Source organism: Diuraphis noxia, unplaced genomic scaffold (genome assembly GCF_037042655.1).
Source record: "Diuraphis noxia isolate RWA-SAM2 unplaced genomic scaffold, SU_Dnox_SAM2 contig0005, whole genome shotgun sequence".
Taxonomy (NCBI): domain Eukaryota; kingdom Metazoa; phylum Arthropoda; class Insecta; order Hemiptera; family Aphididae; genus Diuraphis; species Diuraphis noxia.
The window spans coordinates 26,779,144-26,923,322 of NW_028301715.1; the positions used below are offsets into that span (position 1 = coordinate 26,779,144).

At 29.5% G+C, this 144,179-nt stretch overlaps 4 protein-coding genes and 1 pseudogene across 7 annotated transcripts; 2 read left to right on the forward strand and 3 right to left on the reverse strand.

Moving 5' to 3' along the window:
- Positions 1–520: 520 nt before the first annotated feature.
- Positions 521–29,120, reverse strand: BBS9 (Bardet-Biedl syndrome 9). 2 transcript variants are annotated; one of them, XM_089229939.1, is made up of 15 exons: positions 28,907–29,120; positions 19,057–19,601; positions 15,062–15,150; positions 12,634–12,901; positions 9,582–9,805; positions 8,983–9,119; positions 8,723–8,897; positions 7,068–7,256; positions 5,546–5,797; positions 3,674–3,830; positions 3,453–3,579; positions 2,209–2,373; positions 1,996–2,127; positions 930–1,116; positions 521–673 (listed from the first exon to the last, which is right to left on the reverse strand). In XM_089229939.1, exons 2-15 carry the CDS (start codon positions 19,314–19,316, stop codon positions 627–629), a joined length of 2,409 nt encoding a protein of 802 aa, XP_089086065.1. In that variant the 5' UTR covers positions 19,317–19,601; positions 28,907–29,120; the 3' UTR covers positions 521–626. The 2 variants fall into 2 exon arrangements, 1 of the variants encoding a protein (XP_089086065.1); XR_016192226.1 differs by lacking the exon at positions 521–673 and having other exon boundaries at positions 981–1,116; positions 1,996–2,149.
- A 137-nt stretch (positions 29,121–29,257) lies between these two features.
- Positions 29,258–61,920, reverse strand: LOC107166506 (uncharacterized). Of its 3 annotated transcripts, none has more exons than XM_089229938.1 (11): positions 61,785–61,918; positions 52,460–52,857; positions 48,979–49,472; positions 35,093–35,882; positions 34,584–35,024; positions 34,070–34,511; positions 33,789–33,890; positions 32,835–33,001; positions 32,072–32,164; positions 31,828–32,004; positions 29,258–30,210 (listed from the first exon to the last, which is right to left on the reverse strand). In XM_089229938.1, the coding sequence occupies exons 2-11, from the start codon at positions 52,679–52,681 to the stop codon at positions 30,169–30,171; spliced, it is 2,970 nt and encodes a 989-aa protein (XP_089086064.1). In that variant the 5' UTR covers positions 52,682–52,857; positions 61,785–61,918; the 3' UTR covers positions 29,258–30,168. The 3 variants fall into 3 exon arrangements, with proteins under 3 accessions (XP_089086064.1, XP_089086063.1, XP_015370678.2); XM_089229937.1 differs by having other exon boundaries at positions 33,789–33,977; XM_015515192.2 differs by lacking the exon at positions 52,460–52,857 and having other exon boundaries at positions 33,789–33,977; positions 61,785–61,920.
- Positions 36,183–43,949, forward strand: LOC149055146 (uncharacterized). Its single transcript, XM_089229940.1, has 2 exons — positions 36,183–36,871; positions 43,489–43,949. Exons 1-2 carry the CDS (start codon positions 36,540–36,542, stop codon positions 43,655–43,657), a joined length of 501 nt encoding a protein of 166 aa, XP_089086066.1. The 5' UTR covers positions 36,183–36,539; the 3' UTR covers positions 43,658–43,949.
- A 22,898-nt stretch (positions 61,921–84,818) lies between the features above and the next one.
- Positions 84,819–90,089, forward strand: LOC149055147 (uncharacterized). Its single transcript, XM_089229518.1, has one exon. The coding sequence runs from the start codon at positions 84,819–84,821 to the stop codon at positions 90,087–90,089; it is 5,271 nt and encodes a 1,756-aa protein (XP_089085644.1).
- An 8,691-nt stretch (positions 90,090–98,780) lies between these two features.
- Positions 98,781–99,607, reverse strand: LOC149055148 (E3 SUMO-protein ligase KIAA1586-like; annotated as a pseudogene).
- Between the last annotated feature and the right edge of the window lie 44,572 nt (positions 99,608–144,179).

Sequence of the window (144,179 nt, forward strand, 5' to 3'; positions counted from 1 at the left end):
ATATTATATTTTATTAAACATGCACAGTCAGTAAGTATACACAATAATAATGCGCACACTACACACTCGAGTTTAATAGAAAAACTACACGTGTTTCGAGCTTTTTGCACTTTAATTTTAATATTAAAAAATGTGTTGCGAAAATAATATGGCAGTAGGCCTATGTGTTGCAAACGGAATTGAAATCACGGTCGGCCATTTTCAATAGAGAATAATATAAATGTAAAGACTTCAATCCAATTTATTTTATCAAAAAAAAATTGATTCAAATACCGTTCGTGTATGCCGATGACAAAATATTTAGTTTACAACATATGATTTATAGTAATATTATATTATATACGTTCCAATAATATTATGTACCTACCAATTGAATAGTGTTGCAACAGCGTATATTAATATCTGTACGCAAGCTAACTCGCGCGTATCGTATCATTCGTATCACAATACTTGACACTGTAAACTATAGGTACATATTTTGAACACATTTTGACAAATTCAACGCAAATTATATACAATAAAAGCTTATACATTATTATTTTATTAAATTATTATTGGTATATAACACGTCGTGATACAAAATAATATCTTCCATGTATGATTTCTATTTTTAAAAATTCAAACAATTAACTGATGTAAAAATCTTCATCGGATTCTAGAATTGGCGAAACACCTGGAAAAACAATAGAAAAACTTAAATAGTAAAACGACAAAACATAGTATATAATATGAATTTATGATATGCTATTTTTTGATAAACGTAGTTTTAACATATTTGTATAGTGAAAATATGTGATACAATCTATGTAAAAATTAATACTATCTACGTATAATACAAAATTCTGCAGTCTAATAAATTAATATTGTTAATGTTTTTAAACCACGAAATTAAACAACATTATGTTAGTGCATAATGTTATATAACGTACCTCTCGTGTTTTCTTTCTTCGATTTGACCTGTAATTCATCCTTGACAGATGTTATATGTTGTATGACATAATCGATTAGTGTCCTTAGGCTCATTACTATGTGGGCTGAATCATCTTTTTGAACATTTAACGTTATTTTGTTGCCGACCAAATAGCTCAACGATTGTAAGACAATGTTTTCCCAGTTCTATTTGCACAAAATGTTATTGAGAATAAGTATAATCTTGTAAAATTGGCAAATTTGATAGAAAATCGCCTGATCAGAAAATTTAGTTTCTAACCAAGACGATTAAAGAATAATATTAATTTAATACTAATTTATATTTATAATACAAATATTATGTTTCACTATAGAATATATTTATTGGGCAGAAAAAAAATTCAAAATATTCAAATTTCATACTATATTATTGTAAATAATTAAATTAAGTTTAGTCACTGCAGTTTGAATAGTTTTTTGAATGATTTTCATCCTAAAAGTAAATAAAAATGGCACTTGGAGGAGAAATTGAAAATAATTTATTAAAATCAGCACAATCGCGGGACAGAATAGTTTTTAGATACACTGATTTATTCACTCAACTCATTTATCGATATTATCAAATATTTATAACAGCCAAAGTCCAACGGGTATCTAAATGTTATATTAGTCTGTACAATACATTCATAATTGCCAAGTTAATGAACAATAAATAATTTAGTAGATAAAATTTAAACTTGACATGAACACTTTAAGAACTAACATATAAATAAGATTGAAAACCATGCAGACATTTTGATGAAAATAATTAATCGCGAGTTGATAATATTATGTCCAGTCTTCATATATAATGACGTAACGTAAATTTTAAGCTCAAAGAAAAATTTGTAATTGACAATGTTATTAAATATTAATAAGCCCATTAGAAAAAAAATACTTTTATACGGACTGTATGGTATTAAAAGAGTAGGAATTACACATTAAGCAGTTTCTTAAGAACTGGGTAACTAAAATACATATTATATTTTATACTAATATCTTTACTTTGAATTGCGTTATTTTATATAAATATTTTGACAGAATTACCTGGTTATCAGTAAAATGAACGATGGTTTCTTTGAACTCTTGAAGAATTTTATCGTTTTTAGAACACAGGCCCAACATCGTAATCAAAAGCCTCGATAGAGATATCAACTGGGAAAATTTCGCTTTTAACTCCTATAAAATAATGTAACTGAACCTAGTGAATATTGCGTTTCAATGTATACGGTTTAAAACAACAACGATCTATCTACCCACCTGTTTGAGAAGTGTAATTTCTGATATTTTCTCTGTTAATGTTTCGTGCGTGTCGTCTATCAATATGTTCAAACCGGACACAGAATGCACTGTATTTTCTTTGAGTTTATTGAACAAACACTTTTGTATGATTCGATACTGCGAACATAATGAAGAAATGTCTTCCTATACAGAAAAAAACGAAATTTTATTATAATTAATATTGCGTTGTTATTCAAAATTATGTAAGCTCATATGCAGTGTAGAAATATAAGCTGTCGAGTACTCTAGACTTATATTATTCAACAGTATATGATATAATTTAATTATCATATATTCTAATTGTAATTGTTAATTGCAGACCATCGTGGAATAGCCAACCATATTTTTAATATTGATAATTTCATAAGAATTTTATTCCACTTAATTTGTATTATAATAACAAAAAAATAAGAAATTATAGAATGGCATATATGTTACGGGCAAAGTATACAATTTGGTCATTTTATACAATGCCCGAGCGTATATAAAATACCCTTCATATATTGGGCAATATGGATAATACTATTTAATTGTACTTCTCAATGCTATTCCTTATTATTATACTATACTCATTTATTGTCAAAAGATAATGAATAAAATGCTTTATACTTTACAATTAAATAGTATTATCCATATTGCCCAATATATGAAGGGCATTTTATATAACGCCCGGGTATTATATAAAATCCCGGGCATTGTATAACATTACCAAATTGTATACTTTGCCCGTAACATATATAAGGAATGTGCATGTTTTGAAAAAATTTTAGGGATCAATAAAAAATAATGGTTTTGTTTGATGGTTTACTTAGTACCGGTGAGTGGCTGCAGTCAAGCATCGTTCAACTTTAGTGAAAAAATCCTTACCCCCTATCTCACATATTCCTAAACCATCCATAACCTCCCACTAACCAAACAAAATTCTAATGTTCTAAATTTTCGATGATTAAGATAAATAAAAAAAAAAATACCTACAAAATTATAATATAGGTATACCTATCAGGGTTTGATTGAAAAATATGAACAACAAAATGTATCAACTCATTAAACTTGTTAACTGAAATTGATGTCTACACTAATATATTGATTATAACTCGTATAATTAATACTTAAAATTGTATGATAATATTATATTATGTTCAAAACAAAAACAAAAAAACCACGAACAATCTTGTTAAGGTTTCATTTTAGTGAATGTCAGATAATATTATTATATAATTTGCCTGTATAATATCGAGTCTTCCTTTGAGTTCTACATGTTCCTCAATCGTCCGATATAAATCTGCAATGGGAATTTCATTCTTATCACAGCGCACTACGCATTTCTTAGTTTTGTAATATTCTCTATGCCTAAAAAATAATTGCATTTAATGTTTTAGTGACATGTATTCAAATTAAACCTCAGTCATTAATAATGTTATAACTATGATAAACTTTTATATACCTGAACAAAATTTCTTCGAGAATTACATTAGTGTATTCGGGGCCAGATGATCGTATTTCGTAAGAACGATTGGCGGGTAATGCAGTAACACAGACATACTTTGAGTTACCACTGATTGTTTGGAAACACAATTCCGATGACGATGAATCGGTAAACTCTATGCGAGACATAATTTAATATTACAATCAATTTTCGACAATATTATATCTCTGTTATTATAAATGTATACAGGTGTATTATTTGTTGTCGCTTTTCTAACTATGAAGCAAGTAGAAACTTGAATTAAGTGGGATAATTAATAGTTTTAACTACATTATTTCATAAATCAATGCGTACCAAATATAATTTTGCAAACAATAAGAACTAAAGTGATCATAAATGATTTTCAATGTATGTCATTTGTATTTGTAATTATTTTTTTAAAAAAATTAGCTAATATGAAAATGGATAGCTTCGTATATTGTGATGTTCAACGGCCATCGATAGATACCTAAAAGAAAATGTATTTTTTGGGATGCAAAATTGTAAATTACTTGATGTTAATGTTATACTTATAAGAAATATATTATATTAGGCGTGGAAAAATATTAAGAATATATGTTTTTTAGAAATTTAACGAATTGGAAACGTAGTTTTGTGTACAGCCTAACAGATTTATCATATAACTCATAAGTAATTAAATTCAAATGTTTATTTAATATAAACGCATAGTGGCTTGTATTACATACACGATTTACACAATAATTTACATTAATCTTGGCAGTACCGTTGGAAAAAATATTAACTAATTAAAATAATATTAAATTATATTGTATGATTGGTACAACAATAAAAAATAAATGTAGTACACTAGCATAGTACGGATTACCCAACTACTTTTCTTGTAAATTTTTTTTATTGTGCCATAAATATATATTGACAGAAAATTACATATTCATAAAAAACATTAAATTGATTTATATATATATATCTCATGTAAATATATTTATTAATTTATCAGAGAAAACCATTGCATTTTCATGCAGCTAATATTTATTTGATTTTAAGCTAACAACGTAGTGATGCAGTACCATGAAAAATAAAAATTGAAAAATAATTAATTCATAACAAAATGTCAAAATGTACCTATACTTTAGCATCTCTACCTAGACCTGAAGTATATTTTACACTGTGAGCTTTTTAATTATTACACTTATATTTTCAGTTTATATAGTCCAATTATGAGTGTTACATGCAGTGATCGAGTGACTCAGCCACGTATCTAAGTAGGACTAGGAAAAAAAGTAAAGTTAAAACTCTGTTAAGTACTCTGCTATCAAGATTGATATTCTCCGAAGATCATGTGTTCAGTATTTATAATTTAGCTACAAAAGTAACACACAAGTAACACACACACACACACACATATATATATATATATATTTATTTTTTTATTTTTTTTTTACATATTTTATTTATTTTATTTATTAAGGGAAAAAGCAAAATATATGATGAAATGAAAGTATAATATTCCATTATATTTTTCAATATATTAATTTGATGTTTCAAACATTTTAAACATAAAATACATCAATTTATACTATTTGTGTAATATTTGCAATTTCACGTTCAATAATTAATTATGATACTGAGAAGTTACGACTAAATTTTAAGAGAAATTTTAACGTTAAAATGATTAATAAACACGCTCATTAAACATGATGAGATGTTTTACGTACAAAGTTAATAAAAAAATGTCCAACGACCACATACATATATATATACATCGTGTAATAGGTACATAACCGAATACATTTTATATGATAACAGTTATTATTATTATTTTTTTATTATTATTAATATCAGCGTGTTAAAACCGTACATGTGCCTCACCTTTGAACAGTGTTTTTAGTGCTACTGGACTCTCGTCGACGGATATTTTTGCCGACCAACTAAAATCTAAGTACGGTGTCGAATGGACTTCGTACGCCAACGTCAATGGCAACCGGACAATCTGCTGCACCGAGCCCGGTACGTCCGATGTCCCAGAATAGTATGCGCAAACAGTGCATTCCATCGACGACACTACAGACTCTGTATCGTCGTTTTCTCTGTGAACCATCACTCGGACCGTTATACTATCGGCTAGAACATACACACATGCACATAACAGTATAATATATGCATACAAATTATACATTCTATGGTCCTAGTTCGAAGTCAGAAAATAAAGAACTAATAATTGTTTAACATATAAAACAGAAAGGATTGTACCCTGATTGATCGAGTCGCGAATCCATCCACCCTCCAACTTACAAAAAAAAAAAAACACCACAGAACTCATGCGCTATACAGCATATACCATATAATACCTTCATCACGTCGACGACACTGAATATAAAACGACTGCAGGTACCCAACGCCATTGGGAAAATAATATTCAAATTATTGTCTCTGGCCGTGGTGGTTATTTTACGATACCTAACCGATTCGATCAACATTAAAATATATAATAATATAACGTTGAAGGATATGATTTTGTGTATAAAATTAAACTAATATACCGCGCGTGTACAATATGGTTTTCATTATATATCGCATTACCGCAAGTTTTATCTGATGTGCGACTTTTATTTTTGAAGGAAATATTCCACATTTAAAACTGGGATTATTGAAACTTCTTAAAACTAGGTAAGCTCAAACCAAGTTGTACAGTATAAATAACGATAAAGAATAAAATACATAAGAATTACATTGGTAGGTAGGTTTTTTTACGCGTTTGAACATTTTACTAGTATTTTACCATCTGTTGATACACGACTAACCCCCTAGAGAGTTAAATAAGTTTTTTTGTGGCTTAACTTGTCGAGACTGGCCTAAAAAGGTTGACATTACGATAAAGACTTTAAAAAAATATATTTGTCATTAAGTGTAACCGTCTATATAAGCTTTGTAAAATAAAAATAAAAACATCGCAATGATACGAAATGGTTTGTTAACCATACCTAACGTTATAAATAGACATTTTAAATCGTGTATAAAACTAATGGTTATCTTATAAATACTCAAACTTACAAGTCTGATAAACACAGAAAAACACTTTTTTGAACAATTTTTTTTCAAAAGTTCGGTTAGATAACATAATATGACAATATTTTCAAAATTTATATCGTATCGTATACTTATGTATGACATTTAAATCGTTCATCTATAAGTATTGATCTATTATACTTATATAATAGGATGATAGCTACTTTAAATAATATATTTTTTTTTTTATAAGAAATATACTTGATTTTATCATGATGACATAATATTACAAATTATGAAATATTTTGTTGTAAAGGTTTTAAATTTATATCATTGATTACATTGTAGGACGTTTTTAATTTTTTTAAATACATAGTATACATACTCAAGTCTTTCAAATGAATAACTGTAGGTGAAATGACAAGTGGAGCAACTATTTGGAAAGTAATTTGCACTGATGATGTGGCTAGAGATGACGACACGTCTATATCGATGTCACACAGTTTTCCTGAACCCACTGAACGTAAGTTCAAAATACGAGTATTTAATTTCAGTAGTGGTAGAGTGTCGGTCTCTTAAAATTAAAAACAAAATCATCATTAAAAATAACAAATTTCAAAGTTTTTTTAATTTTAAAATATTTGAATGAACTATACTTAGTTAATAATATAATGCAAACATTTTTGATAGATATTTTCAAAAAACATAATAATATGATGAAAATGTCTTAATTTAAGTATTCTATGCATAATAATTCCTGATCAATTATTGTATATTTGTCATATTTCAATTTAAAATATACAATAATTAATATGTGAAAAAAATTGTAATAATATACATACAATATAAGGTTTACATAAAGTCGAGTCACGATAACTCAAACCTCAATAATACGGAAAAATTGACAACTAAGAACTTTATTTGGATGAATTCGAATTATGTATCTCGAATACGGAATAATACGTATCTTGAAGCGAATTTTTATATTTTTATCCCCCCCCCCTTCGAGTTAACTTCGAGTCTCCATGATTCGACTGTAATAATGTATAAACATGTATCTATTGTGATTTAGAAAAAAATTGGTTCAATGTTTAAGTAATCAAATTAAGTTAAAAATAATAACAATTGTTATCACTAAACTGTCCAGATAACTAATACTTATAACTCAACGACAAATCTACAAATACTATGGCGTTATCATCAGTGATATAAAAAGACGTAATTTATTTTTAAAATAATAAAATAATTTGTATGTATATTAAATAATATTTTTTCAAACATTTTATGAAAACCGAAAATTGTGTTAAATGCAAAGGACAGTGTTCTTTTATTATTGTATTTATCATAATATTTATTAATGTTTTACCTATTTACATATATAAATACAATACATAATAATATATACGTACCTATACATATTTTAATTAATAATTTAATTAAAATTTCAAAACGTATACGTATAGAACTTAAATGTATTTGAATAGTATACGAAGTATGCTTTGGAGCCATAGTTTCATCGACTTTGTTTAGTAATTTTGATGAGTAAATTTTTTGGAAATAAAATGCATGAACCAAAATATCTCTCAGGTTTGCTAATATCATGATATTTTTCAGTTTGAAACGTTATAACACTTATTATAAATTGAGAAGCTAATATATTATATATATATATTTATTTATGTCTGTATAATATTTTTTTTAATTATAGTGAGTACTGAATATTGATGCATTCGTTTAAAAAAATTTAAATAAAAAATATTTTGTAGTTCCTAATTTCTAATTTGTAATATTTGTAATTTCTTATGTGTTAAAAATTAATTAACATGTAAAATAAGTTAGATTTATTAAGAAATATTTCAACCTAAATATTATTTTGTAAGCGCTATTAATGATAAATTGACTGTATTACACAATATTATATTTTGTTAATAAGTTTTTATGTGGTTCGAACATTTCCCGAACATAAAACATTATTAATATTTTAATAAATTTACATAACATATCCAAAAACAAAATAACATAATTAAGAAATAAACATACCATCTTGCATGGACATATTTTGAAGGTCCTTTTTCAACTGAATTAGTTGGTTCTTAGTGTCTTTATAGTCTTTGATAGGTCTTTCGGGAGCCATAAATATCATGGGTTCAGTACCAAGGTAACAAAACCTCAAATCACCGGTTTCCGACAACATCACTAAACATCCTTGTAACGCCTATTATAAATAATTTCCATTTACTCGTAAGAAAAACAATGCATTTCTTATAAAATAGCTAGAACACTAAAGCGGCAAACCATACTTTAAAAGAAGCCCTTGCAATAATACACGGATGAAAGGACAACTTGGCCGACCATCGAAGTTTTGTCTTATCGTACACCAAGACACTGTCTGTATCAGATACAATCATGCACATAGTTTTCGTTTCGGGGTGTTCGCCTGAAAACAAAAAAAAAAAAAAAAAAAATACTACAATACCGATATAAATAAAAACGGGAAAAAGTATTAGGTTTAAGAATACAGTGTTAGCGAGTAAAATAGATCATATTATAAGGATCATCTGCATTCTCTATGATTAAATTATATAATGAATGATTGTAATGTGTATGCAACACCATTTATTATAATATTAGTATAGTATTATAGAATTATCAAACAAAGAAATAAATGCTGCAGTTGAAAATTTTAGAAGACGCGTATGTTTGTTTTGAATTTTTAAATTTCAATCAGTAGATGTCAACTAATATGAATCGGATATAAATGAATCTGTTGTGGAGTATAATAATGTTATGTCAGTCGAGATTATTTTAATCTATGAACGGCATATTATAATATATTATACGAGCGCAAGTAATATTATTATAGTTAGTAAAAACTGTGTGCTTTTATGGTTAGGTATACCCAAAATATAAGAGTGAAAACAGCAAGGAGAATACTGAAGCCGTTTCATAAACCACATCACGCCGTTGCCTTGAAAACAATAGTAGTTCCGTTCGCCCAGTACATGTATTGTAGTCGCAGATGGTGTTATTTCTACAGTCTGAATGTCGTATACGGTTTCGCCCAAGGTGCACGACCAAACAGGCCATTTTTGTTTTAGACTCGGGTCCGCCAGCTCTTGGTACCTAAGGAATTTGCATCGTAGCATTATGCTTGACCTTTTTAATAATTTACAAATTGTACACAACATTTTAATTAATCGCAAACGTTGCGTTGATTGTGTTTCGTGTATATTATTATTAATTCCGACATATTAACACTTATTAATATTATATTATACTTAAGTCAAATCGAATAATACATGTGGTGAAGAGAACGACTTAGAGTTATGTACAAAGTACAATGTTATAGATGGAAAATAATATTATATACCTAAATTAAGATAAATATATAAATATGGACAATATACTATAAAAATATGTACAATTCGTGACAGTCAGAATATCAATTAATAAGAAATACAGACGCTGATTGTTATTGTTGGAGTTATGGCACTCATCACGTTTTGGTCATCAATGAATAATCTCCAACAACAGTTCTTAACAAATAGTACGAAATTGTATTACATTTTAGCAAAATTTAATATTTGGTAAAATTACAACTAAAAAAGACAAAATTAAAATGTTTTTAGTTTATAATAATAGTATACAATAAACATTTATTTTAATTCACTAAACAAAAGAATATATCTACTTATATAATTTTTATTATAAATGCTTAAAAGACCTAATTGTCGAAGCCAAAACTTGATTTTCACGACCAAAAAAAAAAAATAAAAAATAATACTTAAAAATTGTGTTTTGGTGATTACCTACATCTGGTTATTAATGTTATTATAATAAATTGGTAAGTAATAATATAATATAGGTACATTTTTATCTGAATGCATTATTAAACAAGGTAGTTATTTAGTATTTACCAGCTTGTAAAATGCATAGTTCTTTCTACTGAAGTATTCAATGATTTTATTTATGTGTAATATATTGAATATTTATTTTTATAAAATTAACATCCTCCTTTTCAATAATATCTAATACCATTATGGGATTTTATGTGAAACAGCAGGACTAGAAAAAAAAAAGGTATAATATTAATTAAGCATGTTCTCAGTACATTTAAATTCTGAAATAAATTCTAGTTATCTAGTTAATGAATCTAACTATTTAACCATAATATACTATGATACTATAATATCATCATATTGACTAGTATACTAATAATCTTTTAAATACATAAAGTTTGGAAGAGTATTTCATGTATCAGGATTAACTTTCCTAAATAAATAGGATAAAAAAACTTTTCATGAATTGAAAACAGCCTTGTACCTATCTCATGTTTATTTATATAAATATAGCATAATAAACATATTTCTCAGAAGAACTGAATGCAAACGTCTACATAATTTTCAATATTCCCAATGGCCTATGCTGCCGAGGGCTCATTAAATAAAAAAAAATTCAATAAAATATAATATGTTTTATTAAAAAAGTTTATATGATATTATTATTATAGCTAAACTATAAATATATCAAAGCATTCGTTATACCTAATAACCGTAGGTCAGATTATCCTTTTAGTTAAAATATTCATACATCGTAGTTTTTTAATTAACTGTACGAAGAGTATACGAGATTAAAAAGATTACAAATAAATTTGTCCGAATACGTTACATTTAGGTATTTATAAAAATATCAAGTATATACTTCATTATTATTGAAGGCTTGCGATACACCAACTAGTTAAATATATATAGATGTGTACAATTTAAACCATAGTATACAAAATTCAAATATAGTGGGCAAAAAATTACTCGAGAAAAAATATTTTCAAGACAATAAATTCTTGACAGTAACAGTAACAATTATTCGCATTTATTATTTACCATTGACTTTGTTTTAAAGTATACTCTTTTAAATCGATTATTTATTTCCACAGAATATTTAAAAATATTTCTAATAACAATTAGAATTTTTTATATTAACTTTTAAAAAGTTCATTAAAATAATTTAAAATCTTAAAAAGATTTTTTTTAATGTGGAGATGCTCCCAAGAGTTTGATGGGTGCAGCAAGATCGTAAAGACGTTTGTATTATTTGAAATCAATGAAAATAATAATAAAAAAATATCGCATTCAAAAAAAAATGAGAAGTAGAGCGCAATTTTATCCTAAAAAAAAACATGGTTAAGATTTTATCACATCGCAGCTAGCCAGTCATAATATTTGCTTATACATTGCTACTCGGATATTGTCATCGATTCAAAAATCGTCAAGAAAGAAATTCGAAAACTTATATTTCTTTACTGCTCCATTAGGAATTTAATATTGCAGCAGTTTATTCAACAGAGTAAACACTAAACAACGACGCAATAACAATACAAACGTGTGGCACAACGTATATATAATATTAATATTATTTATTATTATTTTAGGCGGTTTGTCAGGTACCTGCAGCAGTCCTATAGGCTACAACCCATACACAATGTTGTAATTCAGTAGTAGCGTCGCTAGAATGATGTTGGTGACTAAGGCCTCCCCCTTCAAAATTTTAAGAAATTTAAAATATTATTTCTGTGGTCAATGAAAGTTACTGCAAATATACAAATGTGTATTACGGTTCGGACACCGAACATCATATAAATCTAATTTAATAAAACCTCAATTTCTGCAGTATGCAAAACTTATGAGGACCCTAGCTAAACTAACTCTTTGTAAACACATTATCAGCTCCTCCTCCCCTACAAAAAAAAACTTTGCTACGCCTCTGCGTTGTGTACGTTCTACCAAAAGTTCGACACAAAAGTCGATGAGCTATACGCACGGCACCCGCATTAGCGAATAAATTATGGACGATCGTCATTTGTAGTGCCTAAAGTTGTACACCCGATGGACGAGTGAGCATTTATCTCGTTAGATATTATGCAGTAAGCCACACAAAGTTAGACATTTACTCACTTGTAACAGACCAAGCATAGGTCAGAGTTGAGAGTGATAAATGCGTCAACGGATCGGACGTACTTGATGGGAAACGGGTGCAGGTAATTGGGCAACACCGTGCGAAAACCGAAAGCCTGTTGTTCGTATACCGTGACGGCGCCGTCCAGTGACATGACGCACACGAAATCTCTGTTGCCCAACCCGCCGCCAAAAGGGCCCACGACCATTTGATATGCACTCCGGTCGAATTTGTGTTCGTACATCGTTTCCAATACATACTGATCGCCTGTCGATTGACAATAATCATCGCATTAATATAATATGATATCGAATTGTATATTAAAATAGCGATGACGCCACACGAATCGAGACAATTCAGTGCGACCATAATGTCACAATGTAAATTATATTGACACGGTAAATTTATAATAACTATAGGAGAGATATTATAATATGATTTAATAAATACAAATTTCTTACTACTTTTTTTTTTTGTTAACCATAAGTATACCGCTTTTAATTCTATAGGTACTCTAAAAGCAGAATATTTCACTAAAAACTAGGTCAGATGAGAACCATCAAACTAAAATAAAATAAATTCTAAATCGAAAAATAGTTGTACTAAGATCGAACACAATAATCTATCCATTTCCTACATTAAATTATAAACAACACAATACAATAAAAATATACATATAAAACATTACAGAAGACATGTACTATGTTAAAAACAATAATAAATTCACCCTCATCTTAAAAAACTATAGCAGTTGGGGCATGTATTAATAAGTGCGCTTTTTCTATCGATCCACTAAAAGAAATTAAAAAATATTTTTTGAAATATTTCAAAGAAAATCCTTATTTTTCTGTTCATTGTGAGAAACAAATTAAAAACAAACGCAAGAAATATTTTTTTCGCTAAATGAAATAAACCCACATTTTAACGGATAACTTTTAATAAAAAACTAAATGTTAACATTTTAATTAAACGAAGTATAATTCATAAAATATAAATTTTTTGGATTTTGATATGCATAAGAAAATTACTATTTTTAAAAACAAAAAACATTATGTTTTGACCTAATGGATTTATATAAAAGATATAATTTGTTAGGTTAATATTTTTTTTTAATTACTTACACTTTTGTAGTTTTTAGAATTTTACCATAAATGAATTTTCTAGTAACAATATAGGAAATTAATATATGTAAATTGTATTTAATTGTATAAAATTCAAAATTACAGCTTATTGGCTTTTTAATTTCAGTATAATTTACGCAGAAAAAGCAATAATTATCTTCTGTATAACATAAAATTACACAATTTATATTACATGGAAAATGTTAAATTTCTATAAAATATATTAACTATGCACACATTAAACGTAAAATAGGTAGGTAGGTATTTTTTTTAAAATTAAATTGAAAATTAAATATGAAACAAAATTTATCATACAATTTATATTTTCACTTGACGTTCCATCTTATTTCCTAATGCAAATACTTGTTTAAGAATGTATTAAAACTTGTATTTACATTTTAAATATAATGTAAATTACAATATAGTAAAAAACCTAAAATTATTATAATAGTTATCGAATAATTAAAATAATGGCTACATCCTAGTTGGGTCCCAAATTTAAAATTGCTCCACTAGTTCGGTCATGAATTATTTTTGCTACAACATTAGTTCTTGAATATTTTTTAGTAAGTGCTACACTATATTAACATTTTCCTTCCCATTTTAACAGACTTAGGACTGTCTATAATCTATTTAGACCACAGGTATGGTTAAAAATGTTTTTTACAGTTTTTTTTTTGTTTTGTTTCTTTTCCATTAAAATATAAGTTATTAGAATTTTATAAAAAATCAATTTCACAAAATCACTTTTGTGTAAGTGAAAAAATATTAAAAATGTTTAAATAATTATGTAATATAAATACAAATAAAATAATATTTTTTGAAAAATCACATGTGTGTTGGTAAAAATGTATACGACATTAATTTTACAAAATCAAATCGATTGATTATTCCTGCAATTTTTTTATTATATATTTTAATATTTAAAAAAAACTGTAAAAAACATTTTTAACTATACCTGTGGTCTAAATAGATCATAGACAGTCTGTTAAAATGGGAATGAAAATGTTAGTACAGTGTAGTAGTTACAAAAAAATATTCAGGAACTAGTGGAATACCTAAAATAATTCGGGACCCAACTACTATAGTACCTGCGATTAGCCCCTAGTACTCGGGACCTAACTCGAATGCGCCGAAAATAATTGATTGTTATTGATAAAAAAAAAAACCATTAGATAACTATATAAGACCTAGATTTTACGGAAAATTCAATATCTAAATTTTTGAATGTTATAACTTATAAGTTTATAACTTTAAGTTTTATGTAATTATATATTTATATCATATTGGTTGACAGATTACTTACCATGCTCTGTTGATCCAGCTATGCAATTTACCCCATGTACGACTAATGAAAGCGGATGAAGAACTGCAATGTTTTTGTTTGGCGAACAGCTGACAATAAATATACCATAATTAATACCCATAATATTCATTAATGATAACTTATTATAAAGCAAATATTTCATAATGTTTTTCTTTAATACTTAAATATTGTTGTCTACCTGTATGATATGCAATAAATCGATTAGGTATCCTACCAAATATGTTCTAAAAAGGGTTTACTTTTAGTATTATGACATAAATTCCATACTTAATCCATGAACGCGAAAATAGAAATTTATTTATTAAAGCCCAATTGAAAAATCAGTACATTTTGACAAATATTCTTAATGAGTTAAAAGGCTGTTTTAAACTCTGTCTCTAGCATTCAAAATATATTTCTTACACAAAAAGTTTTGAGTATATAATAATAACATTTTTGTGACTTTTTGCCTTTAATTATGATTGAATTAAAATGTGTAACATACAAATTAAATATAACAAATTACCATGAAATAATTATAATTTTACTTTAAAAATGAATACCTCATTAAAATAGCTTTTCTTGACTACTTATTCGACTAATACCGATCTCGTAATACTCAAAACTACAACCATCAAGCTAGGTATAACCTCAATAATTTCCCTATCTCTGCTTCCAAATATATTCGGCACCTTGCGATCACGTTATCTAAGGTTTCTATCATGACCGCCAACGGTGTCAACCACTTGTTCAAAAATAGTCTTTTGCTTGTACTCCTTAGAAATTAGTCTTTTAGTTTAAAAAAATACAATTACACCGGTACACGAAAAATTAAAATTAGATTAAAAACACAATATTTTCCATTATGTAACTGCTATAAGTGGACCCGTCATACACTGTAATAATATTTATTTTTTTTTTTTTTTTTAATTTAGATTTTATACAACCTGTACATAAAAAAAAAAAGTACAATAAGCATAAATGATGTTATTTAAGTAATAATATATTTGAAAGTAAATAAACAATGTAATAATTTTCGAAAAATACGATGTAATATTATATTGCGTTATAGGTACATGTTTTTTTCTATTATTCAATCCCGCTAAACCCTGTTTGATATTATACTTTAAACTTTAAACTACATTTTCAAACGTCAGCGAAATAACAAATATTTAACTTTTGCCCTATCAGTTGTAAAGTTTTTATTTGACAGTTGCTGAGAGATAATTAAATCCCCGCCGGACCTTCATAAATAATTTCAAACAATAGTTATTATAGTTTATTACTGACGTATTCATATTTTTGGCGGCAATGAAATAGTATTAGAAATTATTAAAATAATATAATTATTAAAATATTGATTCCCACTTTCGCGAGAAAAAATGTTTTATAATATAGTAGTATATTTTATAAATAAGCATATAAATATATATTTAGCATATGTCAATAGTAATTAAGAGGTATTGTATTAATAAGTTATGATAATAACGAAAATATATCTCGACGAACCTAGATTTATAAAGTTAATATACCGTGTGTCCCAAAAAACAGGGGCCACTTTACCACTCATAACCATGAAAATATTTTTCAATTCTGTTTGCGGGACATTAAACTAGACTAATGGATCATAAATTTCTATGACTTACAATTTTTTTAACTCATGTATCTTGCGCATTCGCAATAAAACTTACATTTTTTTTAATGGAAACCTGTAATTTGAATATCATATTCGGGTTTATCGATTTTTTTCAAGCCATTTTGATGTATCAACTTGTGTCCTAAACCCAAAATTGACTAAACTAGAGCTATGGAGAATTTAAAAAATTAAAAAATTAAATTTATAATAAGTTTCACATTTTAATAGGTATAGGTAGGTAAATAACAAAAATAGAAATACCAATGCTCATTATTATTTTAATAGATACTTAATTATAGGTAATTCTGATGGAAACAAAAATACACTTCTTCTTTTTTGGTCTCGGCCAATTAAGACCATATACAATTTCATAATGTGTAATAATAAAATAAGATAATAATTCATAAATATTAAATAGTTAATTAATTTAATAATAATAATTTTGATTGTTTGTTGCATGGTGTTTAAAAAAAAATTTAATTAATTTAATTTTTTAATTTTTTAAATTCTCCTTAGCTCTAGTTTAGTCAATTTTGGGTTTAGGACACAAGTTGATACATCAAAATGGCTTGAAAAAAATCGATAAACCCGAATATGATAGTCGAATTACAGGTTGCCATTAAAAAAAATGTAAGTTTTATTGTGCATGCGCAAGATACATGAGTTAAAAAAATTGTAAGTCATAGAAATTTATGATCCATTAGTCTAGTTTAATGTCCCGCAAACAGAATTGAAAAATATTTTCATGGTAATGAGTGGTAAAGTGGCCCCTGTTTTTTGGGACACACGGTATATATTAAAGTTTATAATCGGTAGTACACAAAACTGTTCAGGTGGCTTGGTGAGGCGCGGTCGTACGCTCAATCTGCGGAAACGCACTGAGCGTACGTACCGGCCGCAGTTGCTAGCTCCCGGATGGGTGACCACCCGGGATTTTTAGCAACATATCCTTACCACACTTACACAAACACGTGTTACAACCCTACCCAATTAAAAACCTACAAACAAACATACAAAAATAATCCCTACCGTACCACCCCACACCCAATGGCCTATGTTGCCGCGGGTTCTCCTTACAAAAAAAAAAAAAAAACTGTTCAGACTTTGCATTACAGTAAAATTGTATCTACAGGTTGTCAAAAAAAAATATTTGTATTATTCCTTCACTTTAATTTTCTTCGTTTATACTTTATATAAATAATAAATTCATTCATTTTTTTCATCTGTTCTCAAACAGTTGGACTATATCTACTTGGGTACATCGATAAATTAGGGGTATTAATCGATTCGATTTGTATTGGTACTAAATATTAAACGTCGTATTGAATACATTGTTATTTTAAAATAATAAAATTTGATAGAAATAATTGTTCATAATTACATAGTATTTTATTGTATTAGTAACAAAAATCCGGATTCCAGATAAAGTGATAAATAACTCTTCTGTGACACAAGTATCCAGCATAATATTTTAGTATATTTTGAGGAGTATTTATACTAGTTTTTACTTCATTACATTTATATACATCTAATTTACTGATGCCGAATAAAAAGGGAAAATACTTTGAACAGTTTGAACGAGAACTTTAAAATCAAGTGATATTAATACCTTGCCACCTTGACCTTGGGAGAACAACAAGATAAGTTCCTATTTTGAATTTTTGAAGATATTCTGGGTGACCATCTTAAAATTCGTTATCCTGTTTAACTGTACAGAAAATGTATGCAATAACTCAGAAGAAAATAATTGCATTTGTAAGGTTGTTGTACCAGTGTCCAGTACAAAAGAATTTAAGTATTTCTTTCATGAAAAAGATACCATGGAAAAATCGATTTCAGGAATATCGGGACGTGTCTTGTTGTTACTCCGAGGTTAACGTATAATAGTGTACCTATTAAGTGTTTTTAGCTGGTTTGTGGCTATCGTTTAAATTCACCGATCATTTCCAATGTTTAAAATTATAATTATCTATATTTACCCAGTCGATGTTTAATCTCATCTCAAATCTTATCACTATCCGTTACGATTAACGTTTAAAAAATAACACTCGGCACCTTTCCAGCACAACATGGTTAACACTTATTACAATCAGACGACAAGCAGTAAATTATAATTTTTTTAAATTTTATAAATGTCCCAGTTCAATCAAACTATTCGAACTGATGAGAAACTAAATAGACGACGTTTGGCAACGTTTCAAACATTAATTGAAAAAATTCGTCTGTGTTCAATGAGTTCCAGGTAGGCACATGTGACGTCTTAAAAAGTGCTGTGAAAATCGAAAACGTGCCCGATCGTTATGTGAAACTATAGCTATAGGATATACGTCCGAATTGTATTATTGTTATATACACTGACCTGATTAATTTACCGGTGCACACCTGCAACACGGGACTGTCCATTTGCGCTTCGATCAACAGGTCGGACGGCGAGTACCGCAAATCGGGCGGCGGGTTGGCGTGCACACCATATACCCTGAGGACGCCGTCAAAGCTTCCCAAGACGATGTTGTCCTCGCCGGCGCCGAACAGGTCGTCCACCGCCAAGGCGTCGCACCCGAAAGTCTCGCCCCGGCCGCAAACGGTCGACCAACAGTCTCGGACTTTGAACAACGACATCCGTCCGACGACAATCACAATAATATTATAATAATATTATTATTGATTATATTATTTTATTTTATAAGTTATAATAAGCTATTCGAGCATATTTTTTTTTTTTAGTCGAATTTGTATCCTCTTCGTCTTGACGATCGGACGTTTATTTCGTTATACGTTTCCTTCGACTACTCAATGTCTCAATATTATATATTAAAGTAGGCACCAGTGTTTGTGAGTTTGTTTATTTTCCCAAAATATTCTCTCCTCCTACTTCCGACGACACACATACTCGATTTATTATCACTGGATACAAATAAATAAAAACCGATTAATGCAAACAAAAACGTTAATATTCGTACCTATAAGTATAAAAATCTCACAATTCGATATATTCAGCAGATATTATACGATTATTTCGGGGGAATTTAGTTACACTTAGCTTATTTATTACAAGAATAACATTAATTATAAATTATAAATATTTTTTATTGAACTCTAGCAACGACAATTATGACCATTAGCATTTTGTATGGTAGTGAAGGTGGGTGTACGGTTGGTTGAATAACACGTATATATGTATGGGGGCGAGGATTCGTCACTAAAAAACTCCTATTCAAGAGTGTAACGCTGGACTATACTTGACCGAAGCATTAATGGCATCTGGTGGCGTAACCAGGGAGGCTAAAGGGGCTACATCACCCCCCATTGGCCGTAGTTTTTATATTGTTTTGAAATATTTAAATTTTAATATGGAAATTATCTTATACAAATTTTAATTATTTAAAATTTTAAATATACTAACGGCAAATCTACGTTAGTATGTTATTAGTATACTAAGACGGCACTAGTGCTGCTTGGTGGCAAATTCATGCGTACTTCACCCAACCTATAACATTTCGAAACCATAATAATTATCTCGTGTCCAGTCCTATATATCTTAGTCCGTGGTTTAAAACCAGCTGGTCGTTGATAAAGCATCTTAAAATTTGTTAATGTGTTAATATAGAAATACAAATGCCTTAATTTTCAATAACTCAAGTTAAAAGTGTTTAACCTTCCCCATCCAAAATTCATTGCTAACCTAACCTACCTAACCTCTAAATTATAATATTATTATGTATTTATGTAGTCTTCTAGCATTATGCTAGTAGCATACACTGGACTGAATTGTCTATGAAAAATTAAATACCTATGGATTCACTCAGTCTTAAACTCTATTAAATATAAAATACCGATTTTTAACTGATTAATTGCGATCATTGTGATCTAACATACAACGAAAATAATAATTTCTTACTCTTGATTTTTTGAAACATTCATCTAATCCGTACACTATTTAAATTACTAAATTATAGGTGTAATACCATTGTTAAGTAAGTTTTTTGGATGTGTTTTACGTTATTCATTTTTCTGATCTAAAATAAACAATAATATTATTTTGTATGTGACACTTAATTCTTTTGTTTAACGTTCATATAGGTACAAATGCATCTATAAGGGCCAATAAGGTACATTGAGACGTGACTCAATCCGTACACTATTTAAATTACTAAATTATAGGTGTAATACCAATTACCATTGTTAGGTAAATTTTTTGGATGTATTTTACGTTCTTCATTTTTCTGATCTAAAATAAACAATAATATTACTTTGTATGTGACACTTAATTTTTTTGTTTAACGTTCATATAGGTACAAATGCATCTATAAGGGCCAATAAGGTGCATTGAGACGTGATGAATTTACAGTAAATTAGTGGAGTTGAAATAGTAATAGATAATAAACGCGTTATTTGATGGTAGAGGTATTCTCTCAGAGGATTAAATAACCGTCACGGACGAAAATAGAACAACTACATTATACAGTTTACTGGAGAGGTGAACAAACACTACTCTCTAAACCATTAAGTTTAATAGATATACGAGTATACGACAAAAGTGTCCCAATTTCAATGACTGCCCACCGCCCACTTTATTCCTTTTATACATATATACACCATCGTCTAAAGTCTGTATACCAAAATGAACCAAATCTAATAATTCACAATCACACAATGCGACCAAAACAGATAAAGATGATACGATTTAAATTTTAAACGTACATTTATTTAAAACAAAAGGTTATTGCCCATGTGAATAATACACACTTCATATTTAGTACAATACAGACAATACAGAAAAAAATTTTACAATCGTACATTTAAAATATACTAACATAATAAGAATATTGTAAATTTGTAAATATAGTTAATATATTAATTATTGTTTATATATATAAACAGATATTCAACCTCATATTACAAAATTATGTGTACCTACTACCTACTTGATAAAAGGTTAAACGATAAACTAATTTTGGAAATAGATGACTAAAATAGACATAAATAGATATTGGGAATTAAGTTTTTTAACTTTTTAAGAATACTATTAGAAGAGACAGAAGAGTGATGAGGGCCATGAGGGGTTTACTTATAGTAGATAGCTCAGAAAGACAATTTAATAGTGAGGAATATAATTTAGGTTTGGAGTTTTTGATGAAGTTACTATAACTGGAGCTAGAGGAGTGAAGGAATAGGAAGATTGGATAGTACCTCTGAACTTGGCCGTTTGGGCCTCCGAGCAGTGCTCACATTTTACTGGACTACTATTTCATAAATCACCTTTACACAATCTTCGGAAATATGGTTTTCATCTCATTTGATTAATCTGGATTCATGATTGCAATTATTTTATATACGTCTAGGTGATTGACAGTCAGACATTGGGGGGCCGTGAATAAACTGATTAGTTTTTTAAACTATTAATTTTGTATCTAGTATAGTGAAGTAATATTAAAAATATCTTTGTTGTTATCCTGATGATCAACGAAGAATAGTGGAAAGCCACATTTATTTTCGTCTTTAGCTTTATTGACTTGTTTCAGGTACACTACTACTTAGTATACTTACTATAGGATGTAACAGTTAAAAATTTATATAATATATGGTAACTTAATAACAAGCACAGTTTAAAAGTTGGGGCACCTTTGTACATTACAATATCATATAAGTAGTTTAATAATAATAGTAATAATACCGTAACATTCTTTGGTCAACAATAAGCAGTTAAAAATAAATGTATACGATAATACTAAATATTCCGTAATAAATACTAATAAAATGACCGTAAACCCTATTATTAATTAATTCAGTTCGCAATAGACAAATAGACTAAAATAACAATTTCCAAGATCTTATACGATTTCGGTAGATAGTTAGGTACTAACTAAAAGTTAAATTAGTTCACACGAATGAGATGAAAGTCAATGAAGACATATGAATAGACGTGTATATATGTCTATACATGTATATACCGTACAATGCCATACACATTAAGCCATTTAGGTTAAAATAAAAGTTGAACGTATTAAAATACAAGAAATTAATTCTGTATTCTGTCCTTTTGTCATATACGCTCGCGTTGTCGCATGTTATAATATATAGCAACAGCTGTAAAAGCACTAGCCGCTGCTTAATGTCTCGTTTTTCTTCGTAATGACGACCTTTTTTTCTTCTTAAAAAAAAAAAAAAAATAGACACCTATAAGCCTAACAAGTATTTAATCACACTCAAACTATATGCATAATTGCGATAAAAAAAATGACATGTTTTTAAGAATTTAATTATGATTAAAATATTATAATTTATAACAATACATAAAACGAACAATGCACAAACCCGCCAAAACGCCTTAATTACAATAATTCTTAATGTATACAAGTTTTATACACATAGGTGGGTGCATAAAATAAAACTCAATGTACAACCGTTGAAACCACGAACGACACTTGTACATACTTACATACAATATTATTTAAATACATAATAATATGAAGTCCCATCAGTTTATAAGCACCTCACACAAGCCTCCTCCCCCCCCCCACACAGTGTCTGAAATATTGTTGATTTTATTTTTATTTTTAATACTTTCTATAAATCCACAACATTATTTATTGTACTTATTGTAAGAAATATTTCTTTACAGATTGTACAATCAATACATTATAAAAACAAAAAATTTAAATAACAGTAATAATATTGTACAAAATAATAATACAAATATACAATATGTTTTAGATACACATCGAATGTTCCGTATGATGGTATTATTATAAATTCTTCGATCGCCTGATAATAATTATTAGAGCTTGAATGTATTAGGTGTAAAATGTATTCATTCCCGATGAATAAGTATGATGTAATATTATTATGGTAATCGGTAAGGTGTACCGGCACGATTAATTAGCAAACCTGCAGCGTTATAAATTAAAATTATATAGACTTTATAGTTTATATTGTCTACAAATATAGCGCACAGTAGCAATAAACTAATATCGTCATCACGCGATTAAAATATAATATTAGGTTATAGGTAATAATAGTCGTGCATGGATAAAATAAAGCCGTTAAGTATGTAATTATGACGCTTTAGTGTATAAATGTTACATGTTCAAATACAAAACTATATATTATGACCGCTATAACTCTAATTCATTAAGATAAGTCAAATTATTCACTAATTCGCAATCACCGTTCGGATGATCCAAAGAGCTGTGAGCTGCATAAACATATTATTATTACCTATTATTATAGGTAAAAGGTATAATAATAATTTGGCTATACGGCGCTATATATGTACCGCCGTCGGCTGTACTCTGATTTAGACTTAAAATGGCTATACGCCGACGCCACCTGCAACGATCGCCACATTGTTATAATATTAATTATTATATAATAATAGCATTATGACAAACAATCGTTGATGGCCCGATCGATTAATTGATGGGTATTTATTGTCACCTATATAGGTATTGGGTACTACACTACAGCTGATGCCCACAAATTCAAATAATAACTGCATCGACCAAAGCTATATAGTAATAACTAATAATATGTTTTAATAGAAACGCGTCATTGTGATATTGTATTGTGCCTCATCGCGATAAAATTCGTGCGTCAATGAATCATACTAAAACTATGATCCTACGTAGATATACCAGCTAAAAATATTTGATGCTTAAGAGGAAGTCGTAATATACACCCATAAAATATAATGTTCGTGGAAAACGGTGCAATAAACAACCACTCTGACTACAGTCACTGCACAGTTGTTCACAGTTGAGAGTTGACAAATCAAATTTATTACTACACGGAGACAATAGTAATTATTTCTGCATCTTTTACCGTTTTTATTTTTATATCATATAATAAATAAGTACCATATAAAAAGCTTATTTAAGTTTGAATAACATAAAAATATTGAATTAAAAAAAAAATCTGTAATCTCTTTTTTTTGTATTAATAATGTCAAAAAAATAAAAACGTTATGAAACAGCAAACTATACATTGTTTTCCTTACAGTAATACAGTGTGTAAATTTGAACTTATAACTATATTTAACTGTAAAAACAGTTGAAACGTTCATCTTAACTGAAACCGTTTTTCTACAAAATCTTTAACATAATATAGTCAGTGGCGTATTTTGGGTGATTTCTCGGGGAGTGTCAACGTTTATTGAACCTCACAAACAAAATGTTTAGTATTATTTACTAATGTAAAAAGACATTGAATTAATTTTTTAACAAATTAATATGTTAGGAATTGACAAGAAGTTTGACATTTGTTAATACTATAATTAACACTTATTAATAGTATACTATAAAATAAGTGACAACACTAATGTCCAATATATTAGGACTTTTTTTTAAATATCGGGGGGTGTCAAGACATGGAGGACACCCCCCCCCCCCCCAAAAAAAAAAAAAAAAAAAAAATACGCCACTGAATATAGTCATTGCTCGACCAACCAACAATGAAGCCGATCACGGTTATTATGTTATGAGTTGATATTTAACGTCAAATTTTCTCGAAATTCCATTAAAATTACCAGCATCCCTTAAAAATCGGTGGTGTGGCGTACTCTCAACAGTCAATATAAAGTTCATGGCACGCCAATTTATAATAATAATATACATAATGTATTTCATTTATCTATTTCATTTTGATTATTATTCACATTTCACATCATTACGATATTTATATTCATAGTATTAAATTTCCATTTATATTTTAAAAATACGGCTTTATACAGCAGTATTATAAAAATATGAATTTGATAATTGTTTCCTTTCTATTTATAGCTTTAATAATAGCTATTGTAGGTAGGTACTTCAAAATTGCAAATTCTTAAGATTCTCATGTAAAAAGTTTTAAATATAAATGGGAAAATACAATGTAGGTAACGTAAAAGAAATGCCGTTATCTATAATATAATCCGATGAAAAAAATTCAAAATGTAATTTAAGTTCTTAGACACATCTTATATCTACGACGTCATTTTTGTTTTTTTTTTTCTACGCGCCCCATCTTCAGATCATTAAGCGCATGTGGATCGTTCACCGTCTCTGAAACCAATTTGACTTTTAAATATTTAAATATAGATACCTACGTTTAGCTTCAAGTTTGTTTATTACAGTGAAACACTTGAACATCATCTGAAAAATCAACTCAATCATTTTTACACTATAACCGATACATAATCATCATGATTAATTCATGTTAAACTTACATTCCTACTCGTATTAGTTGGTAAAAACGTAAACAATAGTACCTACATATACAGAACTATTTTCTACCTACCAACCTACCTACTTAATATTACGAATATGGGTAGGTATGTTGTACCTTCTAATCGTCGGTTATTTATACCTATTACAACACTATTATAAGTACATATATTGTCTAGCAATCATGGAACAATTATAATGGATGATACCTATTTGCATTAAACACACATGACCGTTAAAAAGAACCGATGTAAAGAACACTTAACAAAAAAATAAAAAATCAGCCTATCAAAATAGTGATATATATATATATATATATATTGTGGCCAAGCCTGATCTTTCTTTAGTCCATAACCTCACTTCTGCAGACACTTCATGAGAAACAATGTTCTTTTATTTTTATTGTTTAAACTCGGCCAGTTTCCTAGCAACATAACGAGTGGGTGCATTGTTAACACCGTGCACAGGTTAGGTACCTATACCAGTAGCATCATTGGTTTTGAGCGAGAAAAACATTCCACCCCCAACCACACTTGTCATCGCTGATCATAGGGCTCGGAAGTTGATGCATTTTGCATTTTTTTTTTTTGAAACTTTTTAGACGATGCTCTCCTGGCTACAAATCTGTTTCATAAGCATGTGAATCTGAATAGGTAACTAATTTTTATTTTACATTTTTTGATGTTTATTACTTTTTAAGTCATTTTTTGACATTTTTAGGTCATTTTCCTAAATTTTAAGTCATTTTTACTGATTTCACACTAATTCATTTCTTATCGTTTCTTGTTGACCATTATGCCGATAACTTAAAACTTGGAAATTACCACAGGCTAAGATTAGTACCTATTCAATTTCATCTCGACGATTACATTTGTCGTTGTCAACAATTTCAAAGTTTTTAAATGGTGAAGAAGCTTCAAGTGAGTGTTTTCCGGATGATTTCAGTTCTGATGATTTGGTACATTTCAGATTTGCCCCAATCACTTAAGTGGACGTAGAGAAAAGTTTTTTTCCAATCATAAATATTTATTAACAGATAATGGACGTTCATTTACTTTCGATAACATAAAATATGCTCTATTTGTACAATGCAATGATTTTAATTTGTAAGCTTTGATAAATTTATCAAACAAATATTTTTTATTTTTTTATCTTCCTATTTTAAGGAAATTTTTGTCATTTTTATATCATATTTTTAATTCTATAGTAAAATAGAGTAAAATATTTTTAAAAAATGTATTTTTATTAATATAAAACTAATATTTGTAATTTTTAGGACATTTTTTGCCATTTTTAAGTCATATTCACATATTTTTAATGGCATTTTTTATTGTTTTTAAGGTCATCAACTTCCGAGCCCTAAGACCATAGAGTTTTGAAATTGTACATAACAATTAATATAATCACAATATACAAACTACAAATATACAATATGAGTACACATTTACAGTTATGAAATCCAAACAAATCCGTAGAATTCAATCAAAATAACAGATTTCCCTCCCCACTTCACCCTCAAGTTATGTTAAGGACAAAGGTATGAAGGTCAACCATTTTTCAGAATCGGGATTCTAGAATTTAATAGCAATCGAAAATGTCCATGAGGCATTTTGAGATTAGTACCTACCTAACATAAAACGATAAAACAAATAAAAATATTAAAACATTGCAATCATAGTCGCAAATAGAGGAGGGCTTAGGGGGTGTCAGCAACCCCAATTATAAAATTAGCTGCTTGTGTATCGATAACTTCTCCTAACAAAAAAAAAAACTAAAATGAGAAAATGCATAGCTTAAGCAAGTTCCTTTAGTGTTTTTTTTATGGAAATTGCGCCTATATGATTGTAACTAAATTTAATGTTAACTATAATATGTAGCTTAAGTTTAGATAAAAAATTGAAAACTAAAATTAATTGAGATGCAAATTTAAAAGATATCACCCACACTGTAAGAATTAAAAAAAAAAATTAAGATCGTTTTTTACATAATAAAAAGTAAATGAACCTACACGGCAGCTTTGTCTAGAGAATATTATGGTGAGCAACAATTTCGTCAGTTCTTTGCGCATGAGTAGAACAGCTCACCAGGATATAGGTTAACAATAGTATTGCTGGTCTAAACCCGTTGGTAGAATATCGTCACCAAACAGCAATGGGCATTAGTCGTCTTGGCGATGGTAGTCGATGCCAAGTTGGTAATAAGTTTATCGCAAATTAGGCCCTATTTTTTGTAAAATTTCGGACTGCACACATAATTTTACTGCTTTAAACAAAAATGTTATGCACTAGGTATTATCTTAGAAAAAGGAATGTATTGCATATATATGTATATAATAATTTAACAATACAATCAAATAAAACAACAAAATTCAAGAAATACTAATATTTTCTGCATATTATGTAATTTTTGTTTTGTAGACTGTAGTGCACACTTGTACAGTCGTGCCAGTCGTGGTGCACATAAAAATAGGGCCTGTCGCAAATACATGAAAACAATTTACTTTAGTTAATTCAACGTTTTCCGTTAAGATTTTTAATGTAAAATGTAATGGTTAGTTAAACATTTATGTAACTCAAAATATTGAAGTCAAAACGAAGAAAAATATTCTATCAACTAGTGTCAAATCAGTTGATTATCTTTTGTTCATTTCAGACATGGCACATATAGCAATAGTGCAACTCACAAATTTTAAATAATTACCAAACATTTTGTTAAAAATGCATTCTATAGATGGGTAATGCATAATGTTTTAGGTAATCACATATTTATTGTAAATTAAATTACCTATTAAATTTAATTATTTTTATTTAAAACTATTGTTCCATTTACATAGAATGAACTGAATGATTAAACAAAAAAAGTAATATAATATTAACTATTAATTCATTAGTTTAAATATTACAGTAATATATAAATATGATGCAGATACATATTATATAATAATTCAAGTTGTTTAAACTTGATTTAAACTTAAACTTTAAATTTAAACTTGATTATTTAAATTACCTGGAAAAAGTTCTGCCGTCACAATAGCTTATTAAACTAGTTTATATAGTAGGTAATATGTTAGTTATAATATTATCTTAAAAAGTTTTTAATAGTACACAAAAATATTTCAAATTCTGTATGGAAACACTACATTATGATTGATACCACATTGACATTGAATTACATTTCAAATATAAAATACAATTATTATTTAGTAACACTTACCTCACACAAATTGAGAGATAAAATAATTTGACTGCTACCACTTGCATAGTAGCACACACTAAATAACAAACAGGGTACATATCAAACCGTATACAAAACGTTACTAGGCAACAAATAATGACAACAAAACGGAAAAACACATGATTCTTAAAGTGTTCCAAAAAAAACATTTATTTATATTCCATTTTTTGTATTAATTTTTTACAATATAATTTTACACCATACTGTATGCATACAATTGTGTATCAAGATATGATTTTATCCACATTTTATATGTGATATTAGGGTTTTGAATTTAAATAATATTACAAACTCAGAAAACTGAATAAATAAAAAAAAAAAACATATAAATAATAAACAAAAAAACAAATCCTAGTAACTAATCAATAAGCTATATACAATACAATATTATAACAAGTAATGGAAACCATAATAGTTAGTACAAATAATTTAAATTTTTTTTTATATATATATATTTTAAGCAAGTGCATCATGTTCATGAGTAAATACAAAAAGAAAAACATGAGCCACAATAATTTGTCTCAATTTCACATTGAGAAAAAAAATTGTACTTGTATCAATTAAACAAAAAAACATACCATGGGTGGTTTAATTAACAGTCATTGACCCACGATACTTTGTGTATTTGAAATAAAACTTTATGATTCTAATACACACACACACGCACACACACTGACATACATACACACACAGATAAGCTAAGGGTGGAATTAGGAAATATTACGATGTATATTATATAATTTATATATATAAAAAAAAAAATAGTAATAATATATACACATACATCTTATAAAATATATATATATTATAACAATTTGTCAGTTCCTAATAAAGATTAATTTGATGTGTATAATTTACATACATAATATCATGCATTCATACACATATAGTGAATTGACTTAGATTCACACCAAGGGTATGTACTCTAGACCAAAGTCAATTATAAACAATGGTAGCCAGCTACTGTCTTCAAATTGTTTAGTTTAATCTTTAAGAGATCTTTTTTGGCACAAATGTCACTTGTAAAAATTAATTTAACCGCTACAGACTTCTGAATGATCATCCCAAGCATCAATCTATAAACAAAATAAAAATTCAAGATACCATTAAAAATATACATTCAATAATCTTTTTATATTTATATAGTTTTTAACTAATTGTTTCTTTATTATAAAATAATTTCTTCATTTCATCCTATTCAAAGAAGAATATCTGTTCAATGTTTTAATATCTGCTTTATGTCAGTAGTTAATAAACAACTGTGTACAATAAATAATATAATCACAAAACAATATTTTTAAAAGAACTGTAAGTGGGAAAAAATTAGAGGAGAAGGACTAATGTTTAAATATAGTTTTAAACGTTCCATTCATTTTATGTAAAATGTCTGATGTATAATATGTAGGGTGGTCAGATGCCCAGTGTTGTACGGGAAAGTGTTGTATTTCAAAAGCATGTCCTGTTGTTCCCGCATTAACTTCTGGGAAGCTAAATTGTCCTGGTTTTTTAAAGAAATATGTCTATTTTTATGCATAGAGTAATATATAAAGGAAATAACACCAGATTAAAAATAAAATTTTTATCTATTTGTATTAAATATCAATAAATATAATATCATGCATTTATAGAATACTATTGTTTTTGCTATATTATGATAAACAATTTATATGTATATTATTTGCCTATAGATATATGACTTCACTCATATGAAATATTTATAATTTTTAAGTCGATTATAGCCCAGCATTTCATGATTTTCTGATGGAAAATAAGACACTTTCAAAACATATTCATCAGAAAAAAAATTGCCTTTAAATTATTAATGGACGATAGATAGCAATAATAAACACTAAAAATATTTATAATTCGTAAAATTGTGATCAAATGACCAAAAAAGATTATTTTATTATTCTTTTTAAATTACACTATTAAGTAATAAGTAAGACATTAAATATTTAGACATTTTATTCAAAATAGATGTTAGTGTAATTTCGTTTTTATATCTGGCTACTCTTAGTATATTTAATGTACAAATAGTGAATGTTTAAACATACTAATACCTATTTTAATCAAACAAAAATATCCAGCCCAAAAACACATAATATGTTAAAACTAAAGAAATACAGAACTTTTAATGTTAGAAATTATGTACATACATAAATCATACATAACTAGAGCCAAGACTAATGAGGGTTTAATTTATACTCATATAAAAATCAATCGATATTTTCAGAATACATTTTTTTTTTTTTTAATTTAATTTATAAATGCATTTTTTTTATATATTTCAACGTTCTTGTGGCATAATTTGTATTTAAAAATAAAATTGAAATATTATCTTGTTTTCCTATAATTACCAAATTCCGGTGTTATAGTAAAAAATTTATTTTTATGATTTTGTGTATCTTCTTAAATAAATTTAGTTGATTGTAATCAAATATTATCATGATAACATTACATGATCAGTAATTAAAAAACTAAACTATTTGTGCAAAACTTAGAACACCAAGCACATAGGATAAATCACTACCAAATTCTAATTTGGCCTGAAATGATTAACCACAGAGGTGATACTAATGAAAATTAATAAAAGAAATATTTGATAACAATTGACTAACTTTATTAAGGAAGATAAAAAAAAAATGTACGATAGATTTTATTAAAAACTATAAGTTAAGTTTAATATCACATACTTGACATTCTTTGCTGCAGTACCATTGATTGCCACATCCAGCACAAACAAATTGTGCAGGTTTTTGCATACAACCTTGACACTGTGGAGCACTAGATGGAGAGTTTGCATTCATAACATCTTGTCCTTCATCAATAACCAATCTATCAGAAGCATCTTCATCATCTAACTGAACAGGCTAAAAACAAAAAAAAATAATTTAACAACAATAATTTAAATACTTTAGAGGAGGTTAAAAATCTTACTGGTATATTTGACGAACAACTTGGTTTTGGTTGAAAAGTTGAAGACATTGACGTACTCTGAACTGGTGTAATAGTTATTTCATTACGAGATTGCTAAAATATAAAAAGTTTAATTAGCATATTTACTTTTGATCACAACATAAATGTGTACAACAAGCTTTTGTGAATGTTCAGTATAAGTCATAAAATTAAATGTTTTTAATTTGTAAAACATCTATAATCTTTTGATTTATTAATCCCAACCTCACTTTTTTATAGTTAATATCTATTCTTCTTATTTGATTATATATAAAATACAGTAAGGAAGATAATATTAGTTGTATAATTTTCAATATTTTATTTGACTTTAATAGGAAGCTGAGCTCCAAAATTTTTATCGTAGTATTTTTGTAAATAATCATATCTAGGTCATAGTTAAGAAGTTATGTTTAGTATTTTCTGATAAAATGAGAAAAAAATTATTTATCAAGCATAGAAAAACATTGAATAAAATAATGTCAGCATGTTAGTTTTAACTGCGTCAGTTTTGTAATTAGAATAAATTTATGTATCATAATTATTTTTAAATTGAAACCACAAATAAGTACTGATGTGCATCTCCTAAAATCCTAATAATCAATATAAAAGACTTAAAGACCTCATCTAAATGTTATGGTAAGAATGTAATGAAACTTATAAAATAGTAAAAGAAAAAAAAAAGTTTATGCTGTTGTAAGATATCTGTAAGTAACGAGTTCAATGAATAAATTAAATTAGTATTTACCGCATTGGAAGACACAACAGTAGCTGCAGGTGCTTGACGTTTTCCTCTGCTTTGCTTGCAACGTTCTGGTGCAGTTAAGAGTCTTGCTAATGTAGGCGAATAATTGGTTGGAGGGTGTGACATACTAAGTGGTAAATGATGTGTGCCGGCGCCTTTAGTTAAAATTCCTATAATAGTAAATTTATTATTATTATTTACCAACAAAAATACATCAAATTAAGAGGACATTATGTGTTATATTAATCTTACAAGTGTGTAACATAGCAAATTTTACGTACAGCAGCATCTTGTTTAGATCTGTTAGTTTAAAAACTAGAGTAAATATTGACCTTTTAAAAAGTTTAAAGGTAAGAGTATTATATAAAAATGACTTCATGGGTTTTTTATTAAATTTTAATTTTGAAGCAAATTAAGTGTTTTTAAATTTAAAATTGTTTGTAGGCACATCATAAAATACTTGAGCTAAACGTGATCTGCTGAGTGTAAAATTTGCTACGTTGCGTATAACGGAGACAAATTATGCAGATATAATGTCCTCTTAATAGGCACATAAAACCTAAAAAACAATAATGAATGATGTTCTTTTTACTTTTTAAATATATTTCAATCTACTAAGCCAAAACTCATTCAGGTATTACCTATATAATTTCTTGAACCTTCTAATTTATTTAAGAAAATCACCTTTATTAATTTACCAAGGTTTATGTTCTAAATCCAACAATATAGGCACATATATTTATTATTTATGTTATAAAATTAAAAACTATTTTTTTGTTTAGTTAATGACTAATATTGCTTTAAACATTCTTACATACTCAATTGTATTGTTTATGATTGGCCATTATTAAAATTTATCTGTCCCGAGATTATGTATTATCAATATTGTGATAGGTCAAAAAAGTCATTCTTAACAACAATATTTTTTGGTTAATAATTCTTAATGATAAAAATTACCATGCAATAGGGATGTTGGCTGTGGTTGTTGTTGGATTTGTTGTTGTTGTTGGTGCTGCTGCTGCTGCTGCATTGGCTGCGAGACTGGATGCAATGTAACTTCTGGAAAAGCAGGGACATCTTTAAAACGATTATGTTCAGACCCATGTTCCATAACATTGTTTGGAACTCCATGGGTGTTTGTGATAGCTGAACAAAACACAATAGTATTTTAAATATTCAAATTCTGATAAAATGATATAAATAATAAATAAATTATCAACCCATTATATTAAACTTACTATTTTTAAAATTTCCATCACTGGCATGGTGAAGTGGATTACCAAAACCCATAGGATTTGGATAACGTAATGGAGCTGAAGATGTTGGTACTGAAAAATCATTGGTTGTCACTTTCCGACGGCCTCTTTTAGTCACAGCAGTTTCAGGATTTTTTGATCGATGATCAGCAATAATTAGCTTAACATCTAATATAGGACCTTGACGACCTTCTTTGTGATTATTGGCTGCAGAAGGCTTAGGCAATATTGGTCTTTGAACACGGTTGGTGCGGTTTACCCTATCTGACACTATCCATTCATTGGATTGAGCATTAGATGATGACGCAATTGGCGTGATACTATTACTAGATGATGAAGGAGCATAAATATTCTGATCATAACTATTAATTGTAGACTTTTCAAGTTGACTATCACCACGATTCTCAATAATATCTAAGATATTCTGTTAAAAAAAAAAAAAATCAATAATTTATTAATAAAATATTAATAAAATATATTAAATTGTTTATAATACCTTTTCACTAAGTATATGTTCGGGCTGGCTTAAATTAATTTGAAACATTTCTGGTAAATTCCAGTCTTTGCTGTTGTCTGTCTTAATAGCATCAAGTTCTTTTAATTTTATCATTAATCGTTCAATTATTTCTTCTTTAAGTTTTTGTAACCTGATCAAAGTCACTAACTCGTCACGTTTAGTCTGTGCTATTTCCGTGATTACTTTTATTTCATTTTGTATTTTCTCTACATTTCTATTTAATTCAACTTCATTTTTACCACTTGACTGTACAATATTTTTTATCAACCGTTCACGAGTGTCATCTTTTAATAAAGGATGGTCTTCATCAGATCGTAACTTTTTAGTTTTGGGTAAATCATTATCACTACTTGCTCCACTTACAACACTAAGCTCATCGTGACTAGCAGCAGACCTCTTGCGTGCAATTGGCTCATCTATCTGAAAAAGACATAATAATGAAGAAAAATTACATATAGGAAATAATGAAATTTACATCTAATAAATACCTGCTTAGGTGAGAGTGTATCTGTACTAATTTCACTTGACATGTCCTCTTCTTCAAGAACTTTACGACTGACTTTTTCAGATTTAATGGGTTTATCGTCTTCTTTAAGTTTTACCTCTCCATTCACTGGATTTGCCTCTTCTACACTCTTTTTCAATACCTCATTACTAGTTGTGATAACTTCATCTTCGTGATTTGCATTTCCATTCAAAAGTTTTTCAATTTCTTGAGTTTTGACGTCTTCAGTGACTTCTGGTTCGTCAACTTCTAAAATTTCTTTCTTAATAACTACACCTTCAACAGTTTGATCTTCAGTTTCATCTATCTCCATAGGCTTTACTTCTTCATCATTTTCTTCATTTATCATAGGATCATTATCATTAGTTGTAGAAGTTTCATCATTAACGGTTTCTACAGATTTTTGTTCCTCAGATACCCCATTTTTCACTATTTTATCAGTACTTTTGGATAAAGGGTCAGTCTTGTTTTCTGGCTCTTTTTCTTTTTTATCCTTTTCTTTTTCAGCTTTTTCATCTTCATTATCTTCTTCGTCGTTTTCTTCTTCTTCTTTTTTAATTACAAGTTGAGTGGCTTCATCAGTTTCAATAGTGTTGTCTATGGTAGTTCCATTTAACTTTTTGTGACTATCGCCATTTACTTTAGTTGTAGTTTCCAAATCATCTGTCTTTGTATCTGAAGGACTAGTGTCGACAGACATTTCGCTGTTCGCACAATCATCTGCCGGGATCGGCATGCGGCTAATTTGCATCTCGTGTTCTATCGTGAAATATCTGAAAAAATAAATTTTATTGATCATCAAACCGCTTAGGCAAAACTACAATACACAACTAGAAAATAATTTAGGCCATCACTTCAAGAACCTTATCTCCAAATAAACAATTTTAAGATAAAAAGATCTTTAATGACATAATTTATCTCAATCGGACACTCACAACGAATGGTATGTAGTATATTAATCAGTGGCCAATTACGTGTTTTACTATACAACTTATGTACCTACAGAGTCGTTATTAAATATTTTCTTATCTAAAAAATTATAGCAAACTCACAGCTTAACGACCATAGTATAATATGTAGGAAAATGGTGAGTAGGTATGCGCGAACCGAACAAGAACTGTTTATCGAGTTCAAAGAATAACATGGCAGTGTTGTAGGGGCGGACAGGGCAGAACTACTACTGAGGAGCATATTGTTATACCCATTAAAACTACTGCTAGTGGACAAAAGTAAAACGAAGCCCGGCGGTGTAGACGAGACGGCTTGGCGTTCCGCGTCGGTCGGTGGAACCTGCAGCTACCGACAGTCCGAAATCCTCCTGGAAATCCTTCTACAGACGTTTTCGGCGAGAGGCCCCTCCTGTGTGAACCGGACGACAATCCGACGGGGACATTCGAGCCGGTCTCGGCGGTGGAAAATTCAATACTAAAATGCCGCGGACGACGTACGGGAAATGCGAACAACAGATATCGAACCAAAGGGCTCTCGATTTAGCTGATTGGGCCGGACACACTTTCGAGTACCTACTCCACGCACACGGCGAGAGCGTAATGAATTCATCGGTGCGGTCCAGTTTCCCATTCGACTCGCACAGTTCGTTTACCTCGGCGGCGGTGGCGGAGGCGGCGGCGTGCGCGCGCGGTTTGTCCTACTTAGACGCCGTCGTCGCCGTCGCTGCAACGACAAACAGCAGCGGCTGCAGTCGTCACGGCCGCACGCGCGAAAATAAAAGCGGCAAGCGAACGGCACCACGACGGCATGGGTAGTAATAATAATAATAATAATAATAATAATAATAAAAATAATAACAATAACAATAACTAACAATAACAATAACAACAAAATAATACCAAAAATATGGTAACATACGTACCACACGCGCACGAAACACGGTTATCAAAATTCACGACACATGGGACGACGTGGGTCATGGGTAGACTGTTAATAACCGTTACGCGGACGGGGATACGCGATTTCTGACACGACGACAACTTACTGAGACGGCGAAATGCCGATTGAGGAATGAAACAGTAAAAAAAGAAAAGAAAATCGCATAAACAATAACGGCGACGGAAACGGCACCCTACGCGGGAGCGGACACGACGACACGAACGATCCGATTGGTCCGAAGGAATCGCGCACACAGCGAACGAAACGTAGGGACGGCGCGTAGCGGCGGCGGCGGTTCAAGGCTAACGACGAGTGAGCGCCGAGCGGAGGTGACGGACAGCCGCGACCACCGATAGAGAGACGGGACTCGCAACCGCGCGCGCGCTATAGATGCTCGACGGAGCGAGCGAGACGGCGGCTGTGCCGGTGCGACTGAGAGAGCGAAGCGATCGTCGGCACTCGGCGGTCCGACGGACGAACGGACGACCGAGCGAAACGGATACCGCGCGCGCGGCAACAGGCTTGCAAACGTCGCGGCCTCACATTACCGTGCCGGGCGGAGTCACGACAGTTTTCACGGCGGACTATGTTATGGTAGTAATAATAAAAATATTACACCTATATGGGTCGAGGCCTTTGCCGGTTCTTAATGTTCTTATTCCGCGGAGCAAAGTCCGCCGTTTGACGATGTTCGTACTCCGTTCGTACTCCGCTAATTATATTGCGATGTATAATTATAACGTTATGCTACGATAGAATAAAAACCGTTTTTGTTAGGGGCTCACCGGTCGCGCCCCCCTAATTCGTGGAGTTGGGACTTGCCGACTCTGCGGACAGCGAGTTCCGCGAGGGAAACTACGGACGAATTCAAAAACGAAAAATACTTAGAGAAATTCGTTGGAAATGCGCGCAGTGTCGAGCCGACTTCGTTTGAAGTGATTGAATGAAAATCATATCAATATGCTTTTCTCCAATGCTTTTTGTGATAGATCGAGGTTTGAGTCATCGCTGTCGTGATATATAGCGGCAGAGCTGACTCTGATCGCGCACAACGCAAACACAATAATACATTTCTTAATATTGTGTTTTTTGTTTTGTGCGCATCGTTCGGCAGCCACGGGCGCGATTTTCAACGAAATGCAGTTCGGTAGGACGACGCGCCGCGTGTGTGCGCGCGTGCGGTTGCGACGAAGGGCAAAGCAAGGACGTTGCCGGGACAGTCGTCGTCCGAGGCAGACGCGCAAAAACATTTTTACCCAACGACGCCGCCGCAACCACCGCGCCGGCGGAGCGGTCCGCTTGACCTTGAGCGAGACCTGCTGCACTGCGCATATTATTAAAACATATACCTATTATAGCATACGCGTAAATAACGCATAGGCACATACCACATGCCACGGAGACGTAGTCGTCGGCCACGTCGGTGGTATATTATAATATTTAGTGGGTATTGGTGGACGGCGCCGACGGTGATGGTAGGGTGGAGGTATACCACAGCAAAAATGTATAGGTAGTTGGGTATATTTTTTTATTATTTTAGAAAACCATATAATATTTTATGCTGATTATACTTGACGTTATTTTATTGAATTTTATTCTTTTTGTACGAGATACTATCGAGGAATCGGCGAACATATAGGTGCAATGGGGCGAATGTAAGTTCCTACACCAGGGATGGCGAACCTTTTGATAAGTGCGTGTCAAATCAAAATGTTTGGTTTGATTTTATTTGCCTCGAGTGTCAGAAGCTTTCAGGCCTTGTTTTTGCTTAAAAAATAATTCAATTAAACATAGAAACATCATTTTATTTGTTGTTAAGTATATAATATACGAGTATTTAAACTTAACAGCATTTACTATTAACTATTACATATTAATATAAACACGTAATTTTTTTAATTACGAAAATTAGTTTTTAATGAAAATCTGTTGCTGCATTTTTCCAGCTAGGATTATGATTTAGAGATTTTAATTGAATACATGCTGCACTAATATCTGCGATTTTTTACGATGTATTACAATAACAATAGTTCAAGTTAATTTCAAATTATCAGTAATTTTTTTGGAAGAGAAGCAAAAATTATAAATTATATTTAAATTGACGTGTCAGTGAAATAATGCATGCATGAGTGTCACAGAGTGACACGCGTGACATTGGTTCACGGGTTCACCATCCCTGTCCTACACGATAGAATAAGGTACATATTATGTAAGTTCCTACACTACGTATATTATAAGTTACCAATCTAATATCAGTTATATCATATTATAATACTGTCATACATTTTAACCCTTTATTCTATTTCTATATAATTTATAATTCTTTATAATATTTAATAATTTACCTATAATAAAATATATTACAATTTAATAATTTTAAAAATAATAATTTTAATACAATAACCCTATTATGTTCTTACAATTATGAATTATTATTATATAGAATGCATTACTTATATTTTATATAAAATAAAGGGTTAAAATGTATGATAGTATTTCGTAGACGTAGATTGATAACTTATAATATACGTAGTGTAGGAACTTACACATCACATATGTAGGAATTAACGTATGTAATTGTCTACCTGTTACTCTCGTGTAGGAACTTACGATTCCCCTCCCCATGTACACCAATACGCATACGATTATCATAATATTATAATACGTCACGAAGTCACCCTTGCCACACACCACACACTGTATCGCATGTGGCTTACCCGGTTTCCTCGCCTCCTATACCGATTTAGAAAATTATGTTATTGTTACAGTAGGTATTCGATCATTCCGTAAATAATATGTATACAATTATTTAAATGTATAGTTGTGAAATAAATTATTATTGTTTTTTTGTTTCGAAGACGAAATCTTAGTGTAAAGAGTTGCATAATGATTATTGGATTATTCAATAATGCCGTCGTCGGCACCCCTCGTTCTGAGTGTTCTGACTATGTATCGTTTACCCACCCGTTTTTGCGAAATAATTATATAAACCACTCGTCAGTCGTCACTCAACACCATTTTTTTTTTTATATATGTATATATCTGTTAATGTTAAATAGGCACCTACTACCTATTACCTACCAATAATATTGTAAGATATAACAAACGCATGCGTCCTTATTCCAAGTATATAATAATATGCGTCTCAAAGTGCGAAGTGAAAGGGATGGCAATGGCTTGTCTTATATATGAATGGACCGTAACCAACTCATTTTCTACAAACAAAAAATATAGAATTGTTTCGAACAAACACGATCTATGTATATACACAATAATATTGTATATTCTTAACAATAATGTAACTACCCCCTTCTGAGTTTTGAATAATTTATTGTTAACCTTTCTTATGCTATTTCGAACCATATATTTTAATCAAAATGTTGGGTTTTATGTAAACGTATTTGAGACAAAGATTAAAAACACATTAATTTGAGCATCTATATACACATCTATGTATGCCCGCGACGGCGCACGGAGTTGTTGTAAAAAAACTATGGCTTGTATAGGTATATTAAATGACCACACGCCACTTCATAACTATTGACAATTACATATATTTATCTTTACCTATATCACACAATGTCACTTTGATAAAAATATATTGACGAACCACCTCTCTCGGGTCAACTATAGTACATGCGCAAATTGCGAACGCGTTGTTTAAAATTGTTGACAGCGGATATTCCTGCACGTGTCGTGGTCTCTTAACTTCTATATAGCACACTCATTCTTAGTATTCCTATATTATTATACTACAGGAATTTTATCTGGCTCGTAGACAAGACATTTTTATTTTTAATTATTAAATATTTTTATGGAAGATTAAATGAGATTTTTGTTTTACTTTTTTTGGGTTTAACCAATAGGTAGGAAGTATAGGTATTACATATGATGGCCCCTAAACCCTTCTTGAATTTCTAATGTGACCTTTAAAAAATATTAATTGATGACCCTCCCCGTCATACTATAATATTGTTGTCCAACAAATATGTTATAAGATTTAAGAATGTTTTCTATATTTTTATCATAAATGAATAATATATTATCCTATAGAGTATAAACCCTATTAGACCTTAAAGATATTACCTACCTAAGCATTGTTTTATTCAATTATATAGGTATTTATAAATAGTAACTTATTATTTTTTCCTCCGTTATAATTAGTTGTAGTGCTAATATTCAAATATTATTATAATGCGTAAAGACCTATAATTTATAAATTTATACATCCGGCTTCTTCATTATACTCAAAATCAATATCACACACATATACTTGGTTACAAATATGGTCATCAGTTAGTCGACAGTTACACCTGATTTTGCAACTTTTGATAGATCTATAATCTCTGTTATCCTATCTTATCCATGGTTTCACAAAAAACCCCGAGCTAAGTCCCATATCGTTTGTTTTCTAATCTTAGATTATAAGACACAATTTACTTCCTGCTCATGCCTTTTAAATTTTTTTAAATAATTCTCTAACTTTGACTTTACCCACTTTTCGCTAATCACCCATGACCCATCACTTTTTTATCCCTGTATACAATTATTTCAATTCCTACATCGTAACAATATCATCTCAGTTGATCTATTTTAAATTCCTTTTTTAGACCCATTATTATTAATAAATTAAATTATTTTGAAAATGCAGGATTCTGAATTTGATTTTAATGTGATTACATTTTTTTTTTCATTATTTGCTATACTGTATATTGTTTGTAACGACTGTTCTTTTTATTTTGTTTTTTTTTCTCTTGTTTTTATTTTTTACTCATTTATATTTTATACAATTATTGTAATAGTTGAGCTGTAATAATTTAATTATTGGTAGATAACAAAAATATATATACACCATATAAATTACTATTAAATAGTTTGTTTTTAATAAATGGTATTTTTGCACAGAATAAAACAATATATTCATTCATTGACCCGACCGAATTATTATATGAGTACATTTTTTTAAATAATTTGCTTATAAATATTTTTAATACCAAGTATTTGTGTATATACTATATAGATATTGTACTGCCCAACTCATCCCTGGACTTATATTAGTCTAATAAACATACCTAGTTAATGAGTTATGTTTCTTACCTGCATTACATTTGACTATTTAATTAAACACCTGCAATATTATATAAAATAGCTATAATTAAATTTCATTTTCATTTTACATTATACAAATAAGAAGAAAGTTTTAGTATACATTTTAAAATTAATATCTTTGTATCCAATGCAATGATCATAGTACATTTAAATTTATTTATAAATGGATAAAATCATAAATTAGTTATTAATTGGACTTTATATTATTAAGTCAGATAGTGTAAGCCAAGGCCACAAACAAATGGTATTGATAGGTACGTTTGTTTTAGTTTCTATAATGGTTTACATTATTATATAATTTTTCATCTATACATTTCGTTATTCTCAAACTCATTCCGTAGTAGGATAAGTATGGGACATGAGCCCTCTGGACTCGGACCCACTTTAAAACCTGTGGCACCGATTGTACTACGCAATCCGCACCGGTTGCAGATGGACCTCAGATACATGCTCTACATTTTAAAATTAATTTGATATGTTATACCTGTATACCGGTATATTATTTACGCATTTACTTCAGCGTTTATTTTAAATATTAGGTCCCTAGACTTAAATAAAATGAAATTATAAACCGATATAATTCAACCCAACGTGTTATGGCCCTTTTATGAAAATTTGTACGTGAATATGATACAAGATAATAAATAATATTAGAGATAACATTATGTAGAAACCATAGGTGTAACCATCATCCAGGACATTATCACAGGGGTCGGCATATTAAGGCCCTCATTGTAATTTTATGTGGCCGCAAGTAAAATTTATAATTTCTATAAAAATAACAAACTAAAATAGTATGAACTATATAGTAGAAACCACATATTAAAATGTTGTCTATTTATAGATACCTTGTTAGATTAATAAACCTAATAGTTATGAACTTAATATACATTTTTGTTTAAAATAAAGTGATGTATATTCAAATTGTGGCCCCTGAAAATGTTTACATTTAATCTTTGGTTCTAGAAATCAAAAATATGCCATGGAAACTGAAACTAAATGGATTTTTATCATCATTGTTGTGATACATGTCTTGAGTAGGTAAATAATATAAACAGTATTTATTATGAATATATTTTAGAATGAGATTTATATTATAAAGAATTATCAAAATAGTCCATGCGAGTTAGTATTTTAAACAGTCATCATCATTATTTCAAAGATTTGCCCACGTTATGTTGTACCGCATTCACCCAATGGAAAATTTTAAAATACAGGTACAATGTATACCGACCACTTATAAAGTTATAACTATAGGATTTTGTGATTTTAACTTGATGGCCTTGTGTGTACAAATATACAGTGCAATATGTATAAATTTGTGCCCTAGCTATAGTCTGTAATGGTTTCACGTTTTTATTTTATTTTTTTTTTGTTTAGCGAAATTGGACTTTCGTCTCAGTTTGTTCAAGGCTCTAAAGTCAAAAGGTGCCACATGGTATTTAACACCAGCTATACTACAGAAAATGTACTAGTGCGGAAACACCGTAAGGTTGCAAAATGCCAAAAGACGACGCTAGTCGCTCTGGGCTTGGCCTTCATCGTTTGACCTCGTAAATGATTATTTTTGCATTGCTCTTTTAATGCATCTTAGAGGTCTAGTACGATGCAGCTTCAACTATCATGTTGCGTGCATTTCATTAATTATTATTTATTGATTATTGTAAATTTTATATTAAGACCACACATAGATCAACTAGATAGTAGATAGTATTTATCACAATGCTAAAACAATTGTAAAATTTAAATAATATTTCAAAAAAAAATATCCCCATTCTTCATCTTTAAAAATGTTAGGTTGAAGCAAAATTACATGAATTTACATCATAGATCGTCCAATAAATTCATAATAATAATATTAAAATACGAAGATTGAGTCTATTAGTAAATTAATTTATTATTGATTTTAAATTTTAAAGTAAATGCACATTGATAGATAGAAAACAATTGTCGCATACAATTATATATGTATATACTATATTATGTAATAATTACCATATTTATGTACTAATTTATTGTAGAACTATATCTATATATTATGCATACTAATATTATATATTATAAAACGTATTAGTTAAATATTATCGTTTATTGAGGATGTCCGATGATTGCATACTATTTTAAAGTGGAGATTATATAAGCCAGCTGCAAAACAACAACCCTATAGGTACCACGGTAAAATAGTAAATCTTCGAGCAACACACACTCATAAATACAGAATATTTACTTGGTGTTTAAATATGCAAATAAAAGCTACGTATAGGAACACAACTAATAATACTATACACGAACAGCATTGTTAAAAATATTTAATTTTAAATATTATACAGGCTTGCATGTTGCATCCAAAGGTAACATGCAGTGCAATAAACAATATACCTATAGCTCAGACAGAAATACGAAAAAGAAATATAGTAGGTAAGTTTAAGTATCTATATTATATTATGTACCTTATAAAATATATAATTTTTAAATCTTAATAAACCAATTGAAATAAAAAATGATATACTTATACCTAAGTACTAAAATTTAATTTTACATTATTTATTAGTTTGAGATGATAGGCCATATAGGTACAAAATTAACATAATAATTTGATACAGGTATCTACTTACCTACATATAGGTATATTATGTTGTGAAAATAAAATTGAGAAAATAGTATTAATGTTCTAACTTTTTTGCAATAATACCAACAAAATAATAAATATACACGTGTATCTATTGCTAACTGGATAGTAAGACAGGCCATAACTAACTTATCTGCCTTTAACATATATCATGATTTATTAATGAGTAATATGACACACTTTATTGTTAAAATATTAAAACATATTATTATGAACCATTTTAAGTACAATAAACTAAAATACAAACCAATTAAGCTTTAAATACATAAGACATGTTAATAAGCTTCAAAAATATAAACGGTGCTCTTAAAATTGACATTTGAATAAGTATTGGTCAAAATCTGACATCATTGTATATTTTTATACCAAAATGAATGATTAACACAGCTATTTTCAAGGAAAAAAAACATAACACAAGGTCCTTTATCCCCCCTTCCTTAAAGTTCCACAAATCAATGTTTAGTAAAAATATCAATTTAAATTTTAAAATACTTAACTATTTTTGGAATGTTTGGATATAATTGTATTATAATATAACAACTAATATTAATATTACGTGTAAAATAGATTAAATACTATACTTGGATGTATATTGTAATATTAAAATCAATTCCTTGCAGACTTGCAGTCCGTATTGTATAGATAATTTTCCCTCAGTTGTAATCCCTTTTATCATTTTTTTTTTTGTTTCTCGCTTCTAAATCGTAGTGTCCTTGCTCCAATTACAAAGAAAAGTCATATTGTAAATACATATTTATCATAATAGATATGACCGTTATACATGTTTTAATAATCTTATGGTTTGACATTATATTGTAACATTGTCTGTAAAATTATCATTAAAGTAAATTATTATGACTGTACACCATTGTGAAGTATATAATAAGTACCTACTTTAGATTATATAGGAATTGATTACACGGTGTGAACTCGTAATGTTATTATACTTGTTTTTAACAATTTCAATATCGTAAAATAATATTATTTATATTTAAAATTATCGTAAATAAATTATTTTAAAAGTATCAAATAGTATTGGAAATTAACCAATATTTATGTACATCATATTTATATGAAATTAGAATTATAAAATCGGTTGGGACTAAAATGCAATTTTTTGTTTTCATGTGTACCTATATACAAGTACATGTTGTATAATATTTTTTCGTATGTATTATTAAAGAGTTTTATTTTTTGTAATATTGTTATTCATTTTTTCAGTTTATTTGATTATAAAAAGCCACAATTTAAGTAATTTAACTTTGATGAATTAATTGAACATTATGTAAGTACCTATAGCTCTTAATTATAAAATAATTTTTATAATCATATAAAGTAGGTAATTAGTAAGTACTATACATATTTTGTTGAAATTTAGCATAATATGGGATCATCGGTTAGAAAATAATATAAAGATTTTAATTTTAAAAATAATACCTATATTCATTTAAATAATAATAGATCATTGTAAAGATACGAAAAAAGATTCTGAAGGGAACTACATTTGCAGCTGACAGGCTTATTACATTACATTCAACAGTTTTCTACAGATATCCGAAGGTTTTCTTTGCAGTTATAGAAATTATTAAGAAAATAAAAAAACTTCATTTTTAAAGCTATCATTTTGACTTGGAATTTGATCTTTAAAGGTTAACATTTGTTTTTTTTTTTTTTTAATTATTTTTATAAATCTATTATCAGAAAAAGTAATTGAAAATTAACTAAATATAAAACCTATATTATTATTATCACATTCCTAAACTTAATGTTGGATTTTGACCTGCAGAGTCGGCACCTATTGTTCACAAATGATTGGAGTTCACCGTATTATAACTTTTTATGATTTTTCCACAGTAACTGCAGTAAATGACTAATATAAATACATTTTAAAGAATGTGCATTAAATCATAAAAAAACTCTTTTTAATTAAAATAGAAAATTAAGATTTTTCACTCTGCACAGAAAAATTACTTATAATACTGTGGTATCAAATTTAATACATTTTAAATGTTTAGATATTTTTTTGGTATTAAAATAAATTTAGTTTAAAAAAACAAAACAAACACAAAAACATTACATATTGACAGAATAAATAAAAAAAATTGGTGGCTTAGTGTGGCTCGGTGACTGGGTGTACGCACCGGATGGCGTTTCTAGCTCCCGGATAGGTGACCACTCGAGATGTTTAACAATAAAATCCTTGCCACACACACGCAATATGTGTTCCAAAATAACCATTCCCCCCTAAAAACAGGTAATGGGCATAGTTTCCGTGCTAAAATTAAGTCATTATTTTTTATTTTATTCTTCTTCTTAACCTAAGCCATTCAATAATATTATTGTAAATTTTAATAATGAATATTTATTGACTTATTGTATTAATGATAATGAGGGATATAATATATATTATTTTACTTTTACCGTTTAATATTTAAATTAATTTTAAATTAAATGGATTATAGATATTATAACGTAGATAATTAATGTCTACTATTAAAATAATATCAAATTTCATGTTTTATCATAAACAGTTAAATATAGACATATAGTAACCTATTATAATTATTTTGATACCTATGACTGCCGTGAGTCTATTATTTTTGAAAAAATGTAGTCTTTAGGTATCTTTTTTCATGTGTACCTTTTACCTAAATATTTTAATAAGACACTTTGTTTACTAGTATGAGATTTTTTTTTTATTGATTACTTTAATTTGAAATAGGTAAGTACGATGAATCTTAATGTGTAAATGTAAAAACGTAGATATATATTTTCACATAAGTAAGCAATGAGCAAGTTTTAGTTATGATACTAGGAACCTAAATAATTGAATCATAGCCAATGAATTAGTCATAACATTTAAATTATCCTCGAGTGTACATACAAATTAAGAACACACTGTATAGAGTATAATATTCATAAACACAAGTCTATTGAGTAACAATTCTCAAAACAAACCTTTATACAGATTTCGTTTTGAAGGACACAAAAGACTGTGTTTACATATTTTTGTTTTAGTTGTTTTTCCTATTCTCAAGTCTGTAAATGTAAATAATTGTACTAAAATTTACAAGTGTAAAAAGAACACCTATAGAAAGGCAAATAACTCAATTTGTATGAAAATATCACCGGCAATAATACGCAAGTGGAAACTAATATTTCTGTCATATATTTATCTTTTTACAACTAATTATGATTTCTATTTTGTATTTCCGTTTGTTTTTGTTTAAATCTAAAAGTTTTTTTATGTTATTTCAATTTTTTTATAAACCTCAATGTTTATGTTTAATTACTAAACAATAAAAGTCTAGGTATACAATGTTATCTACTTATCAAATAATAATAATTAAAAAAAAAAAATGTAAACTAATGTTCTGCTCACGTTGTTAAATCAATCAAACTTCACTACACATCACAACTGGTATAAAAAAATCAACGCATTTATATGGCATAATAATTTAATAATATTGTAACAATAATATAGGTTCATATTCTGAATGAAAAATTCGTTACATGAGTATCGAACACTAAATATAATATTGATAATTATCGTATGATATTAATATTAGTATAATAATTGTAGTGGGTATAAATTAATACATATTTTGTAAGTAAAAATTTAATGTATGTTCTAATGGGAAATATCGTTAAAATCAATAAAGTGCACGCCTAAATGAACCTACTTGGCTACCCAGTACCCACCTATATCTGCGGTTACCACTATTTGTGGAATTTGGTAATTTTCGTGTTTATTTATTATTTATTGGATCGCTAAAGTCTTTCTAATTATTATATCAATTAAAAGCAGTTTATTCACTAACCGCCCTATTCTTTAGATATTGGTCACACATAAGCTTTTACAAATCATAAACATGTATATTGTATTTATATGATATCTAATACATTCTAACCCAATTGCATTATACACCTAATGACTGAAAAACGATTACGATAATCTGCATAGATTACTATGAATTACGCGGCTCATAGTGATAACAAATTTACACGCGTTGTCTATGACCAATTATATTTACAATATATAGATTTTCGTTTTATCAGCTAAAACAGCTTCTCGACCTGTGTTAAACACCTGTCATAACTCAAAATTTATTATGGCAAGACAGTATCAATGAATGTTTAGTGGAATATACTCATAACTGTTGTGGATCTGAGTTCATAATGGTAGGTAGGCTGCACCTACCTAAATCATAGTAATATTAGTACAGTCGATCGCGACTTACCGTTTGGTGAAAAGCGGTGGCAGCGGTGGCAGCGGTCGATCGACAGTCGGACGCGAACTGTCGGCAGGCGCAGTGATGACCGTGGTGGACGCGATGTGGTCAACGGGGACGGTGATGACCGCGCAGGCGGAAGGAGCCACGTCCACGGCGGCTGTGGCAAAGGAAGGCAGTGAAGTCGACGACTTGTTCTTGGCAGTGGCCGCGGCTACGGCGTGGCCGGCCTTTCGGCTCTCGCGCAACAACAGGTCCAGAGAGTTGCCGATCCGCCGAACGCACGTGACGTCACCGCTGTTGGACGCCGGCACCGTGTTGGCCACCGCGGCCACCGCCGCCGTGGTGGACGTCGCGGTCGTCTGTTGCTGTTCCTCGTTCAGCATGTACTCGCGTATCTTGTCCTTGATCAGAGACGTGACGCACACGCCGCCGTCACCGATCGCCAGGTCACCGAGTCTCATCCATCCGGCCGGTTCTGCCGATTCGGAAGAGGACATTGTCTGCGAAAACAAAACGAAAACATCGGCCCACCCCCCATCCACAAAGGTTTATTATTCATATTGTATGACTGGTAAGTTAGGTATAGTTCATGGGCCATGGATGGGTTTTATTGTGTTTTTAGTTTATGCAATTGTGTAGATACATTCCTAGTAATAGCGACTTATTAACGAACGTGTATATTAAATAGTATAAAATAGTCACGAATGTCTCGAAATTATTTGGAAATTTAAAAATAAAGCAAAAATGATTTGATACTTAGTTTGATTAGGAGAATAAAAGATGGATAAAATTGGGTAGAAAAATATTAATTTGTTCCGATGTGGAAAATATGACTTTATCGGTACCAGGAAGGTAATGAACTGATGTAGGTATTTTGGTGTATTCCCGTTATGCCTTTTTGTTTAATCATAAGTTTAACCACTGTGATTATAATTAATATGTCACAATCCGCGTCAATAGGTAATGAAACACAAATAGAAAATATTTTTTTCAAAATAATAAATCACAGATTTGTGAAAAGGGCTTTTATTAATTTAAATGTATATCAATATTAATTCAAACATTAATATGTAATAATAATTATATTGGGTACACATTGTATGTCATAACAAAGTTTAAAAAAAACTAAGAATAATGATTTTACATAAATTACTACAAAAATATGATAGTTCGCTTTGTGCATCGATACACGAATTTATTTTGTTTAAATCATAAACCAGATTATATTTGTATATAGTCTATATTATAGCAACTATAATCTAATGTGAAGATGTCTATCAAATATTATGTTTGTTAAAATATGTAAAATATGTTTATCATAATAAATATTAAATTATAGTACACCAATTTACTATTACGTACAAACAACAAACACATAACATGTACCATAATATCGCGTTAAATTCGCTTTTGTTACTTAACTTATTTATGAATAATATCTTTGAAAAATATAATTTAAAATTTAAATTAATTCCAGTTACTATAAAGTCCAAAAATAAATTATTTTAAACAGCTTAAATCTATTATTACTGTTTAATAATATGTGTGTATATGTTAGTAATTTACGTGGTATAGATTTATTAATAATAACTTTGTATAATTCAAATTTTTGATTAGGTAAGGTTTATAATGTGAGATATAAATAAAAATAAAAAGCTGTGGTTCTAAGCTGACAATTTCACGCACACTTAATAACGTCAATGTACTATGTACAATTGAATAATGGATACAACAGATATTATTACATTATATTGTATTGTTATATTTTAATTTATAAATGGTTATATGTTTATGCAATATAAAATATAATGTTGAGAATATTTGTGTGCGTGACATGTCCATTTATAAATTAGAATAAGTTATACATTGAATGCCTAAATCAGATGCAGGCATTGATTATTTTGTCGATGTTATTGTATTTTGTATAAAGCTATATTATTATGAAATAAGTAATTTAATAAAAACCTAATAAGATCAGATTCAACCAACTTAATACAGAAACAATAGTACCAAATAAAATATTGCTCTTTTATATTAATATATTATATTATAGGTTATGCCGTGAGTACAAAAACTATTCTATAATAATTTCAGCTATTCAACTTTTTACTTCTTGTCATATTTGTTCTATAAAAATAAAAAAGTTAAAACTCTAGGAAATATTTTGAGGTTACAGAAAGTGAATACTTCACATTTACAAATAAATAATTGCTTGTTACTACTTATTATTATGAAAAGACGAAAAAAAATAAAATATACTATAAATATATCAAAAATTGTACCTACATAAATTTGTTCTTAAAATATTACTAACATAATTATTTCTATCACAACAAATGTTACCTAGTTAATATTGATAATAAACGAATATGTTTACTTTATGTAATTAATCAACTAAAAAAGTAAACAAACATTCAATAATCTATCCTACCTACTAACTTCAGATTAAAATAATTATACACAGCAGAATTAATTAAATCATAAAGATCAAGTTGTAAACTAGCGTTGTATTGTAGCTATAACAAAGTCGACGATCATAATATTGTTTATTTTATTATAGTGGTTAATAAAAAGTATTTAATGTAGGTAATTCGAATAAATTTATGATTTATACTGATACCATGTATTAGACAATTAAATTTTAAAATATGTATTATTATAGTGTTCATAGCAGTTTTCAATTTATCTGTTTTAAATTTTTTAAAGTAATTCATATTAAAACATCAAAATCCATCTACTCATTTGTAAGGACATCGAATTATCTTAAGATTATCGTGTAAAAATGAGCATACACCTACGTTATTAAAAGATTGATATACATTTATGATAATTTAATTGTAAAAAAAATATGATTCAAATATCTGAAACCATAATTATTAAGTATTTTTTATTGCGTACGGGGAGTTTTTTTTTTTTTGCTTACTTCTTCGGGAATTGGAATTGTAATTATTAAATACTAGCTATTGTTATGGCAATTATATGTATGCTACCAATGGTTTATCCGATTTTAATAATATTATAATCAATTAATTTAAAATAATTGTAATAAGAATGATAGGCATTTATCAGAATTATTGTGATTGTAATTTGTGAGGAATTAAGATGTTAATAAAATATTTAATCTTCAACGCCTGAAACAATTAAAAAACATTTTCATTCAGTAAAAGTGGAAAAAGGCTTTTTAGTATAATATACTTTTAGGCTTTGGCCGTTATAATGAACTATTGTGGTAGGTATTGATTATATTAATTTAAATTTAGTTAAAACTTTATTTTAAACACTCTATTAAATTTTTGGTTCCATTCGATTCTATCGGTTTAGTACTGTCTAAAATAAATATCAATAAAAAATATAGTGAGAGTATGTGCTACACTGTTTGAAATATATCCTATTTTCACCAATTTGAACGTTGAATTACGTCTCATCTTTTGTGAATTTTGAAAGATAGAAATTTCACAAGAGAAAATGTTTGGGTACACAATATTACCTCCACACTGCAGTTGACTTCCAGCGACATGGGCATATTTTGTGGTTGTGTAGGTCTCGTCAAAATTATACTGGGTCGTTTCTTCTTCTCTCGGGCCCTATGTTCCCGAGATCGTTCTGTACTGGTCCGAGCTGGGTTTTTCTGCTGTCCAGATGCCTTAGATTTTTCTTTTTTTCTCTTTCGAAAGATTTGTGACCGTTCCGCGTTAGTTAGATTTGGCATATTTTTCAATATTTTAATGAGCGATTAAGTTTTAAAATTAGATGTTTTTTTTAATCTATATTTTATTTAACTCGTCATCAAAGAAACTGTTGACTGTTACTACAGTTCTCTTGAGGTCCAATGGCGGTGCAGCAGATATCCCTGGTACTCGAATCCGGACATTTTTGCATTTTCACCTAGCAACCAACGTTATAGAAAATCGTTGCAATTTTTTCAAATGTATTACCATAAAACATCAAAACAAAACAAAATCTTAATATTATCTATCAAATTAATTTAATTTTTAACTCAAATTTAGAGTTTTTATTGCTTGAGCTAATTATTTTGTGAAACTAAAAATATTCTTTCATTTTTGTGCGATCTAACTTAACTGGAACAGATAATATATTTTGAACCCGAATGGTATTATTTAAAAAATGGTTTGGTATTTATAGTAAAAAAAGCTTAGATTCTTTTCCAAGTGCAATGATTTTCAATTCAAGAATATTTGAAATACACAGGAATTTAAATAGTTAACATTTTTAGTTACAGTCCAGAAATAAAAAGGCATTTTTAAATTCAATCTCTTGAGTTTTAAGTATTTTTGTAATATTATACAAGGAATCAAATTGCACATGTAGTTTTTCAATCGAAAACTAAAATTACTAATATATTCTTGAGACTTGAATATATGAGACCAGGGATGAATGATCACCTCAATGTTTTAATAAAAAGTTAAGAGCAGACAAATTGCCTATACTTAAAATCTATATTATACAAGACATCAATACTTTGAAAGAATATAAAATATTATAGTATATACTATGTTAAAACGTTTATGGTTCTTTATCACGGTTTAATATTAAAAGCTCATGTGAAATGTCAATATTTAAATAATTTTTTTAACCGTTGAACCGTATTGTTAGACCAAATTAATGATAATTGTTGACTAAAAACTAGATTTGCGCATCCTTGATTATTTTATACGAATAATAGGTAAATAAATGTATAATCATCTCACTGGCCAGTATAAATCTTGATTATGAAAAGATAACTACTAATCTATTTATATATTATATACTATTGTTGTTGGATCTATTGTCACAAGATGCAAGAAAATAAATTAATTTTTGATTAGTATTTTCTATCTAATAATACAGGGTAGATGATTGTAGGTAGGTATCCAAATAGTTTAATAGTTTGATGTGTGCCAATATATTGACAGTGCTAGTAAATAACTTTTTTTAGTTTATAGTTTATACATATGCAATATAATTACGCGAGTTGCCATTTATCGTGCATCATCAACTTACACTATGATTATGCGTAAAGCGTACTGATCAGTGGCCAATATTAATAGTTTTCTTTATTTAAACTGTTTCTGTTCTTGACATTTTACGGAAATCTGATAATCAATATCGGCGTATGGAAACTGCAAAACTGGGTAGAAGTACATTTTATTTTTGTAAATTAGACCACCAAAATTATAACAACTTATGTTAGCCATCGTACATCACCCATTTTTTTTTTTATTATTCAAACATAATATAAAGTACTTTTTATAGTCAATAGGTAGTATATATCTATTTCATTTACACGGAAAAAGTTGTTCATAATATCATAAATGATTTCGAAAGTTTACGAAATGAGTAACTATTGATCGTGTCTTAAAATGTCCACTTATAGGACATTATGGTGTATAAATTAAATGATTTGGTTTTCTTTAAGCAATTTTATTCAATAAGATATATTATTTACGACACTTATGTCATAAACTATAACACATATGTAATATGATTGTATTTATATTAATCAAGACGAAATGTTTTCATAGAGGCCTGTTAGGTGAAGGTATGTACTATGATTTACTTTTAAAGGACATTTACATCTTTGAACTGTGGAATTCATCATCAAACTATTTTGTCGACTTATCGCTGTTCAAAGGTTATGAATCTGCATTCAGTATATACATTACTATTATTACGATATACCTATATTATTTTGTAATAATATATATATATATATATATATATATATATATACACATATTCCTACCGAAGAAAATATTAGTAGGTACCTACCTATTTTTATTTGATAGAAACGGAAAGATAATTAAAAGGTATAACAGTAGGTTGAAGGTATACCTAATTCAGAAATAAGTAATGTTTTTGTTTGGCAAGTCACAATTTTACGAGGGAATTTTTAGTGCCTAAACATGTGCATATCGTGTCTGCAGGATATTATATTAAAAGGGTACATCGTACCTAAGTTCATACCATCGTGCTATTACAAAAAAAAATAAGTTAGTAGAGAATATTACATGATATTATTGATGGATCAATAAAAATACATCATTAAATGTGTAGTAAAAAGTTGGTTTCTTCTGTAATTGTTTTATAATACCTATCGTAATTCTTTAAAAAAAAAAAAAAAAAAAAAATGGGAAGTCATCTTGTAATGTATTTAAAAAGTTTCGAGTGTAATTCTTCATTGAATATTCACCTGGTCACATATTGTACACGAAAAAGATTTTAAAATAGCCATTTTTTTTTCTAGTTCCAATGTGATACTAAAAACCACTCTCAAAGTTGAAAATGTAAACATTTTTACTGTATATAGGTGAGATGAGACAAAAAAAAAACACCATCACACATATTACTAATATATTAATTGCTTAGCTCAGAATTTAAAATAGTGTAATGTGTAATACTATAATTTTAGTCTTGATTTAAAAATAAAATCAACTTAACTTTCAAAAATCACTTGAAATTAGTTTAATTTAAGTTCGTATCGTGTATGTAGTGTATTTAGTTTTTTGTATATTTTGTGTGTGAGATAAAAATAATCAATTTATTATTTTTAAATTTCAAAGGTATATATTGTGAAGGTCAACGTTTGACAAACATTATCATTACTACAACCAAGTAAAATGTTGTTATCGTTATTCATATAGATATCTGTTCATACAGTATACATTATGTAAGTACAAAAAAATGAAATAAATAAATGTAATTTTTATCGAATTCTAGAATTGTATTAGTATTATAAAATTTATATATTATATATTAAATGCTTACTTATATATTTAAACATTTGGAGATATTCACAAAACAACGGGGAATTAAAACTGGTTTTATTTTCAATAGTAAAATATTTTATTAAAGTTTAAAAGTAATCTATATCAACTAGCTATAACAAAACTTCCATCAATTTTCAAAAGTTACATAAAAAAATTACAAACATCCTCGAAAAATATATATGCTACTCTCGATATGCAGATAATCCACCTAAAACATTAAAACGTAAATGGTGCTAAGATATTATATCCTGGTACCAGGATTTCAATGAGCTAAACAAAAAAAAAATCCAGTTAAGACATGTTATCTCTGGGTCGTGGCTTTTTTCAACTCAGCCATGCTATATTAACCCCCTATATTATATAAATAGTTATTGTAGTTATTATTACATAGATTATTTATTTCATATTATAATATTTTGTAAAAGTAAAAATCAATATTTAGAATGTTAACATTAGCATCAAAAGTAAAGTCATGTTAGTAAATTAGCACCTACCAATGTAAAACATTTATTTTTACCTTATTTATTTTCCAAGTAGATCAGGCTAATTCAGATCTAAATAATAAAATAATCATAAAAAAAATATTATATGTTTGTTATATTAATACATAGATTTTTCGTTAAAATTTCAATAGTGAATTACCTCAATTTATGTAGGTATTCGTTTAAAAATAAAATATCGAATTTCTAGTATTCTTATGTAATAAATACAAACTATAATGTATAGTATTATACTACCTACTTATAGTTAATATTTACATTGATTATTTATATACAATAAGAATATTTGACATTTTGAGACACTTATCAATTATTCATTTGTCAAACCTATGGTAGGAGTTGATACCTAAATAATTAGGAAATTTTAACAGCTCGGCTTACACCAAGATAATATTTATGTAACTTATTTTTTTTACAACTATTGACTGTAATTGACCTTCAGAATAAATGGGATTTAAAGCATTTAATATAATATATATATATATATATTTGAAACTAATCTACAAGATATGTCTCTTAGATGTGTACATATTATCAAGCTATAATATATGAAATGATTTAAGTTTTACATGTGCAGGTGTAGGAGAAAATCTGACTTAGTAGAAATACATTTTAATTTATTACTAATTATTGCTGTTTTATTTAAAATTAAATATTCTTCTTCTGATATTAATAGTATAATACTTATTAATATAGAGTATATAGGTACTATAATCCATTAATCAGCAACGTTGCTCTGATACAGGCGCGTACACAAAAAATATTTTTAGAGGTAGTCTTGCAAATCTGTTAGTAACTTCGCCAATATCAATGTCATTATTTCTATAAACATTCATGAGCGCTAATCCTGTCAGTTGGTCTTGTCCAATATTATTTCTTAAATAGGTTTTCAGTCTCCGCAATGTTGAAAATGAACGCTCTGTAGTAAAAAAGTCGTTACAGGCAAAGTAGCTAATATTATTAAAAGGCACTTTATATTAGGATAGAAATTACCAGACATTTGACTTAAGGTAGTTAATAAACATTTTGGGCGATCATCATCAGACAGATACATACTAAAATCGAAAAATACTTTGATGCTTTAATTTTTGATATTCTATTTTCTTGAATTAATTCCCCGCATATTTGTATTAAAGTATTTTGAATATAAGGACTTGTATGAGAAGCAAATGTAGTTGAATTCTGTAAATGGTTTTTCAATGCAGAATCTATTTGCACTTTAAATCTTAAAATTGATCAAAAATTTCCGTCATTTACTAAATAATCATTGTCATATTATATTGATATACGTGACCCGTAGTGTCGCGATGGCCCCTCAAAGCGATGTTTTGGTGACCGCATAATATTATTTTTTCTATAATTGAAAAAAATTTGGTTCGGTTTTCTAACACTTGTTTTTTGAGTGAAGAATCAATTTCATTTACGATACTTTTTTTTTATTTTCCATTATTTTTATAAAATCTTTGGCCCGCATAGTGGATAATTTATGATATTCACTATTTAAATGTTTGTTAAAACGTTCATTTGCGTCTTTCCATTTTGTAAAAGGTACTTTAACTAGAGCCCCTAATTTTTGATGTGAACCTTTACCAGCAAAAACATTCGAACACAATACGCAAGTTTTACATAGGTAAAACTCGTACAGCTTCTATATGTTTGGAATAAACTAACCACGCATATCGCCTAAACCAATCAGTTTGAAATTTTAAACGTCGATTTTGAGAAATAGGAAACTCATAATTACTAGATGGAATCCACGGGTGCTTTAAAAATGTATACTTTTTAGCGTCATCAATTGCATTGTTATTTAAATAGAAACCTATGTCTTGATTGTGACTATCGAATAAAAAAATAAATAAAATAAAAAATAAAAAAACCCCTCTGATGAAGAAATAAGAGAAAAAACTAACCTTTCGTTTTCGAACCCCTTGAACCCTCCCCCACCATTATATACGCGCCTGCTCTGATAGGGTTTTGGATAATTACAAAATGTATTTATCAGTAGACATATAGTCGGATTATGCAGGGAATAATACATAACATATAGAAATATGGCCAAACATTAACATTATTTATAGACACAACTACACAAGCGTATCCTTAAGAATATAAATTCAAATTCATTTCATAATAAATCAAAATATATTTATAGTTACTAGTTGTTTATTAATGCCATGAAAATTTAAGAGGTCTTATAAATAGCTTAAACCTAAACGAAAATATAAAGCTTTAAAAGAAATAATAACTAGAATGTTTAAAATATGGCATAAAAAGTCAAAAAGACCTGTTAATAACGTAAAAACAAGAGAATATTAAAAAGAATCTTGTTAGTTATAATCAAGTTGTGTTAAGGGTACGCAAGATTTCGGCATTGCAGAGAGGTTATTCGTAAGATGTCTGGTGCACACGCTCTGACAAAAAAGGCATGACTTTATCAAAGGGGTTTGCGCTTCCAAGAAGTAATTTTCTTTTCGGTGGCAGAGACCTTCTTTGATAATCTGTTTTTCCTAGCGGTATAACATAAAAAATCTGCTTGTCTTCGCAACACAACGTAAAGGATCGTGTTCCTTTTGTAAAGGATAAAGATTTATGTTAGGGATATCGATTTTTTCCGTCAGACAATCTGACTGTTATTTATATTCTATTATTTGTATGTTTACTTATTATAACGATGTGTGGTTATATTATTACCTATCACGCCTGTTTTACACGTTGCCATTATACAGATTTTTAATAATCTAAGACTTAAAAAATAATTATCCTTCTTATAAAATAATGTATTTATAGAGATTGTATAATAGATTAAAATGCTGATACTAGTTCCTGCATTTAAAAGTTAATATAATAAATAACTAAAATAAAAATAATTACATTACCTAATAAATTTATAAATTTATACAATAAATAAATAAATTTAAAGCTATTTTTACTAAATATTTTATACTACGACCAATCAAGAAAATATATAATTATAAAAATACCATCGATATTATTTACCAATACGGCAATACCATATACCTTATAAAATGTTTGAAGAATAATGCATCGTTGGTTATTTTAAAACCATTCTAAATAGTTTATGACGATAAAAAAATATGTGTATGTATCATAAACTTATTCAATTCTAGCCAACTTGAATAGACCAAGAATATAATATTTGTCTAAATTCCAAACTAATATTATTATTTGAAAAATATTAGAATATAGGCCTAAATCTGTATTTTTATATAGTATATAATTTATTTATTCTTCATGAAGATAATAGACACGACTGAACAAGTTTTTAATAAATATATTTTTTAATCAGTTTGAATGGAATGTAATTTTTTCATACTGTCACCTAAGGTGAGTCGTGAGAAATAGTATACAGGCTATTGAAAAATGTTGGCAACATTATATTATTTTTGATCGAGTTTAAAATATTATATATTATAAACTATATTTTTAACTAGAACGATACAACATAAATTATTGTTATGATAGATCAAATATTAAAAATAGTTTTTGTTAAAACGCATACGGTATCTGATCTCAACATTCTCAACATAATGATTACTGACATTGAAACATTTTACTAGACAAATATCATTATTCAAATGGAATAAACAGGTAATTAGAGAATCTCTATTCCTCTAATCGATGCATTGATTTTCGCGCCAACCTTATCGAGATCAGAGATTTCAACGAGTTTATTACTTGAGATCAAAAACAGTTTATTTTTTCGTGATGGATGCGCCGAATGTTATAGAGTGCTTTGAATATACGTTCAATAATATATACTTGAATTCAAAACGTATACATTGCCTCTTGCATACAACTTCCTATCCCTACATTGTTATTTTTTATACATTTTATTATATTAAATTGCAACTTCGCATATGTTTTGAGTTGGTTTGATTTTATAGTAAATATATAGGCACGCACGAGATAACTCAATAATTAAATGTCATGACGGCATTTCCTTTAAACAATTATGAATATGCCATTGTGTTATACAATAAGAAGTTGGACATTAGCTAGTTAAATTTTTTTTTTTTTGAATTTTTAACCTAACCTGTTCATCAATTTACCGATTGATTTGTAAAATAATCTATTCTGTAACACAACTTGATTAAAATCATGTTTAATTATACTGATTATTAATTATAATACTGTACCTAGTTAAAGTTAAATAATGAATACATTATTATTTTGTTTAATCAAAAGTATACAATTATTTAAAATAGGTACCTACTCACAATAATAACCAAATAAATATTCCTTGATGATAAATTACTACACAAACGACACAGACGTATAATTTTCTAAACTACTACAGCTAGTATGTAATAAGGAGGAACAGTATGAGATAAATTTTTGACAAAATATTTAGTTATGCCTAATTCAAAAGCATTTTAAGTCCAACAATCATTATACGCATGTCCCAGGTACGATTATGAAATAATAATAACTCAACCGAGTGAAGTTAATACATTACCTATAATGACTTTAAACTTGTAGAGTTAAATATGTTATTTGTCGACTATTAAGTATTATATAATATAGTCTAACGTTCTTAACACTAACTCAAATTAATTTGTTCCTATTAACCTGCCCACCTTTGAATACGTTATATAACTATGACTGATAACATTTAATCTGTATATTGTTCATTATAGGCAATATAGGCAATACTATTTTATAATGCACTAGGAAATACATATGTGGTATAGGAAGGTACATAATATTAATATTTCAGAAAACGTTTGGCGGTGAAGCGACGACGATGAGTGCTATTCTGATCTGCTGTGATCAGTGCCGGTATGATTATGATATTATGATATTATTATTTATTATAATATTATTTTACAACAATATTTTAGCGCGGGTACGAGCGTAGCCAGTGTAGGCGTGCACTGGAGTGTAGGCATTGACGTCGACGGATTAGGAATATCGCCGGAACGCGTTGCCGGTATGCAAACACTCGGCCGGCGAAGCGAGTGAGGAAGCCGTCGCCGGTGTGACGGCCGTCGCCGCGAGATCGATCGGCCAGACGAATAATATTAAACAATTTAATGCCATAATAATATTATTCTATAATCGGGCCGCCGAAGACACGGCACATCTACAGCCGATAATTACGATCGATCCAGTACGCGAACGATATCGCGAGGCTGCCGGTGACGATTATTCAGCCGAGTCGCGATAACAAATTGAAAAGGGATAAAAATTCGCTTAGACATAAGTACTATTCAAAATATCTAACTAATAATTAATAAGGGAATAGAAAACAAAATTCGAGTCGTCAAGTTTTCCGAGTTATCGAGGTTCGAGTTATCGCGACTATTCTAATAATACGGCTGGAAGCTCCGATAACCGAAGCCACCGCCTATATAAACGTTCGTGACGACAGTCTCAACCCTACGGCTAACATTTGTCATCGGAGGCACTCATGAGACATTATTTACGCCGTAACAATCGTGTAGTTAAATTGTTATGCAATCGTCGTACTATAGCGTAATAATAATATTATAACGTGTGCAGGATAATTGGCACAGGTACTCACCTCGTGGGCCTCGAGATCGAGCCGCTCAGAGCTGCAGCCACGTCGGGTGATAGGACGTCCGCGAACGACTGGCGATGAAGATGCAACTCGCGCTTCGACGGACCAGACGTACCGGCAGAGTCACGGGGAATCAACGAACGGGGCTAGTGCGGTCGCCGCGCGCCGGTGGCCGGGCGCGACCCTAAAAATATATACGTGCGTACAACCACCGCTTCGGCAGCGGTGCACACTGTCAAGGACGGCCGTCGACCAATCGCAGCTCGCCCTTTGCGGTACATGCCCGCCACCGCTTTCTCGCTTGTAACCTTGCGCCGGCGGCGAAGGGTGGAGGCGATGGGCGACAGTGGCGGCGGCGACGATCGATGCGAAGCGGACAGGCGCCGTACGGCCCGAAGTCTTGCAGGCCAACGCCGCGTCGCAGTCCGACCGCTTTGAGTGGCCCACAGATGTCGCCGCGGATTGGTTTTCCGGGCGAGTACATCTGCTATGTCTAGCAGCCCTCCAGACTTCTACGCCGTAATTTTCCGACCTCGTCCTCGGAGTCGGAAAAGGTGCCGTTCTCCGTGTTGCACATGCACTACGGAAGAGGCAATTTTGGTTTATTATTAGTGGACAACTTTGTATGGCTCGACACTTTTATCCAAATTAAATGATTTATTATTTTTAACCCACTAAACCCTTCCACGAACTGTATAATTGTATTTCACCAATATGCCATTACTCATTATGGTGCCTATATTTCATAATATTATTTGATAGATTTTTATGTATAGAATTAGGGCACCCACGGGGGGGAAGCTATAAGATCTATAGTACAGGGGCCCGTTGAAATGAATTTGTGATTTTTGAAATTTTGAAATTTTGAAATTTTGAAATTTTGACAGCAATACATTTCATATTAAATAATATTTTATAGGGCCACAAAAACATTTAGTACAGAGGCCTGACATTTTAAATGGGGAGAATTTATAGAAAAGTATAGAATAAAGTATAAAATTAAGTAGATATAGATATTTATACATAATTTAAAAGTTGAAGTCTTAATCATGACAGGAATTAAAAGCATTTAAGTTTTTATATTAAAATTATCAATATTTTTGGCAATAATATTAAAGAACAAGGAAATATATTTTATGCGGTTGATCATATTTTACTTACCTACAAAATACATCAATGTAATTACTAACAACCAATTATATTAAGTAAATGTACATAAGCATTATGACTCATCGTCTCACCCTTAATAATTTAGTTTCATATAGCAAGGGATATAAATAATTAAGCAACACGTGTTTTAGTCTTACAGAATATTTTATAATGTTCTAGATGTTTAAACTTATAAGTAAATTGGAAAAGTCTCAAACGCTATTATGTCTATTACATATTTATTATTTTGAAAAGTTTGTAAAAGTTCATCATAAATTAATAATATTACGCAAATAATACAAATTACAATTTTTCAAGTAATTTTTTGGTTTTTAACGTGTAGTACTACACATTAAAACTCATTTCTCATTATAAAATCAAAAATTGTAAATAATACATCTGGATGACGATATTTTTTTGAAACTTTTGATATAATATTATATGAACAGTGAACACACAATCAACAAAATATTAGTAACCTATATATAGGTATATATATATATATATAATAATTCAACTATACCTATTACATTTTATGTAACTTGCAGTTTTTAATTTCTATAAAGTTGTTAGCTAACGTTTATTTTATTAAAAATATTATTGAGTAATCATTTAACTTATAAGCAAACGTTTATTATCTCACAAAATGTGTATAATACCTATAATAGTGTTATACATTATAATATAATCTATATATATATTATATAGTATAACTTGGCATATAGGACAGTACATTTAATATTAACTATTAAGTATATGTACATTATCTAGTCAAATCATCAGAGTATAAATGGTTTGTGAAACCTATTAGGTGTAATACTTTGTATAGTGTGTTTAATGTGTATGGTAGGTATTACCTACAACCTACATTATTATGAATACATAGAAATCATGTATTTTAATACATTTATTGAGGTTTATTATTTATTTTAATAAAATGTTTCGTTAGTGTTTTTTTTTTAAATGTATTAGTTATATTTATATTTTAAACAATAATAGTATACTCGGATGATAAAACAAAATATTAAAAGTGATGATGTAAGTAGTTTGAAATGGTACTTTAATGATGTTATTTTGTGAGATGCTGCAATGGTTCAACGAGATCCCTCTCATCGCACCATGCCACGATCTTCTAATAATCTTCTATTAAATAATATATAGTCTGTATAGACTGTAGTATAGTACATACTCTATACAAAAATTATGTGGTTTTATTCGCAGTTTAGGTATTTATTATAATTTATAATGTGCTTTAGTTTTATCGAGCGTGCTATAATTATAGGTCTGAATAGGATAATTCATATATCCAGTAACATTGTATAGATATCTAATAATTAATTATTTTTATTTATAATAGAAAATTTGACAATTTATGTCTTTTTGTATTTTTGTATTCACTTGAGACGATCGTATATTGCATATTATTGAATCTAAAACTTGTAAACTAGGAAATTCGATTCTTTTTAATTTGATTTCAAATGTATTATGTGTTAACTAACTATTTTTAGTATGTTAAATTAGAATTTAATGATAAATTATTGCACACAAATTATAGGTCTGAGTGAAAGAAACAAATAGATCAACCATAGTTTTTTACATAATAATACAATAAACATAAAATGTTTTAGTGGCTTGGTGAGGCGCGGTCGTACGCTCAATCTGCGGAAACGCACTGAGCGTACGTACCGGCCGCAGTTGCTAGCTCCCGGATGGGTGACCACCCGGGATTTTTAGCAACATATCCTTGCCACACTTACACAAACACGTGTTACAACCCTACCCAATTAAAAACCTACAAACAAACATACAAAAATAATCCCTACCGTACCACCCCACGCCCAATGGTCTATGTTGCCGCGGGTTCTCCTTACAAAAAAAAAAAATAAAAATAAAATGTTTTAATTTGTTAAATTGAACTGGTTTTTCCCTACCAAATCGCATGCACTATAGTACGGCCACAGACTAGTGTAAACACATATTTACTTATTTTAGTGTAATAATTAATATAATTTTAATGGTTAAGAAATTAATAACTATAAAAATAATTAAACATGAGTATGAATATTATGAAAATTTCAATTTCAAGTTCCTCTATGGGGTGATTCTTTTTTATAACGAAAAACTAACAGTGGTTGTTGATAATATGTCTAGTCAATATTTGAAGTTCGATCGCTTTAAAAAAAAAAAAACTGTGACAAGGTATACTTATCTAACATAATTTTTTCAAAGTACGTCAAGAACAACTTATGAAAAACGTATATTACATTTTCAACTATTTTTATGGAGAAACAAAAATGTTATCAACACACATCAAAAGAAAACTAAAAAGTAGATAGTCATAAATGTCCACGAATAAATCAAAAAGAGCAGTTTTTCATAATAGTTCAGAAAAGTACTTTTTTTTACCACAAAGTACCAAATCAATAAAATTAGGATTCTATGCAATATCCTCTATGTCAAAAAAATTAACCAAATTGTCCTCCAAAAACTTGATAACTGATACACAACAAAAAATACATGCACTTAATCATAGTTCACTAAAATACCAGTATATTTTTTGTTTTAGATAGAATATAAATCATTACCATATGATATAAATATAGTATAAAACTATATTTTTTTTTTACAAAAAATAAAAATACATGTTTTTTATAGTTTATAACAGGGGTGGCGAACCTTTTTTAGGTCTAGTGCCAAATTTTTACAATCAAAAGTTTGACAATTTTTCACGTGCCCAAAGATTGTTAACACTAAATAGAACATAATAAATATGGTAAATTTCACTTAGAAATATTATAATTTTTAAAATATTTATACTTTGTTTCTTTGAAATTTTTAAAAGCAACATTTTACGAATATCATAATTTTTCACAATTTTAATTTTTTGCATGTCATTGAAATTTTATAAACATGCCACTTTTGGCACGCGTGCCATGAGTTCGCCACCCTCGGTTTATAACATGGCAAACAGGAGTTGATTGAAAAGTATGCAGTTTAGTGTTCTAAAATGATAAGCTAACAGTAAGTAGGTAAATTAATAATATTTAATAATTGCTAAATTTTACAGCCGGACCAGAAATTGGGCTGCCACAATATGCTACAGCACACTTGACATATTATACCTTGTACAGTCTGCTTCTGTCTGTAAAATATTGAATAAATAAAATGATCCGTTACTTATGTAAAAAATTTGATACTTATTGCCTATTGGATATAAACATTTAGATAAATGACTGATAAAATATAAGTAATTACAATTAATTACATTTTAGCGATAAATATTATAGATTGTATTTAAGATATATTGTAATTTACAAGATGAATTATTTTTAAACTTTTTACGATTAAAAATATTTAATTACATTGGTAATTATGAATAAAATATTATTACTTGATAATAAAATATGAACATATATTTTATGGGATAATTCTAACATACTAATTATTATTTAATAATTAATCTTATATTTTTTTTTTATAATTTTATTATTTAACAATTTAAATAACTTATTAAACCAGTAAAACCACAATAGTAATGAATTTACGTACTACACATTATTGAAACCAATTTAGCAATGACATTTAAAACAAAATTATTATATTGTGTTAGTATTTGTTATTTGGAATAACGATAGGGGGGTTTTTTTTTTTGATTTTAATCATTTTAAAATTTTATACGGGAGGATATTATTTAAATCATCATAATTTATTAATAAACGTGTAGCTATTGGATAATTTGAGTTCTTACACTATAAAAACAAAAAAAATGGTTATTTAAATATAAAATAAGTAACCATATTGTTCTGTATAGTAGAACGTCTGGTGTCGAATGTATCTAGCCATTGAATAATTGATTTGTTTAATTTCAATTCAATGATAAATCATTGCATTAAAAAAAAACAATTCTGAACTGAGAAAGTCAGTAAGCCTATATTTCTAAGTATAAAATGAAATAAATATTTTACACATCAAATAATCAGAACACGAATTTGGTACCTATAATCTATGAGTATCATGATGAAAATTTTTAAGCGTAATAATTCCCAACCATCGTCCATCAATCACATATCTTGTATACTCAGAGTTATGTAGGGGCCGAGTTTAATTAGACGATACTTTCGTTCCATGCACGTAAGTAGAATGCATAGGTACCAATATTATTTATACTTTATACGCAATGCCCTTGTTTGTTTTTACCACCTCCGATATATCAACTACACCTATCCAAATCCAATTATCTTTATTGGCCCTTTTTTCTTACAAAAATATTAAACTTTTATGTAATATAATACACTTCATATAAGTATTCAAGGTTTTGGTCAATACCCGTTTCAACTATTATTTAAGAATTATTTATTAACCCATATAGTGGCGTTGATTATATAATATTGTATATATTCAAGCGATTCTTAATTTATTTAACACATTTATTGTGCACTGTGTACTTAGATATAAAATAAAAATATATAATACAACATCAGAAGGTATCCAACATAGTAATATCTAAAATTATTAAAAATTAAAAACTGCATAATGTATGGTATATAATTTATCATTTTACAACCAAGGAAATTAATTTTCCATTTTTAAAATTTGTTTGGAAGCTTATTAAATATATAATTTTAATGTGAGCGGACTGTGTATTTAACCTTTATAAAATACTGGGCTGGGCTAGACATTTTGAGGAAACGGGCCACACGTTTCTGCGGACAGGAGAAGACGCTTATGCAACGAATATCACTCGAATTTAACCACTTATTGTATTTAAGGCTTAAAACAAACGTTAAATTAAACACTGCAGGTATAAGAATATGATTACGACGGATGGAATTGAAATCACGATGGAATAACAATATATCATAATATAAACGGTGGTCAAAACTTTATATTCCTAGTAAATATTCATAAATAAGATATATCATTTCTGTTCTCAGCGCTATCAAACGTATATTTACACATCACTCCACTGAAGATTGCTACAATTCAGCATAAACACTCTCAAAGGTTGCAAGTTCCAAGCCTCGGTTAATGGTCATCATGTCACGTCACACGTCTGCCAAGGATACTTTAGAATATTATTATAAACTGAAATGCAAAAACTTCAGAACATGTAAAAGGGGCTATATGTAGGCAATCTGTCGAAAACACTTTTCGTCTCGTCACGTTGCGAATATTTGCGATCAATATACAAATTTAAAACATAATAATAATAATAATAATGGTTATAAATATAATAATATTGTAATACGTAGTTACATTGGCATCGGTCAGTGGTGAAGCTATAATTTGAGTTGACGTGAGCGATTAATAAATCACAAGAACATTTAATTTTACTGTGTAAACTTGTTTTAGTTTATAATAATTATCGTTATGGTATAAAAATTAGTTGACGTCCTGTAAATTTAAGATCATGAATTTTCTATTATACGTAGGTACCTAATACTTATACAAATTATGTCTTGTGTTAAAGATATTAATATCTTGATTTCTCTGTTTGAGATTATTCAGTTAGCTCTGATAATATATAGTATAATAAGCATGATACTATTACTATTTATGGTTATTATTATAAAAAATGATGTAAAAAATATGAAGTAAACATGGCATCTCCTAAAGTATAGTCCTATATATGACACTGGAATCGACAAAATGTGTGATAAACTGACAAAAATATATTAATACACCTACATTATAAGTAATGAAAAAAAAAATCAAAATAGGGACCAACAGGCTTTCGTTAATTTTATTTGAAATAAAAGATTGGTGGCAGTGTATGAAGAATCGATTATGAATCTGTATAATGTCACACACCAGTACACCGCCACCAGAATGCGTGACACGTACTGTTAATTAGTGTTTGAGAGACAAAGGTGGTTTCGAAAATAAATTATGTCTTAACTCCTCGGCGCTAACTAAATATTTTAGAACGTAGGTATTATGCGCAACATTTTACAGGTAAGATCACTAACTACGATGTACTACGATGTATGTTAAGAATTTGTTTCATCCTTACTATTCATAAAACAAATACTTAACACAAATTTGATAAGCCCTAATCCTAAAGTATGTGTATAATGTGTTTGTGTCATGTATGTTGTATCTTAAGTATATGGCGTGTCTTACCACGGTATTTATTTTCGTACATACCCGCCATAGATCACATTATTCATAAACATTAAAACTTATATAACTGTAGATTTTATGTGAATACTTAATAGAAATTAATTATAATAAAGTATAAGATATTTACGTAAATTATCAGTGCACTTTTTATTATATTTAATTATTTGCCATCTTCATAAATAAGCAACAATAAAATTTAAATTTAAAAAAAACACATTGAGGAAAGTGTTCTGTAAATAAAAAAAAATTATTGAAAATTACGAATATAGGGCGAGGGACACTGTTACATATGCCTACGTATAAAGTTATATAGTTCACGGGGATACATTTTTATCAAGATATTAAATAGGATAACCTAGGTAGGTACCTAATCACATTTTAAAACTATTTAGTGTTATTGTATATAAAATATACGCACTTACCTGTTTTGTAAGACGTAAGTTAATGTTTCTTCCCTACCATAACGTATTAGTACCCATGTGAAATAAATCTTATGTTGATGGTGGGTGGGCGGGGAATTAGTTTTTTGATAAACTGAGGACTAATATTTTTTTTGTGACAACAACCGCATACATTTTATTTTAGTTATAGTAATCTTTTATGATAACTGAATATTGTATTATAGTCGTAAGTATAGAGAACAATATATATATATATGTTCAATTACATTTTATACATTATATTTCGTAGCCTGGGCGTGTAAGGAATATTTAAAAACTTCTGAAATTTATTGTAATGATTGAAATGGATTTGAACAACCTAAAACTTTTAATATACATGAACGAACACATTGTTCATGTCTACTCGTATAAACGATATGTCTATCTGAGTGAGTAGAGGTCAATGTCACGTCCAAGGTTGAATGTTCTATTTTTAGGAACTATTTTTAGTATTTTTGGACAAGTGCAGTCACGTTAGAATATATTTATAATTAGGGCTCAACATTTGACAATTTTTCCATAAACTACCTATCAAATTTATTAAACACACGACACCCGGGTCCATGTTTTTAACTCGACGGTGATTTTTCCCAGAAATTATAGATAGCCAAATTCCGGAATATTAGTATATAACGATTTATGGTCTTGAAAATTGATATACTCATTTAAAACACGCTGATTTTAAACCAAGAAAAAAAAGCAATGATTTTGAGTTCATATATTTTAAAGTTGATAAAAATAAATTAATCATGAATTATTGTTCTCTATCTTTTGTTTTTTTCATTTTTAACCAACGACGCCGCGGGAACTGCTTTCGCGGCACAAAAATTGTTCTCTATCTATAATCTATTGGTATTACTCGAATCTAAAAAATTGATTTGTTCACTATTTTCGTAAAACGTACGATCGTAAATTGCATTTCTATTATCATTATTAGTTATTGTTTGATAATAATTATTATATTACAAGTATTTGTTAATTATTACCTATTTATATATTTATACAATTATATTTAAGAATCATAAAATACTAAAACGTTCAAATCTTAATTAAATCTGAACAGATGGATAAGTATGTGTACTCCGTTATGTTATATTTTGGATTCTGAGCAGAGCGAAGAATGTAATGATTTTACAATAATGTGTGTGTGTGTTTTTTTTTTGTGTCTGTCATCACGTTTTTTGGCAGTAAATGTGCTTCGATTTTCGACTTTAGTACCTCGTTCCATCAGAAAGTGAATATAATTGGTACTTTAGGGAGTCAAAAGTAAAAAATTACCAATCTTTTTCTTAATAATTGGGATAAACAAACTAAAAATTAAGGAAAAAACGGGGTATTTTTACGCACAATCAATTTTCAATATTTTGATTAATTTCGAGCTGTTTACTGACATTTTAATTTTTCAACTTTTTTAGTTTTTTTTCCTATTAATGTCAATAAAATTTTAGTAGTTATGTCAAAAAGCTTCAAAATGTAATATAAGGCTTCCAACATATTTTTTTAATAGCAGTTGAAAAATATTAAAAATACATGGGCATGATTTTTTTTTTTTATAAGCATTTAAAGTTCAAATTTTGATTAAATACATAAAAATTACGGCAATGTTCAAATCATTTTAGATAGAAATTTATAAAAGTTTTTCCTTTCAAATCTAAGATTTGAAACTTTAATACAAGGCTCTTAACATATTTTCACAATAGCAGTTGAAAAATCAAAAAAATACATAATCACAATTTGTTTTTACAAGCATTCAAAGTTTGAATTTTGATAACATACGTAAAATCACGAATATTCGCAAATTATTTTAAGCTAGAAATTCGTAAAAAATTTTTTTTTCATATCTAAGTTTTGGAAATTTAATACAAGATTCCTTACAAGTTTGTCAATCTTTAACACAAAAAAAAAATATCCAAGATAATCTAAGATTTGAAAATTTTTAATAATCTATAATATATCCTATAGACAGATGATAAACCGTCTCCGCTCAGAATCGTTTTTCGTATACAATGATATAATATCATTGGATTCAAATTTAATTCCATTCATTACAGTAACCCTCTTGTAACCTACTGCACAGAAAAACGATATCCACATTCCCGCTTTTTTAATTAATGCATGTAAAATAATAAAACAATATGTTACTTGCAAGCAAGGCTTGTTTTTTCTTGAAATTCATATTTACATAAATGTAATTATTTTTATCTCTAATTTTTTTATAGCATCAGTTAAAAGTTGTGAATAATTGTATTTACCAAGACATAATTACACAAAGTAAGTAGAAAGAAAAAAGTACTCAAGTAGGTAATCGAAAATACCTTACAAATTATATAATGTAAACCAATCAAAGTTTGTGAATAATGCTGGTTAACTGATTAGTTGGCCATTGGAATTTCTAAATCAATTTCTAAGTGTGTGAGAATTCAAAATAATTTACATTATAATAGTATTATTATACAAATATTTTTTCATAGTTCGTGACACGACGTTTTCCATGAAGTTTGATTTTCAAATATTTCACCGTGGAGTCCTAAAGTAAGTGCCAAAATTGAATTTTGTTCAGCTGAAATTGAGTTTTGGAACACTGTTGTCGGCCCTGGGTCCCGGTGAAACTCGTTCATGAATTGGGAGACTTATCATTAGAGCTATGATCTTGGTGACTTTTGCATTTTTTTTTCTTAAAGTGCTATACAATTCTAACCAAAAACTAAATTTGGTTCGTGGTATAACAATTTAGAATAATATGTACTTTTTATTTTGCATTTTATTGCACTTTAAAGGTCATTTTTACGTAATATTACAAAAATTACGTTCATTTTAACTAATTTTAATTTATTTTAAGCTTTTTTAATATGTGTTGTAAAAGTAATCCCAATTAGTACCTATAGGCAATTACCTACCTACTCCAGTCCATTGATATTGAAAATGTAATATAAGAGTAAGTAAGATAAGATTAAATATCGAACGAACCCAAAACTATATAACAGAATCTTATTATCAGAATAAAAAAAACTGAGACTACATTATCCCTTGCTCCTAATGTAATCGGAGAAACTATATCAAACAAACTGCAAAATGTTTTGATGAAAAATAATGGGATCAAAGTTTAAAAAAATGTATCTGCTATTCTGAACGGTGCAGGAAATATACAACAAGTAGAGATGGTATTCTGGGAGACCTAACTTTAAATGATATGGTTCATTTCAAATATGCCCCTGTTACTTCTGCAGTGGACGTTGAACGAAGTTTTTCTTCAAAAACATTTTATCTGACCGCCGTCTTAGCTTCCTGTTTGAAAATCTTAAGAATCATCTAATTATGCAATGCAATAATATGTGTACAGGTAATAAAAAAAAAATATTGTATATATTTCATTAAATGATTTTAGTACATGATTTTATTGATTTTTCAGAATAATTATACTAGGAAGCGGCTAAATTCACAAATCAAATTTATACCTATTTTATTCATAAATCATAATTAATCAATATTTTAAAAATACATTTTTTTCGCTCTATAAGTACATTTTTTTATCATTTTTTAGAGTTTTTAGGTCATTTTTGAATTTTTTTTAGTGCATTTTTGTGTATTTTTTAGGTCATTAAAATCCTAGCTCTACTTATCATTCTCGATTTCTGGTCTAATAAAATCACAAAATTCACCTTATGAGATGAAGGCTACGCGTCAAGATATGACGCACAATAGTCGCACATCAGTCACTTATAATATTATTATTCACAGGTACGTTGTAGATTACAAGAATATATTTCGATTCAGATAGAACCACACATTATTGCTACTGGTATATTATGACAGTTTCTTTGGAATGTATTTTATTTCCATAATATTATCATAATATATATTTATATGTGCATATAATTGTAGGCAGGTTTGAAAAATCTGACTAATATACATTTATAAGATGTGTGACATACATACAAATGAAGAAACATTGTGCGTTATCGTTCTCTTTTATTCTCATATTTATATAGATAATAGATTCTTTAAATATGCTGCGGAGTTTGTATACTTTTTAGATTTAACATTGTATTGTATTTTAGCTGAAAATACTAATATTAGACAGGGTAATACTGAATCAACAGGGTAAAAATAATAGTATACTCAATACTCATAATGAGAATAAATGTTGTCATATTACAATTTTAAACAAAATATAGTATCATTCGATATTAATAATTCGAAAACAATTTACTCAAAAGATTAATATTAAGACTAAAATGTTAAAACATACCTAATGGTAGAGATATATCGATATATGAGTAATATATAAAATAAATATTGATAATTATTACGTACTAAATAAATTTAAAAAATGAGAATGTGTTAGTTACACTCTGGGGAAGTAAAACTTCTTTCATAAGTATTGGGTCCGTTAAATCATAAGTGAGATAGGGAAGGAGTGAAAAAAATCAGTACGAAAAAAAACACATAAAATACACACTGAATAACATTTAATAAATTTAATAAATTTAAATTCAAGCGATTTCTGTCGCAGTCACACACACGCATTCATACACAGTTTCATTTTTTCGTGACGTTTCATTCTTTCGTGGCGTTTCATTTTTCGTGACGATTTTTTTCTCCATCCATACCTCAAGAAAGAAGTTTTACTTCAAAAAAAAAAAATTGAGAAGTAAGCAGTTTGATAATCACGTCATACAAAACATTTTCAAGATTGTTTGGAAAGCTCATAGGTAGTACGTGAATAAAATTTTCCTATTTGTAAAAAAATTGGAATGAATTATATGCACACATTAAAAATTATTTTATAATAATATTATAAATCATAACTGTACATGCCTATTTAATTTTCTTTTTTCGTATTTAATGCTTCGATACATCTTTATAATTTTGTAGTTTCTAATAAAATAAAATGTCATATTTGTAAAATAACATAACATTCATTTTCGATAAGCAAAACGAAAAGTTATTACTTTGTCAAATAGTATATTATGAAACCTTTTACATTTTGTGTAGGATGCACGCAGATATAAAAAGGTTGAAAACTGCTGGTTTAAGCATTAAAATAATAGATATAACTGATATAAGTTTATAACCGATGTATCAAAATGACATTAATAAAATTAAAGTTAAAATTGAGTTAGAAATTTATTGTTGGCTTGCTATTTTCAGTGATCGAATCAAAATAGTTTCCGGTATTTACAAGAAGGGTACTATCTGGTCTAGTATAATAACTATAATATGGTGTATTTTAATTATTGGTGAATGGAGAATACGGGTACAACACAATGACAAAGTTAAAAGTCAATTAATTCATACTTACACCAGTCAAATGTATTATGGATATCTATAAATAATAGAAAATGCTCATGAACACAGCGAACATACAATTTATTATGTAAAAAACTAGACTTTATTTAGTTATGACTTATAGTTTATACTTTATAATGTAGAAAATGGAATTGAAATTAAAAGGATACTTGGGTGTCTGAGGGAAATATAACTATAGATGATGTCAAATTACCAATAAATTTTCAATAAAGCATCCATATTCTGGAATACTAAATAAAATAAAATGTAGATTTATAAGAGGCATTAATAATAGAACAAGGTAGATGGAAATGTCCTGTAGTAACTATTATGACTATTATAGCTTACAAGATTCATAATCAAGGAGAACAAATAGATAATTGACCAACATTTTCTTGCACTGTCTTCACGAATTTAGCTTAATACTCTAGATTTTTAGATACATTTTAAATATAATTTAAATATCAATATAACATAGTATAAATAATATATATATATATTGATAAATAATAATATAAATAATTATCAATATGACAACTAAAAATTGTTCATGGTTTTATATTTTTAAGTCACATATTATATAGGTTATCGTAAGACTAAGAATTCGGAATATACATATAAATAATATGTTGTTACATGTTCACTATACATTTAATTGAAAATAAATTTTAATTAACCATATTATGTTATTGTTACAATTAGCAGTCGGGAAACTTTTTTTGTTAAGAAACCAGGAAAAATCGAAAACATTCTAAACTTCAAATCCTAACTAGATATTTCAACACGTTAAGACTTTAAAATAACTTGCATTCAATTACAAAAAAAAATATATATATATTTTGATATAGGTTTTGCAACATAAACTTACTTTACATCAGTTATTACTCATAAGTTAAAAAATGTAGTCTGTATTTAATATCTGATAAGATTTTATAGTAAGAGTAATCTATTATACATGTAGACAACTTTCAGTATTAATCAATATTATTATCTTTAAACTCTAACTAGTCAAATTATATCATAGCATAGTATCAATAATAATAATAATAATAATAAACTAGTAAAAAGAAATTTGAAATAGATATTTTAATAAGCACTGTATAAATGAACTAGGAAGACGCCATACTCTTAAATAAAAATATAAAACAATTTTTCGGTTTTCGAAAGTAATATCACTTCGATTGTATGTAGTTTTTAGTGTTTTTACTTTAAACTTATTGAACTTTAAAACTTTTCCAATTCACTAAAAATTTCATTTTTTTTATATTTTCTTAAAATAAAAAATTAAGTATAATATACATGTTGCAAAATTAACTATTGTAGTACCTACATTGAATAAGGGACAATAAAAGTGTTATTTCGAGAAGAAAACAAATTTGTTATAAACATATTTATTTTTAACTTAATGCATATAATTTACTATTTAGTCATCAATTTACATCATTAAAGACAATCTTGTCACGGCCACCGTAATATCTTTAATAGACTTTTTAATTATTTTTCCCGATGACAAAATTTAAAACATTTTTATTACTTTTGTGTTAGCCAACATTAATGTCAAGCTTACAAATAATTAAGTCTATAAAAATAGTAAATAATTTGAGCTTATACAATTAATGTAATGAAATATACCATAAGCCGCTATATGTATACCAATATACTATAAAAATAATGATTAGTATTCAAATAATGATTTGACGTGAAATTACAAAAATAAGACTATATTGCACCATAAAATCTAATAATTATAGTTTATAAGACTGCATACATTTTTGCTATATAAAAGTTTACTCATCAAATATAAAAGTATTATAAATAGATAAATTATCCCTTTACTTTATTTTCATGATTTAATGTAGTATATCCGTATAGATAGCATAATAATTGGATAAATTATAATAAATTATACGTATAAAAATAATATTAGAATATTACATATGTTTTATATCGATTATTAATGTATAGTAATATAATTAGTACCTTAAACTTTACAATAAACACAGAATATATTATAAATAGGTACTAATATCAATTTGTCAATGAATGATTAATGATTTCGGTAAACCTAGGTTAATACAAACACCAGCCCTTGTTGTTTAGATTTTAGAAATAATAATATAAATATAAACTTTTTATTTTTATCAAGTCATTGTTGATTATAGTAATTTCATTCTAATTTAAAAAATCGTATGCTACTTAAACTTAATCTATGATTAACATTTCAAAAATCAATCTTTAGAGGCAGAATTTGATAAAAACATTCTAAAATCCAGTTGATGCCTCTAGTGTAAAGATACACTAATATTGGTGATCTTGGTAATATTTACTTAATATTATTTTAAAACAATTGTTTTGTAATCTTTTAGTTCCCACAAGGACAAAAGATAGATTATCTTCGTTCAGAATCATTTATCATCGTATATAAATATAATCATTTATTATTGAATTAAAATTTAATATATCCATTACATAATGTTTACTCAATGACGAGATACCCTCAACTACTCTACAGCAGAGCGACTACCTACTTTCTCCATTTTTTATATGTTACTACTTTATTTAATGAAAATAATAAACTATTTAGTATAGTTTTAATAAAATATAGTTCATACTTAACTATTACCTTATACTGTATTTATGTTCATTAATAAAAACTTGGAAAGTGAAATACAGAAAATGCAACATTTATGAGTTATGAAATTCTAATTATTACCTTTCTAGTGATGCAAAATCTATAATATGTATATCTAAAATAATTGAGTTAAAATATAATAATTCTAATATAAATTACCGTTCAACTACTTTTATTTAATACAAAACAATACACCTACTCACCAGTTAAAATATATTATTTAAAAAAAAAAAGTGTTTTCATTAATATTTCATATAATTACCTACATATTATAAACAATTTAAAACACATAGATAAATTAAGCTTATAATCTGATTAAATAAAATCGGGTAGAGCCTTATTAAATAAACTCAAAATCGTGAAGAAAAAAAATATAATGTAATTACATGCAATCCTTTCATTGAAATTACGTGGATAGTCAAACATTTAGTTAATTTTCCTAAAGAAACCTTATTATGGTTTTCAAACTAAATAGGAGTTTACAGAAGTACATTTTTATGCATATTCTAGTTGAAAAATTAGACATTTTCTTGAGAAAAATTATAAGAAATATAAAATATAATACTATTATTACAGGTAGTGTCATAAAAATATATCAAAATTAATATAGTAAAGACGTGTAAGGTTTAACATTTTAATAATCATTCCTAATAACCTTATAAACAAAATTAAAAAATATTTTCAAATATATTTGAATTTATTTAGTTTCTGAAGTTATAATTTTATAAACATGTTAATGACTAATCATGCAATTTTGTTTATTCATCAAACTAAATTTAAATATTTTTCTTCTGTAAAAATTTAAAATTCCAGACTTCCAAAATAATTTCAAAACAAATAGTCCCCACAACTAGTTAAAGGTTATGAAGCTAGTGATTTATACTTCATAACCCAAATAGGTCAAAAAGTTTAATAAGATGACAAAATAATAGTAGGCTGTTGTAGCTCTCAATTAATAAAATATATGAATTCTTAATTTTATATAGTCTATAATAGAATCTAGGTACGTTATTATTACGTATTATATTTGTGTTAGGGTGTTTCTTAGAGTATTATAATGATATCTCACAATTTATATTGAATTAAAATTATAATAATTCTACAAATGGATTAGAACTGAAGGTCTTCATCATTGTTCTATTGTTTAGAAGGTACTTATATAAAAAAGTATTGTTCAATCATTTGATAATTTATTATCAGGGTCAATGGATGAAGTTTGACTTCTTAGTCATAAATACAATATTTAATAAAAAATGGTTTGATCATCTGCGCACCGATTATTAAAAACATATTATATTCATGTCAAGTTATGTATCTAACTTTTAAAAATATTTTGATTAAAATAACATTATCATTATTTCACACTTAAAAAATTTATTTCGAACTTTTGTCTTATTTTGAATTATATTATTAAAGAACTAACGCTTAACACAATTTTGTTCTTATTATAAATCAATTTGTAATGTAAGTCATACCATAGTATGATTATTTTCGATACTATTGTGTTAATATATTCCATGCATGTTAATTATTTTTTAGTTTAAAAGTGTATGACATTGCTTAATCTTGTAAAATATTATAAACAAAATAAGCATTGCTGATTTATCACAAACATTTCTCTGTACACATAGACATTAGACAATTACAAATTTACAATAACGATTTTTTTAATATTCAAACAAAAAACGAGGAATTAATAAATTTTTTTTAGGGGGAACCCGTGGCATCATAGGCCATTGGATGTAGGGTGGAACGGTAGGGGTTATTTTTGTGTACCTATTTGTTTGTAGGTTTGTAAGTTGAGTTGTAATATGTATTTGTATATGTGTGGCAAGAATGTGTTGCTAAAAATCCCAAGTGGTCATCCATCCAGCATCTAGCAATTGCGGCCAATACGTACGCTCAGTGCGTTTCAAATTTCCACAAATTGAACGTACGACCGCGCCTCACCAAGCAACAAATTAATTTTTGTTAGTCATAATAAGTAATACCTAAGTATGGGAGATGTAAAAAATAAGCTTGTTTGTATTTTTTATTTTTATTCGAGACTTGAGTACCATAATACTGAGTACATATTATTAGAATATACGGACAATCGAAAATTATTAAATGTTTAACATCTCAAATATTAAATACCTGTAGAATATACTAGTGGTACTAACTATGGTACCTATAATAGTATGGTTACTTTACAAAATTCCAAAAAGGATATTTATTTAAGTTTTGGTACTGAATTATCATAATAAGGAAAGATATGGATATATTTTGTTAACTACTATTGCACTACACCTATATTAGTTATACAAATAGCTGGTCTTCGATACTTTGACTTTCTAATTTGGCCCCATTTATTAAACTCTTTCCATCAATAATATAAAAATAAAATTCTGCCCAGTAGAAAAATAAAAATAATTTTGAATTAAACTATAAAGCTTAATTTAAAATCACTGCATGGTTAGAATAAGCGAAACGGTTCAAATTAAAATCGCAATTTACCATAGAAATAACACTATGGCATAATGTTTTAATGTATGTAAACACGCTAACGCTAAGTAAACAGACTTTCTAGTAATAGTTTCTGTAGACTACACTATTGAGTAGCGCGGCGTATGCAAGATGCAAAATTTACAGATATACTATTATTATACTACAAAATCATAACATAACATAGGTATTTAGTATATATATATATATATATATATGTGTGTGTGTGTGTGTGTGTATAAATGTATACTGTATATATTATATTAAAGTAATACAGATCATTACCTACAATTGAATCCAAATGCACCAAATAACTGCGTGATAGTTAAACTGGTTTTTAGTGAAATTTTTATATTACGTTATATTTATATTTATATGGCCCAACAAATAGAATTTTTTAATGTTAAATAGTGTGTATAAATAGTGTATAAAATAACCAAATAAAAAAAATATTTTAGGGAAACGATATTATAATTATTCATTACAACTTTTACCGATATTATGATGAGGTGAAAATATGATATTAGTAATTTACCTACCTATGTATAAATATATCGCATGTCGACAAAGCAGCAAACGTAATATATTGTTATTTAAAGTGCGTGCACGTCGTGTGCCACGGGGGAGTTAATTAATATTAAACATAAAACAAAAGAGGCGCGATTTTGTATGGTGCAACTAGTGTCTGCAGCAGACATGAACAAGGGAAGTTCCGCAAAAAATCGTCGCGAGTAAAACAAGGAGTAAAATATATTAAAACGTATATTGCACGACCCCAAGGGATCCCTGCTCTGCTGCATATAGACCGAAATAGAGTGGGAAGAGAAGATTATAATAATGCCATAGTATTACACTGATAATTATTGATTCAGGGTTCGGGACTTGGTAGAAATATATTGGATAATATTTTGATGTAGGGATATTAATACACAAATAATTACAAATACGTTCCAAAGTATACGATAATTATTAAAATATATATAAAATTACGCTTTGCTCATTTTAAGGATTTTTCTAAATAATTGAGGTATAATTTATATGTAATTATTTCGAAATTTAGTTACCCGTATACTATTCACGATAACTGATAAACTGTTCATAATTTTTTTAATTAATTTTAATTTTATAGGCTATTTATAAAAATTAACTGTACAGCAGGCCTCAAAGTTTGGTTTGATCATACCTAAATTTAATTTAATTAATTTAACGATGGGTATGGGTATTATTATACTCTTATATATAATATATTATTATCATTTATCATCAATTCTTATATTATATTTTATACATTTTTTTATGTCCAATTTTTATGGAACAGAAAAATAATAACACCTTATTCCTACTTTATAATATCTGGTTGTATTAATTCTGATGAGTATTGTTTTAAGTTTGTAAGGTGTGTCGTGAGACATGTTCAAAAACCTAATTAATATCGTATTTGTTTCGTATAAGTCGTCGAGGTTATCTCGTAATTTGGCATTTTACATTCCAGTGACGAGGGACATGTGACTGTCATATTATTATCATCAGACATTTAAACGTTTTGCACATAATATAGCGCAAGATAAACGTCAAACCCTGGTTTATTGCACTTAGCGTTTTCCTCCGATGTCTGCAGAAGACGCGCCGCCGCCTTCGTTTCGCATCACTCTCACTGCGTCCGCGTAATGTAATGGCAATGACACAGCGGCGGCCGTGAACCCCGTCCAGGCGGCGGCGGCGGCGTCGTTTGTGTGGAGTCCCGGAGATGAAAGACCTGCGCGCCAAATCAGTGTTCGGTCCGCCCGCCCTGTCAGCACGGGAGCACGAGGTACGCGACACACTTGGCAACGTCGCCTGGCCGCCGCCACCGACGCCCGTTGATACAAAATATATTATACACAACAATACGGTTGTGCGCAGTATTTTTCGACAATCTACCTCCCCTCTCTTCAACCTGCCCCACCAACGTTTGCCGCCGACACCCCTTCGCCGCCGCAACAGTTTCCTCCGGCCTGCCCGCTAGCCCGCTAGACAACTGCGTCGTCGCGTCTATCGCACTTTTCTCTCTCTCTCTCACTCTTTCTCTCTCATTTCCTCACTCGTTCTCGCCCGTGTCTCTATCGCGTACTCCATCTCCCACGCCGTCACTTGCCCTCAATCGCGCTGTCTCACTCATCCGCTCACCGGTTGGCGTGCACTCCCTCGCTCACTTCCTCTTTCTCACTCTCTAAATCATTATAGCGCGTACGTCACGACGATCCGGACGCGTATACCTAACAGTATATAGGTGTTATATATATTTATATATCTATATAATATGACGTTATACTACATTAAATATAATTTATAATAATATTCCATTGGCGTGGCCCTGCACAGGTTCAAAACTTTGACGACTGAGTACCAACCATAATATCTACTGATAACAATAACTAAAAACAACTACTAGGACGACGACGACAACAACAACAACAATAATAATAGCAATAACAGTAATAAACAAAAACAACGCTCGCGGTGGGTCGGGCTCTCGAGCTGGTCTCATCACGAGTCAGTCAGATATGACTTAAGTCGTATTTTATCACGCACCGCGCATATTGCAGGCAATTCATATTTATTACTTATAATTTCCCTAATTATACTAAACATTAATACCTATTAAATATCTTTATTAAGAATACTTTTCGGTAAGCAAATGTTTTAATAACTAATATAATTAAAATGTCTGTAACTTTTTTCTGAAGATTATTTTGTAATTAAAATTTGATATATCACAAGCTAAAAGCAGTCTGCAGTTTGACTTTACAGTCTACATTTCTACCCCCTGATGTCTCAAACATCGTTAAGTTCGTTTTGATGTTTGAGGCTAAACTAGGTCGTACATTGGTCGATTGTCCAATATCCTCGAGTTTACTCAAGCTTAGAGCTTATTCAACTAAAATCATCAACCGAGTAAATATTAAATATCTATTTAAAATATCAAAAGGCTATTTGTTGTAATTTAAGATTTAAGTCAAAGTTTGTTGGTACAACAACATTGGGAGCAATGATTTCGACGTTGTTTACTTGTCTCGTCTAGTTCCTTGTCAAAAAAATGTGAAATATGGCAAACATCGATAATTTCAATAGTTGTGTACGAAAAGTATAGTTATAGACGTTATAGTCTATAGAATTATTGGACAATATTGCAGCTATTATTATATTACCTATAACTGTTATAAAACAATGTTGTATTTTAGATAACATTTTTAGATCAGATATTTAAACTATGTATGTATTAATATATTTGTATGCGTCGTAATTTCAACATAATATTTTGGTTTTGAGAGGGTATTAAAAATTACATTATTGCTATGAATTTTCTTTAACTTCGCAATCGCATTATTTATGAAAAATAATACCAAACAAATTGGACAAAATATAAATGTTGAGATTTTCAAATACAAAAGGTCCTTGGTATATGATACTTGGCTTTTATTACTTACCTAATCACAAAATAGTAAAATGTGGTGATAAATCCTCGAAAAGAATTAATTAAATAAGATTTTCATACTTGTTTTAATATTGTAGTTCAAAATGAGATGTGAAAATATGTCTTTATAGTTAATTATTTTAATCGTAATAGGTATGCATACTTTACATTGATGTAATAAGGGTATTATAGCTCATTAATGAACTTTCCCCATTCTAGTATTGTTGGGTACATAATCGACATATGATATTTTTGCGCATTATATGCGTCCGCCGCCACCGATAAGCTGTGAGAGCGGACTTGGACCTCACGAAGTGGGGAACCGCGCTGTCGCATCTAGCCACCCGTCGCCGTTGCGCCGCCGCTGGCCGTTGTCGTTTTCCAGCCGTCTAGGCAGACTGCACGAGCTGCATGTTTCTCTTTGTCGCGAACCGACGCCCCGTCGTCGTAAATCACCATTGTGCGTTTTATTGTTTTTTTTTGTGCACCCGAGCCCTCGCGCTCGCCAACACATCGCGTCCGCGATCCGTGTTTGCCGAACCCACGGCTTATTTTTTTTTTTCGCCTGCCCGATCTTTTCGCTGTGCGCCCCGGGCCGTGCACCTACACGTCCACGTGGTTTCCGTCCGTTCGCTTGACGCAGTGCGAACTCACCGAACGCGGTGCGCTCAACTAGTTTTTTTTTGTATTGTTGTGTCGTTGTGGACGACGTCCGTCCCGCAACCCGAGCCGTGCTCAGAATTTGTTAACTTGCATTCGCGCCCACGTGTTTTCGCCCGCCGTCGTTACCGGCCGTATATACGTGGTGTCGTCGTACCTGTTCGTCACGTTCGACGTAGGTGCAAGTGCTGCACACCAGTTCAACGTCCGTTGTCACCGTCTCACCGTCGAACCGGGTCAGTTGCCGCACTCCCACCGTGGTATCATCGAACTTTCTTCGTATCAGGTCGTACACACGATTATCTTGTTTGTTATTGTTTACATTTATTACTCGCATTACGCGACCCATACGTTTTTTTTTTTGTATTATCATATATTGAATTATTATAGTAGTGTTTTGCCGATCGAGTTGTGATCGTGCCATGACAAATACTATTACTAACACTAGTACGTAAGATATTTGAATTGCAGAACGCCAACAATAAATATTGTTCTGTACATTGCCACACCATCAAACTCAATGTTATTAGTTATCTTATATTCATGTCCTTATAGTTATACAGTCCACTATCTCTCTCTCACTCTCTCCTCCTTACAGGGATCTCTACCGGTTTTCGACATAAGTAACTACACGCCCGACGCGTAACGTGTTGACCGCCGTCCGTGCGCGCACGTATTCGTCATCGGCTTTACAGGTGCAGCCGTCTGTCGCACATTGTTTTGGTCCGTTCGAGCCGGATTTTATTTTCGTGTAATTACTTCGTCACAATCGTACCTCATCACATATTAATTTAATCCGTATCGTCATGGCACCAACAAAGAAAGAAGAGGATCCGGAAAAAGTTCTACTGCGAAGTCGCGTCAAACGCGATAATATATTAAATTCGGTTAAACATATTCACGCCACAGCATTAGAGGCACGCGCTGATATTGGAAAAATACCGTCGTTGATTATTCACGCTGAGGAACTAAATAGGTTTGTCGAACAATTTCATCACCAACAAGATATCATTATTAATGCATTAATCGATGTTGACCGTATTGCCGAGTTTGAACAGGCTGATCGTCCGTTGATTACTTCCATGGAATCCTTACGCCTTGAAATAAAAACAATTGTCGCGAGTGCCGTTCCCGTGACTACTTCCGAAAGTAAATCGTCGTCTTCGTCGTTCACCAATTCCGTGCCACAACAACAATTCGTCGCGTTACCAAAAATTAAATTACCTATGTTCGACGGCAACTTACTATCGTGGCGATCGTTTCGCGATATATATATATCACTCGTACATGATAACCAACACATAGATGACGCACAGCGTTTTCATCATCTACTGTCGTGTTTATCTGGTTCAGCGTTGGCTATTATTAAATCTATACCGTTGTCCGCGGCTAATTACCCGATCGCGTGGGACGCGTTGTCCGAGCGTTACAACAATAAACGTTTGTTAGCTTCCGCTCACATGGACAAATTATTCGCCTTTAAACCAATCGCTCATGAATCACTACCAGCTTTAGTTGAGTTCGTTAATACATTTAAGGAAAATGTATCAATAATTAAATCGCTGGGGGTCGCTGACCTTTCGAGTTTTTTGCTTTTCCATATGTGCTCTCGCGTTCTCGACCCGATCACTTTACAACTGTTCGAATCTAGTACGTCACAGTCAACTATTCCGACTTTTGACGAATTAGTAAATTTTGTGCAACATCGATGTAAGATTTTGGAAAATCTTACCAAATCTAATAAAGTCGGTCGCAACGAAAAACCGTTCGAAAAACCGGATGTTCGCGGTAAACATACCAAATCGACTAAATCAGTGTTCGCTGCTACTACGTCCGCTTCGACTAAATATAAGACTAGGAATTGTTTATATTGTGATAAGCCCGATCATAGAATATATCAATGTCCGAAACTCACCGGAATGACTGTTGATAAACGACGAGATGCTGTATTAGCTCGTAAATTGTGTTTCGCGTGTTTGAGTTCGAGTCATATGGTCAATACGTGTCCGTCAACCAAGGGTTGTTTTTCGTGCAACAGTAAGCGTCATCACACCCTACTACATCGTGAACAAAATCGAACGTCAATTGTAGATAATACGACTTCGAATAGTAACCCGGTACCCCAACCCACCACGTCGAGTGGTGACTCTAGCTCGTTTGTCGGTGCCGCCTGCGCCAATTCTACCGTCGTACTAGGTACAGCGATTGTTCACATTAAGGATGCGTGGGAACAAGTACACTGCGTACGCGCACTGCTCGATAGTGGCTCGCAGATTTCCGCCATGACTGGTGATTGTGCAGCGCGGCTTGGACTTTCGAAACGTCGTTACAAGTCTGACATCGTAGGTTTCGCACAAAGTCCTGTGTCCCACGTTCAAGGTATAACCAGCTGTCAGTTTTCCTCACACGTTAAACCAGATTATTTATTCCCGTCTGTTGACTTAATTGTTCTAAAACAAATTACCACTGCCATGCCAGCTACTCGGTTACCAGCGACCGTGCGTCAACAATATCAACACCTTCGATTCGCCGATGACAAATTCGACATCCCGTCTCGCATCGACGTTCTATTCGGTGCGGATATCCTACCAAGTCTGATCCGCCCACACGCGGGTGTGGAACATCACTCGGGTTTACCATCGGCCCTTGACACTCAGCTTGGCTGGATAATTTTCGGCTCATTTTCTACTCCGAACAAGTCACCTCCAGTCACGCTGACCACCGCAATCGCTCCGTCTTCAATCGACGATTTAATTAAAAAATTCTGGTTGATCGAAGAACCCGCCGCCCCGTCGTCGCCCACCACGGAAAACCAGTGGTGCGAAGAATATTTTATAAAGTCTACCTCGCGTGATACGACAGGTCGATTTTGTGTCGCCCTACCGTTTCGCCATTTGTTCACCGGTTCAACTCAACAGCAAGGTACATCGCGTCACGGGCTAGGTGATTCGCGTTCCATAGCAATGAAAAGATTCTATAATCTAGAAAAGCGATTGGCCAAGGATCCCGCGCTGTATGCGGCGTATCGCCAGTTCATGTCCACCTATCGTTCGCTGGGACACATGGTGCCAGCCCCGTCACCGGGCATCTATTTCATTCCACATCACGCCGTATTCAAGTCCGATGGTGATATGTCAAAAATACGAGTCGTCTTCGACGCTTCCTCAGTCTCTTCGTCTGGTCGTTCTTTGAATGATGTTTTGTGCACCGGACCTAAACTGCAAGTGGATTTGCGTGACATTCTACTGCGTTGCCGATTACACAAATACATTCTGACCGCCGATATTGTCAAGATGTACCGACAAATCCTTATTCGTTCGGAAGATCGCGTATTCCAACACATATTCTGGCGTGATTCCCCCACCGATGACCTGCAGGAATTTCAACTATGTACCATCACTTATGGCCTTAACTGTGCACCCTACCTTGCAATCCGGTGCTTACATGAACTTGATGCCCAAGATGGTCACCGATTCCCGTTGGCGAAGGGTGTTCTCACTCAGTCAGCTTATGTGGACGACATTGTTATAGGTTCAGACACCGAAGAACAATTATTACGCCGAAAGAACGATATTGTCAACTTACTTCGTGGTGGAGCTTGTGAGTTGAGCAAGTGGACGAGTAATAGTGCCCTCATTCTCGAGTCTCTCCGTCCTGAAGATCGAATAGATTCCGTATCCTTTGATCCACGAGATGAGCAGTCGGTCAAAGTCCTCGGTCTTCATTGGAACACGAATAATGACAACTTCGCCTACCATACCAGTGTTCAACAAACTTCCTCAACCAAACGCCAAGTCCTTTCAGTCATAGCACGTTTGTTTGATCCTATAGGCGCGCTGGGTCCGTTGTTACTTTGGGCAAAGTGCTTTATGCAATCGCTGTGGTGCAGCAAGCTTGGGTGGGATGATCTCATTACCGACGAGTTATTATCGACATGGCGTCAATTTTGTTTGGAGCTAAATGATGTGTTTGGCCTATCAATCCCTCGTTACATTCCGGCTGTACATCAGCAAGATATTCAATTGATGGGCTTCGCGGATGCATCGACCAAAGGATACGCGGCCACCATATTCATGCGCAGTGTTGACGCCGCGGGGGACATATTAGTCAAATTTATTACATGTAAAACGAAGGTCGCCCCTATCAAAACTGCCGTCGCCAACGATTCTCCGTCTATACCACGTTTGGAACTATGCGGGGCGCTATTGCTGGCTCAAACACTCCACCATGTCCGTCAGGTTCTGTCGTCCGAGATCTCCATAACTTGTCTTCGTGCCTGGACCGATTCATCCATCGTTTTGTCATGGCTGACATCGGATCAAAAATATTTTAAGATTTTTATCACTAATCGAATCGCCAAAATCCACCAGCTTGTCCCTGCCTGCAAGTGGAGTCACGTGTCGACCGCCGAGAATCCCGCGGACCCTGCTTCCCGCGGGCTTCTACCCAGGGCTGCGATGTCATCGGATATTTATTGGAATGGCCCAGAGTTTTTGGGACGGCCGGAAGAGCAATGGCCCAAGTCCAAATTCACGCCATTGAGTCCTGACCAATTGCCCGAGACCAGGCCTAACGTCACTTCGACTCTTGTCGCCAATGTATCGTCATCTCCACTTGAGTTGTTCACTCGGTTTTCATCGCTTGCCAGAATGCAACGTGTCCTTTCGTTCGTTTTCCGTTTTGTACGTCGCTCACGCCGACAGCCCGTTTGTTCGGGGCCACCAATGTTTTTAGAATACGAAACTGCACTATCCGTTGTCGTACGCCAGACACAAAAATATTACTTTTCCGAACTTATTAACATGTTGAAGAAACAGTCTACGATATCACCTCCGTCGTTAGCTCAATTAGCGCCCTACGTCGATGAGACAGGAGTTTTGAGAGTCGGAGGCCGCCTACGTTTTTCCTTTATACACCCTGACTCGAAGCACCCGATTCTGCTGCCACGAGATTCACATCTTACGACATTGTTAATTCGTCATTATCATTTGTCGTTCCTCCATGGCGGACCGAAGCTGATATTGTCAATGTTGAACAGGAGGTTTTGGATCATGTCTGGCCGCGCCGCAGTGCGTCGTGAAATTTTTGCTTGTGTTCCGTGCACACGTCACAAGGCCATCCGTCCTCAGCCAATCATGGCCGATTTGCCGCCATACCGAGTTCGACCTCATCGACCATTTTCCCATGTTGGTATGGACTATGGAGGTCCTTTTCTTGTGAAAGAGCATAAACGTCGCAGCGCCCAATCAGTGAAAGTATATCTGGCATTATTTGTATGTATGGCTGTGAAGGCAGTTCATCTCGAAATCGTCACAGAGTTAACCACTGATGCGTTTCTCGCGGCCTTGGATCGCTTTGTCGCTAGACGTGGGATTCCTACCGATATTTATTCTGACTGCGGCACGAATTACGTGGGTGCTGCGCGTCAACTCAAACTGCTATTTCGCAACGCCAAAGAGCAGGATCGAATCTCTTCACATCTGGCGTGCACGTGGCATTTCAATCCGCCTGCCACACCGCACTTCGGCGGCATTTGGGAAGCTGGAATTAAGAGTGCCAAGGTCCATCTCAAGCATGTTATTGGTCAGCAGATATTAACTCATGAAGAATTTGTTACTTTGACTACCCGCGTCGAGGGTATCCTCAATTCTCGACCAATCACGCCGGCGTCATCTGACCCGCATGATTTAAACGCCTTGACTCCGGGGCATTTCTTGATCGGAGAACCTATTCACGCCCTACCAGAACGTGACATCACTGACATAAAGATTAATAGGTTGAACCGATGGCAACTCATACGCCAATGCCACCAGTCTTACTGGAAGAGGTGGTCCCGTGAGTACTTGTCGTCGTTGCAAGGTCGTTCAAAATGGTACAAGTCATCTCCAAATTTGAAGGTCAACGATATGGTCATTGTTGAGGCCCCATCTCGACCACCTACCGAATGGCGGCTCGGTCGTGTCACCGAGGTCCACCCAGGTGCCGATGATGTTGTCCGTGTCGTGTCCGTGCGCACTCGGGACGGTATCTACAAGCGCCCGGTCGTGAAACTTGTGCGTTTACCAGTCGAGCCCTAAACTTGCCCTCATCTCCCAAGGTCCTCATTATGTAAATTTTTGTAATTTTTTTTTTTTTTTTTTTTTGTGCAACAGTCACAGTCTGGTTCACGTTATTTATGTATTTGTCTACTGATGAGTGTCAGGTACTATGTAGATATTTTAATTGTTATTTATCATGTATTTTTGCTCCGTATTTTTTTGTAATGTGTACGATCTGACTTCAACGTCCATCTTCATGTTTGATGATCTCTTGAAAGACGCCCTGGTCTTTCAACGCGGGGAGGAAATGTTGGGTACATAATCGACATATGATATTTTTGCGCATTATATGCGTCCGCCGCCACCGATAAGCTGTGAGAGCGGACTTGGACCTCACGAAGTGGGGAACCGCGCTGTCGCATCTAGCCACCCGTCGCCGTTGCGCCGCCGCTGGCCGTTGTCGTTTTCCAGCCGTCTAGGCAGACTGCACGAGCTGCATGTTTCTCTTTGTCGCGAACCGACGCCCCGTCGTCGTAAATCACCATTGTGCGTTTTATTGTTTTTTTTTGTGCACCCGAGCCCTCGCGCTCGCCAACACATCGCGTCCGCGATCCGTGTTTGCCGAACCCACGGCTTATTTTTTTTTTTCGCCTGCCCGATCTTTTCGCTGTGCGCCCCGGGCCGTGCACCTACACGTCCACGTGGTTTCCGTCCGTTCGCTTGACGCAGTGCGAACTCACCGAACGCGGTGCGCTCAACTAGTTTTTTTTTGTATTGTTGTGTCGTTGTGGACGACGTCCGTCCCGCAACCCGAGCCGTGCTCAGAATTTGTTAACTTGCATTCGCGCCCACGTGTTTTCGCCCGCCGTCGTTACCGGCCGTATATACGTGGTGTCGTCGTACCTGTTCGTCACGTTCGACGTAGGTGCAAGTGCTGCACACCAGTTCAACGTCCGTTGTCACCGTCTCACCGTCGAACCGGGTCAGTTGCCGCACTCCCACCGTGGTATCATCGAACTTTCTTCGTATCAGGTCGTACACACGATTATCTTGTTTGTTATTGTTTACATTTATTACTCGCATTACGCGACCCATACGTTTTTTTTTTTGTATTATCATATATTGAATTATTATAGTAGTGTTTTGCCGATCGAGTTGTGATCGTGCCATGACAAATACTATTACTAACACTAGTACGTAAGATATTTGAATTGCAGAACGCCAACAATAAATATTGTTCTGTACATTGCCACACCATCAAACTCAATGTTATTAGTTATCTTATATTCATGTCCTTATAGTTATACAGTCCACTATCTCTCTCTCACTCTCTCCTCCTTACAGGGATCTCTACCGGTTTTCGACATAAGTAACTACACGCCCGACGCGTAACGTGTTGACCGCCGTCCGTGCGCGCACGTATTCGTCATCGGCTTTACAGGTGCAGCCGTCTGTCGCACAAGTATTATACTTTACAATGTCGGTCTACATAAATATTATCTATCAAATTTTCCAAATTGTATTTTCATAGGTAGGCACAAATTATTTTAGTCTTGGTTCTATAATTTTACTGTTTGTGCATGCTTATCATCATTTAATAAGTGTAATGGGTCTTATTATCATTGTATATATACTCCATACTTTATAGCATCGGTTGTTTTCATAGAATTGTTGTATAAATATGGACGGACATTATATTAGAAATAACTTAATAGGTTGATAAGCGACATTTTTTAAAAAATTTGCATATTCATGTCCTGTATATATTATTCTTCGATACACAAAATCGGGCATATTATGTGCACCTTGGCAGCGGTGAAATAAGTCAAAGACAGACAAGCATCCATTTTTTTCATATAATGTATAAATAATAAATTGTAGTATTTGCTTTTTGTTGACTTGATGCATTAATTGTATTGATAAAAAAAAAATATTTTTATATTTATATGATATTGTTAAAGCTTTTTATTATAAAACCAGTTTTTAGAATTTTTACTTCTAAATACTAAATATTCATCAAAAATATTATTTCCTAGTAAACAACAATTAAAATGTTGTGTATTAGTGGATTTGTTTGTCTAGACTCTAGAATGTTTAGATGATAATATTTCATATTTCATATTATTTTTATTTATTATTTAATTATAAAACTTTTGAACTAATAAAATATTATTTATAAATTGCTATAACCTATATAATAAGTAAAAAATAGATTTTATGCTTATTATTTTACCGTTGCATTTTTATTAATAAAAACTAAAATGGAGTTATAACAGTTTAACAGAACACGATTTCTTAGCAATATTCAATTAGCGGCAATGAAGTGCAATTTTAATGCTAATAAAAAAGTATATGCGACTTGAAATTTAAATAAAAATTAATTAATGTATATGTATCTCCTACAAAGGTAAATTTTTTAATTTAACTTGAATTTTTGATACACATAAATATAAAAAAAACGAGGGTATGTAATACATAACTGTAGGTTACAAGTGGGTTTCTGTAATAGATGGAATTAAATTTGAATCCAATGATATTATATCATTGTATACGAAAAACGATTCTGAGCGGAGACGGTTTATCATCTGTCTATAGGATATATTATAGATTATTAAAAATTTTCAAATCTTAGATTATTTTGGATATTTTTTTTGTGTTAAAGATTGACAAACTTGTAAGGAATCTTGTATTACATTTCCAAAACTTAGATATGAAAAGAAAAATCTTTATGAAATTCTAGCTTAAAATAATTTGCGAATATTCGTGATTTTACGTATGTTATCAATTCAAACTTTAAATGCTTGTAAAAACAAATTGTGATTATGTATTTCTTTGATTTCTCAACTGCTATTGTGAAAATATGTTAGGACTTTTTGCTAAACTTTCCAATCTTAGATTTGAAAAGAAAAACTTTTATAAATTTCTATCTAAGATAATTTGAACATTGCCGTAATTTCTACTTATTTAGTAAAAATTTAAATTTTTAATGCTTATAAAAAAAAATCATGCCCATGTATTTTTAATATTTTTCAACTGCTATTAAAAAAATATGTTGGATGCCTTATATTACATTTTGAAGCTTTTTGACCCAACCACTAAAATTTTATTGAAATTAATAGAAAAAAAAACTTAAAATGTTGAAAAATTAAAATGTCAGTCAACAGCTCAAAATTAATCAAAAGATTGAAAATTGATTGTGCGTAAAAATTCCCCGTTTTTTCCTTAATTTTTAATTTGTTTATCCCAATTTTTAAGAAAAACATTGGGAATATTTTACTTTTGACCTCCTAAAGTACCAATTAGATTCACTTTCTGATGGAACGAGGTACTGAAGTCGAATATCGAAGCACTTTTACTGCAAAAAAACATGATGACAGACACAAAAAAAACACACACACATTATTGTAAAATCATTACATTCTTCGCTCTGCTCAGAATCCAAAATATAACATAACGGAGTACACATACTTATCCATCTGTTTAGATTTAATTAAGATTTGAACGTTTTAGTATTTTGTGATTCTTAAATATAATTGTATAAATATTTAAATACGTAATAATTAACAAATACTTGTAATATAATAATTATTATCAAACAATAACTAATAATGATAATAGAAATGCAATTTACGATCGTACGTTTTACGAAAATAGTGAACAAATCAATTTTTTAGATTCGAGTAATACCAACAGATTGTAGATAGAGAACAATTATTCGAGATTAGCATATTTTTATAAAAAAAAAATAATAAGAAAAATACACACATCATGATAAAATCAATACATTCCTCGCTCCGCTCAGAATCTAAAAATACTGCCTTTTACTATAGGTACCCGAATCACACTTTTATACATAGAAAAGTTTTATAGAAAATTTTCAAAAGTTTTTAAGTTTTTAATATTATATCACATCAAAATCAATACATTACTTGTTTGATCATAATTTGTATGTCTAAAAATGTCTTATTTTTATATGAAGTACAAATATTATTTAAATAATAAACATATACAATGACTGAATAATATCCACTTAATAACACAAATAATAACTTTTTGATTCAGTACCTACACCAATTTCAATATTTCAAATATGGTTTTATTATTTTATATTTTATATTATAATCATAATCAATTTCATATGGAGTATTTTTCAACTTCATAATGTAGTTACTGGTTAGGTAGCGAATATTAATTAATATTATTCAAATTAACTAGGGATAAGTTTATTATAATAACACACATTAGTATTGTAAAAGTGTATGTGAGTGTGTATGCGTATGCGCGTGTTTTAAATTATTAAGTTAATGGAATCCTTCGGCAATTTGTTAATAATTCCAAGAATTTCTTCGTTCCATATCTTTTCTCATTTCTTTAATTTTTAATGCTGGCTTTGATATTTGATTTTTTGTAAATAATATTTTATTGTATCCGAGAACTGAGAAGTCATATTATTGAATGTTAACTCTAAACACTGTATTCCAAGAACATCGACCTAATATATAAATAATAGTGACATGGATGTTAAAATACTACTTGATGTTATTAATTTTTGCATATTTATACTTCTTTCTAATAAATTCAATTCCATTTATCTAAATTATTTTAAATATCCGAATAATATAAAGCAATAATTTAAAAAAAAAAATTCTTAATTCCAAATAGATTTTCTCTAAATTGTATAATTATATGTTGTTCTCCATTAATATTAAAAAAAAATTGATAACTATTTAAAACTATTATGATTAAGTAGAAAATATTTAATGCAATCATACATTTTTTTTTCATTGTGGATACTCACAAGTAACAATGATGCTCATCGTTCCAAAACCGTTCGACAACTACGCAATTTATATTCTTAGCTACGCAATGCATATTCAAACGACGCAGTAAATCTTTGTTACCTTTGTGACTTTAGGTAAAATCCAAACAATTCAATTCATGTGTAGATAAATATTCAATTTAAAAAAAAACGTGAATCCAAAGATCTAAGATTTTATTTGAACGTAGGTGATTTGGATTGTCTATTACCAAATAAACTCATATAAATACAACAAATCGTACTTAAAATCTTCAAAATTAATACCTATTATTATTTCTGGTCTTTGGTTTCGACTTAATTTTCTATAAAAATTGAAATTATGAAGAACGAGGTTAGGTTATGAATACCTAATAAAATATAACATAAAACTATTCTATTCTATATTAGAACGTCTGACTGAATTATTTATCACTAAAAAACAAGTTTATTAAAATTGTTAGAAATCACTTTATTATCATTTATCACTGTGGCAATATCCTGTTATAATATTTTTATCTGTATCCAATTTTATTAATCATTTCCGGAAATATTCACTGACTTCCTTGCAAACAATATCTTAGATTTTATTAAGTTTCCAATGAATATAAATATTTTTTTTATAAACTATTGTTTCAGCTTAAAATAGATTAAAAATTTTGAAATGACTATTATAACAACTAATATTATTTGTTATTAGACGGCTAAAAAGTTGCAGCGGTGTTGTTAGATTATTGAGTTGGTAACATTTTCAAATGTATTGTTAAAAAAATATTTATTTATTTTTTGACAAAAATAATATTAAGATACCTTTAGTTCTATCTAAAGTTAGGTTTACTTTATTCATTAGAAGAATATTAACAATTTATACACACTTCTCAGTATACTATAATAAGTAAAATTTTAATATTTAAAATAAATAAAAACGTTACTTTACTGGCAGCTGATAAGAACCATCCTTTCCATTTATCAAACTTTTAAAAACTTCTGTTGACTCTTATTGAATGTTTTTTTAAATTTACTTATAGAATGTCGCTTTGCACTATTTCCGTTTCAAACACTTTTTTGAAGATTGTCGGGGTTTCTATTTTCAAATGAAGAGATTATTGATTAAAAAAAATAGGTCGTTTTCGATACGGTTTAGATATAATTTATTGTCCTTAATATCGTCTCATTACATCTGTACAGTGCAGAAATATACATATTTATGGAGCGTGTCATTTAAAACTAACAGAGAGTACTAATTCATAACTCAAATACATTAAAAATATAATATTTCAAAAACATTCAAACATAATAGAATATAGGTGACTAAAATTACATATGAACATTACGAAGGAAGATATTCATAATTTTACGTTAAGTTTTTAATTATTGTTAAATGTCAAATGATAGATGATGAGTGAATGAAAATGAATCAATAAGGACTATTTGAAAAATATTATATAGAAGCTTTAGAACGTTTGATTATTATAACTTGACATTTGTATACCAGTTTACTGATTAATTTCGCCAATCGTTATTTTTTTGTATCAACTTACTTTGATTCAAATTTCAATTTACAAAAAAAAAAAAAAGGAGTCTATATACCATTATATAGGTGTTGACTGATAATCGTTGAAATATAATCATCACGATTTTCCAATAAATTTTAGTAGATTATTATGATTCATATCACATTCATTTAATATCACGGAGAATCGAACTTTTCACGAAATGGAAACAATTATTTATTTATCAAGAATGTATTTCTTAATTTTTTATTTACACTACGTAACCTACCTACGTTACTTTCCTTGCAATGGTCGTCCGAAAATATTTTATAGAATTGAATAATTATATCAAAATATTAAATTAATATACTAAGACTAAGGTATAAATATTAAATAATATTAAAATAATTTACACAATTGCCTATTTACGGGCATAATATACACATGTTTTAATGGTATTTATGCAGGTACCCTATATTGATATCCAAACAATAAATATACCCATGAACTAAAGTTTTATTTCAAGTTTAAAAATAATATACTCAATTTAAAATAATGGTTTTCATTTCACGAAACGGATACAATTTTTGTCCATTATATAAATCTAGAAACATTTAAACATCTCACGCAGTTACTCGTTATGGTAGAAGTCCATTAAATGGATATCCTCTATGTACCTATGGATGCGATAAATAATCTAATATATAAGTGTCACAGTGTTAGTTATTGAATTCCTTCGAAATAGATCCCTGACCGATTTTCATCAAATTTTCTGTGTATATTTGGTAGAAATGAGAATACGTTTTGCTAATGTAAAAAGGGAATTGATCATTCCCGGGAGGTGCTCAAACAGGAATTTTGAGATTTACGGTAGAAATTTTTGCTTATACATGTTTGCTATGAGTTTTAAAGTTATTATAATAATAATTATCGGTTTCCGTTAGTTCAAAATATTTGCTATTGATAGTATTTTAAAGTAGACTGAGTTGTACTAATACTCTAATAGCCGCTAATCTACGGATTTCCTACCAGAGTGACTGAATTTCATTTACTACTATCAGTTACATCCAAAAAGATATGAACAATCACAATTTTTTTAAAGAGTAGTCATATTTTATGGGCAAAGTGCACGGAGTCAGTTGGATTTATGATGGACATTTTTATTTATTAGTGGTTGCTATGGGTTTTAAAGTTATTATAATAATTATTATTTATTATTATTATTTTTTTTAATTTAAATATATTTTATTTGTTTGTGTCATTAAAAATGCCAGAAAGACTCCAGAGTGCTTATTTTTGTCGTAGAACAAATGTAGCTACAAACATGAGAAATTAAGAGGGCCAAGAATAGACGAACAAATCAAATCCAATAACATGAATTTTCGTGTGTGTTATCTTAAAGATGGAATCACTTAAAATATCTTATACTCCATTGCACTAAGTCTCTGATAGTGTTTTTTTTTTATTATTTTCGTAATGTGTGATATAGATGTAATTTGAAATTTATTAGTCAAGCTGATAAAAGAACAATGAATTCAAAAAAATGAATATTTGTTTTTTTGTTATTGTTCCAAGTGCTCCTTCCTCTTTCAGTCATATATCAATAAAACACATAAACACACAATTTTAATAATTTAGTTTCTTTATTTGACTACCAATATATGTATAAAAAATAATTTTATGACAAAACACCGTTTGCCAAACACCGTATGTATATAGGAATGGATTTCTGTCTGTTTGTCCTTTATGCATTCCCATTCTAATTGCTGGACCGATTGTGACGAAATTTGGTACAGAGCTAGACCTATTAGATCTATGGGCAGAAGATAAGCTAAATTAAGAAGTGATTGACTCAAATATCATCCAATTGAATTGTCAGACTTTTCTCGATAAAACGAATACAATTACATAATGATAAACTAAATTGAATATCGTTGTAAGATTATTATTTAGTATATTTTAACCGTTATCTATCTATATGTATAAAAATATACTGCTAGCATAATCATAGAAAACGAATTTAACACACAGTTTGAGACATATAGAGGTAAGATTTTTTTTGGGCTATGAAGTGCATAGGTCCAGCTAGTATTATATAATATATTCAGTACTCGACTTGACAAAATTAAAGTAAGGGGGACTCTGTTAACTTTTAAAAAAAGAGCGTTCCCATCACTTGTTAAACGTTACAAAGCCGTGGGGGTTACGCCCCCACACCCCCTAATACACCTCTTTAAATCATATAGGAAATATTTATGAATAATCAAATTAAAAAAAAAATTCTGTAAATATTATTATTTTTTTTTTTTTTAAATTAATGAAAAGGCTTCAACAGCTTAGGTTATTAGCCTACAAATATTATATTGTATATTATATTTTTAACTTATAAAATAAAATATAACAAACTCAAAAACAATTGAAAAAATACAAAAAAAAAACTATTTATTTATCATACAATTTATCATAGGTATGGTTATTATCTTCCAATTTGGTACTTTTTGGACAGTGGTTTTCCTCAGCGTCTCTGTTACCTTTGATAATCCAAGATTTTACATAACTACTTGGTATAAAACTATTGGTGGGTAGACCTACTGGACCTTCACATTGTATTAATAACAATGATGAAATATGATTAGGCGTTAATAATGCATTTCTTTTCAAAGTGACCGTATTATTCATGCGGTACTAAAACTTCTTTCGCATTCAGACGATTAAATTGCTATTGTATTAATTGCAACTATTAATGGTCTTAATGAGTCAATTAGTGACAATTTTTTTGTATCCTTAAACTCTCGAAAACCTCTGTCGGTATATGTTTCATTTACTTGGAATTTTCTAGCCAACCTTCTTACATTCTTGTCACCATATTGAATATCATATGTATCCGGCTGCCAATTTTGTACATTCAGTACATCCAAGTCTTTAAGGAGCTCATCATATTTTTCTTTGAATATGTTACCTGCTTTTGTTGAATGTGATGCTTGAAAATTAAATAGCCTAGAACGCATGTTGTTGGCTAGACTTTTGAAAAACTGTCCTGAATTAATTTTTGGAACACTACGATTATTTGTCAACGGAACATCTTTAAACATTAATTTCGAACATGCATCAACCACTTCTTCTGTTTTTGGTCCATATTGTTCAGACATGGAATCAAACACACGAATTGCACGTTCAATATAATTATTTGCTACTGAAAGAGATATATTCCTATTTTTAAGTTGTAAATATAAGTCTGCCAGTTCCGATAAAGCACCATACATTATCCCTAAAAAAAAAAAAATAACAAAATACCTAAATTAAATAAATAACTATAAAATAAAGATTAAGTATTTCACCAAATGTGTAGGTACCTAAATTATTAACGAACTCCAGTGATGCCAAAATGTTCTTCAGTCCAGTATATTTAACTTTTTCTTTGGACTCTCTTAAACTATCATTAGATGCATTGAAAAAATGGTTATATATTGAAGTGTAATTATTAAAAACAGCCTTCAAAGTCTTCTCGCTAGATGCGATCCACCTAATAGTAAATATTTTACCAATATTTAATAACTTTTTTTCTAAAGACGCAGAATATATGCTTAATTCATTTATATTTTTTGGAGATTGATGATACAACACATACAGTTTAATAGTAATATATTATATATTACGTTTTTCATGTATGAGTGGTTAATTATGATGACATTTTGTTATTTTATGCCTCTGCCATCCAAAACGGTAAATAATTATAAATGTTTATATATTTTTGAACTCGTTCGATTTGGTCAGTGAATATAATATATATAGGCCAATCTGTATGTTGGATACGACGGGCAAGCTCCTCGAGCGGCTGTTGCTCCAACGCCTGGAGAAGCACCTCGACGAGCATGGAGGCAGCAGGAGAGCGCCCAACCAGTTCGGATTCCGCAAGGGCATCAGCACCGAGTCAGCAGTTGCCAATGTCCTGAGCCTCGCTGCTCAGGCAGCCGCCACCCCGGTCAAAAAGAGTTTGTGCATTCTGGTGACTCTTGATGTTAAGAATGCCTTTAACTCCTTGAGGTGGCCAGTAATCGACGCTGCTCTTAGAGGCATTCAAACGCCTGAATACCTGGTGGAGATGTTCAGGTCATGGCTCTCCGACAGGATGTTGTTAACCGGAGCAGAGAGGATCTCCAGGCCAGTCACGTGCGGGGTTCCACAGGGATCTGTTCTTGGACCGGCTCTGTGGAATGTCGCATATGACGCTCTACTGAAAATGGACGTGCCTCCCGGGGTACAGCTCATAGGCTTCGCCGACGATCTGGCCGTCGTAGGAACGGCTTATACGGGCCAGTTGCTAGAGGATCTTGTCAACCCCACCCTGCAGAGAATTGACGATTGGATGACGAACCACGGCCTGGAGTTGGCCCACCAAAAAACGGAAGCCGTCATCCTGTCCAGGAGACGCGCGTACAACCCTCCGAGGCTATCAATCGGAGGACACCCGATAGTCCTGTTCGACAGGATCAGATACCTTGGGGTGATTCTGGATAAGAGGCTCACCTTTGCGGCTCACGTGGACGTCGTGGCCAAAAAAGCCGCACGCACGGCAGCTGCGCTGGCGAGGCTCATGCCCAATATCGGTGGCCCATGCCAATGGAAGAGAAAGCTGCTCAGCTCTGTGGTCGACAGTCAGTTGCTCTATGCCGCCCCTGTCTGGATTAGCAGGGTGGCCGCGGTAGCCAGGACCAAAACAAACCTGATTCGTCCACAGAGATCATCGGCGCTAAGAACCATTCGCGCATACCGCACCGTCTCCGACGAGGCCTCCTTGGTCCTGGCCTCCACGGTTCCTGCGGACCTACTCGGCCTGGAACGGGCCAGGATCCGGTCCCGACTCCTTGCTGACATTACACCTGGCGACTCGCGGCCATCAAAGCAGTCCGTAAAAAGAGAGGAAAGATCCCACACCGTAGAGGAGTGGCAACGGAGATGGGAAGCAACCAGTAAAGCGTCTTGGACCCGATCCTGCATCCCATCCATCAGACGTTGGCTGGAAAGAACGGTCCCACTAGTGCCATTGACGTTCCACATGTCACAGGCACTAACGGGACACGGCTGTTTCCAGTCATATCTCTACAGGAGAGCCAGGGCCGCCAGTCCGATGTGCCTACAGTGCAGGGGCGGAGAGGACACGGTGGAACATACTCTGCTTGAGTGCTACTACTGGAACGTCCTCCGTGATCCTTTGTCCATTCACCTGGGGCACAGACTGCGTACAGCCGACATACAGGATATAATTTGCGGGCCGCCATTTGACCAGCTTCCAGCAGACCCAGATGAAAAGTTGAATATACTAAGGTACGCGGAGGAGTCCTTTCGGCTGTTCTATGGAATGGTCGAACGCATCTTCTCACGCAAAGAAGAAGAGGAGCGAGTCCGCCAGGCTGTGGAGGTGCGACGATAAGAAATGTTGTTGCAAAAATGTTGTTATAAAAATTGTTGTTGTTAAAATTGTTGTTGTAAAAATTGTTATTGTAAAAATTGTTGTTGTAAAAATTGTTGTTGTAAATATTGTTGATGTAAAAAGATTGTTGTAATATTAGCGAGTGGGGGATTGTCCCACCACTAATAATTGTCGTTGTTATTGTTATCAATAAACGATGGGAGTCAGAGGAGAAGTAATGCTAACGCGGTTCCTTCTCTGGCTCTTGATACAAAAGGAAAAAAAAAAAAAAAAAAAAAAATAATATATATATTTTTATTAATAACGGGCGTTAAAAATAGCATATTATAATTAAATATTATTATAAATTAATCACAGTTTAAACTAAGATAAATAATAATATTACTTAATAAAATATTGATTTATTTATTTTTATTTTTATTTAAAATAATTAGGAACTATTTGAGAATGTAATGTTTCAATTTCGCTTACTGCTTTCTCGACTTTTAAAATGTACATTTACATTTACATATACATTTTTCTAATCAATAAACAAAATTATTAGTTAATCGACCTATTAAAAGAAACGAAACAGTAAAATAAAAACTATTTAAAACAGTATTTTTAATTAGTTACAAATTAGTAATGTTCTACATAAAATGATTAAACTTTTTTTTATATAATTATAGGTAGTTTTGAATAATTTATATTATATGTGTTGGTAATACTTTATATACCTATATGGGATGTTTTAAGTTATTTATAATATGACTGTTACTTCATTGGATCTAACTTACATATTAATAATATTATTATTTAACACAATTTAATTCGTTTTGACTATATTTAAGACACGAGTAACACACTATCTAATTGTACTTCATTGATGATTACACATCATATAGAATTATATTTTCATATAATTAAGATAAGCCCATATAATATAAGTAGGTGTTATAGATTTTACACCATTATTGCTAAGTAAAAATATTCTTGATTCCAGAATGCGTAGACAGTTATGTGATTATTATTATTTTTTGACTTTTGTTCACACACAATATTGTACTATAAAAATGAATTAATGCACCGCCATGCCGGTTATTTCCCATGGAATTCGTTTGGAATAACTCATGATTATATATATAATATTTATTATCGCTCCGTTGGCCCATCACTCTAAATATCCTGACAGTTTTTCACAATAACTTCGAATACATGTTCGTGTGTCAATTATTCAACCAGCCATCCTTGGTTAACTTTGTACAACATAACCTATCTATAATATGTATTGACAAATATGGTTTTCACATTACACACGATTTTATGAAGTATATTATGATATCGTATTTCTTTTGTCATAATATATTACGAGGAGTATTACAAATTCTGATATTCGCATGATTATTATATTCTGAAATGAATACCTCTCCCGAGGTAAAATATTTAATTCATTACTTCAGCGTTTCTTAAACTTTGTTATCCGTGGAACCCTTTTTGATGTCCACTTTTGTCGTGGAACCCCTACTTCTTTTTAGCTTTTAGTTTTTTTAGGATTATTTGCAAATAAATTATAATATTACGTAGAAGTATAGATAATTGAATATATAGAGTTAGCTGATAGATTAATCCATATGGCTTTCACATTATTATTTAATATACAAGTATTGTTTTCCATAATGGATATTTTAAAGTAATTTTCTTGAACATTTAAAAAAAATCACTTGAGCTTCGCGGAATCCTGAAGTGATCTACACGGAACACAGTTTAAAAAACGCTGCATTACTTATAATGTGTTCTCGGTAAAATTTCGAAAGTATGAAGTATATGTAGGTAATATAAGATAAAATAAGCCGAAAAAAAATATGACTAGATATTTTTATATTGGTATATAAAAACAACTTATGAGGAACTCGGTATTACATTTTTTGACAGAGCAAAATACCATATGTTTATAAATTATTCACAGTACACCAAAATATACCAAAAAGGTTATCGTGTATAGAAAAACTAACTAGGTAATAATATTAACGTTAGATGAAGATTTTAAGAACTTACGTTTATTTATATTTGAACTTAACAAAAAAAAACAAAACAAAACAAAATCGATTACATCAAAAACTGGTATGAGTTAGGATTGTCATTTTTTTCTTCACTTATTTTTTGTTTTTCCAGATTATTAGAGAAAATTCTGGTAATTTTTAATTTGTTCCTCTCAAAAGAAATATCTACATCTTATTTTTTAATAAATAGATACGCCACCCTTATTAAAGTTGAAAATCAAAGAACTTTTTCAACTTCTTTTCTGGTATACACGCAGACATAGAAAAACTTATCATTGTAAAATCAATACAATATTCATCTTCCACTTAGAATCTAATAATATACCTAATTAAATTAACTTTGTTTAATACTGATATTAATATTAATAATGAAATTTTAAATGCATTCGAAATTTCTACGAATTTATGAATTTTAGCTTCATTTGAATCTTTGTAACGAAATTGCCAAAATAGTATATTTATTTGTTAGTAAAAATTTTTAAATGCGTCTAAAATTTATATATCATCGTAGGTACCTAAATACCTATAACTTTCACTGAAAGTTTAAATTTCTTATGCCATGGAGAGTTGTTTATAATTTTATTCCACTCAATGATCTGGATAGCGTATGCCGTATAGGCACCATAGATTAAATTGTGCAATGATAATATCCCATTTACAATAATTCTGTAAGACGTATAAAATAAATATTTTTTTTTACTCTTAGCAACATGGGTCATCGGGTTTACAAAGAATATAATAAATTACATATTTTGTGTACTAAATCGTCTAAATCTAAGTGTAAACTAAATTTTGGTTTGAAGATTGGTGGTTGTAATGAATTGGATGATATTGGCTATATGGATTGAGAACGATTTTTTAATATTTCAGCTATTGATTCGGGCGAATAAATTATAAATATAGTTTATATATTAATAAATTACGTCATACCTGTAACTGTCGTGAACAGTTGTAAATATATCAGTTAATAAACATTTACTTATTTAAGCATGGTTATAAAACCGTTAGAATGTGAAAAAAGAAAGTAGTGACTTTTCAGAAAATTTTCTTCACTCCAAAATGTCCAGATTCACGATCGACAGCCGCGGCAGTATTGATAAAAGCGATTATCGGAAATCGCAACACTGTTCGGTACCAATAAGAACACAATATCTGATTCGAGACCCTGATACTAAGTTTAATATACCTAAGTAATAATATTAAATCGGAGGGTAGTGGGTTAGATATTCTATTTTTATTGGGCGTTGCCTTTTCGCCCTTATGAGCACCTCTCTTTTTTGAATTTGAACTTGATTTATGTGGCAGGTACTCATTTCTATTTTCAATATACATATTATAAAATATAAGTTGCTTATTTTTTTAACTGTTTAATAAAACTCATTAAATCATTAAAAACCATTAATAGCTAGGTTAATAGGCTAACCTATTGACTACAGATGAAAGACCTAACCTATGTATTATTTGTTTGATAATTCTAATTCATCAATACTTGTCTCGTCATCAATTAAAACTTTTTTCCGTTGTTCCCTATTGTTAATTTCAGCACTTCCACTAAAGGAATCTAATCTAATATAAGTGCTTATGAACAAAAGAAGATGTTACCATACAGTAATTTATATGTGTACTGGGTGGATTTTAAAACTTTAAGCTATTAAACAAATTAGGTATTTGCATGTATACAAAAACAAATTTATTTTTCTCTATCCAGGACTTTTGAGCTTTCAATAAAATATTTTGAAAGCTCAGGATACCAAGCCTATAACCGCGATGGTCAAAGTTTTCCGATAACCTATTAAATAACTTTTTATTAACAAAGGTATTCCCTTGAACTCTTGTTATAATGCGATAGTCTATACAATGTTAGATTATTATACTAATGTCTAACACACGCAATATAATAGATTTTATTAAAATACAATAATTACGGTTTTATATTGCAATTGTATTGGACATGTACATTAATAAAAATTGCAACTCGAAAATAATCCAGAAATTTAGCATTCATTTTGGATATTGCATTGTAGATAATATAATATAAGTGAATTTTTATAAATTAACAGTAACATGTTGAATCATGAGTGTCTTACGAATTACACGATAAACATGAGTTATTCTTTAAGAATAGAAACTTATTTTTGTGGGTACTGAAGAAAACATGGTCATGTGACTGTAATGTTTGTCCTAATACTGAATAGCTGTTGTGTACAAGTGTTTTTCAATAAAACAATTCTTATTTGGCTTAATTGATTTACCTATTTATTTATTATTGTTATCAGTTTTATGTGTTTAGTACTATATTATTATTACCAATAATTTAAAAAAGTGATATCACCGAGTTAATTATTTCTACTTTTGACGCAATACGCCTAAAATCGTAATTAGTTTCCATAAACGATAATTAACCGTCTAACGATTTATGAACTATTTCTTTCTATTAATCCATGTAGTATTCTGTTCATCACATGACGCTGTTCCTGTGAAGTTCATCCGACATCTGCTCACATACTAGTTGAGATAGTTTGTTCAGAAATATTCTTCATAACTTATTCAAGATATGATAAAATTCTATATAAGATTTTTCCAAGATAATACTTCTGACTTCGAAATATAACCAATTAAGAACCCAACAATTAATTCCATTTTTGGTTAGGTTAAAATTATATACATTTTTAAAAAGTACCTATATGGAAAAATATAATTATTTCTAATCGAGTTTCGTAAAGATTTCAGCAATGGTGCCACAAACATATTTTTTCAGACAATTTCCGCTTACTTTGTTAGGTGGATGGTTAATTTTGTCGGGTTATAATAATATTTTTGTATTTATTAATCATAATTGAATAAGTAACTTGTTGTTTTTAATTATGTGTGATAAATTAGCATTATGCAATAGCCAAAGGTATATTTACACGTAAGATATTTACTGTTGAAAGGTGGAACTTATAGCTATAGGTTGCATTAATAATTGGTACCTACTGTAAAATAAAATTACTATTTTTGTATAATAAAAAAATATATACATATATACATGAGACTAGTTTTAATTGTATGTGCTGGTGGGTGGGTATCATTAATATTTACCGTTTTGTACAAAATGTTTGTGATTCCGCTTCAAGTTTTTATCAACATTTTGTTATATTAGTTACCAATGTTATGTGTTTTATTCAAACCACTTAACAAAATAATGATGTCAATTTTATTTTATTTTACTTTATGATATATATATTTAATATTTTAACAATAAGAACAATGGATGGATACATAAAAGGGTTTGGTTGGCTTGATTGAAGAAACTATTCAATAATAGTACTTCATGATGTCGTGGGTATAGTTGTGGTTAGTAGACTAGCGACTAGTAAGTCACAGCACTATAGCTACAATAGTTATGTTGTATATAAAAAAAAAAGACTGGGTCCCTTTAGTAGATTTCAATTCGTTTTCCAATAATTGGCGACAATATATACATATATATATATATATATATATATATATATATATATATATATATATATATATATCATACATGTATATATGCATACCTATATTTTTAGTTTCTAAGCGGAAAGATGAATGTATTGATTTTATAATGTTGTGTATATTATTATTATTATTATTATGCCTGCCATCACCTTTAGGGGTAGTAAAAATGAATAGTGTTTTATCAAAAATTTCACCCACGTGAAAGGGAAAATCGAACTTACCTAAGTTAAACAATTAATCAGTACCAGTGGGGAAAAATAATTTTAATTAATGTGAGAAGAATTGAAAATTGAATATTACCACGATAAATAAAACTAAATATGTATATTAAAATACATATTATATGTAGTTATAGTATGCGTCCACTACCCAAACTTTAATAAAGCTAGGAAAGACTTCAACATTCCTGACAACCTGTACGAAGCATTGGTCCATTTTCTAACTACCAAAACATAATTTTATATCTAAAAAAAATTGAATTGTACAATAACATATAATAATGTAAAAATGTAAAAATGTAATACTTTTATCAAAGCTAATAACCTATGTAGTTGATGCTTAACTAATAAAAAAAAATATATAATATGGATGAAGACATGCAGCAGAAAGGTGAATTATACAAACTAAAATCATATAAAAATGTAAACAAAAGTTAACACCATATAAATTATTTGATGATTCATATAATATATTTATAAATGGGTATTGTTTTATACCATCAACTTTTGTTTATTTTTATAAACATCAAATAATACTAAATATAGTAAATTACTGTGAACATTATAACCTTAATAATTATATTATTGTTATTTATCGTATATGTCTACTTTAAGAGCGTATTCAATTTAGGTATTATATGCACCATATTAATCATATTTACCAAAATCTTCAATAAATAAATATATATATGACTTTCTGTCGCATGATACATGCTTTATAAAACCAAGGTACCTTCTTATGAATTTGTGGTTTTTGTTAAAATCGAAAATATATTATAAAATAAATAATGAAATAATATAAATCATTATACGCCTACTGGGAGTTAAGGAATATCTCTTCCCATTCCCTTAGTTGATAAATTATAATAATTTTTGTTTGGTTTAAGCTCCTATTAATTATTATATCTGGATGCGCTTTTTGTCATGATGGAGCTGTTTGCAATTTATTCTAGGAATAGCAGTTGAAACTGCTTTTTGCTAAATTTCAAACTTTTTGATGAATTATACATTATTTCTCACCCACCAATTTCTATAGGATTTCTCATCACGTTGAGTTTATTTTGTTAATTAATTAATGATGTTCATCCCTAATACGATCTCCTTTGTTTCATACAGCCTGTTTATCCTGCAGATTTCGTTATTTAACCTATAATTATTATACACAAGTATTATTTTATATCTTTTGTTTGGTCAATTTATTATATTTTTTCCCAGTCCATTCCTCACTTAATTGCGTATTTTAATATGAGTAATGACTTATTGTTTGAAGATATCGTAAAAAAAAACATACATTATTAACAAACATCATGTATAACAATTTAAATTCTAGATTAAGTATAATACTATAATTAAAACCAACGATTTGATAGGTATACAATTTTCTGTTGGAAGTAGGATGCAATTGCAGGACAATCAAAAAAGAAGTGGCCATCATGACGGGAGTAATAAGTAGATTAGTATCTAGAACATTAACAATATAGGCGTATAAGATGAGGAAGGCGATTATGGCCAAATCTAAACAAAGAAAAACAACAAATTCTTGGAAGGTTAATACTGAAAAACAAGGGTAGCATACTAACGTGGTACTTTTATTGGACATATTTATGGTCTGTACCAACTGGCGTCTGGTAGTCGCTAAGTGCAAGCCCATTTAGATCACCAGACCTCTCTAAACCTATTTTTTTTATTATTCCAATATTCCAGGTTATTCGTACCTGCAAGATCACATATTATTCAATATTTTTTGTATAAAAACTGGATGTATGGTGGAGATTTAAAATATATTATATACAATATGGACAATGCACATGGCAATAGATGCTCAACCATACAATAAACATAATATTACACTAACCCAATTCATAATTCATATAATTGTGTTCCGAAAATATAAAAAAATGTTTGAGGTAAATAATTTTTGAATATTTTAATATTTTATGGTTGTAGTATAACAACATTTTATGCTTTAAATTTAAAAAATGTATTAGTTATTCAAATAATCCATTCGCATATTAAATTATAAATAAATTATATTATTTATAAAAAGTTCAATTTTAATAGCCAAATAATAGGGTGTAGGATGTTATATTTTTATTGATTAGATATTTTTAAATCGTGATTCGTGAAAATATTGAAACATGCATAGGTAGTAAGACTAAATATAACTCATATTCTAATTACTTATATGTAAATAATTTGTATAGGAGCAATAAATTGTATGGTTAATCTTAAGACTTAATTGATTCTTTTAATTATTAAATGGAAGTTAATGAAATCGGCATACTATTTAATTACGATTTAATACAAAATTTTTTTTTTTTTATGTATTTATTATATTTTAAAATGTTTTGATGTATAATAGATAGATATTTAAAAGTTTGGTAATAGGTAGGTACATGATTTATAATATATTTATAATATTAACAATTTGAAAATATGTGTGTGTGTGGTACCGGTACGTTACAATAGAGTTTAAGATATAAAAATATTAGATTAAATAATATATAACATACTGCTTGTGTGTAAGTGTTACTCATAGTCATAAGAAATATAGATGCTTAAATATAACAATAGTTTAAAAAACAATAAAACACTTTTTGCGGTCAAAAGATATTTCGTTACCTAATCAATTATATAATAATGTATAATTGTATAATTTATAATTTTTTATCCTTTATCTCTATTATAATGTTAACTATTAAAGAAGTTTTAAGTCGAATTACAATTTTCTAAAAACTATAATATTGATCAATATTATCATAAAACAACAATTTTAGTTAGTCTACCATTCTTCAGTTATAAATCATTCTAATTTAACATATACTTTGGAAAATAACGATAGATTCTTGGAGTTGTTCCATAACATCCGACCGTAAGATCTCTGATTTCTTCCAGAAAATTGTTTTTATTATAAATAAAGAATGAGAGAACATCTAATTCAATTTCCAGACAATTTCAGAGCAATGTTTCAATAAGGCAGTATGCCATAGAAATAACTTTGGTTTTTTAAATAGCTCTATGACACACGGAGGGGTTTTTGTAAGCAATATTATTATTTTGAGCTGAATCAGTGAAGAATGTTGAACTATTGAGGTCATTCTAATATTTTTAATGAATATTAATTTATAAAAAATCATAGTTTGTTTCTAACGATAAAAAGAAAAGGTATTGTAAAAATGTTTGTTTTTGTAAGTCGAATATCTACTCAGCCATGTAATATTTCTTTAAACCAGCGTTAATTTTTTTGAATCAATTACTTACTCGCTCTGTTTTTAGTACTAAAACATGCACTTTCTGGCCTAAACGTATATAATATATATTCTTGGAACTATGCTCATATAGTATTTCTACGACCTCTTATATAAATTTTCGTATAAAAATTTATGAAATCATTATTATGGTTCTCGTTATACTATTTTATAATACACTATTAATGCTACCAGTTATTGACAAAATATTATTGATCTATAGACAGCTATGTTTTAATGACTTTTATATAAAAAATATTTATATTATAAGATTCTTGAAAAAAAAAAAAAAAAAACGGATAACTTAAAGCCCCCTTAACATCCCAACTCCTTGTTCCGTCCATCACAACCACAAATAAAAACTTCCAGAAGTTATAATAAAAAACTTGTTAATTAATTACAACAAATACAAAATATAAATTATGAAATAATGATTAATGATAGATGTGCTCATTATACTACGATAGCCAATACGATATTCATTGCTTAAACAATGAAATGTTTACAAAGAATGATGATGAATAGTAAACTGTAAATGATAAATAATATGTTTAATAAAAAAAATACATTGTGCGTCAAGTCTAACTGCTTACTCAATATTTCTGGATCATATTTATTTTTATTTTTATTAGGTTTATTATAATTATTTATATTATCATTCATAATATAAATAATTATATACAGCAATGATTTTCAAAATTATATAAATGTTAGTTTTGGTGATACTAAGAAACTCTTATTGTTTCCAATATCGATTCATCGCAAATAGAAGATTTAAAATATTAATAGAAAATAGAATAATTTGAGTATTTAAAAATATTCTGTTTATTTAGCATATTATTTACATAAATTATAAGTGTTTTATGTTTTATCCTTTAAATATTAGAAATACATCTGATATTTTTTGTATCGAGTGAAATAAAGAAGCTATTTGTATAAAAATTATGAAGAGCTTTTTAGTAAAAAGCAAAATTTAAAACTAGTCAATCGCTCCAAAGTTTAATATGCATTGTAAAAAAATAAAAATTATTGAAACTATCAGCAAAAATATATGATAAGACATAGTAATTTTTTTACGATGTATTGTACTCATAAATATAATTTATATTAAAATAAAAAAAATAAAAAATATGTTTCATGAATATTTTGTTATACTACACTTGAAATGTTCAAATGTCCCCAATTAAGTAATTTGAACATACATTGTTCCCATAAGTTAAATAATTAAAAAACTGTATACCTATACCTACTATAAATGGTACTGTAAGTAAACCGCATTAATTATAAATTTATAAAATTGTCGTAAATAGATAGGAAAAAGTAAAAAATAAAAAATATGTCTTACTACCTAACACACTTAACGTTAACACCAAATAAATGTACTCAATTGTATTAATTAATTAAACCCACCAATATTTTAGTATGTTAATTTACGCCATCCTTCTAATTGAAATGTACATACATGTTTTGCGAAATGTTATTTAATTGCATAATCATGGCATATTTACATACTTTTATTTGCAAACTGCCTCATTGTGTGTAAATTTACTATTTAGTATTTGCCCAGCACTTATATAATAGAAAATATTGAAATGTACCTAGTAAGTATAATAAGTGCTTTTATTTGTCGTGGCAGCTCTATTCCTGTATACAACGCGATTATTTAACTTGAATTGTCTTCGTTTAAAATAAAATTGATCACAGAAATATAGAAAAAAAAATGTAAATTCAAGAAATATAATTGATTTAACTATACTTACACGCTATATAATGTAGTGAAATCTTGAGGTGATCAGCCATTGCAGCAATGGCTTGTAAAATGTTACATTATTGGAACTATCAGAGCATTTTAGTCGATATGCATTCGCTTTTATCACAATCGATGCTTATGCATGTAACAAACCGTTACATATATATGGCTTCAAATTATTAACAGACAACCAACTATCTCTACTATTCACGGCAGATTTCACTCTGAACGGCACCTTCATTTCAATTATCTCACACTGTCCGTGCCTACTCTACTATAGATAACTCTCAAAGAAGATTAAAACGGAATCGGTACAGAGAGATCTCCGGAAAATTGAACCGAATATTTGTTTAATCTAAAAATTAATGTTCCTGATTAGGGCTCTACTGTCAGGATGTACTGTATTTCCTTTATCTGCTAGTCATTTTTGTTTTTCAATTAAAACGTCAGCATATCTATTTTGTGCGAATTGCAAACATGTACATTAATGTTTTGTACAAACAAATGCTCAATTACAGCACCAATAAATCGTCTTTAATGTGTACACCAGTGTTATTTGAATTAACAAGACATCTAAGACATTTACTCATACTTAAAGTGAAAAAACTATGACCCTATGTAATATTTGATTAACAAATTATTATTTTTTATTGAATATTAATCACATGAAATATTTTCAAAAAAGCTAATTAAATATAATTTATACGAAAAAATAAGAGTTTACTTTTACTGACTTGAACGAAATTAAATATGAACAAGATGACTTTTATTTGCTTTACACATATTAAAATTAATATAAAGCGATTTCAACATTTTAAACTAAAATTTCAAAACCTATTATAAACTTTTAAATTTAAAAAATGGAGTTTGTCTTTGTTTGTTTAAGTATATTATGAATAGGTAAACATTTTTTTAAATGTGAAAACACTGAAAACATAATATAATCTGTACAATAATTTGCTATAATAAGTAAATATGATGAATGATGATATATAATATTGGTAGAGGCTATTTGAGTATTAGATTCATAAAAGCAGCATTGGCATTAGTTTTGACCTTTTGATTTTAAACTTTGAATTATTAAATCACAACAGTTAACTTAAATATACATAATAATTTAAAAAATATTATATTTTTCAGTAATTCGGCAGTTTTAGGCAATTTAAAAAAGCATAACATTTCAAACTTTTTTTAATTTAGTTTGTTTTACACAATATTATGTTCCATTGGCAGAATTACTTTATTAATGAGCCAACTTGGTGAATTATACCCAAGTTGCTTTAGAATGGCGGTGAAACTTCTTATACAATAAAAAGTGTACTGTAATTTATTAAAATCCTAAAAAAATTTAAATTGTGCTATAATTAATTATTATCAGCTGTTTATAAAAAAAAAATGACGATTAAACAATTATGTATAAACATATAACTTTTACTTATTATTTTAAAAGCCACTAGAATACAACGAAGTAGGATAATTCAACAATCACAATTATAAATTTTAAAATATAATTAACTACAAAATGAAATATAGTTAACAGCACAATATATATATATATATTATATAATAATGCCAGTCTCTAATATAAAAGTGATTTATATAGCTGATACAGATTTAGTATTTAAAATAGAGTGAAGGTTGAAAGCAATATTATGGGTTCTATAAGAGTTAAATAAAATTAGTTATTTAACCTGCAGAACTAGGCAATCAAATAGAATATGGGGGAGATCACAGATAGAGATACATTAATATCAATGGAGAGTAATTTAAGTTATGTTTGAAAGAGTGACTTGGTATAATAATGTATGTCCCATACATAAATAATTAAATTTAACAATACAAATTATGGTCTATCTATAAGTTAAAGTTATAAAACTATAATTTTTTTCTTTAGGGTATTTGGGATATATTATCTAAAAAGGTAGAATATCTCGAAACGATTTTCATACCGACATGTTATTTCAGTGATAAGAGTGAAGACCATAGAATAAGAGATGTAAAATTTTAAAAAAGAAATAAAATCAGACTTGATTAGATAAGTAAAACATAGGTAAGACTATAGATCCTAAGAAAACCTATGCAAACCAAATTTGAGGCCCATAACTCAACTATACACAATATACGACCAATACAAATGCTGAGTGATATTATTCTGTCTTTATAGATGCTCAATGATATTTCAACAATTTGTCTCTCAGCAAACACGTCATCATCACAACTATTAAAGAATTTGTCAAAAACGCTTTCATTATGAATTGGAACCATCCATCATGAAACCACTGAGTATTTATAAAAAACCTTTCTATAACCTCCCAGAAAACCCCAAAGTCTAACATGAACTTGGTCGTGTAACCTTTTATATGATTAAATTAATATAAATCTTAAATTATTGTATCATGGTTTTGTCAATGAGCATCTTCCCTAGAAAATTGTATTCATATTGAATAGGTAGGTACCTCGTAGGTATTCCACAGCATATTTAAGAAGTGTTAAATTTTTGTACTGAATGTATTTCTTTCAATAAAAAAAAAAATAAATAAATAATCGAAGTAATATATGATGCTATAATTTAAATTAAAGTAAATTTATCAAAAATACTCGCGCGTAGTTAGAGTATAATTATTTATTATTTTTATATTGTTGAAAATAAGCACCATACAGACTTTTAATAGTATAAAAACAAATGATACTAATATCGTATATTATAATTTTAATAATAATTTAGTTCAAAATTGAAAAAGTCACCTACCTACTAATTATTAGAGTATAATATATACTAAACAATAATAGCTATACCTATGTCGCATAAATAATTTATTTACCCTAACGGATTGTTGAGCCGTTTCCGTTTTATTATATATTATTATTATTTTATAACGAAATAAACTGTGGCCCCCAAAGTTCAGAATCAACATCATTATGTGCTATATTATTATAATAATATATTATATAGTTGTTGTATCATTTACAGGGATACAAACTTTTTTTTTAAAATTATGTATGTACTAATTTATTTATTATTTTACTATTACATTTTTAAAATTAATTAATACATCATTCCAACAACTTTTTACAAAAAAAAAATGACATATTTAATTTGAACGGACACTTTAAGTGTTCGATAACTTTAGGTGATTCAAAAAGTATGCTACCCCCATTTTCCCTCGGTAAATAATTTAATTACATTCTAATTTCTAATGAGAAAAAAACTCAAGGACGATATCATCGATTATTTAAATTCCAATAAAATTTAAGGAGTGTCCTGTAGCGATATATAAACTTATTTTTCCTATTGGCCAATTGAGAACCATCCTTTTTTTTGCTGTTGATTATTAAGTTAAGTTAAGACACAGCTATAGGTAGGTACAAATGAAAAGCCGATCGAGTAGTTTTTAAGTTATTAAGATTTATATACAGTTTAGGCATTTGCTTAAAATTTCAAAACTCAGGATTAAAATTTATTAATTACTAAAGAAAAAAAATTATTGGGGGGAAGGTTGGTTTTTTTTTACATAATTATGTGAATATAGTGAATATACATAGTTTAATATTTTTATTTTCTCGTAAATCAGATATCTATATGATTTATATTAATTAATTAAATAATACTTTTAATAATATTTATATATCATCGAAATTCTAATCAAAATTATATTTTCACGACGACACTAAACAATCGTTTTGATACGATTAAAATAATATTGTATCGCATATTTTACCCGACTGGGAGTTAATCGCCGTGTGCTGCACCGTTGTCATTTACTTCTATAAAAAAATAAAACATTTTATTAGAGAGAGTAAACAGTAAACCATATGATATTATAAAGGCCAACAATGACTTCAACGACCTTGTTTGGCGTCTGACAATATTGTTTGTCCAGTAACAAAAAAAAATTATATGCTTCCACCATTGGCAAAAAGTAATGCAATAATATATTGTATGCATCATATGAATCCTAATCAATATTCAACAATGAAGAAAAAATTTTGCATAAAAATCGTGAATGTCTAAAACAAATAAAAACGTGCTGTAAAAGAAAGATAACATTCACGTGCCTTTAAATAAAACTAAATACTAGTATTTATTGTTCCAAGCTAGCAGACGTATTCCCTGAAAATTAACCTATAAATTAATTTTTAATTTCATCGTGAACATTTTAAACTCGTGTTCATTATTTAGATATTATGAGTTAATTTTAAGAAGTGTACAACAATTACACCGAGTACTGCAATAAGTACAATGTAGCGTGAATACCGTCTAAGTGCTATGTATAATAATAATAAATAACGGTTTTTATATGAATGACCTCAATCATAAATATTTTCGAGAAAAGAAGCATCAGCAGTAATCAACGGATTACAAATAGGAAACTGCTGCATTAGGTTGTAGGTACGCGCGTTGACACACATAAATACATTGGCAAATTGCTCCACAACTATACCGCGATGCAAGTACCTATACTTACGTGGTTACGAGTATACCAACGGTATAGCCTTAAAAAGTTAAAAACACAAGCGCATAATGACAGACCTCCGAACGTAGGTACTATAATGATTGAAGAATGTGTTCAACACATTATTATCATCACCCATTACCCGGTACTAGGTATATAGTAATATAGTACACATACATAGTACTCTACAACCCAATTTATGGTATACCAACACATTTTAGGGAAAGGTATTAAGTTTATTGGTAATCACTACCAAACTCCCCTCTTCGCGGCCGAAGCCCACCCATCGCCCGTTACTATTGATGATTTTAGACAATTATTAATCATACAAATTTTTAATATTATTATGTTTATATAATCGTTTTTAAACTTGCTTAGGTGTATACAGTTCTATTCGCCTACCCGTGTATCTACTTAAATGTACAAAAATGTATCAATATACATATACAGGGTGTTCCAAATTTCACGTGACAGCAGATTTCAGCATGATATATTTGAATTAGGAAAAAATTACCCATGTGAAAACCTTTTTGAAGCATATAATCTATACTAATTTGATTTTAAATATTTTTTTTATTAATTAGGATGGGTAGTTTCGAGGGGTAACTTTTAAAATTCAAATGGAAACCTATATTTTTAAAATATGATTCGTGTTCAGATTAATTTTTAAATTGAAGGAGCTATGGACATTTGAATATTGGCGTTATCCAATATATTATGTTTTACCGTCGTGACAAGGGTGATAACCCACTCCTCGGTACTTACTTATACATATACATATACATATTATGTACATAAATGTATACAAATTACGACGGTGCTCTGAGCATGACAGAATTGTATACATTTATTTTTTTTTCCGGTATTCCGGTGCGATGCTGCAGTACAATGCACTTTTTAATATGCGCCGAGGTTCCAACTCGTATACAAGGGCCCGTTTTATACAATTATGGCTCGAACCTCGGTTACGGTCGACCCACTGATTTTACAGGCCGAATTCCGCGGTTTAACCTTAGTCCAACTATAATTGTAAAACGGGCCCCAAATCCATCACAGTATAGTCGTGAACCCACTCGGCCGCAGACATTGCAATCGCAGCATTCGCAGCGACCGTACCCGAGTGGCCAATAATTGTACATAGTTTTAGTTAGAGAAAACGTATGGTAAAATACATACACAGCGCGTGTACCTTTAACCGTAATATACACACTCGCTTTTCGTCAGCATACCGCAATAACCGAGAACCGAGTGCCAAACCGCTTCCGACGCGCTATGACGTGTGAAAGCTCCATTCGTGGTGGTCGCCGTCTCTCTACGCAGAAAAGAGTTCATTGCGCCGTCAAACGGTACCGTGCCGCAGAAGCGAGAGACCGCGTACACCATTGGTCTGTCTTATTACACTCGTATACCAGGTATGCGGTACAACATATTATTATGGTAAGCACAGCCTGCACGGGCGCGGTACGACATGACGGTTTTTTTTTTGCCCGTCGTCGTACCTACCCGGGTAATTTTTTCGTTATAAATAACCGTTAATGATGTGCGTGAATAATATTGTCTATATGCGCTGTCACGTTAATGTGAGGTGATTTGACGCGCGTGTGGTAGGTAACGTAGGCAGATAGGTATAGGTAGGCACTATAAATAGGTATAACCTGTGGCGGTTTCGAACGTCGGTGTTTTGTATTAATTAGTGTTCTCTGGAACGATCGTGTCGCTGCATACAGTAGAGATTAGATAAACACGATTTTGAAAATAACTTTGGAAATGTCTTTAATCTATTACCCATATTATAATGGAAAATGCGCTTTATAATATTTATAGTAACTCACGATGGCTGGGTCTGGGCGTACAAACTGCATCAACGGAACAGCGTGGCGTTCGCTCGTTCCTGTACATATTAGAAGCTTATTAATCTATAACGGGGGGGGGGGGGGTCAATAACCTGGGAACGGATTTTACATTTCGATCGCAAAGGAGAGATAACATAATATGTGTATTTTACTATTTTCAAACGTAAATGATCGACCGAGATATATATATATAACATAATATTATAGTATCTTGCATACTTGATAAAAATATTGATGAGAATTTATTAGTCCAAACTGTCAAAAGTTATAAATAGGTATTACGTTTGTATGCATTTACCTATAGGTACACTTTGTTGTTACTCGACATGTTTTATTCTTTGTTGTTATTATTCTATCATAGTAAATAATTTGTGTAATAATTAATAATTGTATCGCGAACACAATATCAGTTTTATTTATTTTGTCTTCACATTATTTCGACTAATAACGTTGAAACTTCTAAATATTGCCTACATAACTATTAATTATTAAGAGGACGCCACACCCGCATGTGTTGTCTTCGTCTTTCAAGTGCGTAACATAGCAAATTTTATGCTCAGCACTTCCAATTTAGCTCCGTTAGTTTACAACTCAGAGTAAATTGACCTCTTATAAGAATTAAAGGTAACATTATTATCTAGGTTTTCACAGAGGCTTTTTATTATATTTCAATTTTGAAGTAACTTATGAGTATTTTTAAAACTGTGAATTGCTTGTATATCTTAAAATACTCATAACTCGCTTCAAAATTGAAATATAATAGATAATAATGTTACCTCTAATTCTTATAAGAGGTCAATTTACTCTAAGTTGTAAACTAACGGTGCTAAATTGGAACTGCTGAGCATAAAATTTGCCATGTTACGCACTTGAAAGACGAAGACAACACATGCGGGTGTGGCGTCCTCTTACATCGCTTTAACTAGGGACTCCGCTGTTAAATTCTATACTTGCAGTAAAGTTGATGGGCGCTGATCGGAAATCAAAATATCATACTTCAATCGGATTAAGTAGCAAGATCAATTTTTTTTATCGGTCTTCCGTTTTTAGAACTGATCGAGAGATTTGTTAGTAGTTTTAGAATAATATATATTATTATTGTTATAAATGTTATAAATGTATACGTTTTAGATGGAATTCCTTTTTTTTAAATAGTCAACATCTATAATAGTCGTATACTCGTATGCGAAAAACTGCGAACAATGGCCGCGGAAAAAAGTTGCCGAGTATAAAATATTAAAGTTTAAGGCTGTTTTTTCATTAACATAATATTTACATCTTTTTCGTGTGTAAACCGGCGGGCACTGATCGGAATAGTTCACTTCAACTTCCTATGAAATTTGTATATGTATGGTCCCATTGGGCATTGCGTCGTAGCTCGTATATTATGTATATTGTCCGGTGACACGATCGCGAATGCATAAAATCGTAATTAAAATAATCTGACCTCACTGTATTTATGATATGACCGCGTGTTATTATAGTAGGTACCTGCCCATAATGCCGTTCCAGTGATGATAATTTATTCTGTCGGTTAGCGCGGTTACAACCTAGCAATAGCTAACAAAAGAGGGATATGTCTGTTTTTAATAATATATACACGCAAATAAAACACTGTTGACATAATATTATACTTATACCTACCGATAATCCAAACACAACTCGTTAGGTACGATAATATGCGCAAGACTCGTATTGTGTAGTGTACATATCATAGTATAATAATATGTCTTGCGGTACACATTTTATACAAATAATTTTTTTCGTACACCTATTTATCATAATAGTATTATACACGACGTACATTGCAAACATTTCAAAACCGACTCTTCTAGAAAATATACCTACCTTATACCTATATAGAACGTGGCAACTGCCGTTTTATTATTGACTTTGGGGAAACGTTATCAGTTTTTCTAAACGTTCTACGCTCAGATACACCTACATAATATTATAATAGCTCACATATTATAATCATCACCACCATATAGATACACATAACACGTGTATTATACACCTACTATTGTGTTGTATTATTTTTCGAGGGTTCCTTTTGTTAACACTAAACACGGTAAACGTAATTTGCAATGACATTGATTGCATGTTTTACATCATATTATAGATGTTATTACACGTTTTGGCGCACACTTTACAACAAATGTAAACACATCGAGCATAAAGAAATAATTATTAGAAACGCGAATTGTGTAAATGTATGAATTATGTTAATAAACTTTAAATACATTTTAAAATTAAAAGAGATTATAAAAATATAAATACCTAACGCGGTAACACGAGTTTGGCAAAAGCGTATATGGCTTATCATTCATCCAAGTGTAGATTCAAAAATAAATTTTCCAATAGATAAGACTTACATAGATGATAATATAATAATATAGTTAAGAATTTTGTAAACATATGTTCATAGGTGCATTTGTTTTTTCTTATAGTAAGTTACTATATGCTATTGTATTCTAGAATATTACACATTTATGCCTAATTTGAATTAGTACAGTAAATTAAATATGCTTTGTAAAAAAAAAAAAAAATGCATGTGCGTAGAAGACTCATGCGTAAAACATTGTAACAATACTTGGTGTAATATTGACACAATTAAATTGATAAATAAAAAAAAAAAAATATATTATGCTGTGCCATGTATTAAGAGTTAAGACTCGGTATTTTGGGAAAAAATGTACTCGAACAGATTAAAAGTTGAAAATAAAGTACCTCTTGAAGTAACTTAATTAAAATTAAGCATTCAACTCATTATAATATGCTTGATATTATTTTATATCGTTGCGTTTGTTTATACTTTATTAACATATACAATGTATTCAATATTCAGTATTTATTTTATTATTTACTATCTTAACAAAAAGATCAAAATATATTTTAAAGGTATTAAATTATTTTGTAGGTATTAGTTCATAATATTATATAGTATACAATAATTGAATTGAGTAACTAAAACTCAAAATTATTTTGATTTTTGGTAACTTTAAGTTCAAAGACAATTATTATATTACAATATCAATAATTTCATATTAACGAAAGACATAAGCTTTCAGCAATGACAGTTTTAAGGGCATTTTTGGTCGAGTTTTTCAGTTTTCAAAATTATCTGCAGAATGCAAGACTCAAAACACCGGATATATTTTCATAATATATTAATATTAAATAAATTGCCTAAACTAAAAATTTATTTTTTATTTTTTCATTAAATTACTTAAAATTATTGGTTTGTGCTATCAAAAAAAAAATAACGACGCTATGACACAGATAATGTTCTTACCTATGCGTTGTGAAATTTTGAAAATTCTATTATAAATATTGAGGGAGAAAAGTTGTCCAGCGCTAAACAGATTTGGCTATGTTCTACGTTTGTAAGACGGAGACAACACATACGGGTGTGGCGTCCTCTTAACTCGAATATTTGGTTGTATATTTATAAGTGGCGTATTATTTTCAGTCACGAAGCAAACTTTAAAATTACATCATTTCCTACATCACAATATTTAAATATGTATATTAACCCCTGAAAATCGTGTCTATATACTTACATAGATTATAATAACATAATATTCAATTGAAATTTAAAATAGACGTGTAAGTTAAAGTGGATTCGCTGTTGTTTATCGAAATGGGTGGGCGTAAAACTATAACCTATAACGTCCGATAACGGGTAAATTACTTTTAAAAGACGTTCATTACTAATATTAAATGCAACATTATGATGAAATTAAATTTACCGGTTCGCTCAAAACTAATTTCGTCGCCGTTGTACAAAAACTAGCCATGTGGACATTTTTCTAATTTTATTTTTAAATTATTAATAAGTAAAACGTAATTTTTTCCTCGGTTTTTTTCATACTGTTTTCACACTATTTCACTATTTAATGACTGACGGTTGCGCGGAGGTGGTTACGTATACCCCGATATATATATATGTATATTTTATTATTCTGATAAAATGTCGGCATATCGCAATGTTATTTATTACAATCGCAGTTTACTCAGAGATGATATTAAAGTAAATATACGTTACCTATGTATCTTCCGGAAATTCTTCGACAGTGTTATCATGATAATATTTAAGCGAAACGGAAGATAACCAGAAATGCGGGCTTACTATAATAATAATAATATTATTATTACACTGCATTTTATCGTTTTACGTTCAAACTTTATGGCCTAATTTTTGTCGGTTTATCTTCAAATATTGCTCACCACCAGTATGTTGAAGTTCTGAAACTTAAGAGTTAATAAAATATATGTATTATAATGTTTTCAATCGGAAACGTAAAATTGTTCAAGCACGGAATTGTAAGACGCAGTAAATTATTCATCGACCACCCGATATTTATGTTGGTAAATTTTTTTTCACTCGTTTTGGTATCGAATACACATAGTAATAATAATAATATTGTGTTTACTGCGCGTGGAACGCACTAGTTTCCGGTTGTTCCTTTGCTCTGGTTATAATACTATTATATATTATAGCAGCAGACGTGGCGTCGTCGGGTACATTATATTATTATACTTTCATATTTCCAACGGAATCCACGGCAAGTGATTGTAAAAAAAAAAAAAAAATGTATGAAATTTAATAGGTACAATACTTAACAATATACAATATAATAACCTAGTTTTCACTGGACTTGAAAATTCCACACATATCACTAGATAATATTGTAAATTGCATTTAGGTACTATTTACCAAGCGTTTCTGTATAAAATAATAATATTATATCATAATTTACCAATCAAATTTTATTCACCTGTAGTAGTAATTAAAAATGTTTGTTTAACACCTCGTATAAGACGTGTAGGTACACTGCTGCAGTTATTACAACAGTTAGGTATAGTTTAAACTAGGTAGGTAATTCAAATCAAATCGGTAAATATCACATTAGTTCCTATTAATTATCCTTACCCACCATTAAAGATAATAACAATAATTTTATTTTCGAAAATGACGGAATATACATCGGTATTACAAGAAAAAGTAAACATATTGACATTTCCCCAATAATCATAAGATAGTTAAATATAGTTGAATTGAATGATGCATTATTAAAATATTTCTCTAACTCAAAACATTCGATTTTGGTAAATTATCATTTTTGTTAATATCATCAGCTGACAGCTGTTACGGTTTTGGTATTGTGTAACATTTATTATAAATAGAAATCGAGTTTTGATTAAGTGTTTCGTATTGTTTGTTGACACGAGAAAATTACCTGAATGTTAAATGTCTGCAAACTTGATGATAACGTTTTACATTTTCGTAACATAGATTTATACCTTATTAGAATGTCAGAAATATATATTTCTAGTCTACCTACGTTTTAATTTTCATTATATTATAACATGCACATTTCATGTTAAGGGAACGCCAATCCGAAGTCCAATATGTCTTACGCACGTACGGGAAATGGAAAATCGAGTTTTCGAAGAAATATGCCAACAATTACGGAAAAATATTTTCCTGTTAGTCCCATATCGAAGAAATGTTCGTTCCATTTTATATTTATTTCACTACCTATATATTAAGAAGTATCTAAAAGCTATATTATAATATTAAATATTAAGTACACTTACTATATATAATTATAGATTAATCTATGATACCAAAAAGTTCTTCATTTGATCACTTCGATGTAATATGGTACCTAATATTATGTTTATGTAAAATTAAATAATCCTATTTTCAAAGGATTTTATTTTTTTACTTTTGCGTTATTATATCGTTGAATTTTTAACATTTTAAGGTTAAAACAAAACTATAAAACATTTAAATATTTAAAAAAAGATTGATGTATGAAATAATACTATTCCAAAATGAATCCTAACTTTCAATATGAAAAGATGTAATTAGTTTAAGTGGAACACAGAACACTAGTTACATTTGAATGTCTTAAGAATAACAGTAAAACAAGCAGTAATTTTTTGAAAAATCTTTGCTAAATGGATTTAAAAAATCGTTACTAGAAACATTTAGAAAAACAATTTTTGGATTTCCGTTGATTGATAGTTTTAAGCTCAAACTTATTTTCGTGCTATAATATGTATTAATTTGAAATAATATAATGCGGTTTAAGGTTACTTAGGGAACTAGTTTCAATAATTATTTATAGAATGAATGATACAATACGAAATTATTAATCGCATGTGAGAATCACTACGGTTTTCGTAAGAAATCAAATCAATTACATAAGTTATATAATAGGCTTATACAGTCTGAATTTGGCCAATATTTTCTGTAACGGGAGAGATTGGAATTTCATTTTTTATTGAAAACCATATTCTAATGATTTTTTTTATGTTTTAATCAAAATACTTTACTACTGTTTCCGTCACCCGTAATGACAAAAAAATTGTAAAACACCTAACATACAGGAATATAATATGGGAGTGGTGTAAAACGCCAGGGGACGAGGCGTATATACACCATAAGGAACGAAGTAGGCCACAACAACATATTATTTAGTCAAGCGATATTTATTTTTGTATTTTTTTTTTTTTTTTATAAAATCAACAATGGGATTATTAATTATTACGTCAACGAAAGTCGCGACGGACGGGCACAACAACATCATAACAGGCGAGTGATAATAATACAAGGTATTCCATAATGGATATATATATATTTTATGGTTTGTACAATAGAAATCTAAACATGCATTTTTTATAGTTCAACCAACTCGGTGAATGTGTAGATGTATATTGTATACGTTTTGTACATTATTGTTTTATTATATATTTGTAAGCGTACAATATTATATCATTCAAAACCCAATCTATCTGTTTAACAATAACTACCTATGTATTTTTACTACCGATTGTCTATATTTGGAGATTTTAATTTTTTATTTCAGTAATTTCTGTTTTTATAAGCACGTAAATAAGTAATATTTTCATTTATAACCATCCAGATAAATGCACTCGTCGACTTTACGGTATGAAATTTAATATTCATTATATTTGGACTTTCTAAAAGTTTTTTAATTTTTACATTAGAATACAATTTAATATATAAGCTTCAACTTAGTCTTCGAATACCTGACTTCAGCTTTTAAAATGGCTTCTAACAGAAATTTGGATCTAGTTGATACTTGACAAAGGGTAAAAATTCCCAGAAAATAATCAAAAATAGTGAAAACGAGAATACTCATGGATCACATTATTTTTCAAAAATCAATAAACTTAGACATATTAAATGTTCATCCAATATTTTTGCATAAGTATTTTTCAGGCATGATTTAATTTCAAAAGTATTTTGTGTTATTATTAATAAAGGCCTATACAATTTTATAGATGGCAGTATTTTGATTTACGATGGTAACATTGTTAAAGGTTCTGAGAGTAATTTAGAAGTATTGAAAATACATAGATAGAATTTGATTATATAAATATTCAGAGAACGTTAAACTCGATTTCATTCATCTAAAACAACTAAGCAACAAAACACAAGATTGGAAACCGACAGACAACTTCATGCTCGATACGGACGAATCACTCACCCAGATTTGAATCTCAGTGCATTCCATTACGGTGTTAATTATAATGACAACATTCATCCATGTGTGGTTATTGGAAAAATGGATAAATTATTTATATATTGTAGAGCATTCAAATTTAATAATGAGGCATCAGGTATGTGCTGTGCTGGTGGAAAAGTAAAATCGCATACTAACCTAACCTATCGATTCTGAACGGAGATGATTTGTCAGTCTAGGATAATATATTATATTTCCTATATTATATTTAAATTATAATATATTTTTATACGCTCACAAAATGTTTTCTATATTGACTCTCGAGTTTTTTATTTTTACAGTTATTTGAAGAAAAAGTTATGGAGAACCTTGTGTTGGGTATTTTAACCTTAGGTATATAAATCATAACAATTTTATGAACATTCAACTTCATAATTCCATGCAAATTTTCACAATTTTGACATATTTCGTAAACATTTGAACATTTGAGCATTTGAATGCTTATAAACAAAAATTGTGACGATGTTTGATTTTATTTCTACTACGATAGGTACAACTTATATTATACCTTGTATACATTTTAAAGATCTTTTGGACAGCCAAATATTTTTTACAGACATTTCAATAAAAAAAAACCAAGAAAAATCTAAATTGCAACTGTCTTTAAATAGCTTAAAAAAAGTTAAAATATTTTGAAAATTTAATCGTAAATAGATAACTCTAACATAAATTTTTGGTGAAAATTTCAAGTTTTTATAATGATTCGTTATTGTGTTAGAGCAAAATAAAAATAAATTTGTCGAAAACTGATTACTCGTAAAAATTTCCGTTTTTCTTAACTTTTTAGGGGTTTTCTCGATGTTTTTGAAAACTACTGGAATTAGATGAATTTTCCTTTTCAAAGGGGGGCTGAAGTCAAAATTGAAAGCATTATTTTTACTCCAAAACGTGATGACAGACACACAAAAAAAACATCCTTGTAAAATCAGTACATTCCTCATTTCGTTCAGAATCTAAAATTAAATGTGTTCCTTTTATAATAATGTTATTTAGAAATGTTTCATGTTATTATTGTTCTTACAAAACTTTGTTTTTTTTTTTTTTTTAATTGTGAAATTCTTAAAAGACTACTAATACTAGTAAAAATGAAATACTAGTAATTCAGTAAAATATTTAACAATAACTTTCTGCAATTTACTTGTCAGGTGGTGTGGTCTGTACGCCTCTAATATAAATGTTTAACTTTATATAGGACTGAATTTATTATTTTTGTTTTGTAGGCTGTTCAAACAATTGAATTTCAAAAAAAAAAAGTTAGCAGCTTATGAGTAAGGTGTAATTTTTATATTATTTTTTCAATATTACACGAATACTGTAATTATAGCCTCTGAGGACCTGAGGTTCTGCGTCAGTAATAAAATAATCGTATACGGTATACCTACATATCGTTTTGAATGATTTCGATATTTTGGTATATACATGCTCAACCTACTTGGAATCACTGGGATCTAATTCGATTTTCTAATTTCTATGAACTACATTTGTTTATGACGCAAAGGAGCATTATTAAATGATGTTATACAATTAAACTATTTTATAGTGTACATGACATTTAAGTTTTTATAACGCAATTAGGTTTCAACACGGGTGGTCTGCGGGCGTCTGTGCAGCAGAACCGTGAGGGCGAACACCCCCTGGGCTGTTATACATTTTATTACAACTATAAGCTCTAATATTAATATATTTTGATACATGTTTTTGTGTTGTTATTGTGAGTCTCAGTTTGTATTTGAAATCCTAGTAATTAATGTTTTTTATATGCATAAACAGAAAACCATTATATGGGTATAAGTTGCAAAATCGTTTGATCTATTTTTCGTTATTATTAATGTTACGATCGTATCATCAAACTATTCATTCACGGGAATCGTTGACAATTTTGCAATTATTGTATGTAATATGGTATTCTACCTAAAAATCCGGCGAACTAAAGTCCGGTAAAAAAAGACCCGCGAAAAAAAGTCCTATGTAATAAAAATCCGGTTTATTTATTATACATATTATGTCGTACAAGAAAACATTAATGTTATTAAAAATAATAGCAATAATTTATAATACAATTATTACAATCAATGTTATAGGTAGGTACAATAAAAATTAAAATGTTACATAAAATATGACATTATATTTTTTTGGTTAGGAATTCATAACTCCGAGCTAAGTGTTGAAGAGTTTTTAATTCAAGTTGGACATACTATTAGGACACGGCCAAGGTGATTAATGTTTTCTTGTATGACATGAAATTTTATTTTTATTTAAAAGTAACAATCAATCTGACCAAAAAGTTATAATGTCATATTGTATGTAATATTTTAATTTTTATAGTACCTACCTATAATATTGATTGTAATAATTGTATTATAAATTATTTCTATTATTTTTAATAACATTAATGTTTTCTTGTATGACATAATATGTATAATAAATAAACCGGACTTTGGTTCACCGGACTATTATTACATTGGACGTTTTTTCGCGGTCTTTTTGTACCGGACTTTTGTTCGTAGATTCATGTAATATTTACTAAAAACTCCGCAGTCCAACGAGTGTAGGTTCCGATCATGTGCATCCCCACGCACACGAAACCCTGCTGGCTACCATGAATAGTGGAACGGGTCTTGCTACAATAGTTAAATTATATGCCTATAAATCGTTTGATACAATAATAATATTAAGATTGTAAAAATACAATAATTTTGATGTTCTTGGAAAAATAAATTTTAGTCCTATTATTATTTGTTATTGATAAAATAGATTATTTGTACCAAAAAAAAAAAGGAATAATTTAGGAATGAGAGATGCGCTACAGTGCGTTCTTGTGTTCACGTGTGTTAGCTCCAGAATATTACCGTATGTGAAACCTAACCTAACCTAACCATGTATATTGACCAAAAAATGACATAATTTTGTCATTTATATTTTTAAGTATATATATATCATATATATAATGAGTCAGGGAGTCGCCCGTTGATCTTATATTCTCGGTTTCCGCTGAGTTTGAAGTGCTGTTCCTGTATTATAAAGCTATCATATATGTATGCTTATAGGTATTTAATGCATCTAGTACACATTATTGTTGACTGTTGTATAATATAGTCAATTTATTAGCTAAAGTATGAACAGACCACGAAGACCGGATGTGTTTTACACTCAACGAACTCTCATATCCGCTCGGAATAATTATAGTGATTATGTTTTACACTTTTACATACGTTTAACTGTTTAAGTAGCCATAAGAAAAATTCAAAAATGTGTATTTTACAAACATTTTGAGAATGGATTTAAAAGCATTTGCTTATATTTATAAAACAACTAGGTACTACCTATAAACAAGCCCCTAGCTTCTCTATGTTGTAAAATATCGCCTATCTATACCTACTGCAGCTTTTGATTTTCAAAAAAGCTTCATGCGTGTATAGTATAACTATGGTAATCATGACAGTCAGCAAAGTATAACTAATCAGTCATATATTATTACTAGTGCCCGGGAGTTCATGCATTTGCATGTTTTTTTTAACCATTAGATTTATTGCTAAGTGAGCTAGAAATGCATTCCAAGACACTACGAAAAACATATCAAATGTTTATAGTGCATATTTTTGCATATTTAGTGATTTTTGAATTTTAGAGCATATTTCTTATAAGTTTACAATTTTTTAGAGCATATTTTATAATTTATAAAGATACAGTATAAAAATTCGTAAATAAATAAATAAATTTATATTGAGAGAACTTACTAGATATTCTTATATCGTATTTTTCAAATTTCCATTTGACATTAAAAACAATATTTTTCCCCAATTGGTTTTATAATATATTAATATATATATATTTATAAATTTTAACTACAGCTTTATCGGCTTTATCTTATTACGTCGATCGACGAGCGCGCCCGTGCTGAATTTAATGTGTTTAACTTGCTCAATATAATATTCTATTATAAAATAACCGCAGGACCGCGGTTATTAAATGCTGATGATGCGCTTGCTATTGGAAAAGTTAAAAAAATTATGTCAGAAACAGATTTAGAATCAAATTTAGTTTTCATTTATACAAATTATGGATTTCTAGCTATACGGCTGTTACGAGTTCTAAAACTAAGGGAACTCTTTTAACTGACGCAATCAAAACTGTGGAGAATGTAGAAAATAAATTAACTTTAGTAAAATGTAACAAAGGAATTACAATTTATAAAAAATTTGAACAAGTTATTGAAAAGAATCTGGGCTTTAAAACACTATCCAAAATTTTAAAAATTATGCTGGGAAAAGAAATGACAATGGATAATTTACCTGGAGATTTTTCTTGTGATAGTTTACTATACCTATATTAAATACGCACCAATTTCTTCGGTTGATGTGCAGAAGGAGCTTTTCGGTGTACGAAAATATGTTGGCAGATAACAAGCGGTCGTTCAAATTTAAGAATTTATCAAAATCGTTGATTGTGAATTGTAATATGTACAAATGTATATTAATTAATAAAATAATGTTTTTAATTATCAGTCAAAGATATTAAATTAAAAATCGTGAGTAGTATCTCATAAATTCATAACTAATAATTTTTTTTCCTCAAATTTATAAGTTAAAAAAAAAAATAAGAGCATATTTAAGCGCATAAGTGCATACATATTTCGTTAGTTTTTAGTGCATAAACTTCCGGGCCCTTATTACTTAGCTTATTACCAATACTTAAGTTAGTAGTAAATAGTTGTAGCATTAATAAGTTATTAGTTATTACTATATAGGTACTTATTATAGCTGCCTGTAGTATGTAGATTAGTGTTTATATAGGCATACTCACAAGTGTTATTGGTCATTAATATTGTAAGATTTCTAACTAAGTATTATTGCATACTGTTGGTGGTTATAGGTTGAAGTATGATTGATGACATTTTTATTGTTACAAAAATTAAATATGTAACAAAATCAAATAAACTGTCATGAATTGCTATCTCGTTGACCTTTTAATTATTTTCGAACAAAATGGAATCGAGAGACCTTATTGGAATCCAATAAATTGACGGTCAGTTAAAAATTCTTCCTTCTGAGTTCGTGGCCTTATCTGCGATGTAATCCTGTAAAATAGACATGTTTGTATGACTTAAATCATCGCTGAATAAAAAACGTGACGGCTAATGAAAGCAAAATATAATGAAATATAAACATATATATTTTTTTTATTGACACAAAATTTGATATATTATTTACAATCCTTTTTTATATATAATAAGCAAACTTGATGAGATTTGAATCGCCCAATGGCGGCACCCCATGTGAAAAAATATAGTCAATACACATATACGTTTATAATTATTTGATTATTCATTCATTCTACATATTATATATTCTACATAAATATAACCTAACTAGCCTTAACCTAAAAGTCAATGTTGCCAAAGTTTGAATGCATAACTAATGAAAAAAATATCTGCATTACAAAAACCTACTGCCAAAATATAATATCGTAAATAATAATGTCAAACACTGAAAACTAATATGACTTATGCACTTTTGTTATAATACTACCTAAGCATCAACATATTCGTCAAAAAATGTTCTACTCTATGATTTTTGAAACGATTAAAACGGATAAAAAATAAAATAAAAATGAATAGTCTTTATTAAATGTATAAAAAACTGTTCAATTAATTTATCAGGTTGCAGGGTCGAACTGGCATACCATTTATTTAAGTTTAAAAGTCCCTCAAAATATTATCATGATGTACATTAATTAGAAAAATAATAATTCAATGACGTTATTTTTTCATTTATCTAATTTAAACATTTAATAATATTTACCACTTACCACGGTACGCATTGTCCAGGATAACCTATGGCTGATATAATACATATTATATATATGATTGTTTTTTATTTTTATTTTAAACGCAATAAATATAATATTATATATTGCTGTATAAGTACATTATTATATTATTAGATTACAGTTTTCCAGTCAACCAAACTTAGATTTTCTATAACTTTTATAAGTCCATTTATATAAGTCATATAGCGGTTATAAACACAGATAAAAGATAAAATATTAATAATTAATAATTTTACCTACTCAAAAGTTTGTTGATCAAATATTGGTTAGGTTACGTAAAAATAAAATAAAGTAAAACCAAATATAATATTTATTATTTTCAATTATGTTTGTCGTTTATATACTTATAGTTTTTAGCAATATTGTTTGAAGAAATAGATATCAAAATTGTTCATAAACTATAACTATATAATCGTAATAATTACTATTTTTACACAAAGCAACAGATAATACGTATAAGGTCCTGAATAAAATGTTTGTAATTATTTTAATTTTCTTTGCTACGTTTCAAAAAATTATATTCTCAATAACGATTTTTCTTAACTCTTTACGTTTTAATTTAAATTTTTAAAATTTTAATCGTGTTTTTAAATGTATTAATTTCAACTTATAAATAACAAGATAATATAAAGTACCTACTTACCTATGTATCTGTGTACGTTATCAGTTTAAACAGAAATTTAATTAATAATAATTGTGATTTAATGTTAAATACTATTATATTATAGTAAAATTATACGATTCAATCGCTAGTTGACACATTTATGCACGATTTAAATTTATTTAATTTAAATTTAAATATAAGTAAATAAGTAAATAAATATACATTTTTATTATTTACAGAAGTGCTTGCCGTGCAATCTTGCGTCTAGGTACACTATAGGCCAGTCTGATCCTGTTAGGTTATATCTATAGTTCAAAATAATTGAAAGCGTGTTACACGCCACACGAAAATTAGTAAATAGTAATATACATATGTACATATTACATATCGAGCCTATGACTTTCTATAATAAACATAATGCGTACTACGTGCCACAGGTTTTTACTGGTAGAAAAAGCAAAATATTCTGAACCTAATCTTAGCGACGACTTATACATTCCGACACCCGTCATACTGTGCCTACACACATAATCCACTCCGAAGAAGATTAGGTACAGTCCGAACGTAAAGCTGAAGACATAAAACTATAATCCTTGTTTATAATAATAAGCATATACGTATGTATAATGAGATGTATCTGTAGTCAGTACCTATACACATTTTCAAACTTATAGGTGGCTGGTGATAAAAATTGAATGGCTACAGAATACGCTTAGGAAACATTAATGTAAAATAGACGCTAGTCTATCATTACAACAATATTATATAATAAACTATATACGAATAAAATCTGTTAATTTATATACGAGTATTGTACCTGCTGTATTAAATTATCAAGGCATAAAACCCACATTTTTTTTTTTTTTTTATTAAACAACTATCCGCGGCGTCTATGGCCATTGGATGTAACAGTACATTATCTATTAGTATATTTACATATTACATTAATATTTAAAAAGATGTACAAAGTAATTTAGTATTTAAAACAAGACAAAGTAGTAATAATTAGGAGTTAAGTGATTAGTATTATTTACAATTTACAGTTTGTTTATAAGATTCGTTTGTTTGAGAAATTGTATGATCTTGTGTGTATTGTTGGGGTCCGGGTTGAGTGCTTCAGCAAGGTGGTTTGATTTTTATTTTTAGTTCACTTAAACTTTAATTATTACCGTTTATCATTGGATACAACTGGACAGTGCTGCAGGAAGGGGGGGGGGGTGCTAAGCATGTTCTAAAACATTAAAAACTATATATTATATATATAAAAAAGTGGTTTTTTAACCTAATCAAAATGCTTTTAACTGATGAACGTAATTTAGAAAATAGTTTAGGTATCTTATTATATACTACAGACATCTATAGCACTAATAATCATTAAATTAATACAATTTAAAATATAGAGAACGTAACGACCTTAAAACGTTTATGCTGTCTGTGAGAAAAATTCTTTAATATTTATATAATCTTAGCAGCCCTTAAATATTTTCATCTCTGGTTGCGCCAATGCCGCTTACACGACAAAACTTAAAATACACCATAACGCCACGGTATGTATTGTTTAAAAATAGTCGGAAACTTACCAGCGCTTGCGCAGTCGCGTCGCACATTGATCATATAGGTATCACTTACAAGTTGCATTGCAGTTTAAGTACCTGTATATGGGTACAAGGCGTATGATATGTCGTAATGCCACCGTGGCCGACGTACCATTCATATAAAATATTATATAATACACCATTGAGAATAATTATTCAGCTATAACTCGTCGGTGATAATCCTCGAGATGAACTTGCCGCCGATGAATGACGATCATAATATAAAACAATATCGTAAATGTCAATTCGTAAAATATTTATCCTCGAACCCTTTATTAAGCTATACATTTATTCTGTACACTTTTCATTGTTTTATACATCATTATAAAATAAGTACTAATAAAGGTTTTAGTTTCTGCGAACAACCTTATTTTGCTTGGTGATGGGTGGAAATCACAAAGATAATGAATTGTAATATATACAAATCGCAAATGAGTTTCACTTCGTTCTGGTTCTAATTAAATAACTTCACAAACTTAATGTTTCTGTTTACATGCATATAACTTATATTTTATAAATATCTTTGTATCAACGAAAATTCCATTAAACAAATAAAATAACAAGCATTTTTTTTTCAAATATCAGGTTACAAATGTTTTATTCTGAATTACTTATTATGTAGTTATTTCATGTCAAAATCCTATGTTCAATATTATATTAGTCAACGTCGAACGATCATTTCCAATATAAATGTTTTAATATTTTGGCACAAAGTGATTTATTTTTAACAAAATATTACAATATATGGTGAATTCATGTCTTGATCTGAAAAGTTAAATATACATTTTTTTTTTACTTTGCAATATTTATATTTCTGTTATACTGCTCTATCTAGCGTTACAAAAAGTATGTTTTAACATATTAAAAAAATTATATTTGATTATTATCTCTACCTACCTACTTATCCAATTATTTACTGAGAATTAATACATCATATTATATACTTATTTTTTAATAAAAAAACTTTAACATAATACAAATTCTTATAAGTTTTAATGATTAAACCTCTACAAAAATATTCATCGGTGAGCAACTATCATTTTTTTTTATTCATGCACTAAAGTGAATAAAAACTTACATAAGACTTGTTATATTTTTTTTTAAGGAGCATTATTGCTCGTTGTACATTATTGTCGTAACGAGTTGTACAAACTTAAAAAAAAATATTGTAGGACAGAAAACTCACGGTAACAGATCTAAATTTGAATTCCGAAAGTTGATCGTTATAACTTATAATATTATTGTGCAGCAAGTGTAAACGCAATATTTAATTCCAAACGAACCATATGACTTAAATTTTGCCGGTTTCCATATGGATATTTTTTTCAGCTAATTCAATTTTTTCAAATATTGATAACTAATTTATCAGGTTATGCAATGATTAAATGGCATTGATGTAACACTTTAATATTCAAATAAACTTGATTGTTTTCATGATATAATATAGTGCATGTACGTTGCACATTGTACATCGTACCTATATATATATTTATTTATTGTGAATGTAATAAAATTCATTGAATTCTATTAGAGTTAGTTTTTTGTATTGTTGTGCGTAGATAAAAAAAAATTATCTAGATATAGATAGATAATATAATTTATAGCTATCTAAATAACTATATAAATCATTACCTCAACATGTCAATTTATGATAATTTAAAATTAAAATACATATGCATTTTTATTACAAAATTTACACAAATATTCCAAGCATGCTACAGATAACATACCTATACTATTTCTCCAACTTCAAAAAAAATTTTGATTAATTCAAAAACAAAAAAACGTATCTTGTGAATAAAGTGACAAACGACTGTGTTAATGAAGTTTTTATTTTCAATTCCATCAAACTTGAAATTGCATACACTTGATGAAAACTTATAATCGAGACTCTAATAGTTGACATATTAAATTTAATATAATTTTATTGTAGGAATTATAGCGTTATTGTAATTCGTATTAAATAATTTAATTGTATTGCATTTAATATTTAATATTTATTAAATTTAAAAATACAATTATTTGATAAAATTAAATAAACTATGAATATCGTATAAGTCATGCATTTTTGTTTTTACTATTGTATTCCACAAATAAAATTGTTTGTACATCTTTAAATACTCAAACTCAAATTAAAATTAAATTAAATTGAAATTCGCCAAATAAAAAATAAACATGTGCTAACATCCTCTTAACGAAGTACGATTTTTTAATAATTACTGATGGACGTTTCCCGTCAATTATTTATTGTACAATATTATGTAGACAGATTAAAGTACGATTTCATGGAATCACAGAACAATATTGAATAGACACTCGATCAGCTGATCGGATTACTGTATCCCTACGGTTGAAGTATAATATTGGAAATTGTACTGTATCTGTAATCTGATAGAATGTTAGCAACGTGTATCCCTCTTAGTTACGGAATTATAAAAACGGAAACAACCAAAAAACGCAAAATGGCCAATGGGCATTACAAAAACGAGCGGATCAAAACCACCCTGTGCCGTGCACATTATTATCAATTCTTCGTTATCACTAATGCTCTTATCATTTTTCGGACGACTGCCACCTACCCTATCATTATTATCACACGAAAAGAGACAGAACTGTCAACTGATATAGTGTTTTGTAAACTAGCGGATCAAAACCACCCTGATCCGTGCGAATTATTATCAATTCTCCGTTATCACTATACGGAAAATGGTAGTTGTCAGAAAAATGATAAGAGTGGTTACCCGGCGGTTAAATATAATGGTTAATGGTTATACGACAACAAGGGTGTTGCCAACCTTGTAAAATTAAAATGGATTTGGGTGGTACTAAATATATACCACTGGTTATATTTTATGATTAACTATGAAAAGGTCACTATGATTTCAGACTTTCTACATAGGAAATTTCCAGTAATAAAAATTAATTTTACTCTATATTTTACCTCCATGTTATATTGTATTTAATATGTACAAATATGCTATATTTATGAAGAATGAGAGACATATTATTGCTATCACTCATTGGTACCCGTTAACATTTTTTTTCAATTTTCATAATCAACATTTAAAATTTTTAAAAATTGTTTTTTTTTCTTTTATACGTTCTAAATAACACAGCTAATTTGCTGATGAAAATTTGGATGGTTAAGTTCCAAACAAATTCATTCTATATCGAATCCATCTAGTAAAATCTAAAAATTCAATTTTAATAATTCTTTAACATTCAGAAATGCCACAATTGTTAAATGTATTAAAAAATTTATTACTTATTACATAATTTTATTTAATCTGAGGTATATATTATAGACGTATAGTGCTAAAAAGTAAAAACATTTTAAATATTATGTAAAGATTTTGTCATCAGTGATGTCCATATGTAGGCTGTAATTATTATTGCGATGATTTTTTTTCACGTTGCCATGGTATCACTGCTGGTTCACTGGTATAAATCGTGGTTAAACATTTTTATCATTTTTCTGACAACTACCCTGTACCCATAATGATATAATTTATTTAAGTGATAATGCATGCCATGCCCTCCTAAAGACCGTGTTCAAGCCTTCAAGGCCACAGTCACCAGATTTTGCCATTACACACAGTGTCTATACCCTGATAGAATTGAGGTCCGAAAATGATAATTATTTATACCACACAAGAAATGGGCATCGTTCATAAATGAGTATAGAATTTAATTAGATTTAATTAGAGTCTAATATCAGCCCTAAACCTTGTCTATTTCCTATTTTAAGAATTTTATATTCTGAGTAGATAAATTAATGTATTGATTTTACTATAACGTTATTATTTAGTGTTTGTGTCCATAAGTGATTTTATGAGTAGTAAAAACGCTTCAACCTTCAACCAGAATAACTTTTTTGGCAGGAAAGTGAAATTAGTCGATATTTTGTAAAGGTTTTCGGGTTTAATCGGAGAAAAATCAATAAAATAAATAATGAGAATTTTTACCCAAAATTAATTTTTTCGTAATTTAAAAGCAATAAAACCACATTATATACTTAAAATGTCAACTGAATGTTTTTATTAGTATTTTCTATACACAGTACCTATATTCTATAATTTTCAAAATATTTTTTTCTCTTATTGCGTGCTTATTATTTATAGGAATTATGAAATTTTCGAGTTTTAGTTTTCTTTAAATGGAGATACAAAAAATTTAGTAATTATTTCATGTACTTAGAAATTAAAATATATACAACTTTTAATATCTATACCTAAGGTTCTATAATGTAATGCAGAGTTCCAAATGGACGATTGTATTATTAAAAATTTTAAAGAAAATTCTCGCTGTCAAACAGAAAGATTATGTCATTATGTCATTTTTTTTTCAACGAAATCATCAACGCTGCTATTATTTTAATCGATATTTGTCATTATTCGATATCTATAATGCGCAGGCCATTACACCGTCCGCTACGTTCCGCGATATACACCTCAACATGTTTACAGCTCGATTTGTACACCAACGAATTTTTTTTCTGTTCGTGGCACGAATACATAATAACGATTATACAGTTTTGTTTTTGAACTTGGCGAACAAATTTTCGCCGATGACGATGACGGTTTAATATTGATGACGAAAAATTTGATTTGAAACAACCACGTGTTTAAAATAAATTACGGATATCCTATACACTTTTTATATATTTACACTAATATCGATAACGATCAACTTTTCACTTCAATTCGTACTAAATAAACGTTCTCAACTTGACGTCATAAAGTAGGTACTCGTAAATATAAAATTTAGGAAAAACCATATTGTTCAATTTCTACTTTTTCAATTAACCGTCGTGATCCTGAAAAAAACTCAAATTATGTAATTTTTCGATATGTTTTCATTATTTTTAAAATTATGATAGTTTATATTTTTGACTAGCCGAATTTCACTGTTGGGCTTATTCATCGGACCTTGCACATCTGTGCAAGTACAATTATTTTACAACAACAATGACATTGTATAAGGTAAAAATCATAGTAGAATAAATTTCTGTAAAATTATACTGTATACAAACCATTGACTAAGATGGAATGGAGCAGAAATGATATGGTAGGTTGGCGGGGGGAGATAGTCAGGTAGGTGATGGTAGTGATGTGTGTATCGCGGCAGGTTATTATACAGTATGGTTACAAAGATCACCCATAGTTGAATTACGAATATATGTAGCACTTGAGTTCGTGCCATACCTAATTTTAGATAAAAACTAGATCCCTAATAATGACTAGTTTTAATCATGATTATTAACCAGTTTAATTATAGTTTACAAAATCAGTCTTAAATATTTATTCCATGATATTATGCAATTGAAGGTAGGTATATGAAAAATGATAAAAATTAATTCAACATTTCAGCCTATACCTACCTATGACTGAATATATTATTTGGCATTATATAATTTATATTGCTATTTGCTATTGCCTATTATTAAGTAATTCATTATACTTTTAGAAAAACATTTGATTGGATTCATTTTTGTCAAGAACATAACATTTGAAAACGTGATTATGTATATAAATTGTAAATATATAATATGAGTACTTTAAAAGTACTTGCTACTTTAAAAGTAGCACCCACGAGGCCACGAACAACGTTTTAAAATTACAACAAAACAACTAAATTCGTTTATCTTCGTTAAAATTTAAATCAAATGTAATTAATACATCTAAACTTTTGGTGAAAATGAGTTTGTATTGTTATTCGTTTTTGAGTTACACAAAAAAAAAAAACAAAATGTTTTTCACAATTATCTTAAAAATTATTATGAATTGACCTACTCGATAGATAATCTAACTTTAGTAGGTACCAAATAAATCCAATTTGCCATTAGAAACCACCCTCTAAATTGAAAATCGGAGCATTTTTTTTAAACTTATTTTTGTTTATACAGCCACACACACATAATTTTAAGACCGATAAATTTATCACTTTTTTCCGGCTTTAGAAATATGTAATCCAAATATGAATGTCGAGTTATCAGGTGCAACTAATTTATTGAAGTTAGAAAAAAAGATTTCGTACTACAATACATATATGAAAAAGACGTAATATCAAAAAAAAAAAAAAAAAACGTATTCGATGGGCATTTCTCGAGAAATTTTACTTAATATTGAAAAATTAATCGACTTTGAAGTTTGAATTCTCTAAGGCCTCTCCCCTTTTGTCCCATTTTCGTGATTCGTACTATAGAATCTACAATACTATACCGCCCTGCTCGTTCGAGGTGATCGGACGTTGATCTCGTCGACTTCTTTGCGAAATATTGATCACATAGTGAACATGCCTAAAAACGTACATTTTTAGTCGGTTATCCGTGACCGATAATTGTTGTGATAGTAGTCCAACACATATCATCATGTTATAATACAATTAATGGTGTGCACATCGACTTAATATTATTATCGTACTCGTTATACAGCATTTCCGGTGTGTTGAATGCGCGTTTTTACGACACTCGCGGGGCCCGACGAGTGACGACCACGACGCGTCGTACAGCGCAAAAGCACTAGCTGGCTATCGATTGCGGCTTAGTATATATTTCAACATACATGTTTGGACCATGTGTGATATAATACATGATTATTTTCATCCTCGGCGGCTCAGCAGCCAGTTAGCTGTATATACCGTATACCTGAACAGCATACGACCGTGGCATAGGTACCTATGCCTAAATACAATGCGGTATTTGCGTAGGTGTGTATACACTTCAAAGTTCAAGGCGATTGTTTTAATGGCGAAACACTCGTCGGTTTCGAAAATATGTTGTATATTTTTTTTTTTTTTACTCGACTAAAAGCAGTGTGGCAAAACATAATATTTTTTAAAAATCTTCTCTTACACACAATGCATTTTCACCGTATAGTTTCATCTTCAAAAAGTGTCCTCTAGATTATGTAAAACGAACTTTCAAGCTTTTCGAGATGGTTTTGGTGTTTTCTGTGTTCAAAAAAATCCCCGAGTAAATGTATCACACGACATATAATATCATACGGAATATTATGAATAGAGTGTTGCGGCATCACTGGTGCTGATTCAATTTGTTTGTGCTGAATTTGAGAGTCGAATCGTATTCGTTTTTTCAATACCATCACATACTATATATACATTTTCATGTATTTATCGGTTAAATGCTATATGGTGAATTTACGGTTGTGTGTGGTGTATGTGTGGAGAGGAATGAAGTAATCAATTTTTAAATTCCAAGAAAATATTTGTTCATATTTTCGTAATGAAGAAAAAATACTTGTTCATAATATTTATGGTAACATTATTTTGTCGATGAATGTCAATAATAACAATAATAATCAATTTTGATTCTGAGAAAAGAAAACACCGAACATTCTAAATGTATATACTTTAATATATTTTATCAAGTACAATTTATAATAGGCACTATATAAACATAACTTTTGTACAGATACCTACACAATACAGTTATATAGTTTATAGGTACATATTTCATATACTATATAATACAATAGGTAGCGTAATATTATTAGAACGATCACGCACGGGAGAGAATAGACTAAAAAACGCCAAGTTAGTTTTTATATATCAAAATTGTGTCATCATTGAAAAGTCAAGTCTGAAAATTTTGTATATTGTATGTCTTACATTGTATGGTAATACCATAATGGTATTATGACGACGAATATGATTAAATAATAAAATAAAGTAACAATCTTTTAAATGTCACATATTCAATTTTTTATGGATATAATTATAGACTGCAATGTTTTAGAAAAAAAATATTTGAAATTTAACATTTCAGTTAACGAGTTATACAAACATTTTGCCATTTTGGTAGAGTATTTTGTGATTATAATGTTATATTATAAGGTCGTCACAATCTTTTGTAAAGATGACAGCGAAGACTATACATAATTCTAAATACACTATACTGTATCCTATTCGTAAGACGTAATCATAGGTACCTAGTAAATATTCATAACTTATAAGTTATAAGTTATAACGATCAAGTATTATGAACTTTTCGAAAAATCCTCCGATGGATGCGTGCGTGGAATTTAACAATTCACAAAGTTATTGATAATAATATATATCAGAACGAATTGATTAATAAGCCACGAGCTAAACATTACAAAATATAGTTGTTTATAGATATAGCTGTATTATCGGTGCATCACGAACGACGTCGAGAGTGATGATGCGTGTTGTATTCATCGAGGGAAAAACTGTTTTTAATGTTTTTTTAGATCTTAATGTGTGTTAAATATTTAGAGAGCTATAGGTATTTTTTAAATATTCAAACGGTTCACTTATATACCGTGGTATTTTTATTTTACTACACTCTTGTATATATACGTATACACTCCGTTTTGTCATGTATAATTCTAGGTCAATGTAAATTGTGGTGCTACTCAAAAACTAGACATGTACGCCTTACGACCTCATATTTTTTTGTCAACTAATTCGTATAAATATAATGTGTTAGAGACATTCAGTGGCGTACACACGGTTGGGGGGGGGTCAGGTGTTCACCCCCCCCCCTTTAGTATTTTTTCAGTTTACGTAATTACGTAAAAATGTATGATGAAAATGATGAAAATTTAAAAAAAAAATATAATAGTACTAATAAAAATAAATACAAAATTAAATTAAGGGAATTTCAGTGTTACCGTCACAATCAAGTTTCGTTTAAAAATGTACGGCGAGAAGACCGTCGTCACCGAAGTTATTATTAGATATGGGATATTCCAAATTATAAACTCCATTATATTATAACTTATAAGCAATCCAGTTTTTTGTTATAATATATTTTACAAGGTATTTTAGATAAAGAGGTAAACAGTTTTTTATCATACATATTTTTAATCCTTATTTATTACATTTTATACTGAAAAATAATTATTTACACAGGACAGATTAAATGGATTGACCATGTTGTCGGTATACCGTAATATAAATTTAACTCCTGAAGAAGTCATTGATGATTTGGGACAAAAACCCAGGAAAATAGACATTGTTTTATAATGAAAATAAATATTAGTTAAACAACATATTATTTTGATTTGTCAATGTATAATATATATATAATTTTTTATATGCAAGCCCCCCCACCCCCCATTGAAAATAGCTGTGTACGCCACTGGAGACATTAATATTTTATAATTACTATTAAACATATTCTTAGCGTACAAACTCTAAATAAAAATTATAAGATAGAAATTAATACTCGTTAGTCGTTCGTAAATTCGTAATGTGTTGTTTCACTAGCAGCAAAACAACTACTTCGATCTAATAAAAATGAAAATTGTGTGATTCCTATTATAGGTGCAAATAATATTTAACGAACCATAATTCATATATTTTATTGATTTAAGTTTTTATAAATACCAAGCTGCTAGTTGTTTAAATAAATAAATGTAAAAATGTTATATCTCTATAAAAAAAAAAAAGAGTCGCAAACAACACGAAGCGCGATAATATCCTATACATTGTGTTATTACTGTATTATACACAATCACAATTTTCATTTTTTGATTTTACCTGAAATCTAAATCTATTTTTATCTACCCAATTTCAAGGGGAAAACAGCGAACTTTGGCCACTGGAATTCGAATAAGATTTTTTATACTTAGATCTCGTCACATATAAAATATACGAACGTACCTATATAAAAGAAATTTTATTAAGATCGGACTATTGATACTGTTTTCAGAAAAGACAGAAAACAATGAGATCTTCAATCACAATAAATGTTATTGATTTTCGGTGCATATATTGGTGAAGGCTTATCCTG

Coding starts and splice junctions, on each gene's coding strand:
- BBS9 (XM_089229939.1), bottom strand. CDS start 19,316: ATGTCGTTGTTCAAAGTCCGAGACTGTTGGTCGACCGTTTGCGGCCGG. Junction 12,902..15,061: donor AGCTGGATCAACAGAGCATG/GTAAGTAATCTG, acceptor GTCAATCGACAG/GCGATCAGTATGTATTGGAA. Junction 5,798..7,067: donor TATTCATTTGAAAGACTTGA/GTATGTATACTA, acceptor TGTATGTTCTAG/CCGATAGTATAACGGTCCGA.
- LOC149055146 (XM_089229940.1), top strand. CDS start 36,540: ATGCCGCGGACGACGTACGGGAAATGCGAACAACAGATATCGAACCAA. Junction 36,872..43,488: donor ACGGCACCACGACGGCATGG/GTAGTAATAATA, acceptor TTTTTTGTTTAG/CGAAATTGGACTTTCGTCTC.
- LOC107166506 (XM_089229937.1), bottom strand. CDS start 52,681: ATGCCAAATCTAACTAACGCGGAACGGTCACAAATCTTTCGAAAGAGA. Junction 33,978..34,069: donor TGATGGAAATTTTAAAAATA/GTAAGTTTAATA, acceptor TGTTTTGTTCAG/CTATCACAAACACCCATGGA. Junction 30,211..31,827: donor ACTGCAGCAAAGAATGTCAA/GTATGTGATATT, acceptor TTTTGTTTATAG/ATTGATGCTTGGGATGATCA.
- LOC149055147 (XM_089229518.1), top strand. CDS start 84,819: ATGGCACCAACAAAGAAAGAAGAGGATCCGGAAAAAGTTCTACTGCGA.